This window comes from Anopheles moucheti, chromosome 2, assembly GCF_943734755.1.
Source record: "Anopheles moucheti chromosome 2, idAnoMoucSN_F20_07, whole genome shotgun sequence".
Taxonomy (NCBI): domain Eukaryota; kingdom Metazoa; phylum Arthropoda; class Insecta; order Diptera; family Culicidae; genus Anopheles; species Anopheles moucheti.
Window position 1 is genome coordinate 82,682,039 of NC_069140.1, and position 144,179 is coordinate 82,826,217.

At 41.9% G+C, this 144,179-nt stretch overlaps 1 protein-coding gene across 4 annotated transcripts; it reads right to left on the bottom strand.

Moving 5' to 3' along the window:
* Positions 1–27,150: 27,150 nt before the first annotated feature.
* On the bottom strand, positions 27,151–118,382 carry LOC128298036 (protein midgut expression 1-like). Of its 4 annotated transcripts, none has more exons than XM_053033765.1 (2): positions 28,324–28,595; positions 27,151–27,549 (listed from the first exon to the last, which is right to left on the bottom strand). In XM_053033765.1, exons 1-2 carry the CDS (start codon positions 28,374–28,376, stop codon positions 27,342–27,344), a joined length of 261 nt encoding a protein of 86 aa, XP_052889725.1. In that variant the 5' UTR covers positions 28,377–28,595; the 3' UTR covers positions 27,151–27,341. The 4 variants fall into 4 exon arrangements, 3 of the variants coding, with proteins under 3 accessions (XP_052889725.1, XP_052889727.1, XP_052889726.1); XM_053033767.1 differs by lacking the exon at positions 28,324–28,595 and adding an exon at positions 28,124–28,185; XM_053033766.1 differs by lacking the exon at positions 28,324–28,595 and adding an exon at positions 27,625–27,724.
* Between the last annotated feature and the right edge of the window lie 25,797 nt (positions 118,383–144,179).

A 144,179-nucleotide genomic window follows, 5' to 3' on the forward strand; every position in this document is an offset into this window, starting at 1 on the left:
AGTTTTTCAACCAATTCTAGCATGTTTATCAGCCGTGATCGGACGCTTCTTTCGGACGGAAATTTTATCGTGAAAATCGGAAAAGTAACAGGAGCGAAGGATACGCGTGGAGGTAACATTTCATTAGTTTTTCAACCAATTCAAGCATGTTTATCAGCCGCGATCGGACACTTCGTTCGGATGGCAATTATATACTGAAAATCGGAAAAGTAACAGGAGCGAAGGATACGCGTGGAGGTAACATTTCATTAGTTTTTCAACCAATTTCAGCATGTTTATCAGCCGTGATCGGACGCTTCTTTCGGACGGAAATTTTATCGTGAAAATCGAAAAAGTAACAGGAGCGAAGGATACGCGTGGAGGTAACATTTCATTAGTTTTTAAACCAATTTCAGCATGTTTAGCAGCCGTGATCGGACGCTTCTTTCGGACTGAAATTTTATCGTGAAAATCGGAAAAGTAACAGGAGCGAAGGATACGCATGGAGGTAACATTTCATTAGTTTTTCAACCAATTCAAGCATGTTTATCAGCCGCGATCGGACACTTCGTTCGGATGGCAATTATATACTGAAAATCGGAAAAGTAACAGGAGCGAAGGATACGCGTGGAGGTAACATTTCATTAGTTTTTCAACCAATTTCAGCATGTTTATCAGCCGTGATCGGACGCTTCTTTCGGACGGAAATTTTATCGTGAAAATCGGAAAAGTAACAGGAGCGAAGGATACGCGTGGAGGTAACATTTCATTAGTTTTTAAACCAATTCAAGCATGTTTATCAGCCGCGATCGGACACTTCGTTCGGATGGCAATTATATACTGAAAATCGGAAAAGTAACAGGAGCGAAGGATACGCGTGGAGGTAACATTTCATTAGATTTTTAAACAATTTCAGCATGTTTATCAGCCGTGATCGGACGCTTCTTTCGGACGGAAATTTTATCGTGAAAATCGAAAAAGTAACAGGAGCGAAGGATACGCGTGGAGGTAACATTTCATTAGTTTTTCAACCAATTTCAGCATGTTTATCAGCCGTGATCGGACGCTTCTTTCGGACGGAAATTTTATCGTGAAAATCGGAAAAGTAACAGGAGCGAAGGATACGCGTGGAGGTAACATTTCATTAGTTTTTAAACCAATTCAAGCATGTTTATCAGCCGCGATCGGACACTTCGTTCGGACGGAAATTTTATCGTGAAAATCGGAAAAGTAACAGGAGCGAAGGATACGCGTGGAGGTAACATTTCATTAGTTTTTAAACCAATTCAAGCATGTTTATCAGCCGCGATCGGACACTTCGTTCGGATGGCAATTATATACTGAAAATCGGAAAAGTAACAGGAGCGAAGGATACGCGTGGAGGTAACATTTCATTAGTTTTTCAACCAATTTCAGCATGTTTATCAGCCGTGATCGGACGCTTCTTTCGGACGGAAATTTTATCGTGAAAATCGAAAAAGTAACAGGAGCGAAGGATACGCGTGGAGGTAACATTTCATTAGTTTTTCAACCAATTCAAGCATGTTTATCAGCCGCGATCGGACACTTCGTTCGGATGGCAATTATATACTGAAAATCGGAAAAGTAACAGGAGCGAAGGATACGCGTGGAGGTAACATTTCATTAGTTTTTCAACCAATTCAAGCATGTTTATCAGCCGTGATCGGACACTTCTTTCGGACGGAAATTTTATCGTGAAAATCGGAAAAGTAACAGGAGCGAAGGATACGCGTGGAGGTAACATTTCATTAGTTTTTCAACCAATTCAAGCATGTTTATCAGCCGCGATCGGACGCTTCTTTCGGACGGAAATTTTATCGTGAAAATCGGAAAAGTAACAGGAGCGAAGGATACGCGTGGAGGTAACATTTCATTAGTTTTTAAACCAATTCAAGCATGTTTATCAGCCGCGATCGGACACTTCGTTCGGATGGCAATTATATACTGAAAATCGGAAAAGTAACAGGAGCGAAGGATACGCGTGGAGGTAACATTTCATTAGTTTTTAAACCAATTCAAGCATGTTTATCAGCCGTGATCGGACACTTCTTTCGGACGGAAATTTTATCCTGAAAATCGGAAAAGTAACAGGAGCGAAGGATACGCGTGGAGGTAACATTTCATTAGTTTTTCAACCAATTCTAGCATGTTTATCAGCCGCGATCGGACGCTTCTTTCGGACGGAAATTTTATCGTGAAAATCGGAAAAGTAACAGGAGCGAAGGATACGCGTGGAGGTAACATTTCATTAGTTTTTCAACCAATTCAAGCATGTTTATCAGCCGCGATCGGACACTTCGTTCGGATGGCAATTATATACTGAAAATCGGAAAAGTAACAGGAGCGAAGGATACGCGTGGAGGTAACATTTCATTAGTTTTTCAACCAATTTCAGCATGTTTATCAGCCGTGATCGGACGCTTCTTTCGGACGGAAATTTTATCGTGAAAATCGAAAAAGTAACAGGAGCGAAGGATACGCGTGGAGGTAACATTTCATTAGTTTTTCAACCAATTCAAGCATGTTTATCAGCCGCGATCGGACACTTCGTTCGGATGGCAATTATATACTGAAAATCGGAAAAGTAACAGGAGCGAAGGATACGCGTGGAGGTAACATTTCATTAGTTTTTCAACCAATTCAAGCATGTTTATCAGCCGCGATCGGACACTTCGTTCGGATGGCAATTATATACTGAAAATCGGAAAAGTAACAGGAGCGAAGGATACGCGTGGAGGTAACATTTCATTAGTTTTTCAACCAATTTCAGCATGTTTATCAGCCGTGATCGGACGCTTCTTTCGGACGGAAATTTTATCGTGAAAATCGAAAAAGTAACAGGAGCGAAGGATACGCGTGGAGGTAACATTTCATTAGTTTTTCAACCAATTCAAGCATGTTTATCAGCCGCGATCGGACACTTCGTTCGGATGGCAATTATATACTGAAAATCGGAAAAGTAACAGGAGCGAAGGATACGCGTGGAGGTAACATTTCATTAGTTTTTCAACCAATTTCAGCATGTTTATCAGCCGTGATCGGACGCTTCTTTCGGACGGAAATTTTATCGTGAAAATCGGAAAAGTAACAGGAGCGAAGGATACGCATGGAGGTAACATTTCATTAGTTTTTCAACCAATTCAAGCATGTTTATCAGCCGCGATCGGACACTTCGTTCGGATGGCAATTATATACTGAAAATCGGAAAAGTAACAGGAGCGAAGGATACGCGTGGAGGTAACATTTCATTAGTTTTTCAACCAATTTCAGCATGTTTAGCAGCCGTGATCGGACGCTTCTTTCGGACGGAAATTTTATCGTGAAAATCGGAAAAGTAACAGGAGCGAAGGATACGCATGGAGGTAACATTTCATTAGTTTTTCAACCAATTCAAGCATGTTTATCAGCCGCGATCGGACACTTCGTTCGGATGGCAATTATATACTGAAAATCGGAAAAGTAACAGGAGCGAAGGATACGCGTGGAGGTAACATTTCATTAGTTTTTAAACCAATTCAAGCATGTTTATCAGCCGCGATCGGACGCTTCTTTCGGACGGAAATTTTATCTTGAAAATCGGAAAAGTAACAGGAGCGAAGGATACGCGTGGAGGTAACATTTCATTAGTTTTTAAACCAATTCAAGCATGTTTATCAGCCGCGATCGGACACTTCGTTCGGATGGCAATTATATACTGAAAATCGGAAAAGTAACAGGAGCGAAGGATACGCGTGGAGGTAACATTTCATTAGTTTTTCAACCAATTTCAGCATGTTTATCAGCCGTGATCGGACGCTTCTTTCGGACGGAAATTTTATCTTGAAAATCGGAAAAGTAACAGGAGCGAAGGATACGCGTGGAGGTAACATTTCATTAGTTTTTAAACCAATTCAAGCATGTTTATCAGCCGCGATCGGACACTTCGTTCGGATGGCAATTATATACTGAAAATCGGAAAAGTAACAGGAGCGAAGGATACGCGTGGAGGTAACATTTCATTAGTTTTTCAACCAATTTCAGCATGTTTATCAGCCGTGATCGGACGCTTCTTTCGGACGGAAATTTTATCGTGAAAATCGGAAAAGTAACAGGAGCGAAGGATACGCGTGGAGGTAACATTTCATTAGTTTTTCAACCAATTCAAGCATGTTTATCAGCCGTGATCGGACACTTCGTTCGGATGGCAATTATATACTGAAAATCGGAAAAGTAACAGGAGCGAAGGATACGCGTGGAGGCAACATTTCATTAGTTTTTCAACCAATTTCAGCATGTTTATCAGCCGTGATCGGACACTTCTTTCGGACGGAAATTTTATCGTGAAAATCGGAAAAGTAACAAGAGCGAAGAACACGCGTGGAGGTAACATTTCATTAGTTTTTCAACCAATTTCAGCATGTTTATCAGCCGTGATCGGACACTTCTTTCGGACGGAAATTTTATCGTGAAAATCGGAAAAGTAACAGGAGCGAAGGATACGCGTGGAGGTAACATTTCATTAGTTTTTCAACCAATTTCAGCATGTTTATCAGCCGTGATCGGACGCTTCTTTCGGACGGAAATTTTATCAAGAAAATCGGAAAAGTAACAGGAGCGAAGGATACGCGTGGAGGTAACATTTCATTAGTTTTTCAACCAATTTCAGCATGTTTATCAGCCGTGATCGGACGCTTCTTTCGGACGGAAATTTTATCGTGAAAATCGGAAAAGTAACAGGAGCGAAGGATACGCGTGGAGGTAACATTTCAATAGTTTTTCAACCAATTTCAGCATGTTTATCAGCCGTGATCGGACACTTCGTGCGAATGGCAATTATATACTGAAAATCGGAAAAGTAACAGGAGCGAAGGATACGCGTGGAGGTAACATTTCATTAGTTATTAAACCAATTTCAGCATGTTTATCAGCCGTGATCGGACGCTTCTTTCGGACGGAAATTTTATCGTGAAAATCGGAAAAGTAACAGGAGCGAAGGATACGCGTGGAGGTAACATTTCATTAGTTTTTCAACCAATTCAAGCATGTTTATCAGCCGTGATCGGACACTTCGTTCGGATGGCAATTATATACTGAAAATCGGAAAAGTAACAGGAGCGAAGGATACGCGTGGAGGTAACATTTCATTAGTTTTTCAACCAATTTCAGCATGTTTATCAGCCGTGATCGGACACTTCTTTCGGACGGAAATTTTATCGTGAAAATCGAAAAAGTAACAGGAGCGAAGGATACGCGTGGAGGTAACATTTCATTAGTTTTTCAACCAATTCAAGCATGTTTATCAGCCGCGATCGGACACTTCGTTCGGATGGCAATTATATACTGAAAATCGGAAAAGTAACAGGAGCGAAGGATACGCGTGGAGGTAACATTTCATTAGTTTTTCAACCAATTCAAGCATGTTTATCAGCCGTGATCGGACACTTCGTTCGGATGGCAATTATATACTGAAAATCGGAAAAGTAACAGGAGCGAAGGATACGCGTGGAGGTAACATTTCATTAGTTTTTCAACCAATTTCAGCATGTTTATCAGCCGTGATCGGACACTTCTTTCGGACGGAAATTTTATCGTGAAAATCGGAAAAGTAACAAGAGCGAAGAACACGCGTGGAGGTAACATTTCATTAGTTTTTAAACCAATTCAAGCATGTTTATCAGCCGCGATCGGACACTTCGTTCGGATGGCAATTATATACTGAAAATCGGAAAAGTAACAGGAGCGAAGGATACGCGTGGAGGTAACATTTCATTAGTTTTTAAACCAATTCAAGCATGTTTATCAGCCGTGATCGGACACTTCTTTCGGACGGAAATTTTATCCTGAAAATCGGAAAAGTAACAGGAGCGAAGGATACGCGTGGAGGTAACATTTCATTAGTTTTTCAACCAATTCTAGCATGTTTATCAGCCGCGATCGGACGCTTCTTTCGGACGGAAATTTTATCGTGAAAATCGGAAAAGTAACAGGAGCGAAGGATACGCGTGGAGGTAACATTTCATTAGTTTTTCAACCAATTCAAGCATGTTTATCAGCCGCGATCGGACACTTCGTTCGGATGGCAATTATATACTGAAAATCGGAAAAGTAACAGGAGCGAAGGATACGCGTGGAGGTAACATTTCATTAGTTTTTCAACCAATTTCAGCATGTTTATCAGCCGTGATCGGACGCTTCTTTCGGACGGAAATTTTATCGTGAAAATCGAAAAAGTAACAGGAGCGAAGGATACGCGTGGAGGTAACATTTCATTAGTTTTTCAACCAATTCAAGCATGTTTATCAGCCGCGATCGGACACTTCGTTCGGATGGCAATTATATACTGAAAATCGGAAAAGTAACAGGAGCGAAGGATACGCGTGGAGGTAACATTTCATTAGTTTTTCAACCAATTTCAGCATGTTTATCAGCCGTGATCGGACGCTTCTTTCGGACGGAAATTTTATCGTGAAAATCGGAAAAGTAACAGGAGCGAAGGATACGCATGGAGGTAACATTTCATTAGTTTTTCAACCAATTCAAGCATGTTTATCAGCCGCGATCGGACACTTCGTTCGGATGGCAATTATATACTGAAAATCGGAAAAGTAACAGGAGCGAAGGATACGCGTGGAGGTAACATTTCATTAGTTTTTCAACCAATTTCAGCATGTTTAGCAGCCGTGATCGGACGCTTCTTTCGGACGGAAATTTTATCGTGAAAATCGGAAAAGTAACAGGAGCGAAGGATACGCATGGAGGTAACATTTCATTAGTTTTTCAACCAATTCAAGCATGTTTATCAGCCGCGATCGGACACTTCGTTCGGATGGCAATTATATACTGAAAATCGGAAAAGTAACAGGAGCGAAGGATACGCGTGGAGGTAACATTTCATTAGTTTTTCAACCAATTTCAGCATGTTTCTCAGCCGTGATCGGACACTACTTTCGGACGGAAATTTTATCCTGGAAATCGGAAAAGTAACAGGAGCGAAGGATACGCATGGAGGTAACATTTCATTAGTTTTTAAACCAATTCCAGCATGTTTATCAGCCGTGATCGGACGCTTCTTTCGGACGGAAATTTTATCGTGAAAATTGGAAAAGTAACAGGAGCGAAGGATACGCGTGGAGGTAACATTTCATTAGTTTTTCAACCAATTCAAGCATGTTTATCAGCCGCGATCGGACACTTCGTTCGGATGGCAATTATATACTGAAAATCGGAAAAGTAACAGGAGCGAAGGATACGCGTGGAGGTAACATTTCATTAGTTTTTCAACCAATTTCAGCATGTTTATCAGCCGTGATCGGACGCTTCTTTCGGACGGAAATTTTATCCTGAAAATCGGAAAAGTAACAGGAGCGAAGGATACGCGTGGAGGTAACATTTCATTAGTTTTTCAACCAATTCAAGAATGTTTATCAGCCGCGATCGGACACTTCGTTCGGATGGCAATTATATACTGAAAATCGGAAAAGTAACACGAGCGAAGGATACGCATGGAGGTAACATTTCATTAGTTATTCAACCAATTCAAGAATGTTTATCAGCCGTGATCGGACACTTCTTTCGGACGGAAATTTTATCGTGAAAATCGGAAAAGTAACAAGAGCGAAGAACACGCGTGGAGGTAACATTTCAAGAGTTTTTCAACCAATTTCAGCATGTTTATCAGCCGTGATCGGACACTACTTTCGGACGGAAATTTTATCGTGAAAATCGGAAAAGTAACAGGAGCGAAGAACACGCGTGGAGGTAACATTTCATTAGTTTTTCAACCAATTTCAGCATGTTTATCAGCCGTGATCGGACGCTTCTTTCGGACGGAAATTTTATCGTGAAAATCGGAAAAGTAACAGGAGCGAAGGATACGCATGGAGGTAACATTTCATTAGTTTTTCAACCAATTCAAGCATGTTTATCAGCCGCGATCGGACACTTCGTTCGGATGGCAATTATATACTGAAAATCGGAAAAGTAACAGGAGCGAAGGATACGCGTGGAGGTAACATTTCATTAGTTTTTAAACCAATTCCAGCATGTTTATCAGCCGTGATCGGACGCTTCTTTCGGACGGAAATTTTATCGTGAAAATCGGAAAAGTAACAGGAGCGAAGGATACGCATGGAGGTAACATTTCATTAGTTTTTCAACCAATTCAAGCATGTTTATCAGCCGCGATCGGACACTTCGTTCGGATGGCAATTATATACTGAAAATCGGAAAAGTAACAGGAGCGAAGGATACGCGCTGAGGTAACATTTCATTAGTTTTTCAACCAATTTCAGCATGTTTATCAGCCGTGATCGGACGCTTCTTTTGGACGGAAATTTTATCCTGAAAATCGGAAAAGTAACAGGAGCGAAGGATACGCGTGGAGGTAACATTTCATTAGTTTTTCAACCAATTCAAGCATGTTTATCAGCCGCGATCGGACACTTCGTTCGGATGGCAATTATATACTGAAAATCGGAAAAGTAACAGGAGCGAAGGATACGCGTGGAGGTAACATTTCATTAGTTTTTCAACCAATTTCAGCATGTTTATCAGCCGTGATCGGACGCTTCTTTCGGACGGAAATTTTATCCTGAAAATCGGAAAAGTAACAGGAGCGAAGGATACGCGTGGAGGTAACATTTCATTAGTTTTTCAACCAATTTCAGCATGTTTATCAGCCATGATCGGACACTTCTTTCGGACGGAAAATTTATCCTGAAAATCGGAAAAGTAACAGGAGCGAAGGATACGCGTGGAGGTAACATTTCATTAGTTATTAAACCAATTTCAGCATGTTTATCAGCCGTGATCGGACGCTTCTTTCGGACGGAAATTTTATCGTGACAATCGGAAAAGTAACAGGAGCGAAGGATACGCGTGGAGGTAACATTTCATTAGTTTTTCAACCAATTCTAGCATGTTTATCAGCCGTGATCGGACGCTTCTTTCGGACGGAAATTTTATCGTGAAAATCGGAGAAGTAACAGGAGCGAAGGATACGCGTGGAGGTAACATTTCATTAGTTTTTCAACCAATTTCAGCATGTTTATCAGCCGCGATCGGACACTTCGTTCGGATGGCAATTATATACTGAAAATCTGAAAAGTAACAGGAGCGAAGGATACGCATGGAGGTAACATTTCATTAGTTTTTCAACCAATTCTAGCATGTTTATCAGCCGTGATCGGACGCTTCTTTCGGACGGAAATTTTATCGTGAAAATCGGAAAAGTAACAGGAGCGAAGGATACGCGTGGAGGTAACATTTCATTAGTTTTTCAACCAATTCAAGCATGTTTATCAGCCGCGATCGGACACTTCGTTCGGATGGCAATTATATACTGAAAATCGGAAAAGTAACAGGAGCGAAGGATACGCGTGGAGGTAACATTTCATTAGTTTTTCAACCAATTTCAGCATGTTTATCAGCCGTGATCGGACGCTTCTTTCGGACGGAAATTTTATCGTGAAAATCGAAAAAGTAACAGGAGCGAAGGATACGCGTGGAGGTAACATTTCATTAGTTTTTAAACCAATTTCAGCATGTTTAGCAGCCGTGATCGGACGCTTCTTTCGGACTGAAATTTTATCGTGAAAATCGGAAAAGTAACAGGAGCGAAGGATACGCGTGGAGGTAACATTTCATTAGTTTTTAAACCAATTCAAGCATGTTTATCAGCCGCGATCGGACACTTCGTTCGGATGGCAATTATATACTGAAAATCGGAAAAGTAACAGGAGCGAAGGATACGCGTGGAGGTAACATTTCATTAGTTTTTCAACCAATTTCAGCATGTTTATCAGCCGTGATCGGACGCTTCTTTCGGACGGAAATTTTATCGTGAAAATCGGAAAAGTAACAGGAGCGAAGGATACGCGTGGAGGTAACATTTCATTAGTTTTTAAACCAATTCAAGCATGTTTATCAGCCGCGATCGGACACTTCGTTCGGATGGCAATTATATACTGAAAATCGGAAAAGTAACAGGAGCGAAGGATACGCGTGGAGGTAACATTTCATTAGTTTTTCAACCAATTTCAGCATGTTTATCAGCCGTGATCGGACGCTTCTTTCGGACGGAAATTTTATCGTGAAAATCGGAAAAGTAACAGGAGCGAAGGATACGCGTGGAGGTAACATTTCATTAGTTTTTAAACCAATTCAAGCATGTTTATCAGCCGCGATCGGACACTTCGTTCGGATGGCAATTATATACTGAAAATCGGAAAAGTAACAGGAGCGAAGGATACGCGTGGAGGTAACATTTCATTAGATTTTTAAACAATTTCAGCATGTTTATCAGCCGTGATCGGACGCTTCTTTCGGACGGAAATTTTATCGTGAAAATCGAAAAAGTAACAGGAGCGAAGGATACGCGTGGAGGTAACATTTCATTAGTTTTTCAACCAATTTCAGCATGTTTATCAGCCGTGATCGGACGCTTCTTTCGGACGGAAATTTTATCGTGAAAATCGGAAAAGTAACAGGAGCGAAGGATACGCGTGGAGGTAACATTTCATTAGTTTTTAAACCAATTCAAGCATGTTTATCAGCCGCGATCGGACACTTCGTTCGGACGGAAATTTTATCGTGAAAATCGGAAAAGTAACAGGAGCGAAGGATACGCGTGGAGGTAACATTTCATTAGTTTTTAAACCAATTCAAGCATGTTTATCAGCCGCGATCGGACACTTCGTTCGGATGGCAATTATATACTGAAAATCGGAAAAGTAACAGGAGCGAAGGATACGCGTGGAGGTAACATTTCATTAGTTTTTCAACCAATTTCAGCATGTTTATCAGCCGTGATCGGACGCTTCTTTCGGACGGAAATTTTATCGTGAAAATCGGAAAAGTAACAGGAGCGAAGGATACGCGTGGAGGTAACATTTCATTAGTTTTTAAACCAATTCAAGCATGTTTATCAGCCGCGATCGGACACTTCGTTCGGATGGCAATTATATACTGAAAATCGGAAAAGTAACAGGAGCGAAGGATACGCGTGGAGGTAACATTTCATTAGTTTTTAAACCAATTCAAGCATGTTTATCAGCCGTGATCGGACACTTCTTTCGGACGGAAATTTTATCCTGAAAATCGGAAAAGTAACAGGAGCGAAGGATACGCGTGGAGGTAACATTTCATTAGTTTTTCAACCAATTCTAGCATGTTTATCAGCCGCGATCGGACGCTTCTTTCGGACGGAAATTTTATCGTGAAAATCGGAAAAGTAACAGGAGCGAAGGATACGCGTGGAGGTAACATTTCATTAGTTTTTCAACCAATTCAAGCATGTTTATCAGCCGCGATCGGACACTTCGTTCGGATGGCAATTATATACTGAAAATCGGAAAAGTAACAGGAGCGAAGGATACGCGTGGAGGTAACATTTCATTAGTTTTTCAACCAATTTCAGCATGTTTATCAGCCGTGATCGGACGCTTCTTTCGGACGGAAATTTTATCGTGAAAATCGAAAAAGTAACAGGAGCGAAGGATACGCGTGGAGGTAACATTTCATTAGTTTTTCAACCAATTCAAGCATGTTTATCAGCCGCGATCGGACACTTCGTTCGGATGGCAATTATATACTGAAAATCGGAAAAGTAACAGGAGCGAAGGATACGCGTGGAGGTAACATTTCATTAGTTTTTCAACCAATTTCAGCATGTTTATCAGCCGTGATCGGACGCTTCTTTCGGACGGAAATTTTATCGTGAAAATCGGAAAAGTAACAGGAGCGAAGGATACGCATGGAGGTAACATTTCATTAGTTTTTCAACCAATTCAAGCATGTTTATCAGCCGCGATCGGACACTTCGTTCGGATGGCAATTATATACTGAAAATCGGAAAAGTAACAGGAGCGAAGGATACGCGTGGAGGTAACATTTCATTAGTTTTTAAACCAATTCAAGCATGTTTATCAGCCGCGATCGGACGCTTCTTTCGGACGGAAATTTTATCTTGAAAATCGGAAAAGTAACAGGAGCGAAGGATACGCGTGGAGGTAACATTTCATTAGTTTTTAAACCAATTCAAGCATGTTTATCAGCCGCGATCGGACACTTCGTTCGGATGGCAATTATATACTGAAAATCGGAAAAGTAACAGGAGCGAAGGATACGCGTGGAGGTAACATTTCATTAGTTTTTCAACCAATTTCAGCATGTTTATCAGCCGTGATCGGACGCTTCTTTCGGACGGAAATTTTATCTTGAAAATCGGAAAAGTAACAGGAGCGAAGGATACGCGTGGAGGTAACATTTCATTAGTTTTTAAACCAATTCAAGCATGTTTATCAGCCGCGATCGGACACTTCGTTCGGATGGCAATTATATACTGAAAATCGGAAAAGTAACAGGAGCGAAGGATACGCGTGGAGGTAACATTTCATTAGTTTTTCAACCAATTTCAGCATGTTTATCAGCCGTGATCGGACGCTTCTTTCGGACGGAAATTTTATCGTGAAAATCGGAAAAGTAACAGGAGCGAAGGATACGCGTGGAGGTAACATTTCATTAGTTTTTCAACCAATTCAAGCATGTTTATCAGCCGTGATCGGACACTTCGTTCGGATGGCAATTATATACTGAAAATCGGAAAAGTAACAGGAGCGAAGGATACGCGTGGAGGCAACATTTCATTAGTTTTTCAACCAATTTCAGCATGTTTATCAGCCGTGATCGGACACTTCTTTCGGACGGAAATTTTATCGTGAAAATCGGAAAAGTAACAAGAGCGAAGAACACGCGTGGAGGTAACATTTCATTAGTTTTTCAACCAATTTCAGCATGTTTATCAGCCGTGATCGGACACTTCTTTCGGACGGAAATTTTATCGTGAAAATCGGAAAAGTAACAGGAGCGAAGGATACGCGTGGAGGTAACATTTCATTAGTTTTTCAACCAATTTCAGCATGTTTATCAGCCGTGATCGGACGCTTCTTTCGGACGGAAATTTTATCAAGAAAATCGGAAAAGTAACAGGAGCGAAGGATACGCGTGGAGGTAACATTTCATTAGTTTTTCAACCAATTTCAGCATGTTTATCAGCCGTGATCGGACGCTTCTTTCGGACGGAAATTTTATCGTGAAAATCGGAAAAGTAACAGGAGCGAAGGATACGCGTGGAGGTAACATTTCAATAGTTTTTCAACCAATTTCAGCATGTTTATCAGCCGCGATCGGACACTTCGTGCGAATGGCAATTATATACTGAAAATCGGAAAAGTAACAGGAGCGAAGGATACGCGTGGAGGTAACATTTCATTAGTTATTAAACCAATTTCAGCATGTTTATCAGCCGTGATCGGACGCTTCTTTCGGACGGAAATTTTATCGTGAAAATCGGAAAAGTAACAGGAGCGAAGGATACGCGTGGAGGTAACATTTCATTAGTTTTTCAACCAATTCAAGCATGTTTATCAGCCGTGATCGGACACTTCGTTCGGATGGCAATTATATACTGAAAATCGGAAAAGTAACAGGAGCGAAGGATACGCGTGGAGGTAACATTTCATTAGTTTTTCAACCAATTTCAGCATGTTTATCAGCCGTGATCGGACACTTCTTTCGGACGGAAATTTTATCGTGAAAATCGGAAAAGTAACAAGAGCGAAGAACACGCGTGGAGGTAACATTTCATTAGTTTTTCAACCAATTTCAGCATGTTTATCAGCCGTGATCGGACACTTCTTTCGGACGGAAATTTTATCGTGAAAATCGGAAAAGTAACAGGAGCGAAGGATACGCGTGGAGGTAACATTTCATTAGTTTTTCAACCAATTTCAGCATGTTTATCAGCCGTGATCGGACGCTTCTTTCGGACGGAAATTTTATCAAGAAAATCGGAAAAGTAACAGGAGCGAAGGATACGCGTGGAGGTAACATTTCATTAGTTTTTCAACCAATTTCAGCATGTTTATCAGCCGTGATCGGACGCTTCTTTCGGACGGAAATTTTATCGTGAAAATCGGAAAAGTAACAGGAGCGAAGGATACGCGTGGAGGTAACATTTCAATAGTTTTTCAACCAATTTCAGCATGTTTATCAGCCGTGATCGGACACTTCGTGCGAATGGCAATTATATACTGAAAATCGGAAAAGTAACAGGAGCGAAGGATACGCGTGGAGGTAACATTTCATTAGTTTTTCAACCAATTTCAGCATGTTTATCAGCCGTGATCGGACGCTTCTTTCGGACGGAAATTTTATCGTGAAAATCGGAAAAGTAACAAGAGCGAAGAACACGCGTGGAGGTAACATTTCATTAGTTTTTCAACCAATTTCAGCATGTTTATCAGCCGTGATCGGACGCTTCTTTCGGACGGAAATTTTATCGTGAAAATCGGAAAAGTAACAGGAGCGAAGGATACGCGTGGAGGTAACATTTCATTAGTTATTAAACCAATTTCAGCATGTTTATCAGCCGTGATCGGACACTTCTTTCGGACGGAAATTTTATCGTGAAAATCGGAAAAGTAACAAGAGCGAAGAACACGCGTGGAGGTAACATTTCAAGAGTTTTTCAACCAATTTCAGCATGTTTATCAGCCGTGATCGGACACTACTTTCGGACGGAAATTTTATCGTGAAAATCGGAAAAGTAACAGGAGCGAAGGATACGCGTGGAGGTAACATTTCATTAGTTTTTCAACCAATTTCAGCATGTTTATCAGCCGTGATCGGACGCTTCTTTCGGACGGAAATTTTATCAAGAAAATCGGAAAAGTAACAGGAGCGAAGGATACGCGTGGAGGTAACATTTCATTAGTTTTTCAACCAATTTCAGCATGTTTATCAGCCGTGATCGGACACTTCGTTCGGATGGCAATTATATACTGAAAATCGGAAAAGTAACAGGAGCGAAGGATACGCGTGGAGGCAACATTTCATTAGTTTTTCAACCAATTTCAGCATGTTTATCAGCCGTGATCGGACACTTCTTTCGGACGGAAATTTTATCGTGAAAATCGGAAAAGTAACAAGAGCGAAGAACACGCGTGGAGGTAACATTTCATTAGTTTTTCAACCAATTTCAGCATGTTTATCAGCCGTGATCGGACACTTCTTTCGGACGGAAATTTTATCGTGAAAATCGGAAAAGTAACAGGAGCGAAGGATACGCGTGGAGGTAACATTTCATTAGTTTTTCAACCAATTTCAGCATGTTTATCAGCCGTGATCGGACGCTTCTTTCGGACGGAAATTTTATCAAGAAAATCGGAAAAGTAACAGGAGCGAAGGATACGCGTGGAGGTAACATTTCATTAGTTTTTCAACCAATTTCAGCATGTTTATCAGCCGTGATCGGACGCTTCTTTCGGACGGAAATTTTATCGTGAAAATCGGAAAAGTAACAGGAGCGAAGGATACGCGTGGAGGTAACATTTCATTAGTTTTTCAACCAATTTCAGCATGTTTATCAGCCGTGATCGGACACTTCGTGCGAATGGCAATTATATACTGAAAATCGGAAAAGTAACAGGAGCGAAGGATACGCGTGGAGGTAACATTTCATTAGTTATTAAACCAATTTCAGCATGTTTATCAGCCGTGATCGGACGCTTCTTTCGGACGGAAATTTTATCGTGAAAATCGGAAAAGTAACAGGAGCGAAGGATACGCGTGGAGGTAACATTTCATTAGTTTTTCAACCAATTCAAGCATGTTTATCAGCCGTGATCGGACACTTCGTTCGGATGGCAATTATATACTGAAAATCGGAAAAGTAACAGGAGCGAAGGATACGCGTGGAGGTAACATTTCATTAGTTTTTCAACCAATTTCAGCATGTTTATCAGCCGTGATCGGACACTTCTTTCGGACGGAAATTTTATCGTGAAAATCGGAAAAGTAACAAGAGCGAAGAACACGCGTGGAGGTAACATTTCATTAGTTTTTCAACCAATTTCAGCATGTTTATCAGCCGTGATCGGACACTTCTTTCGGACGGAAATTTTATCGTGAAAATCGGAAAAGTAACAGGAGCGAAGGATACGCGTGGAGGTAACATTTCATTAGTTTTTCAACCAATTTCAGCATGTTTATCAGCCGTGATCGGAGGCTTCTTTCGGACGGAAATTTTATCAAGAAAATCGGAAAAGTAACAGGAGCGAAGGATACGCGTGGAGGTAACATTTCATTAGTTTTTCAACCAATTTCAGCATGTTTATCAGCCGTGATCGGACGCTTCTTTCGGACGGAAATTTTATCGTGAAAATCGGAAAAGTAACAGGAGCGAAGGATACGCGTGGAGGTAACATTTCAATAGTTTTTCAACCAATTTCAGCATGTTTATCAGCCGTGATCGGACACTTCGTGCGAATGGCAATTATATACTGAAAATCGGAAAAGTAACAGGAGCGAAGGATACGCGTGGAGGTAACATTTCATTAGTTTTTCAACCAATTTCAGCATGTTTATCAGCCGTGATCGGACGCTTCTTTCGGACGGAAATTTTATCGTGAAAATCGGAAAAGTAACAAGAGCGAAGAACACGCGTGGAGGTAACATTTCATTAGTTTTTCAACCAATTTCAGCATGTTTATCAGCCGTGATCGGACGCTTCTTTCGGACGGAAATTTTATCGTGAAAATCGGAAAAGTAACAGGAGCGAAGGATACGCGTGGAGGTAACATTTCATTAGTTATTAAACCAATTTCAGCATGTTTATCAGCCGTGATCGGACACTTCTTTCGGACGGAAATTTTATCGTGAAAATCGGAAAAGTAACAAGAGCGAAGAACACGCGTGGAGGTAACATTTCAAGAGTTTTTCAACCAATTTCAGCATGTTTATCAGCCGTGATCGGACACTACTTTCGGACGGAAATTTTATCGTGAAAATCGGAAAAGTAACAGGAGCGAAGGATACGCGTGGAGGTAACATTTCAATAGTTTTTCAACCAATTTCAGCATGTTTATCAACCGTGATCGGACACTTCGTGCGAATGGCAATTATATACTGAAAATCGGAAAAGTAACAGGAGCGAAGGATACGCGTGGAGGTAACATTTCATTAGTTTTTAAACCAATTCCAGCATGTTTATCAGCCGCGATCGGACACTTCGTTCGGATGGCAATTATATACTGAAAATCGGAAAAGTAACAGGAGCGAAGGATACGCGTGGAGGTAACATTTCATTAGTTTTTAAACCAATTTCAGCATGTTTATCAGCCGTGATCGGACGCTTCTTTCGGACGGAAATTTTATCGTGAAAATCGGAAAAGTAACAGGAGCGAAGGATACGCAAGGAGGTAACATTTCATTAGTTTTTCAACCAATTCAAGCATGTTTATCAGCCGCGATCGGACACTTCGTTCGGATGGCAATTATATACTGAAAATCGGAAAAGTAACAGGAGCGAAGGATACGCGTGGAGGTAACATTTCATTAGTTTTTCAACCAATTTCAGCATGTTTATCAGCCGTGATCGGACGCTTCTTTCGGACGGAAATTTTATCGTGAAAATCGGAAAAGTAACAGGAGCGAAGGATACGCGTGGAGGTAACATTTCATTAGTTTTTCAACCAATTCAAGCATGTTTATCAGCCGCGATCGGACACTTCGTTCGGATGGCAATTATATACTGAAAATCGGAAAAGTAACAGGAGCGAAGGATACGCGTGGAGGTAACATTTCATTAGTTTTTCAACCTATTTCAGCATGTTTATCAGCCATGATCGGACACTTCTTTCGGACGGAAAATTTATCCTGAAAATCGGAAAAGTAACAGGAGCGAAGGATACGCGTGGAGGTAACATTTCATTAGTTATTAAACCAATTTCAGCATGTTTATCAGCCATGATCGGACACTTCTTTCGGACGGAAAATTTATCCTGAAAATCGGAAAAGTAACAGGAGCGAAGGATACGCGTGGAGGTAACATTTCATTAGTTATTAAACCAATTTCAGCATGTTTATCAGCCGTGATCGGACGCTTCTTTCGGACGGAAATTTTATCGTGAAAATCGGAAAAGTAACAGGAGCGAAGGATACGCATGGAGGTAACATTTCATTAGTTTTTCAACCAATTTCAGCATGTTTATCAGCCGTGATCGGACGCTTCTTTCGGACGGAAATTTTATCCTGGAAATCGGAAAAGTAACAGGAGCGAAGGATACGCGTGGAGGTAACATTTCAATAGTTTTTCAACCAATTCAAGCATGTTTATCAGCCGCGATCGGACACTTCGTTCGGATGGCAATTATATACTGAAAATCGGAAAAGTAACAGGAGCGAAGGATACGCGTGGAGGTAACATTTCATTAGTTTTTCAACCAATTCAAGCATGTTTATCAGCCGCGATCGGACACTTCGTTCGGATGGCAATTATATACTGAAAATCGGAAAAGTAACAGGAGCGAAGGATACGCGTGGAGGTAACATTTCATTAGTTTTTAAACCAATTTCAGCATGTTTATCAGCCGCGATCGGACACTTCGTTCGGATGGCAATTATATACTGAAAATCGGAAAAGTAACAGGAGCGAAGGATACGCGTGGAGGTAACATTTCATTAGTTTTTAAACCAATTCCAGCATGTTTATCAACCGCGATCGGACACTTCGTTCGGATGGCAATTATATACTAAAAATCGGAAAAGTAACAGGAGCGAAGGATACGCATGGAGGTAACATTTCATTAGTTTTTCAACCAATTCTAGCATGTTTATCAGCCGTGATCGGACGCTTCTTTCGGACGGAAATTTTATCGTGAAAATCGGAGAAGTAACAGGAGCGAAGGATACGCGTGGAGGTAACATTTCATTAGTTTTTAAACCAATTTCAGCATGTTTATCAGCCGCGATCGGACACTTCGTTCGGATGGCAATTATATACTGAAAATCGGAAAAGTAACAGGAGCGAAGGATACGCATGGAGGTAACATTTCATTAGTTTTTCAACCAATTCTAGCATGTTTATCAGCCGTGATCGGACGCTTCTTTCGGACGGAAATTTTATCGTGAAAATCGGAAAAGTAACAGGAGCGAAGGATACGCGTGGAGGTAACATTTCATTAGTTTTTAAACCAATTTCAGCATGTTTATCAGCCGCGATCGGACACTTCGTTCGGATGGCAATTATATACTGAAAATCGGAAAAGTAACAGGAGCGAAGGATACGCGTGGAGGTAACATTTCATTAGTTTTTAAACCAATTCCAGCATGTTTATCAACCGCGATCGGACACTTCGTTCGGATGGCAATTATATACTGAAAATCGGAAAAGTAACAGGAGCGAAGGATACGCATGGAGGTAACATTTCATTAGTTTTTCAACCAATTCTAGCATGTTTATCAGCCGTGATCGGACGCTTCTTTCGGACGGAAATTTTATCGTGAAAATCGGAGAAGTAACAGGAGCGAAGGATACGCGTGGAGGTAACATTTCATTAGTTTTTAAACCAATTTCAGCATGTTTATCAGCCGCGATCGGACACTTCGTTCGGATGGCAATTATATACTGAAAATCGGAAAAGTAACAGGAGCGAAGGATACGCATGGAGGTAACATTTCATTAGTTTTTCAACCAATTCTAGCATGTTTATCAGCCGTGATCGGACGCTTCTTTCGGACGGAAATTTTATCGTGAAAATCGGAAAAGTAACAGGAGCGAAGGATACGCGTGGAGGTAACATTTCATTAGTTTTTAAACCAATTTCAGCATGTTTATCAGCCGCGATCGGACACTTCGTTCGGATGGCAATTATATACTGAAAATCGGAAAAGTAACAGGAGCGAAGGATACGCGTGGAGGTAACATTTCATTAGTTTTTAAACCAATTCCAGCATGTTTATCAACCGCGATCGGACACTTCGTTCGGATGGCAATTATATACTGAAAATCGGAAAAGTAACAGGAGCGAAGGATACGCATGGAGGTAACATTTCATTAGTTTTTCAACCAATTCTAGCATGTTTATCAACCGCGATCGGACGCTTCTTTCGGACGGAAATTTTATCGTGAAAATCGGAAAAGTAACAGGAGCGAAGGATACGCATGGAGGTAACATTTCATTAGTTTTTCAACCAATTCTAGCATGTTTATCAGCCGTGATCGGACGCTTCTTTCGGACGGAAAATTTATCCTGAAAATCGGAAAAGTAACAGGAGCGAAGGATACGCGTGGAGGTAACATTTCATTAGTTATTAAACCAATTTCAGCATGTTTATCAGCCATGATCGGACACTTCTTTCGGACGGAAAATTTATCCTGAAAATCGGAAAAGTAACAGGAGCGAAGGATACGCGTGGAGGTAACATTTCATTAGTTATTAAACCAATTTCAGCATGTTTATCAGCCGTGATCGGACGCTTCTTTCGGACGGAAATTTTATCGTGAAAATCGGAAAAGTAACAGGAGCGAAGGATACGCATGGAGGTAACATTTCATTAGTTTTTCAACCAATTTCAGCATGTTTATCAGCCGTGATCGGACGCTTCTTTCGGACGGAAATTTTATCCTGGAAATCGGAAAAGTAACAGGAGCGAAGGATACGCGTGGAGGTAACATTTCATTAGTTTTTCAACCAATTCAAGCATGTTTATCAGCCGCGATCGGACACTTCGTTCGGATGGCAATTATATACTGAAAATCGGAAAAGTAACAGGAGCGAAGGATACGCGTGGAGGTAACATTTCATTAGTTATTAAACCAATTTCAGCATGTTTATCAGCCGCGATCGGACACTTCGTTCGGATGGCAATTATATACTGAAAATCGGAAAAGTAACAGGAGCGAAGGATACGCGTGGAGGTAACATTTCATTAGTTTTTAAACCAATTCCAGCATGTTTATCAACCGCGATCGGACACTTCGTTCGGATGGCAATTATATACTGAAAATCGGAAAAGTAACAGGAGCGAAGGATACGCATGGAGGTAACATTTCATTAGTTTTTCAACCAATTCTAGCATGTTTATCAGCCGTGATCGGACGCTTCTTTCGGACGGAAATTTTATCGTGAAAATCGGAGAAGTAACAGGAGCGAAGGATACGCGTGGAGGTAACATTTCATTAGTTTTTAAACCAATTTCAGCATGTTTATCAGCCGCGATCGGACACTTCGTTCGGATGGCAATTATATACTGAAAATCGGAAAAGTAACAGGAGCGAAGGATACGCATGGAGGTAACATTTCATTAGTTTTTCAACCAATTCTAGCATGTTTATCAGCCGTGATCGGACGCTTCTTTCGGACGGAAATTTTATCGTGAAAATCGGAAAAGTAACAGGAGCGAAGGATACGCGTGGAGGTAACATTTCATTAGTTTTTAAACCAATTCAAGCATGTTTATCAGCCGCGATCGGACACTTCGTTCGGATGGCAATTATATACTGAAAATCGGAAAAGTAACAGGAGCGAAGGATACGCGTGGAGGTAACATTTCATTAGTTTTTCAACCAATTTCAGCATGTTTATCAGCCGTGATCGGACGCTTCTTTCGGACGGAAATTTTATCGTGAAAATCGAAAAAGTAACAGGAGCGAAGGATACGCGTGGAGGTAACATTTCATTAGTTTTTCAACCAATTTCAGCATGTTTAGCAGCCGTGATCGGACGCTTCTTTCGGATGGCAATTATATACTGAAAATCGGAAAAGTAACAGGAGCGAAGGATACGCGTGGAGGTAACATTTCATTAGTTTTTCAACCAATTTCAGCATGTTTATCAGCCGTGATCGGACGCTTCTTTCGGACGGAAATTTTATCCTGAAAATCGGAAAAGTAACAGGAGCGAAGGATACGCGTGGAGGTAACATTTCATTAGTTATTAAACCAATTTCAGCATGTTTATCAGCCGTGATCGGACGCTTCTTTCGGACGGAAATTTTATCCTGAAAATCGGAAAAGTAACAGGAGCGAAGGATACGCGTGGAGGTAACATTTCATTAGTTTTTAAACCAATTCCAGCATGTTTATCAGCCGTGATCGGACACTTCGTTCGGATGGCAATTATATACTGAAAATCGGAAAAGTAACAGGAGCGAAGGATACGCGTGGAGGTAACATTTCATTAGTTATTAAACCAATTTCAGCATGTTTATCAGCCGTGATCGGACGCTTCTTTCGGACGGAAATTTTATCCTGAAAATCGGAAAAGTAACAAGAGCGAAGAACACGCGTGGAGGTAACGTTTCAAGAGTTTTTCAACCAATTTCAGCATGTTTATCAGCCGTGATCGGACACTACTTTCGGACGGAAATTTTATCGTGAAAATCGGAAAAGTAACAGGAGCGAAGGATACGCGTGGAGGTAACATTTCATTAGTTTTTCAACCAATTTCAGCATGTTTATCAGCCGTGATCGGACACTACTTTCGGACGGAAATTTTATCGTGAAAATCGGAAAAGTAACAGGAGCGAAGGATACGCGTGGAGGTAACATTTCATTAGTTTTTCAACCAATTTCAGCATGTTTATCAGCCGTGATCGGACGCTTCTTTCGGACGGAAATTTTATCGTGAAAATCGAAAAAGTAACAGGAGCGAAGGATACGCGTGGAGGTAACATTTCATTAGTTTTTCAACCAATTTCAGCATGTTTAGCAGCCGTGATCGGACGCTTCTTTCGGATGGCAATTATATACTGAAAATCGGAAAAGTAACAGGAGCGAAGGATACGCGTGGAGGTAACATTTCATTAGTTTTTCAACCAATTTCAGCATGTTTATCAGCCGTGATCGGACGCTTCTTTCGGACGGAAATTTTATCCTGAAAATCGGAAAAGTAACAGGAGCGAAGGATACGCGTGGAGGTAACATTTCATTAGTTATTAAACCAATTTCAGCATGTTTATCAGCCGTGATCGGACGCTTCTTTCGGACGGAAATTTTATCGTGAAAATCGGAAAAGTAACAGGAGCGAAGGATACGCGTGGAGGTAACATTTCATTAGTTTTTAAACCAATTCCAGCATGTTTATCAGCCGTGATCGGACACTTCGTTCGGATGGCAATTATATACTGAAAATCGGAAAAGTAACAGGAGCGAAGGATACGCGTGGAGGTAACATTTCATTAGTTATTAAACCAATTTCAGCATGTTTATCAGCCGTGATCGGACACTACTTTCGGACGGAAATTTTATCGTGAAAATCGGAAAAGTAACAAGAGCGAAGAACACGCGTGGAGGTAACGTTTCAAGAGTTTTTCAACCAATTTCAGCATGTTTATCAGCCGTGATCGGACACTACTTTCGGACGGAAATTTTATCGTGAAAATCGGAAAAGTAACAGGAGCGAAGGATACGCGTGGAGGTAACATTTCATTAGTTTTTAAACCAATTCAAGCATGTTTATCAGCCGTGATCGGACACTACTTTCGGACGGAAATTTTATCGTGAAAATCGGAAAAGTAACAGGAGCGAAGGATACGCGTGGAGGTAACATTTCATTAGTTTTTCAACCAATTTCAGCATGTTTATCAGCCGTGATCGGACACTACTTTCGGACGGAAATTTTATCGTGAAAATCGGAAAAGTAACAGGAGCGAAGGATACGCGTGGAGGTAACATTTCAATAGTTTTTCAACCAATTTCAGCATGTTTATCAGCCGTGATCGGACACTTCGTGCGAATGGCAATTATATACTGAAAATCGGAAAAGTAACAGGAGCGAAGGATACGCGTGGAGGTAACATTTCATTAGTTTTTCAACCAATTTCAGCATGTTTAGCAGCCGTGATCGGACGCTTCTTTCGGACGGAAATTTTATCGTGAAAATCGGAAAAGTAACAGGAGCGAAGGATACGCGTGGAGGTAACATTTCATTAGTTTTTCAACCAATTTCAGCATGTTTATCAGCCGTGATCGGACACTACTTTCGGACGGAAATTTTATCGTGAAAATCGGAAAAGTAACAGGAGCGAAGGATACGCGTGGAGGTAACATTTCATTAGTTATTAAACCAATTTCAGCATGTTTATCAGCCATGATCGGACACTACTTTCGGACGGAAATTTTATCGTGAAAATCGGAAAAGTAACAGGAGCGAAGGATACGCGTGGAGGTAACATTTCATTAGTTTTTCAACCAATTTCAGCATGTTTATCAGCCGTGATCGGACACTACTTTCGGACGGAAATTTTATCGTGAAAATCGGAAAAGTAACAGGAGCGAAGGATACGCGTGGAGGTAACATTTCATTAGTTTTTCAACCAATTTCAGCATGTTTATCAGCCGTGATCGGACGCTTCTTTCGGACGGAAATTTTATCGTGAAAATCGGAAAAGTAACAGGAGCGAAGGATACGCGTGGAGGTAACATTTCAATAGTTTTTCAACCAATTTCAGCATGTTTATCAGCCGTGATCGGACGCTTCTTTCGGACGGAAATTTTATCGTGAAAATCGGAAAAGTAACAGGAGCGAAGGATACGCGTGGAGGTAACATTTCAATAGTTTTTCAACCAATTTCAGCATGTTTATCAGCCGTGATCGGACACTTCGTGCGAATGGCAATTATATACTGAAAATCGGAAAAGTAACAGGAGCGAAGGATACGCGTGGAGGTAACATTTCATTAGTTTTTCAACCAATTTCAGCATGTTTAGCAGCCGTGATCGGACGCTTCTTTCGGACGGAAATTTTATCGTGAAAATCGGAAAAGTAACAGGAGCGAAGGATACGCGTGGAGGTAACATTTCATTAGTTTTTCAACCAATTTCAGCATGTTTATCAGCCGTGATCGGACCTTATTTTTGTCGAAAAATACCACATAATTCATGGGGTGTTGCAGCACCAAACAAGAGCGTTTTTGGCATAAGACATTAGATATAAGCATTCCATGCTTTATAATTAGTCATAAAAACCAAAAATGCGAGTTTTCAAAGTGATAAAAGATCGAATACTTTAGGCCTCCACCTGTACTAGTCCCCATACAATACAAGAAACGTCACCATTTGACAGTGAGAAGTAAATACTTACAGGACCTTCGATAAAAAACTTGAAGTTCCGGCTGCAAAAAGAATGAATAAAGCTCGAACGAAGAAAACTCGAGTTATTAAAGTACCTTAAAGATCCCACAAATGGCTAGCGATTGAACGATCTCACATCTCAAAATAGATCACTCTCCTTAAACAAAATGATATGAATAACAAAAACGTTACAGCAATCCACACAAAGTTTCTTTTTCACAGGAGTACCCCTGTTTTTTTTGTAATACCTTATTACCATCACGAAAAATAATTCGCCAAACTGTCGCTTTGATTTAACGGTCATAAATTTTACCTTTTTAAAATTTACCCATAAATAACGCTAGCCGTATTGACGTCGTATTGATGGGGGAACATATCAGCAATCGCCAGACGCCGTGATGCTATGAAAACATGTGAACGGGAGCATTAGCTACGGAGCATAAATTACCGTCCGCGTACCGTACCGTATTGGTCTCCTGTTTATATCGCGCGCACACAGAAAACGCTGCAAACGCAGGATTAAATGCGTGCAGTTGCGTCGTAACGTGAGCCGCACTGTCTGGGCGGTGCAACCAACGGATGCACGGCAAGATACAGGTTGATGTAAAAATAGATCGACGCTCATTCATTCGCACCTTCCGCGGTGGTGCCCCCCCGTGTGGTGCTACCATAATCCATAATTTACGTGCTTAGAAACGGACCAACGGTCCCCTGGCCAGGACCCAGGACCGGGCGTAATTCAATGCCGCGGCATTAAGTAGCCCGGATTTATGATCGGCCATTTGTTTAGGTTGGCCACACTTCAAACAAATTTTCCAAACAAGTGTGCACGGTGGAGATATCAACAGAGCAATGGTGAGCCGCGGGGGCAGAAGAAGTGTCGGATTATATGGGAGGAGTGTGGTGAAGAGATCCACATGAACAAAAAAAAAACACATACACACATCCAATCGGAGTGTCCGCATGGTCCCGGAGACTTGATGCCGATAGATGAATGAAAAATAGGCAATACGGAAGGAGGTTCGCAAATTGCAAGCCCATTGACGCGTGACTGTTAAGTTGGGTACGGCTGGACCCTTGGTCGGTTCGGACCATATGCGGGAACAAAAGTCTGCCCCGGGACGGGGTGTTGGTTTGTTGGGGCATTAGCTTCCGGATCGTGTTCGGCGTGTCCGATTCAGCGTTTGCCAAGCGTTCGCCAGCGTTGGACGATTGGTGCTGCTGGAGTGATTTGTTTGCTCAGGACCGTACTTTCCATCCGCAAACCATTCCCATTCTCGTGCGATACGTCAGCGCAACTCCTATTCTGCACATGCCGATGGTAGGCGCGCGCCACAGCCGGCGGCATAATTTTACAATCTGATAATTTTACCCTTCGGACGGGTTTAATTTCATGAATAAATTTAAAACTGTTGACGCTATTTCCAAGCCCTAATGCTGCTATACAAGAGCCCTTATTAAAAAATGTTTTAAAAACAGGTACAGTGCTATCGTTTCCGATTCCTTCTTTTAGTAGTTCGGTACTTTTTGCTTCCCCCACCCCCATTAGGCACTTGACCTTTGCTAAAGCTGCCTATTGCTATCAGCTGATCGCTCCATCGGTGCAAACGCACCCGGGGGCTCACACGGGTGTGCTATCGGACGTCTAAGATCAAGACCACGCGCCCTGACGCGGGTCAGGTAATTAATCCTTCCATCGGTCCCACGAACACGACCTGGCGCATTGCGTGATTGCGTGACGCTTGCTACACACTTTTTGGCCAGCGAAACATTTGTGCCCAACAGGGGGAAGAACCTTCGGACTGATTAGTTTTCCAACGAACTTCGAAAGTGCGCACCCGGAACCGCACCGCAAAGACCGTGTAGGGTAATTTACATAAATTTAGGCGTTACATCCATCATGTCAACAGGCGTATTCCCGGGGGTTACCTGGGAATTGCTGGTGCTCCAATTATTTCACTTTTGTTAATTGCTCAACCTCCAACTGGACCTTCGCTTCGTTTTTCGGACACTCAATTTGAGCCGCTTTATCCACAAATGAGATCGTGCAACGTTGCACGTTGCACTGGATGTTGCGCTCTTCCCGGTGCCGTGTTTAGTCACCGCTCGTCGGCGTTCCGCTTATCAACTAAACCGCAAGCATTATCTACGTCCGACGCTTGTTGCGAAAGTGACAAACTCACACCGATAAACACAAGCTGTTGGAATTCGGCAACAACAAAAAAAAAACCTGACGGATGATTCGCTGGTGTGTTTCGCTTTTTTGCTGAAAAGCTGTTGGATGGCACATTGATTTATTCAACGGGAAATTTTGGAGATGAGCTTATGCACTGAACGCTAAACGCTAAACCCGTTGTGCCAAAGAACTGTGGATCACACTTTCTTAGTCTAATCACATATCACAGCGTTTACCCTTGCGGATGTGTCATGTAAGACATTGTTGCCAGTCTTAATACACCCAGGTGGATTCCTTCTCCTCGCGGAAGCCGTCAGGCATTAGGGCGTTTAGTATGAGACCTCTTGACGTTGTCGTGCTGTCGTCGTCCGAGTCCCGGTTGTGGAAGACGCCGAAATAGACGCCGAGCCCAATCGCCAGACAGATGATGACCACCACAAACACCATACAGCACAGCGTCTGGAGGGCACAGGTACAGCAACTGTAGAATTGGAAGAGATAAAGAAAAAGGTATTAGTAAGGTGAGATGACACGCACTAGTCGAATATGGTTCTACCAGCAAGCTATCCGCTTGGTACAATCGCAACAACATCGAAGTATGCCACACATTGTAAGGCTCTGTTATTGACACAACTGGACGCTATCGTAGACGAACCGGTACTGAGCACGAAGTCTTACGCCGGAGCAACGATGTAATATAACAATCACCTGTTATCGGATATAAACAGAGGTGTGAGGTGTCCGCAGGTTATCGCTTTACCTTAGATATTCAAACTAAGCACCGGAGCTGACGCGGATGCCCCTGACACACACCTTCGTGTGAAGGAATGTACGAAGACACCTCCAGATTAGGAAGGGCACTGGGATACCGGAACTGATAATACCTGCCAAACAATCGATACTGGTGTATGTGTGATGATACGGAAACAATCCCCCAATGGGTTTGTCCCAATTTGTTGTGATTGTGTGATAAGCGGATGACTAAACCCCGTAGTAAATAATTTACTCGCTCTTATCACCAGAAGACACCTCAGGATACTTCCGTCGTTACTCACTAGCAAACTGTCTGCAGAATACTTTTCACAAAGAACCAAATGGTCTTTATAAAACAACACATTTTGGAGAATTATTCGTGAAATGGCGCGGACACTGCGTAGGAGTTGAGGTTTGTTCGGAACAGTCACGGCTTACTGTGCGGCATGTTTCTTCGGTAGCGTTTTTCGGCAGAGTTGCTCTTGTTACCATGTCAACTTACCAGCAGGCAATCGATGCAGCACAATCGCAGCAGCACCCGATCAAGGAGCACATGATGTTCTATATATACCTGGGGGTTTACTTGGTTTAGAGACTCTCACGAAGTAGCGTTCGATTGTTAACAGAAGCCGCGAGTTGGTAACCTGCCTTACGGGTGTAAGCTAGTACGGTACTGATAATAAGGCAATCTAACGTCCCGATGTAAACTAGACGAATGGAGAGCTACGACATATCGTCTATGTTCTTCTATCTGCTGGGAAAAGAGTGATGCCTTGCTAAATCACACTCACTCCAGTTGGGTTTACCGGCCCGTCCTATCTGAAGTGCTTCACAATTCTGGTGCTGTTTGTCTACTGGTTCACCTGTATCTTGGAAGGCAAATAAAGCTGTTTTACTATTTTGCCTTTGCCAGCTAGAGGAAGCTAGGAGATGATAAGCTTTTTTTCGTTTTGAAGAGGGTAAAAATAGTTAAACTCTCCCACAGCGAGCACCGATCGATGTGTGTCCAATTACCTACAATACACACATTGGACGATTGACGCTCAAGGCTGTGGTGATTACTTTGCTTACCCGATAACGATAAAATGGACAAGTGGCTGTAGAAGACTTCCTATGCATCAATCAATGCTGGTGACTCAGTTGAACATATTGCCGTATGATGTCATCTAATTGCACGTTTAACCAAAACATAGCCAGAATAGCTATTCAATCAGGTCTTTAATAGCAACAAGGTTATGCAAATCGGTCTCCGCGAAAGTGGCCGCCAAAGGGCATCCGGGCAACCTTCCGCCTTACGTTTTTGCACCAAATATGGTGGCCCGGGTTGCGAGGTTGAGCAATAAATAAAAGCTCATCGCCTCGTGGCATCAGCAAACCCGCCGCGCTTCCTCCACCCGGTAGGTGGTAACCCCCTAATTGACGCGCGGCCATGACCATGGTCATGGTTGGAAAAATGGACCATAAATTATTGGTGCTGGGATATATAGTACGCACACCACCAGCAACACCTATAGTGCCGATCAATCGAATGCGGGAAGCAGAGCGGGTCGTGCGGCATGATGAGGCACAGTTCGGGATATAAATTACACCAATTTTCATTTGCCATTTGTTCGCGCATTAAAAATCGGTTCATATGCCGGCACTCAAAACAACAACAACACAAAAAAAAGCTTTCGCGCAGTGTATTGTGCTTTTCTTTGGCCCGATGGAGACGGGTGTTGTGCTTAGAGCGAAAAGTGGGAAGCAAGCTAGCTGTTTGGCTTGTTTTGGTATGCAAAATTTGAGCAAACGGAGCTACAAAAAAATGTTGTGGTGCCCAGGTTAACCGTTAACTGTCACACGATTAACGCCAGGCGATGGTTTTTTTTTTGGGGTCGTTGCCGCGATGCACCACAAAAACCACTGGCGCCGGGGAGGATCGATCGGAGCGAATAAGATGCGAAAGCATAAAACTACTACCAGCGCACGGTGGGACAGTGCTATGCAAATAGGCGGACATGGAAAAATATCTGCAAGGCTAGTCATATACTTCTTTAGACTTATCACGACATCTGGAGGGCTTTGCTGATAATTTGCTCTGTTCTTTATCACGAGGCTTTATAGTTTACATTTTAGTTAAAGAGTCAACTCCCTTTTCTGCTCTTTATTTATTCAGCAATTAAGGTGACGTTTTGAAAGAAAACATTATCAAAATTTTAAAACAAATATTTTTTTATGACAAAGGAAGTCATTTTCAACCAATTTATCACGTTTTCTGGCTAGATTTTGTTTCACAAACTGGCTCAGATGGCGTTAACTTTTTTAATTATTCGAAATATATCCATCATGTCTGAGTTACTTTTTGAAATAAAACTGAGGAAAACAAATGTGTTGCATTGAATAAGAAGGCATTATTTATAATTGTTTTTAATTTAATGCTTTTGAAATTTTTGCTATACACTAACTGTCACAGTGTCACACAATATAAATCGGGTATCTCACGGAGTATCTGTACTTTCTTAAAACGTTGTTGTTTTTTTTACAGGTTTGTGGAATGAACATTACATATTTCATTAGTTTTCAGCTACTATTGCTCAAAATTGTTCAATTTTTGTGAAATATTGTGAAGAAGCAAAAATAACGTTTGATCATACAAACACAAACATTTACTTTAACATTTTGTACTCCGTAAGAAGGTGTAGTAATTTAGATTTAGATATGATTTTTTTAGCACATTTTTTTTTATATTAACTAACATACTTCAACGACTAAAGAAGTGGTCCAAATTTGTAAATCAATAGTTAGAGTTACTAATTATTTACTGGGGTTTTTCTTTACCGAAATTGTCCACTCGCTGTACCAGCGTGCAAACCAGCGGTATGTCGTACTTGATCGTAACGAGGGATCGCCAGGTGAAGCAGAGCGCGAACCTAAAGGGACCAACATACATTCAATGCACCGATTGTTTCAATGCCCTTCCACTACCGCTACCCCAAAAACACCCCGCACATTCCGTGGTTTTGGGTTTGCGCATCGTTTCATTTGTGGCGTTAAATTATATTGATTAACGTCGAATTGATTTGGGTTGATTTATTGGCGCAAATTACCGTGCCCGGCCGTGGGTTTTGCACACACGCTCGCTCTGTTGCCCATTTATGGAAGGCGCGCGCGAAAGAAAAACGAGAATCGGCAGGGAAAATAAAAATAAACGCTTTCGGTGAGCGATCTCCTCCACTCCTGCCTGGAGTGGTTATGTGTGGTATGTTAATGTCTTCGGTCCTGACCTCTTCTGTCCAGAGTGAAAAAGGGCACGTTAGCGTGAAAATGATATCCCGATTTCGACACTTTGGGGGGGTGGGACGGAGAGGGCGATGGGCCGCGATAAAGATAACACGACAGTGCGATCGATCAAGGGCCGGTTTGAGAGTTACCCAACGGCACATTAAAACAATTTATCGTTATTTTTTCGCAGGCAAGACAGGCTAACAATTTCTGGTGTCTTTCAAAACGAGGAAACTTATGTTTAAATTCCAAACCAAACCATCCCGTTGTGCAAAAACTATTCATGTCAAACAGGACCACTTTGTGGAATAAGTTAAGCGGTTGTTTAGTACTTCCGTAAAGCAAAAAAGGATTCGAAGGATTCGACACATCGCAAGATAATGAAGGGATTTGTTACCAGTCAAATAGAGATGTTCCAATTTCCCGCTTAACCCCTGGAACAGTGTATCACTTACGGTTGTGGGTTTCGTTTTCCAAACGTCCAAATCGGAAAAAAAGAAAGAAACTACCTTTTGAACAAAAAAAAAAACAAGAAAATAAACCTTCCAGCCAAAGCTGGTAGGTGTGAGTCGATTTCGGGAAAGATGATCTTCCTGGAGGTTTTTCTTTCTGTGTGTTGCCCTCCATTCTAAAGTCCTTTTTTTTGCTTGCTATCCCACTCTTCCTCTCTTTTTCCCTTTTTCTAAATTCTGCCCACAGTTTTCCACTCATCAATATTCGAACGGAGAGGGTTCTTCGTTCGGAAGAACACGGGCTGCGATCCAATAAATATTCATTATTTATACTTTGCAGCTTTGCAACAGCTTGTACAATCACATTTTACAACTCTTTCCGATGCTGTAGCTCGTACCAGGCCAACCATGGAAAACAGGGGTTGGAGTCCGATTTTTCACCAGCATCCACAGTCCGTCAAATGGGGTCCGGCGTGGCGAAACGTAAAAAGGGTTGTCCAAACATGACCACCAGTAAGGGTATCACCACCGCACCACCGAGAGGGAGGGCGGCCAAACCCTGGGTCTTGATTTAAAATTCCAATTGCCTCTGCTTGCCGAGATCCGTCTCATTCGTCTCCCGCTACTCGTACGTACAATGCAGCACAAGTGAGGAGAAGATAGTGCGACCCATCCCGTGAGGAGGGCGAGCATTTTCTTCCACGGACAGGGACAGTGCTGTATGGTAAAATAAGCTGCTGGTACAGACGAAATGGTAGTAATCTTGGTAGCTCTCCGTTCCTTATGGTCCTTATACTCCGGACAGAACGTGAAAAAGGGCTTGCAGGACATCGTACATCGTGTAGTACCGGTGCATAAAGACAAGGATCGATGGTGAAGCTGTCCGGTTTGGCGAAAAATACATAAAAAAAAGGGAGTGGACAGTAAGAGATGGTGTAAATTGTTGTCTTCGCAAATAGTCACCAGCGATGGTTAGGTCGAATCGGAACAGCATCCGGACACCATCCGGGGGGAGGAAAATGTCCGGTGGTACGGTGTCGGTTTCAGTGTATAAATTATTTATAAGATTAGTTTTAAAACTTAGCCAGAGCGGAATGTGTTTACTTACACACCCTCCTTTCTCTCTCTTTCACACCTTTTCACCCCTTACTTTCCCCGATGTCCTTTAGCATTACCGCTTGCATCTCAGTGGAGGATCTCCATCCAAGGACCAAAGAGACTTTGCTGATAGCCACAGCAAGTATTGCGCACACACTATCGTGCGAATGTGCGGGAAAATGCGGAAGGATTGATTTTTGCATTTAATTAATTATTTAATTGCCAACGAAAACGAACGACCTCCGAGGCGAGGACACCGCGTCAGCCCGTTTTGTGGTTATTCCGTTACTTTTTCCCACACGGTGGGTAAGCGATGCATTAATTTGTATTTTTATGTGCCGAGTCGTAAGCAGAAAAGTCCACACCCGTGGCCGTAGTGGCCGTCGTAGTGGAATTTAATTGACCAAAGTGAAGGCAAAAAGTAGTGGTCGTTTGTATGCTTTTCTAATATCGCTAAGTAGTGGGGAAATGGCGCATCGGGCTTTTAATTAAATATTTACAGTCAGAACGGCTAACGAGCGGGAAGCAGGAAGGTGGTAATAAAGGTCCAGCAAGTGGATTACTTAAATCCTTTCTTTTTTTTTGGTGCAAAAGACTCGAGAAGGTTGCTTCATGGGGTATAAAGCAACACTGATGCATTTGTTGCATAGGACATTTAGTCATGTAATGTGTCCCATATATATTTCATAATATATTTCATATATTTATCTAATTAAACCTACGGTGGTGGAGATTTTATTAATTACATTTTCGCTAAGCCAATCCCAAGAATTATGCTTGTTTGCATAACGTTACCATTGTGCAATGAATTATGTAATGCATGTAATACTACGTAATGCATTTTGCGTACATTCAGGCGTTACTTTGAAATAGAAGATGGCATCATTTTTTTAAGGGTCGACGGGATTGTAGAGGAAGGTGGGAGATGTAGGGGGTGGGGAGTTGAATGATAACGGCTCTGGAATCCGTAATTCATTGAATTCTTATTTATTTATTTATTTATTTATTTATTTATTTATTTATTTATTTATTTATTTATTTATTTATTTATTTATTTATTTATTTATTTATTTATTTATTTATTTATTAATTTGTTTATTTATTTATTTATTTATTTATTTATTTATTTATTTATTTATTTATTTATTTATTTATTTATTTATTTATTTATTTATTTATTTATTTATTTATTTATTTATTTATTTATTTATTTATTTATTTATTTATTTATTTATTTATTTATTTATTTATTTATTTATTTATTTATTTATTTATTTATTTATTTATTTATTTATTTATTTATTTATTTATTTATTTTTTTTCTTTATTTATTTATTTATTTATTTATTTAATTATTTATTTTACAGCCTTTCTAGCATCCTTGCTGCTGTTCTTAATAGTTCTTTTGAAAAGGGTCAATCGTATGAATCTTTAACTCAGCAATTCGAAACTCAGTAATAAAATTCAGGAATCAACTCTCAAAAGATTAATTAATCCTCATAAATCCATCAATCCTTAAGATTCATTATCCCTCATAGATAAATTAATCCTTTAATCGATTCTAATAATAGATTCATGAATCACCTCGAATACATGATTCTATGACTATTTTTATTCTTCTTGCTTTTGAAAAAAATAATCTTTATGAGAACTCATAAACTGAGGATTTATTTCTCGGAAGATTCTTGAAACTTTTTCATAGAGATTTGTTTTTTTTGAATCAGTTCAAAGATTCTTTCAGATTCGTGACTCTGAATCAGATCCATCCGACACAATTTTTTTTCTTAATAAATGCCTTACTTAATCAAGATTTGAACCTCAACCGAGCATACTGGTCCACCCTTGTCTTATCCAACTGCGCTATGGAACAAACCCGCGTTGCGACTGCATAATTGCTATTTAACGTAACAAAACGAATTGAATTGCATTATGCTAGACAATCGAGTAACAGCACAAGGGTGGGCATCAGTTTCCCATAACACTTCATAATTTTCGCGTTGACAATCGGCATAAACACCGCACTGGTCTAGCTCAATAGAGTGGGGTTTGTGAAATTAGTTTACACTCCACATCTCCCCATATGGACTGTTGGTGTTCGCACACTGAATAAATAAATCAGCAATGAAATGGGCGGGTGGTACGATAATGTAATATTAATAGAGTTCATTTTGCCGCTTTCGAACTGCACATACCCGGTGCTGTCGCGAAATAACAAACCGGATTGAAACAAGCATCCACCCAAAAATTAGTGTCTCTTTCCCGTCACGTGGACCTGGTGCAGGATGTGCAACCCATATCATTATGCTGGGGTGGGTTGTGAAGTGGAAACGCAAACGCATATTGAAAAGGAGCGCCCACAAAAAAGTGGAGTATACCGCAGGATGTGAATTGACTGTGCGCTCTATTAAACTGTGCGCTCGCATCTAAAAACGATCTACGCCGTGAGGTCACGTGGCGGTGAACCGTGGTGTACTAGTGTACGTGACAGCAGTAGGCACAGACAGTCGATGTAGTTTTTTTGTTGCTATTTTACAGCAGACGCGATGAAGCACAAAGTGTAATTAAAATTATTAGATTTTGCATAATGATAGTTAATTAGTGATTATAATTATTTTGCATAAATTTCATCAAAGCGAAAATGGCACAGGAGAGATATCCACCATCGCGCGTGGGCGGGAAGTAAATGAAATGCGTTTTGCAATTTTCTGTCACTGCATTTCCCTGGACGTCGAAAGTGAGGTTATGCTCACTGCATTTGGTGAGCGCCCACTGTACGAGTTCACTTTGCGCGTTTATGGTGATGGGTTCGGGTGTCATAGCAGAAGTCATCGTAAAGGGCAGGTTATCTGTGCGGCGTGTGAATTTTACCAGGACGTGTCAATTATTGGAAATGAATGAAATGAGGCATGATGGTTCTCAAAATGCAGCAAGTGCCTTGATGGCGGTTCAGCAGTATTCCGCTCGCGATCAGCCGGAAGTGGAGAGAATTGTGAGAAAAACAACAACTTAGCCTGCTGAACCACATGAACCGACCGGCCACGCGCGTAAGTCTTCCACCGGCTATCCCTGTGCGCTGGTGTGAATGTTCGCACGTGATGAAATTGATAGCGGAGTTATAATTACTTCGATAATTACAGCTGGCTGGTCCATCCTGCGGCGGTCCATTCCTTCAAACCCATTCTTCCTCCGCCCGCCAACAACCGCGCACCCGGGACGGTTTGGGAAGGCTGGCACAAATATTTCGATTAAATGCAGTTTAATTATTCATTCGCCGCCCGCACTCTCCTGGGTATGCGACTGCTTGTATAGGGTTTGCGCAAAACGGGCGGAATGGTTCGGAGAAAATTTTCATCATTTCCCAATGCATTGCGTGGGGTAGTTGGGGTTTGGGCTCTGTTATCAATATTTTAGCCGATGCAAATGCATGCGCCAGATATTGCCGGCGTACGACGAATATGGTGTCGCTTCTCATAAAGAAGCTATTAACACTAACAGGGCATCGCATTGATTGGCATGTTTTAGCATTAGCTTTTCATGGCGTAGGTTCCATGCCCACGCTCACAAGCATTGCGATAAGTTCGACGAAATTGCGTTGGCGCGTTACGCTGCAGGATCTCGTTTTAATTGCTCCTGTTCGTATTGTTCTCTTTTAAAATGTTCAGGCACAGCTTACTATTTGTTGTTGAAATGGTTTATATAATTTAACAAATTAACACATTCTTTGAAAAACTTTTTCTACTCTTTTTTTTAAATTAGTATGAAACCTGTACCTGAATGAAAGTTTTATTATAAATAAACATTTCCAATGTAGAAGCTTTTCCTAGTTACCGTACAATGTACATTTTCATTGTATAAGGTTTGATTGAATTCAATGGAGCGAAGGTTGGAAAAAGGAAGCTTTTGCCTATCTGGCTAAAATTCAATAATAGAAACAACACATGGGTAAAAAGTTTGTGCGAGAGTAACGATTAGAAATTAAACGGAATGTTTGAAAATACCATGTACATCAAAAAGGTCGGTCGGTATTTTACTTTGATCTTTAGCAATTCGTTTTCTTCTCAACCAATTCCCAATTTTATCTTTATTACTGCTTGCATGTGTTTGAAAATGGGTACAGCTTCAATATTAGAAATGATACGGAATTGAAACGGAAGAGTTAAAAACAACAACATATTTGATTGCCTACATTTAGGCGCTGTTGAGCATAGAGCGGCTTCGATGCTCCATGTTATAAAAGTATTGACTTGTTTTTAAAGCAAAATGGATAATAAATTTACCGTGTTGTTATCAAGTTCTGAAAATGTGATCGTTTTTAATTTTAATAAAAATGAATGTGTTGAATAAAATAAATAAATTTTGCATCCAGCCTTGGACTATATCTCACTAAAGAGAGTACGAGTAGCAGCAAACGAAGTATTAAAACTAATTAAATTACTAAAATGAAGAATATTGATGCTTTTAAAAATTAAGATGTTCATCAAACATAGCATACATCATACATAGTATACATTTAGGCGCTGTAATGTACTAAGCGACTTCTTTTGTTATGACGGTGCAATTGGTTTGATTTTAGGGTAAAATAGAGTTCATTTACATCTTTTGTTGATCTTTTGGACAAGTTTTGGTTAAAATAACAATTAAATTGCACACCCGGAACATATATTTCCTACCAGCCGTGGACAATGCAACGAAGAAAGTGCCAAGGTTGTTCCTTTGGGATGGGACAGCAGACGAAAGCAAAGCGAAATGCTATCATTAGCTGTTTTAAAATTAATTAAAATACAAAATATGACTGTTATTTCGCTTGTTTAAATAAAAAAAGGGCTATCGCTTCTAATTGCATACATGTAGGCGCCATGATTTCCTCAGTGTCTTCTCTTGTCATAATACTTGTCAATAGTATTATTAAGAGGTTGCGATGGCAACCAAATTGGTTTGTTTGACCAAATACTGGCCAATTTCTTGTATGAAATGTAATAAAAATGCAAACCCAAAACATAATTTCACTACCAGGAGCGGACGATGCAACGAAGAAATCGCCAAGGTGGTTCGTTTATTCTCAAGCACGTTGAGAGGCCAAGCAAGTGCACTCGCTTTAGAATTCTTCGGTCGCCAACATACCGAGCGCCATAGATTGGATCTTTACGGATTACTCTCGCTACTTGAGGCCGGCACGTATGAGTAACGTAACGAGCTTTACTAGTAGCACGAAACGGTACCGCTTCCGGATGTCCTTGGGGCAAGCAAGTCGCACATAAAAGCAAAACGTACTGTGGTGTACGATATCGTGAAGCATAACATATCCCGAGCTGCCGTATGGAATGGCCACTAAAAGGAAAGCATGTCGGATCGTTATCATATTTTTCGTTTTGTGTATGAATTTTCCCAATGTCTGGAGCAATGTTCGCATGTACCGGGGGATGCATCTTCACACATACACGTCCCAACGGAGGTAATTCGAGGTAACCCGTGGGCTAGCATTTGACATTCATAAAGTGAGTGACTCCTTTGTTGACTGCTCCAGATTTGCCCGTGTGTCCGCAGCGTAAGCAAAGTCTATTTTTCCTTTCGTTGAATGTTTGGGAGTGTTTTATGGATCGTACGGCCCCACGGTATCTCGGCCCGGTGGCTCGTGCCGTTCCGAAAAAAGATGCGATGAAAATAATGGTCGTCCATTGCGGAGATCCTTCCCGACCGGCCAGCAGCAGCAGGCGGTGTAGGTTAGGTAATTTTTTTTCTCTTTGATCCCATTCTGCTGTTCGGGTTCTTATGTTACACCCGTATATTGTCGCCAGTCTTCTCATGCTTCCTGTACCCATGGCAGCAATATTCGCGACAAGTGGAAGAGCGTTCATTGTTAGTACATGCTCCAGTTTTTTTTCTCCCCGAGCGCCTCGGATGCTCGCTTCAGGGCTTCAGGGGGATGTAAGTCATCCAGAAGCGGCTTTGTGTGCTAAACAAAAATAAAAATTTGATCCAAACATGTTATTCTATCGATAAAGCAGCTGGAACAGTTGTTTGGCGCTTGGCGCGAAGCGTTCCCAGACACTTTTTGCACATTCAAAGGAAAAGAGAGAGCGAAAAAAAAAGCCACCATCAAAAGCTTCTCTCCATCCATTTACGAGCTGCGAATGGTGGCTTAAATGGCTGTGAAAATTATGCCTAGAATGAAATACGAACCATATCGCGTTCGTGTAGGGGTTTTGCACGTTTTGCAGCCAGGCAGGCAGGCCTACCCATATATTGGCCATAAATTTGGGTGCCCCAGCCTATATTTCTCTTTCTTTTGATTATGGCTGGAAAGTGTTGTTTATGGGTCTGTTTATGAGCGGAGTTGATTAATCTAGTGTTGGATTGCTTGTTTGCGTTTTGGTTTTGGGACGAGGAAAAAGAATTAGTCACGCTGGGGGATGTAATTAAGTCGAATCCTTTCGCCGATCTCGCGATCTAAGCGTGCCTTGAAGGAAATGTTTTTGTGTTGAGGAAATTTGAACGTCGTAGAAATAAATTCTGCGCTCATCATCAAGATATGCTAGGGAAAAGACATAATTCATATTTAATTGGTGCTATCGCTGTATTTGGACCTGTAAGATCCGTTATGCACTGTTGCAAACTGATTGTGTTACAATTTTAATGAGATGAATGCTCAAAAAATATGCCTTGCATAATTCCCAACAAAGGACTACGCTGCTCTCTTTGCTGCTCTATTCAAACAGCTCCTTCACATCTTCCATTCCACATCCTTGGCAGGTTGATTCAGACAGCAGCTGACTTTGTCTGTGTTGCGCAGCAAGCAGATAAGTTGATTATGTAAGAAGTAATTGCAACATTGTCAAGTAGCGCCAAAGCCCTTGTCAAACTGACATCCTTTGGCAAACATTTGCACCCCCACAAGCACCGGAAAGTCCGTAACCGGGCGACATAATAACCCACTGTCAGGCGTAAAGAAATGCTACCGTGCAAGTGGAATCGCAAACAAACACGAAAGCGCTGAAGCCATTCCCCGGAACGCATTCCTCGCTGTTTTGCCGCGAATGCGTGTCAAAAAGTTGGGTACGAAATATACATTTCGCCTGGAGACGCCCGTGTGTGTGGCACGCGTACGCGTATGTGCGCGGGGCAACGACTTGACTGGTAACTGCATCGTCGTTGGCCTCGTAAGATACGTTTTCCATTTCCATCCCAACCGACCGAATGGGATAACTCCATTAAAGTATTATTTTTCATATTGCATCCGTGCAGTGGCGGGTTGGTGTGTGACAGGGCAGGGTAGGGTGGAGGACACAAAAAAGGGCCATATGACACCTCTTTTAGTCACACCGTCTTCATTGTCACCGGCAAAGATAACGAGCTTCGGACGGGCGGGCGGCCGGGCGAGAGAAGGATTCGAATTCTAGCACATATAGACACAAGTACCTTCCGTACGTTTCCACTGCTTACCTTCTCGGTAAGGGAGCAGAAAGGGCTAGGATTTTTCCTTCTCCGATTACGAGCACTCGTGGAAAGCTTTGTGCAATCGTACAGTGTGGTGCAAAATAATGGGCTTTTACTGCGGATTGGATGGCTTTGGAAAGCTTTACTTATTATTAGTAGCATATCGTTTACCCGTGTGACAGTTTATTCGTGTTGCTTCAAAATGACAGCTACAATGACAGTTCAACTCGTAGTAAATCGAGAACGTCAAGATAGGAAATAACATTAGGAAAAATACATATTATTCCTGTAGAATCAATATCAGGCAATGTTCAGACAGGTTGCATAAATTTTTCCACAATTTTTATTAGAAAAAAAAACTCTAAGTTTCGAACCATGTCACCCAAATAATTGGTGACGCTCTTGTGCACTTGGAAAAAAAATGCAATTATGATACGGAATCAATCGGAACAAGCTTATACTAGTGTAAACTAGGAAGGAACATTAAATCTGTAATTTTAACTTCTTTAACTAAAATATTATATACTTTTTTAACGCTTTTCTTCAAAAAAAATTACGTTTTTGTCGCACGATGTTAAAGGAAACTCCTATAAATCAGTGGCGATTTTGGACAGTCGAAATTTTTTTAAATTAAATTAATACTTTTCTAAACGATAGTTAAACGATTTTCTCTGTTGTTTATTACATATTTTTCAATACTTTTTTTTATGAATGCGACAAATGTAGTAGTAGTTTTTCTTTTCCATCTATCTACGAAGGTTTTACGGCAACAAATCTTTGCTAATCATTTCATGGAAATTTTCTTTTCCTAACTTTGAAATGTTTTAGAACATTAGAAGTACATTTGCAATTATTGTCCCAAGCAGTAAATAAAAAAAATGTCTTGATATAATTATATATTCGTGCATTTTCGTTTTTTTTCAAATAACGAAAGTGACAACTTTGACAGCAGGAATCTTTACTGTATATGTATAATGTATAGACCCGCTAGGAATGTATAATGATAAAGGACCTTGTATGCATGGTTTTCAAATATCCGATATCAGACGTGTCCCGATTAGCTCGGTTGAACGGCGTGTTAAAGGTGTTAAGTACCCACTGTAGTAGGGAAAAGCGCCAAAATGTATGCAATCCGAGTGTCAAAAAAGTTAGGAACAAACGTATGTTGAAATGAGTGAAAGGAAATTTCTTTTCGTAAACAAATTGAGCTATGTTTTAAAATACATTTTTTCAAAATACTTAACATAAATTGCCCAAACGATTCATCAACCACTGTAAGCCACTGGTGGCTGCTATCGACCGACGAGCTTTACCCAACCATTGGCCACTGCTGTAACCACCACACACCGTGGACGCGTTTGTGTAAAACGATAATTTTTGCTCAAAAAACGACAAAACGACGGGTCGACGATCGGGCGTGAAGCTTGCCGGAAGTTGGTGCACGGTTCCTAGCCGGAAGTGGTGCCTTCCGTCCGTGCTGTGGACGCCGCACATGCACACAACCCTGACGGGTGTGCTGTTTCGTACCGGGACCTCATCATTTGCCAACCGACAGGACAGCGTTCGGGTTCGCCGTTGCTGTGTGTGCCGTTGCAAGGGAAAAGCAAATGTGATACGATTACTCACATTAAGGCAGACAAGAGTCATATCCTTTACCAAACACTTCCTGCAGCACATCCTGGATATCGGTGGAACTCAGTTTCCCACTATTTCGGTTCGTTGCTTTCGCTCTCGCTCTGTCTCGCACATTCACGTTTTCAAAAAAGGTAGAATTTGTGTACTTAGGAGTGGCAGTGCGGTACAAGGGGTGACAGGATAGTGCAGTACTCATGGTCGAACCGTCGGGAAAAGTCTGCCGTTGGCGGTGGTGGTGGCACTGTTTGGGAAATCTTCGACTATCCATTTCCGGATATGCACCCGGTACCTGGTTCCATTACCGGCATCTCGGGGTGCTGCGGTACTGTTGCGGTTGATTTATCTGTTTTATTTAAACTTAAAACTTGTGTAACGGATTCATTCTTCTTGGTGCTGTGTCCCGGGGGGGATCGAATTGATCTGGAAGGCTGGAGCTGGCAGCGGGAAGCAGAGCACACACAAACCGAGCGTCGAGATTAGGAAGCGTCGGTTGATTACTGCAGGCAAATTAGCGGTTGCGAAAGCTGTTTGTTACGAGTTTGCTGGTGGAATAGTTTTCTTGATGAGATTCTTGGAGTGCTGGAGAAGTGCTGGAGTTTACAACGGAACGGATCGCCCCGAGCGCGTTTGCGAGCAGACATGCGAAATGAAATATATCTCCTCAGCGTGGTGGGATTGGATTTTGGGCGAAGGTGAAAATGAAAATTTATTGGTATGAAATTGTGATAAGTTTTGCACAAATTTCAGCACAAATAATTACACCGTTGGCAACAGTTTTGGTTTTTGTAATTAATCTCTTTTTCGAAAATACTGACGCGGATGAAAACATGGATGACATGTTTTAATGCAACCCGTGTCAAATGTACGCAGACACGGCGGCGCAGCGAATGTTTATCTAACCCTTCTTAAAATAAAAATCCCACCGGGAAGTAGCACGGACTGGTGCCCCAAGTGCCAACTTTCAACAACAAACTCACCGTTAAAAGGGCGACGAAAGCGTGAGCGGAAAGAACCCTTTACGGGGTCCCTATTTTGTTGTTTTGCCTCAATTGTCTCTCGCTGTCCCGTGAGTGAGGATTCTAATGATGCACAGTACAGCACCTAGAGTTGGAATGCCGTGGTTTGGTGGTGGAGAGATCGGTATGTCAACCGCTTTCATATCCCATTAGCAATCTCCGGCCGCGCAAACAAAAACAACCCAGTAAAAGCCAACCAATCGGACAGGGAAAAGCTCCAACTCTCCAACCGTTGATAAGTGGCCACACGCGTTAGGAATGACGCGGCAAACAGGAGGGAAAAATAAAGAGTTTTCTTTTCCCATTTCGAGTTGGATGATTTTTTTTTTCTTTCCCAGGTCTTCCCCTAGTTCCGTTCGTGTGTGTTAATCCTTTCCAGGGAGCTTGGGTGCATTGCCGGATTGTTCATTGAAGCAGAAATTAAAACGAACGCTCCTGGCCGTGGCCGAAGCTCGGCTGAAGGGTGCGCGATAGGGTTTTATAACTTTTCCTTATACAAACCACACACGGCCAGCATTAGGAAAGAACGCTAGAGGACTGTGCAAGGTAATCCTTTTTGAATCCTTTTCTGGTGCCATTGCGAGATGACATTGCGAGATGAAGCGTAAAAGGAAAAGTAGGGATTTAAAAAAAAAAACCACCCCGTCCACCACCACCTCTCGTTTGCTCAATTTGCAGGACATTTTGTGTTGTTTTCGCTGTTATCTTCGCGTTTTGTGACTTTACCCGTTCCGTATCCATCTGCTGGAAATTGTGGTAACGCTGAGTAGGGGTTTATGTTTTTTACTTTCGCTTCCTTTACGGCAAAAGGAAATGTTTTAATGTGTTCAAGTTAATGTATCAACTAAAGCAATGCTCCGTGAAGGTGTTTTTCGTGTTCGATGTGTATCACGAATCCATTTCTCGGATGGTCATTTCACGAACGAACTATAAAGTTTACCTCGGCGACGTAAAAGACCATAAAACTGAACAAGTGTAACGAATGCTTGGTTGGTTTTCCTTAATTTTTTTTATTGGTTTAGGAAAATTCCAAGTGTTTTGTTTCACTTGAAGGAGTTTTATGGATTGTTCGTGCTCATTTTACGAGAAATCGTAAATTAAAAATCCACGTAAAGGGATCAGTAAATGAAAAAAAAAACCACTCAGTTAGTAGCGTTAAGTGTGCAGATTGCAGCGATTTAGGCGGTTTTGTTTACATGAAGCGAACAACACCTAAAAGTATGCAATTCGAAGTACATTTTCTTTAGCTTTTTCAACAGACTGTGTGCCAGCATATTGCAGCTGATTGTGGGCAACAAAAAAATCAAAATAATCACCCTTTATGAGCTCTTTATTTTAGCTCACCCGATAATTCGCTATATAATTTAATTCATTTAATCATAAATGGTAAGCGTCTTGTACTGCCTGTCAAAAACGGGTCCACCACAGACGAACGAAAGAGAGATGTCAGGAAGCGCTCCAGTAACTATGGGAACGTTGCAACACGGTTGCTAATGCCCCCAAAGGCACATACAGAGACCAGCAACGATTAGGCCCGCACAGGTTTCTTTGTCTAATGCTTTTAAAATAACATACATTCGCCTGCACGCCCGGTACAGTCAATCATGTAATTATCTGTCATTTCTTCTGCCGAATGGTCGAACGTTTGCCGATGCGCATTCGTGCGGTACGTTAAACGACGATCCGCCAGTCAGTCAGGCCAGTCAATGAATTATTTTTATTACTGTAATATATATACTTTTTTTACATTCCCACCTTCGTTCGGGGTTGTGGTTGTGTAGTGTTTTAAATATTTTTTGTTTAACGTTTGGGTAGAATGGAAAATGATTGTACGCGCGGGTTACATTCGGCGGTGGCACGATTTAATAGTTAAAATGTAGGCATGCAACCACGGTGAGCGTGTGCACATGCATATGCATTCGTGCGGATCTTTTTGTGGAGCCCTGTCTTCCCCGGTTTTTTTTTCGTTGCCGAACGAAGGAAAGGGAATTGAAAATTTTGCTAAATTATAACCGTCCACCCTGCATATTAAATGTTCGTTTTGTGGAATGATACGGTTAGGTAGTGCCGAATTCAAGGTCCTTGGAACGATATTTTATTCCCCGAGCCCGAGAGCGTGTGATGCGATCGAAGGAATACGGAAACAATCCACACTGGATGTGTCTGCTCTTTAAGAGACAGTTTCTTTCCAAAAAAAGGAAAACTTACAACATAGAATCGTAAATGATTCGTAGAAACTGACTAAGAATTTAAGCCCCCTTGGAAATGGTTCTTTGTTCTTGTTTGTTTTAAATATTTCATTAACTAGACTAGAGAGTCCTTGCAGTTCCAGAGCACAGTTCCTCTAAGCAACGCTTGTCTCATCAATTGTCGTTTAGGAATTTTGGGGCAAGTTGTTCGTCCGCCCGCGCGTTCTAATCGGCCTTTGTGTCGTTAGCAACAATGTGCAACACAGCAAAATGGCAGGTCTCACTCATCAAATCCGAAAGCAGTCCGTTCGGAAATTGCGATGTCGCATGCGTTCGGCCGTTTCGTTCAGTTAATTCGCATTCGTTCTTCTACGTTCGCTTCGGTGGTACTTTGCCAATTAACATAAAATTGCTCTCCGGAAAAAAGCCGGGAAAAGCGAATCTGCGCGTGGGGGCGAAATCTTTTCTCGGGAAGAAGTGAATCCCCCCCCGCCAGAGAAACAGGAAACGAAAGTAGGTCAGAGCGCAGTGGGACGAAGAGAAGGACCTCGGCAAAGTTTGCCGTAAGTCGATTCATTAATAGAGGATGAATAAGGCTTTCATCTACCGTCCCTGTGTATGTGTGTGGAAACGGATCTGTTCCTGGACGCTGGACACCGGCCGGGGAAAGTCCTCCGGTTTATGTCCCGAAACGCTTGAAGATGGCACGGCTCAACCAACGGGATGATGATGGAGTGGGCGAGTTCTTCTTCTTCGATCCGTACCACCTCGGCAGAAAGGGGCCAGAGATTGCTGTTGTTTCACTTTTACGATCCCCGTTCGCGGACATTTTCGTCGCATAATCTACGTGGCACGCAAGGCCGGCGAAAATGATGGCCACTTTGTTCGTTCGCCAGCACCGTCTCATCACAACAAACAAGTCTGCCGAAAGTCTGTACAAATACACCCGAAACGCGGCGGGCCAAAACAGTTTATAGCTAATTTATGGATCATCTCCCCTGATAAGAGGATTTATGGGCGACGGCGATAGGCGATAGGTGACAGTGGAGGACAGGGCGCAAATTCTCCGGTGGTTTCTCCACTGTGGATCACCGCAGAGACTCGGAGAATCCTTACGTTTTTACGATGGAGGATGAACGGAAGTCTCTTCACTGCGTCTGCAAACGGGGCGAAACATACGCACCCCGATGGATTTTCGTTTCGGGTACTTAACGGTGCGTAATAAGAGATGGTCAAGGCGGCGAGTCTTCAACAGATTGCCCTGGGACGTGGTCCGGTTTTGGCGCGGGCATAAAAGCGTGAGCTGGACTTTCATTATACAGCGTGCAGATCCTTCAGGTTGATTATTTTAGCAAACAGGAGTAAACAGCGAAAAATGGGGAGCTTGTTTGTTGTCGTATCTTCTAAGCTACGTCAGCACGTTACAGACACTGTAACAACCTGTAATTTCGCACCATTTTGGCAGTTATTTAGAGATGGTTTTCTAAAAGATTGTTTTGTTGGATAATAATGTGACATTATGAAACAATTTTGCGGTGCGGATTGCATACTTTAAGGCAATTTAGAAGAAGGTATAAAGGCATGGATTTGACTATTTATTACAAAGTAAGCATCTTTCCCACTACCGTGAAATCTAAGAAATGGCTTTTTTGTCTTTAGAGATGCATTTTATCAGTTGACCAATAAAGCAACAAATAATAGATCGTTTTGTTTTGCGAATTGCATACTTTGAGGTCACTAGGACGTAAAAACACGAGCATTCAGCTCTTATTTCGTTGTATAGCTTGAAAAGAGTTAAAGAGTTGAAACAGAGGCACCTCAAACTTGAGCTTTTTGCTTTCGCCATTTCTAAGCATTTAGGTGTATTGCAATAATAGGTTAGATTATTAGGTTTTGCCTAATAATAGTATCGGCCATATGAGTTCCAGCTGGACCCTGTGGAGTCTGGTACACAATGCTATATCAGTCGTCATGACTCGACTCCAACAGCGTAGCATCAGAACTGACCGACGGCGTGGACGACGACAGTAATGATGAAGTCCGTGCTTTGGTCTGAAGTTGACCGCCGTATTGGAAAGTCCTTAGGTTATCGTACAGTGTTATACCGTGGAGCCGGTGTGCTGTACCTGGGCCCATCTCAAGCACTTTGTGCTTGAGACCTTGTGGGCGAGTCGTCCTTGCAGATGAGTTGGGGATACTTCGCTAAACGGCAACTGGTCTTATGTCAGCAGTCGATTAAAAGAGTCATGGCCGTGATCATATCTTACGCTTGTCATCTAACCAATGTTCATCGCGCGGTGCCGTGGGGGACAAGGAAGCATAAAGTGGATAAGTGTACCCAAAAGGCCTATCGCTGACGTAAATGTCCTAACGGACCATCCGGTGTAAGTTCTGAGGCAAGAAGTGGGTTTTCTATGAAGATGCTCACCTCTGACAATCCAAAGGAAAGAGGTACATTGAAATAACTTTCATAATTCCAAGTTCTTATAACTTTGTTTTAACATTTAAAACAATTTTCTAAACTCACTAAGACGTTTTTCATTAAGATGTTAAGATTTTCATTTCCCAGCAAGCATTAAATCGCTTTTGTTATGTGGATTGCATACTTTGGGGCGATATTATTCAACCTTCCTGTAAGCTAGTTACTATTATCATTTTGAACTTTTACATCCTTATTTGGAAGCTTATGGCGTTAAAACGATTCAATAATATACACATTAAACACAAAGCACGATGTAACATCTTTACGAAAATATCTTTTCAATTGTCTCAGGCATATTGTTTTCGTGGTCTGACTGCGCTTTCTTCTGGCTCTCATAAGCGGTTGTGCGTAATATGACTTACAGGCCCATAAAGATCAGGTTATCTTACGAAAATCCTCTCCGTAATCCTGGTCCATCCGCACGTAAAGTATGGGTGTTCCTTTCTGGAGGTTGCTCAGTCAATTTCTTTGTGCTGCTCTCCAGAAGAAACGCTATTTTTGTTGTTGTCATAATGGTATCGGTATCACATTACGCTAGTGGGGAATTTTCTCGTGCGTGAGTGGATTTTTTTTTGTTGCTTCTTGCAAATCTTTCTGTCTGATTCACCGACGGTCACTTGCCCGTGTTCCCTTCGGGATGGTGCCTAAAATATTCAGAAAAATAGCTGTCACTTTATTCATCCACACCTCTCCCCCGATGTAACTGGAACCGCCGCAGTGACGGGAGACGGGCGGCTGCTTTTTCTTTCGTCTGATTTGTCTGGCAGACACAGGCCGCGGGGCGAAGAAAATATTTGATATTTATCTCGCCGTTCACTGGTTCATACCATTTGCGCGTTGGTGGTAGGCAAAGTTTTCGGGTGCAGAAATTCGATTTCGAGTGTCACACCACATAATCAAATCGGAATATGACGATTATTAGATGTCAATCTGTGGCATTCTGTGTGGGGTCGGTTTTCGTGCGTCGGTCATGGCGGCCATTTGGCGCTGACTGACTGTGTTTGGCAAAGGAAGCGGGAAAAGGGAGGTGGAATATTGATGCTCTTTGCGGAAGAATCATACTATCATCCGGTTGAATGTGCCGGGTGATGCTGCAAACAAGTGCCCACTGATGAAGCGAGCCGAATCGGGTTCGCCAAGAACGGAATTCCGCATCGAGCAGCAGCAGTGGTGTCGTTAAGGGGAGGTGGATAAAATGAATTCAATAGGAAAATTTATGTTCCATTCTTCTTTCGCTCGCAGCGAACGTACATAAATAAATATATTCGATACATTTTCCGTACCGTTCGCGGGCTGCGTTGACGTAAAGATTCTTATCGGTGAAAGTGAGGAAATCATTTTCCTCGTTCCAATCACCTGAAGGTAGGGCATGAATGGGGTTGCTTGATTTGGTTCAAAGAATGGCGTAACGCGCGTTTGCGTTTAAGAGCGTGTAGCTCAAGTGTCTGTTTATTATTCTCGCCCATCAGCCGCCCAGGGTCGGGTGGTAAGCCCAGCTCGGGCACATAAAATAGGGAGTGATCTTAATTTCCAATGGTGTTCTCTTTGTACTTTACCCCCCCCCCCCCCCCCCCCCCCCCCGGTTCCATAACTTCCGCTTCAGCTCCGGCCAGAGGCCGGGTGGTGGGTGTTGGGTAAATTTGATTATAAGTGTATGAGTCATTGTCACGGGGCGGCAGAAAAATGCGCGCTCCATTTCCGAGGGCGCAGAATATCATTATTATTATCGTCATTCGGTGGTTTGGTTGATAAATATTTATGGTCTAATAATGCAGTGATTTTCACTGGTTGGGATGTCCTTTTTTTTGGTTTGGTTTGACGGTGCGCCTTTCATCGACCGCTAAATGAGGGTATATTGTTGCACACTAAGGGGTGCGCGATGGAGCATTCTTTCCATGGTGCTTACTGTATGCTGGTAAGCACTAGGCCTACCGGGAAAGCTTCAAGCCCACACACACACGCACGCACGCACGTCCACGGGACGGTGTCGGTGTGGTTCTTCAATTAGAATTTATTTTTCCACCGGTGACCGTAAAAAATCCTAAAACCACCGCCCCCACGTCACACGCGACACGCCATTTGTGGGTACAAAAATCGAAACACACTACCAACGCCAGCTCGCCGTACTCGGCAACGAGCAACAGATCAGAACATTCTTTCCACGCCGATGGTAAAAGTAAAATAAACCAGCAGCCCAGCACCGTTTGGCACCGAACGGTTTTAGGGGCTGGAATTTATGGCAGGTCAGAATAAATTATCATTACCTCGCGGAAAAAGCTGGTTAGTGTCACTGTGGACTGTGGTGGTATTTTGTTTAACAAAAAAAAAAATGCTTCCCTCTTTTCTGTCCTTCTTCGATGGACAAAGGTGTACTCGTTTTGTGTGTGTGTGGGGCCAGATTTTATTGGTCACCGGTGGGGTTTTTGGTTTATCGTTTCTGGGTGGAATTTATCAGTTTTCCATTTCGGGGCGACGTCATAGTTCGCCACGTTTTATGATATGAATTTAAATTAAAATCTAGTTTTTGTCCATTTATTTGGGGGGCAAATTATAGCTATAATTAAAAAGGATACAACAAGGTCTTTTGGTCAGTGTTTTTCTTTTGCCGGATCAACGAGCAGCACGGATAACATGGAAGTTTGATTTTGTGGTTAATTATTCGGGCACGCTAAGTCTGTTTAATTTTATTATACAAACAGTTTGTTGTAGTACTTTCAAGTAAAAGAAGTACGTAATTTCTGTAGAAACTTGCCCGTACAATGCTTAATGAAACTATATGGCAATCTGTTGTTTTATTGCAATAAACCAAAAATCTTAAAGAGATAAACAGAATCATGTAGAAACTGCTTGGAATGCAATTTCTACGCAGATAAAAATTGCTTTAGTACATTAATGTAAAAGAAACTTTTCAATCCATTGTTGTATACGACATTGTGATATTGCCAGCGTGAATAGGCGGACACTTCGAAAAGATTTATAATCATGTATAATAAAAAAAATCTAAAAACTGTCAACAATACAGTTGGATTATTGATATAAGTTAGGATTTTTAAAAAAATGGTTTATATAATGCTTATTGCGATTTATACATTGCTTATCTCTTCCAAATAAACATTGGCCATCTCTTCCAAATAAAAAAGGGTCTGGCCCAGCTTAGCTGTCGTTCTCTACTGCGTAATTTGACAGCTGAGCTGTAGGAGGTGACATTTGTTGGAATTTTTGTTGTTTAATTGTAGAAATATTTGTAGATTCCTACACGAAATAATTTTGGAAGTTGATTAATACGAATAATACATTGAATCTTCTACGTTTTTCCTATGCCTTGTTCCAATTTCGAAACTAACGAAAACAACTTCATCTAGTTCGGTATCAAGCTTGGAAGGAATGAAAGCAGTCATTCTATAGTCTATTCTATAGCAGTCCAACTATAGCCCGTTCATAGTCCGCTAGTAGCCTGATCATAGTCTGATAGTAGTCCGTTCAAAGTCCAATCTTAGACCGATAGTAGTCCTAGTAGATATGATAGTTCGATCATAGCGCAATCATAGTCCGATCATAGTCGTATAGTAGTTCGATAGTAGATAGTCGAAAAAAAAAACGACGTGTCCATAAAAATATGGTAGGCGTGGTCCTATGGTCGTAAAACATGGTATATTGGTAGCGACGCCGATTTTCACCTGACCGAGGAAAAATTCCATCCGGCCATTGGGCTATTGGGCTATCACTGACAATAGGGCCAATAGGGCCAATAGGGCTACGTGGTAAAAATAAGTCGATACGGCCTTGACCGTTATATCGAAATAAACAAATTGTGTTAGGCACTGTGTAATACCATTGTGGAATTAATATTGCGATTGGAATCATTTTCCATCCCCCACGGACAGCCGGATAAGCAACGAACCGCTGTAATGTGCAGCATGGTTCTATCCCAATGAGAACATTAAAACAGTAGCAAAACATCGAAATCGCATCATCATAGGTCGGTCCGTAAAAGCAAAACCCCTTGCAGAGAACAAATAAAATTAATGGAAGCAAAATGAAAAGAGTCGTATCGTTAATCCTTTTTCGATCTTATCCAGACCCAGACGGTCTGCTTTTGGGCTACCACGTTGGAGGGGTGGTGTTAATTATGAATTACAATAATTTGCTTGGTACATAAATTTACATTAAAATCACTTTACAAAATCCAGTCCCCTAGCTGGAGAAATTAGACATTTCTTTTTTTTTCGTGGAAAACAAAACCAAACATCGTGCCCGTTTAAATTGAACTTCAGTTTGCACGATCTGCCAACGCCAACTCGATTCGCCCCAGCTTGCTCAGACGTAGAAGATGACAAGCCAACCCGGGGTAATGGGTGGGGTGGTTCTTCGTAAACGTGGTTAAAAGATGGACTCATCGTGGAAAAGGTAATAAATTAACATCAAAGAAAAATCCCATCCACTCTTCCACCACTCTCTTCCTGCCCCCCGGGGAGGGGTTTGGACTCATTTATTTTCCACCATGGCACCCCTTTTTATCGTAATCATCGAATTTGCTAGATGGTTCAAATTAGTCAAACAACTTTTGCATTGGACGGCCGAATCAGTGTGCGGAACACTCCAGAACCATTCGGAAGTGGGTGGGGAGATGGTGGGGAATTTTCATCTAATTAAGATACGTACCCGGAGAGTGGAGTACGTTTTTCAACTTAGGTGGCCATGACGTTTCTCTGGTGGGTTCTCGTCTGACAGGGCAGTGTAACGTGTTGATTAAGAAATCGGGTTCGGCAATGTCTTGTTGGGGGGGCTTGATTTTCCATACCAATCCTGCGCTATCTCGGGCGGTGAGATGAAAAAAGGAATCAGGGAATCATTTTAAAGGATTTCAAAACAAATGAAAAATCGCCATAAAGGTGAGTGAGGGCCTGGGAGGGGGGTTCGGGATGGCCGTGAGGCGGTGGTTGAAAGATGAAACCAATAAACTCACACCTAGCCGAACCCTAATGGGTTGTTGTCTGTTTCGGGTTTCGACAGTGAACGGGGTGAAGGGAAAAATGGCGGAAGAGTTAGCACTAAGGAGGAAAAAAAGAAAACACTAAATCCATCCCTTTTTTGCTCCGGAAGTTAGTAATTTACGGCTGTAGCTTATTAATTTTGTAACGTGTTTCTTCGTAACTGTGGACATGAGAAGCCTACCAACCCTCTCACTCAAGGGCACACAGTAGTGATGAACATGCCATTTCCCCGTTTTTGAAGGCATTTCTCTAGGACACGCTAGAGAAGGTGGCTTCTTGAGATGTTCGTGGCTCACTGAACCGTTTTTGGCTTTCGGTTCCAGATTACGGTTCACTGATGAGTTGTTCCTCGCCCCCCCCCCCGAAAGCGGTCAAAGGTCAGCCAGAAGTCGTAAATTAAAATTAATTAAAAGTATCCTTGGCGTTGTTTCTCGAAGCACCGCTTCACATCCGGTGCTCACACACAGAGCGCTCGCGTGTAGCCACCATCGCGCCCGCCGAGTGCGAAATCTTGTGCCAGGAGGTTTTCAACACCTTTTCGTACTTAGCGTTTAATCGGGGGGTTTTTTCCCCCTGTCTGTGTGTGTGTGTGTCTGGTCCGGCCAAAGCCAAAGCGTCCTTTTTTTTTTTTTGGTGGTCGTTCAATCACACCTGGCAAACCCCCGGAAATGGGTTCGAGAATACCTTCGAGATTTAAAACGAAAGGGAAACGAAAGGGCCAGAGAAGGTATCCGGTATATCCTTTCCTGTCCTGTCGACAAGGTTTTTGAAAGTCTGTTTCTTTTTTTGTTTTCGCCGTTTTGTTAGCGAAACTTTCGAAAAGCGAAAAGGGTAACAACACCGTTTTGCTACAAATCACAACGCGCCTTGCCATCCTCCCCGCCCATGATGGACCCCCATGACGAAAGACCAGGGGGAACTCTAATTGAAATAGATCCTTGTTGCTGGCAAATGGAGTTTCTTTAGTTTTGCTGTGGGGAAAAAAAAAGCTAAGGAAGAAAAATTAAGTACAGGCCACCAGCACCGTAAACGTGCCGGTAAGGACCCAGTGCCAACGACTTGGCAGGACCTGGCCTATGAAGTGGATAGTGCCCATTTGTTGTACACAGTCCATGCGCCCGATTCATTGCACCGGGCAGAAGTTCACCCATAAAGAGGTGGATCTTAGTTTGATGAGTTGAAAAATTAAATTTATGGGAAAAATAAAAACTTCTCCGTTTATTCCTGCTGGCGCGAACTTGGCGCCCAAGATCGAACGTAATTTCCCGAAGCGCCTTGGATCAGCTGCAGCTTGCGGTTGGGATGGGTCTTCCCATTTTCTTGCCAACCAACTGGTTGAATGTTGGTTGCATACGCAAGTTGTGTCCGCGGTCAGAAATCGAACAATCAGTGCCAACAACTACCAGATAACTTTGCTTTTAAAACCTTCACCCGCAAAAAGGGGGTCGAGTAGAGCAGAAGTTTATGTCATCATCAAGTTGCGAGTATACCACCACCATTGGAGGTGTGCGTTTTTTTTGCTTCTGTTTCCTCCCGATCAACACTAATCGAGTTGGAGTTTTAATGGAGAAAATCGAACCCACTGCTGACCCAGTTGGCGTAACGGGTTGGTCTGATTGGCGCGGGGCGCGAGGGATGAAAACTTCTTCCGGCCGGCCCTAATAGCCTTTTTTCGGGTGTGGCAGGATTCGCCCGGGGAGACTAAGCGACCGCGTGCGTGGTGCTGCTTGCATCTGCGCATACCGCAAGCCGTAAAGGTAATCGAATTATTTCACCCGATCCTGGAGATATTTCTGTCCATCCCCGCCGCCACCAGGTGATTCCGGGTCGGGGAATGGGAAATGTTTTAATGAACTCCAGCTGATTTCTTGCGCAGGAAATTGGATCTTTTCACTCGCGTGTAGTTTCGTTTTGCGGCTGTTTTTCGCTTTATCTCTGTCACAAATGAAGAGCAGAACTACGTTCCAGAGTTTTAAATCAATTATTTCCCTGTTCCACAAACCTGGGCACAGGTGGTTAGTACCGGTGACTTTCCTTTTTGTTTTTGGGTCTTGGTTTTTGGCGCCTGTCAACGCAGCGGTGATGAGATTTTCCTTTCGAATTTATCGTTTTCATAATTTCTGTTCTGGTCTCTCGCGCTGTGAAGCCGTTTTTACATTCCACAACATGCCTTACCTATTTAAAGCAAAGTTTAAAAAAAGCATAAAGCGTGCCCCTAATGGAAAATTGCGCTTCATAGTGAAACGTGAAACATTTCATGCCTCATGCCGGAAAATGCATTGTTTATACAAATTCAGTTTTTCCTTGAAATGTTGCTTTTCACCGAACGTTTTCTTTGTATTTGCCGTCGTGACTTCTGGCTCGCACAAATTATCCACCCAAGAGAGGGTGCGGGTTTTTTCTTTATTTTTGTTGCCTCCACAAAAAGTTTTCCTTGGCAAAAAGGGGAAAAGGTTTGTGTCATGCCTGTCATGCCGGTGGAAGTTATTTGCAAAATACTTTTCGGTAAGTCGTTGGTACCGAAAGCCGTCCAAACTCAACTGTCGTACCACGCTAAGTGTGGTACAATTCGATTGAAGAAAGCGGTAGAGAATAAAAGAGAAAAAAAAAACGAAACACCACTAGAAAGATCATCAGCGAAGAGCGAGAAGGTGGTAAACGCCACGTCATTCTTAGGGCAACAAAAAAGCGGACTGTAACAGCCCCCAAAATGAGCTCAGCAAGTGTGTATGCTGTGACGACTCTGTTGGCGAAGTTATTTTTACATCATTATTATTTCAGTTGCCGTGAAGGGGGAGAAAAATAAAAAAAAACGCACTAATGTGCTTTTGTTACGTGACTTCTTTCTGGGAGCAAAATCCAACAGCAAGCGCTGGAAAAACATTTTTTGCAATGCAGATTGCCTACTACACGGCGCAACTATCGATAGAACCCCGGAAGGTATGCAATGTATTGAAAAACAAAAAAAAACCAAAGAACCCTTAAAGTATGCAATGCAAAATTTGACAGGTACTTTAGACCGATTTGAGCAAAACGAACAGAAAAAGGACATAAACCGGTAAATGACATACTTATCTTCTTTGATATTTTGCTTGCCAGCAATGTTTCCGCCAACATCCGCCAAACAACGAGCATAAACAAAACCAAAACTTCGGCTCACTGTTCTGCATTTAGCGGATGCATTTCCGGCGACGGAAAGGGAAAAGTTAATTTTACCAACGGTTCACACAGGCCCCAAAATAAGGCCCGGGTACGCGCGCCAGAAAATAGCATGTGAAAACTCACCGGGCAAAACTTGGAGTGTATGGCCCATTCTTGCCGGCAAAAGTAGTTGCTCGTCCCGTGTGCCTCCTTCTCGTCGTCGTCAGTCAGGGTCGCTTTTGACGTCAAAAACACTACCGGTCGGCAGGTCGCAGCTTCCGTGCCAGTCGGTCGTATTTGTTCACGAAAAACTGTCCACGAAGCAGTGACTCCCCACTGGAGACTTCCTGTGGGGCGGTACCGTACGGGCGCAGTGTTGCCATCGGAAGGTGGTTGTGGTTCCGTTCCGTTGGTGTATAATTTTACCCCCCCCCCCCACCGTTCCGAAACAAATTGCTTCCCCCCTCCACGCCCAACCCTCCTCCATTCATCAAAACTAATGGCTTTATTTTTTCCATTTCCGGTATCCCGAATCCGTGCGACATGTGGTGGTTGATTTGGCTAAAGATTATTACTTGGTTTGGCTGCTAAATAAAGTGTCAACGGCAGCAGGATCCTTACAGTGTCCGGATGGCGTACGGAGAATGGGAATTGAGTTTCCTTTGAGCTGATCGAAGAAAACGGAGACATAGTGGACATCCAACAGTGGGTGTGTTTGTGTGTGGATCAATTTCGGCACGATCATGCGTGCTTTGTGTCCATCTGTCCATCTCAAGAACTCAAAATGGACGATAGCACTCGGAATAGATTCGTAGTGTCGAAGAAAAATTTGCTGACCACAAAACAATGGGCAATATATTTCTCGTTTAGTGGGTAATGTTCTTCCGATAACAGTAATGGTCCAGATGACGCCAAAGTGGCCGCCGTCCCTCGCCCAGTTTTTGTTCTGTGTGAACGCACCATTCACGAGACTTTCGGGGGGCGAGGTTAATTTGGAAAAGCTGACACCGATCCTCATCCCTGCGCTGCGCTTATGACATTACACGCCACAGATGGACCAGATGCTGGTCAGTTTTAGGTGGGTGTATGTGTGTGTTACTCTGCCAAGAAGTAAGGGCAAATATTGGAAACTGTTTGAGTGCTGCGAAAGATAATACGTTTCCGGGCTTCGCTTAAACCAAACGCAAAAGATTCGGCACGACAAAGACGACCAAGTTGGTACGGGAATTCGGAAGAAGGCCAAAGTAATTTGCGGACTTCCTTAGCGTCGATGCCGTTTCCCCGGCATCTGATCCCCCCGCGGTCACCCCGAAAAACGTTGAAGTGTGAAATGTAATTTCACCTCCGGGCAGTTCGGAAACGTGTCAAGAATGTGCGCATTTGGAAGACGTTTCCATGCGGTTTCTATCGTCCTTTATGTTGTAGTGTGTGTGTGTATTTTTTTCGTTTCATGCGTTAGCTTTCGGGGTTCGAATGTAGTACATTGAATTAAATTACTCTATTATGGGCTGATTCGATAAAAGCATCGCAAGGAGAAGTTTTACACGGTGGGGCCGGTGTAAGCGCAGATGATTCTACGGCTGGTCCGTGATTGGACTCGACCAGACCGAATTCTTTTTCCTTGTTGCCAGGGTGCCCTCCGAGTTCCGCCGAAGGTGATGAAGATGATGGGCATAATTTCGAATCGTGTCGAACGGTGGCACCACGCTGAAGTGGACGACATTGATATGATATGATGGTGGTTTTCGGGGGTTCGCTTTTTGTGCACCCATTACACACCCCACGGTTTGAGTGTTTTTGCCACATGTTCCCCGGCCAACAAGATGGCTCTAACAATGTTACATTTGGAGTATCACTCACGCACGGGAATGAGAATTGACTCAAGTAGATTATGCCGTAGCCGGCGGGTGAAATGTGTCTCCTAAGAATGGAGAAATCAGCCTCGTCCGGGGTTGATGGTTAAGGATTCGTTCTGCGCACCAAGAAAGCGGCGGTGGTTCATTAGCTTGCATTTTCAAAAGGCATTGTATTGGTGTGCGGATGCTTAGAAGGGGAGAACATACTGCTCGCAGGCATGCAAATAAATGATTCCTTCATAAAAGGAAACGAGAACTATCTTCAAGGAACGGATGTAAAGGGATACAAAGCGGAGTAAATGTAATTATTATTACAGTCCAATCGTTAATGAATGTAATTTTAAGAAATTTTTACTAAAATTATCAGAAAATTTCTGGAATAGAGCTGCAAAACGAGATAAACATTGCTGTCAAGAAGATTTTGACATCAAATTGCATACTTTGCGGCGTATAACTGACAATGGGCCAGATCATACTTTTACGTTAGTTTTTCTATATGCGTTTTGACGTTTGCGATACGAATTGTCTCGACAAATGTCAAAACAAATCATTTTTATACAGTTCTTTACCAGGATGGGCCTTATTTGTTGAATGCTAAAATTAAGACAGAAATTTAAAAAAAAATCCAGCAAAATATTTCATTTACAGACAAAAGTTCTTTGCACTGTCAATCGCCAATCGTCAATTTCTCACCTACTTTGATTGCAGTTTTTGAGCCAATAAGAAACGATAGAGTGCTTTGATTTGTTTTGATTTGTTTCATAGATCGTATAGGCCATTTTTTCAGCTGTCGGGTGGGATTTTTCATTTAAGTTGAACATACTTTTCCTTTAAAAATGATTAAGCGTCAGTTAGTGCCGAGGTATTCTAACACTTCACCTTGTTATTTCTTTTCTAATCTAATGTAAAGAAGAAGAAAAAAAACAACTTCAACAAGCATTGGACATTCTTCAGAAATATCTTTAAACTATGAATAGAATCAAGATCTTTATGAGGATAATTTAAGCTTGTTTTTCACATATTTGTAGTTTGTTATAAAAGAATTGAAATAAAAGTAAAGTTGCTGTGAGCTTTATTTGTAGTTTCCTCTAATGCTGGTTCGGCAAAAATGATTTATGTGTCATTCTTTACGTCAAAATGTTATGTCCTTTACGAATCTCTGTGGAATGATATCTCCTGGTACTTGGATTATTTGACAGATGGCGTCGTAAGTTCTCCTGCTAGTTTTTAATAAGTTTTTATAACTAAATAGCTAACTTAAAGTTTGATCTGGGCCCAATGTTGTGTTTGCATGGTAATGTATTTTGGTACACTTTCTAACACTTTCACCTTCTGCAGAACACGCCACATCCAATTAAAATCCAGCTTGTGTATTATAAATTTAAATAAACTATCTACCAGCACATTGGCTACGTCCAGTCCAGATAACAAAAAAACGTCATCTCTCACGAGTTATCGGTGCTAGCTATCAGCGACACCTTCAAGGCATGCATTGGGCAGTTCACAGCCAGCCGGCACCTTTCGTTTTTTCCATTCAAATGGCGCCAAGTTTTCGGCCGTCGTCTCATAACGAACGTCTTGCAAACGCTCGCACACCGTCGTGTGACACGCGTGCAGTTATGAAAGTTGTAAAGTAAAGTTTTCCATTGTGCCAGTACGGACCGAACAACAGCGTTGCCCCCTGGCCCGGGTGGCCATGCGGTGCAGGACACAGGATTCCAATTTCGTGTGGAGAGTAATCTCTCCGCACGAGGAGCGTTTGCCACAGCCAGGACTGGGATGCAGGGTTAGGCCGCAGCTGACGACGAATCCCCGCGGGAGGAAGCCGTCTGTGTCGACAGCGTTGATGACAATGTGCGACAGAACGACCGGGGGCGCTAACAAACCGACCCAGACCCAAGCAGAGGACGGAGCTTGGGCAAAGATTTACGGTCGTCTCGGGGAGAGCGTAAATAAAATTGAAACTCCCCAGCACAGGGTGGCGCGCGAAAGATGCGAAAGAGTGAACGAAATCCACTTTGCTGAAATTACAAAAAAGCAGCAAAACAAAACAAAACCGAAACCAAAAAGTATCCTAAATGTTCCGCTCTACATGTCCTGGGGTTTGCCTCGAAATGGGGAAGGAAAGCACATAAAGCAGACCGTAAAATTCGTTGCATTACTAAAGGAACCAAAAATGTGTGTTCCAAGTTCCTGAGGACATAGTTGCAGGTTTTCGAGCAAACTACGGCCTTACACATGACATTTTCGATGGTGGTGTCCATCCTCGGAGGAATTGGCAGCTCCGTTCCATTAAAAAATGCACCCCAAAATGTGCACCCAAACATTCATTCGTATCGAATTCGCTGTCGGACGTACGCCGGTCGATCGATGCCGAATCGAAGCGCCCCCCCCCCCCCCCCCCCCCACCTTCGAAGAGGTGGCTAATAAAGTTGTTCCCGTAAATGAAACCATAATGTGTGGAAAATGATATTGCATTTATCGGAATAATATATTGGCACGCATACGGCGGGAATAAAAGCCCCTCGTTCGTTGGTTGGTGTTTTTGCTTGCGTGTGCATGCGCTAGCTCCTGCCTCCTGCGTACGCGCGCCCATCACGCTTTGAATATGTTACACCGTTCGCCCCGAACATCGATGGACAAGGGAAGAAAAAAAATGCCACTACCCCAAACGGGTGCCACTGCACACGGAGCGTGGAATGCGCTCATTAGAAGCGGAACCGGATCGTCTTCGTGCGTTCCTTTTGGGCGTTCCACCGATGTCCACCCGGGGTCCTCGCTGGTTGTGCGCGCAGAGGGGGCGCGCTCGCGCATTTCGCGCGTATCACCCGGCAAACCGTGGTTAATGAATGTAAGTGGTAAATTATGGCCATTTTAATGTCATATTAACGAACAAAAATTTAAATCATTCCGGTTGGGCGGTTTAGTTGTGGGTCCCCAACCACGGCAGTATTATCGCGTTATTATTGCACGCGCACGATGCATTTGGCCAATTCTTGCGGGCGATTTATATTGCAATATATGGGTGTCGCTTTGCCGGTTGATGATGGCATTTTGTGCCTAGTGTTATGCAATGGGAATTGGGGATGGAGATGGGGATGTCGTTGTTTTTTGTTACTTCATTCTGTCAGTAGTAATTCAGAAGACGAATCTTGCGAACTTACACGTACTTTTCTAGGGTTTTCTTCATATTTATGTAAACGATACGATCGATATTTCGATAAGTTTTGGCATGATTAGGGACTAAAATTTAATCAAAAATACTCATAAACATTAGAAGCACAATTAAGTTGGTGACGAAATGCATAAATTACTCATTAGTAAATGTTGCCACAATTAGTCCTCCGAGTCAATTAGTATTGAAATTGATAACGAAATATTTGACGACAGATGTCGCTAGTAGTTCGTGACATCAATGTTGTATGTGTCATTTTTAAGTGTCTAATAAGAATTATTGTTCATTATCTGTCATTTAACTTCAATTTTGTATTAGGTATTATGTGTAACCTCTAAAAATACCGAAAAATGTCTTCCTTTGGACATTCTTCATAATTTGATGTCATGTCTTTAAAATAAAGAAAAACCGGACAGTACCGGAACCAAGGTACTGTGAATATCCATAACAAAAGAGAACATTAGAGAAAAAAAACCACTCAATTTAGGAAACTTAATATTTGTGTCCTAAACAAAACAATGGAAATGATTCGAAAGGTAGGAAATCGGAACCTTTATAAACAAAATCCAATAAATTTGAAGGTCTTTTTCCACACATAAAAAACCGCTTCAATGATTACAAAATAAATAAGATTTTTATTATTTATTTTTTCATTATTATTTTCATAATTTAATTGTGATTGAATTTAATACTCAGTTCAATGAATTTCAAATTGAACACAATACGGTAAGTTTGGTGGGACCAGCTTGAAATAGTTTATTATGAGCAAAAGTAATTTATTTATTTATGGTATTTTACAGTCGTAATAATATTAGTGATTAACGTCAGAATATGATTTTAAAATTTACTTGGAACTTGGAATTACACAAAAGAACCTAAATTTTAAAAAAATATGTATTCAAACATATCTTTTAGGTTCTTAACTAAACTATTTACTCCAACCGAGTTTGCCCAGGATAAGGCATTTCACAAGGCGGAAATGCCTTGTAAAAGTTGTAAAACAAAAACTCAACACAACTTTGTTGATAATTCCTGCAAAGGCCATCACATTGGATGAAATAAATAAATAAATAAATAAATAAATAAATAAATAAATAAATAAATAAATAATAAAACTTTTTCCTTTCTTATCTTTCCCACATTTACATCTTCAAAGTATGATCACATTTTACCACTTACTCAAAAACTTAAGTGGTTGTAACAATGATTGCAGCTTAAGGCATTCCGAACCGATCGGTCGGTCCCCTATCAATAATTACGCTTCGCTTAGAAACATCGCATCTACATTCCTCCTGCGATCCATTACACGCGATCGTGCATTGCATTCAGTCTGTATTACAGCCAGCGGGTGTATCATTTGAATGTAACGGTTTACATAAATTGGCGGGGAGATATATTGTTCACCTTTTAATTTACATTCTCCGCCACAAATTCCGCCTTTGCTAATGTGCACCGAAGATGCACCACAGGTATGTAATGTGTGAAGATACCATAAGAGAGGGCTCTCTTGTGCGAAGATACCATAAGGGGTAGACATTAGGCGCTTGTGATCCAAAGGCGGTTGGACGGGAATTTTCCTGCACCGGGAAACCTGGAGTGGTTGGGGTGGTGTATGTGTCGTTAATGTGAAGTTAATTTAATGAGCATCAATTCTGTTTGGTCTGTCATTAAAATAGTTATGAGTGGTGACGGTTTCTCCCCTCCAGACGAACCAATTAACGCCAATGGAGGGCTTGCGAAAACGCCCGAAAACAGAGGGATGCTGCTGCTGCCTGCATATTACAGCGTTTGCGACAACCGTTCCGTCATTGGACGGATAATTTTCGTCTAAAGTGTTGGGTGACAAAAAAACATTCGCTTTCATGGAAATACGCTGCCCTTTTGCATAAGACTGTGAGCTTACGGGGCAACGGTGTAACGCACCTCAGCTACAAGGGCACCACACGGTGATGACACGAGATGCATTCTCTATCCGAATCCCGTTTTGCAAAACGCGTGGTGCATTGTGCGAATGAAGGTTGGATAAATAAAGGCGGGGTGAAAAAGGCATGTGAAACAAGCCAAAGGGTTTTAACATGAATGCCGACACTTAATAAATTCACGCGTTCCGGAATGTCGCGTTCGTTAGCAGCGTCGGGTTTTTTCGTTTGGTAGCCGTTTGGCCACTGCGTTATGCTTCGCTGTTATGGTCTCGCAGAAGAGTGGATAAGCTAAGGGAAAAAGTAAAAACACTTATCCCCCATTCCGACGCGGATTTGTGAATCGACCCCACGGGGGACACGGAGGATTTTTCGATCCGGTCCATATCCTTCGAGGTCGGGGTCGGGGTTTAGGATTTTGTTGCAAAACCCCGTTGAAGGCGAGCAGAAAGAATGCTTTCGCTTATTTATATATTTTTTTTTCTTCGATAAAAATAAACCGCCCCGGCTGGCCTGTCTGTCCTGGGTACGCAAATTTTGGTTACGCGCTGTTCTGAAATATTAACAAACCACCGAAATCGTGGCGAGCTCAACATGACATTAATGAAGTGCTTCTGGCACACCAAGTGGAGCGCATCTTTGAGCCGGCCCCCGGTTGTTTTTTTTTTGTCGGCCCGAATTGTCACATTAAGCGCAGCGCAGTTTTACTTTCACGGTCGGTTTGATTTGTTCTTCGTAACGGCGAGATTACCACCGGATCTCGTTCGTTCGTTCGTTCGTGGGGGAGTGTGGAAGGAAGCAAGTTTTGGGGTGTGGAAAAACATGGTGCTGATGATGTGATTTTTGTTAACGGTTTGTGTGTGGTTTTTTTATTCTTCCCCACAAGATGAACTTTTCAACGAATCGTCAATCAACGGTGAAGCGTGTGAATCCTTTAGACAGCGAAGCTACAGATAATCCAGCGTGAGAAGGATCGTGCGTTTGGTGACGTTTCGTTTTGGAAGCATATTTTTGCATGACATACTTGGACGAAGGATGACAAATCCGATGCGACACAACGTATGCCGCGCAAGCGTTGACAAAGCCGTGTCTGTGCATGGATGAAGGACCACACAGTTCATCGGTTGGATTTGCTGTGATTGAGAAGAAGGAGAATGAATATTTTTAAGAGCCAACAAATTGGGCTTCAATTCCGGGGAATCCTCTGACATGTGTTTACACAGCGGATGATGTGACGACACGCATGTCTGTTTGTGTGAAAAATTCGTAGTACGTAAGAGACTTCTTCACACTTAGATTTCACAGTACGTTAGACAAAAATACTTGATGATAGAAAAAAATGTAACTCATCAAAATCCAGCTTTACCTACAATCGCTGTATATTACAGGCTTAGTATATTCTATATTCATAGGAATGGTTACCCAGCTACTGATATATTGAATCGGATAAATTCAGAAATTGCGGGTGTTTTGACACAATTTCTCACTCGATCAGCTTCGATCGATTTAACGGAAGAGGGCGCCACAATCACCAGGAATGAACAAGGGCTTTAGGGCTCATTCAATTATTACGTAACGCAGGAAATGTCAATTTTCGACCCCCTCCCCCCCTATTGTAACAAAACGTAACACTGGACGCAACCCCCCTCCATTAATTACGTAACATTACGTTGACCCCCCCTCCCCTGTTAAAAAAAAACTTTCTTAAGTAGTCTAAGTAATGCCATCGTATTTCGACTAATGCAAAATCAAACAAACATACTACCTAATAAATTTACTACTAACTAACCAGGCTAACTTGCATGATCGTTGCTAATAATTTGAATCGGTTTTAGAACCTACTTTAATCTATACAGCTACGATTCTGCATACGATGCTTCATTAATCATGTTTGTTTTCAGATTGTCCGTATTTTTCATCAATATCATTGGCATGCACCAAGTTAACTAAACCAAGGTTGGATAGGTTCTGGATAAAGATATCAATTTCCGGAAGACGCTTCGTATACAAGTCGTTAATCACCTCAGCTCCCAAACGAATAAAAATTATCCATTCGCTAATCGTCCACTTAAAAAAGCTTAAGAATCTCGTTTGGGAGTTTACATCACATTTTACCTTGGCGAATCTATGTAATCTATTACGAAAAAGAATTCGTACGTAAATTATTTACTAGTACTATTCGTTTCTTATTTATCCAGCAACCTTTCCTTTGCGGAGTTGTCTTCTGTTAATTTTCGTTATTCATTCATCTTTTTGACTAACTTTTTTTTATAAAACACAGCTTTACAGGATAAAAAAATGGCGAAAGTATAAATACATTAGTTGGTAAAGTAGATTGAGTGAAAAATTTTCAGTTAAACGAACGAACGAACGTCCTAATGCACATAGGAGGCTTGGTAGGTCCAAATTAAGTTGGAGGGATGCTGTTCAAGGGTCCAACAGACATATCGGGATTATGGATTGGCTAACGGCGGCGATCGACCGTAGGTGGTTTAGAGGACTCCTACAGCAGGCCAAGACCACGAAGTGCCGGAAAACTCAAAACTCAAACCCATTGTTATCATTTAACACCCAGTTGAACATCATTAATTTAGAATGTCAATTGAAAAACTGCATTTGGTTTGAAAAAAACTGATAAATTGAATTGATAAGCATTGTAAAATTCAGCACCACTAAAATCAACTATTTCTGGGTTCAAATACTGCCAAACAAGCAACGATCACGATGTTGCACGTTCTAGTTGGCAAAAGTTATTCATTGTACCGTGAATAAGCTTCCAAGCACTAAATTATATTGAATAGTTAACTGATGTATGGCTAATGTTTGATGTATGATTGTATGAAGCTCTTTCGATAAGTTGGATGCATCATTTTGAGTTTGTTTAGAGCTCTTCAAGCTCAATATAAGTTTTGAGAGTCGACGATGCTTGCTATGTGACAATGTTAACGCTGGTACTGACCCCCTCCCCCCCCCACCCCCCCCCCCCCCCCCCCCCCCCCCCCCTATCAGCGTTACGTAATAATTGAATGAGCCCTTATGCGTAACGGGCTCCTCGGGACGCGATAAAAACCGACAATAGTGATGTATTGTGAACATTGGTTTTAATTAGAAACTAACAATGAGTAGTATTATTGAAAGATTTTGGATATTCTGGTCATCCACAGAGTCTAAATCATTCTCGGTACCTCCAACAGTGTTCTCCCGTTTGATTTGGAGATTTGATAGTAGATCTCAGTTTAGGAGTTGATCCGAAATTTATACTTGACTGGGAATTTGGAGTTAGTCTAGATTTCAGTGAACATCCGGAGAAGATATATGGCACAGAGTTTAGAGATGCCAATGCCAAAAACTCTTGCAAAGATATCCAAGTTTGGGTATATGGGCTAGTCCCTTGGCCGAATGGTGACAGAACAGAGTTAGTCCAGATTTTTGCAGGACAACCAGACACTTAACCAAGATGTCACGAGGACATCTACAGCGGTATTTAGGGGCTTGAACGCTTGATCAGTTGTACTGTCTTAAGTACTTTTACAGATTGCAAAAAGCCAAAGGCAAAAATTTCCAAACAAATAAGGGATCGCCGTAGAATTCTGGTAAGGTACGCCTATCTATTAAGCCCAATATCTTGAAGATAAAACGAAAAGATGTTTTGATCATAAATAGCGGTTGCATAATGTGGTTTGTGTGTTTTTTTTTCGTACTTTTTCCCATTTCGAAACATGTGGTTAATGTTTACGAAGACGGCCAATACATCAAGCATACCACAAAGTGCTCCAATAATTGAGTTCGTTTAACAAAAAAGCCCTATACTCTACGCTCATCATTGCAATCATTTCAATCAGCCATTGATCTATTCTGCTTAAGGCGTTCCAGTTTCTACCGGCTGCTGAAAACTCCCGGACCGTTCTTGTGGTAACGAAGGGCAGAAGAAAAAAAGAAAGCAAGGCAAACGGCTTGGCGACGATGTTGTGTGTGTGTGTGTATGCGACTATAAGCAGCTGCGTGAGAGCAGCATTGCTCATTTTCTTCACGGTTAATGGATCGATCTGATCGTCGTTTCTGCAAGGTCCGTTGATTATTTATGTTTCGGTAGCTAAAATACGTAACATCGAAAGAGGGGGCAGGCGAAACGGGGGCAGGGGGGAGCGTTAACGAAGGCAGGAAGCTAGACACAGTCGGTAAATAAAGCAACCCCGCACAGCTCGATAACAACCGGGTGAATGTGGCAAGGTATAGAGAGATCTTGAGCGCGCGATCAAGGCGGCCTGTTGATTTCTGCTTCATAAATCAACTCCAATCAGCTCCCGCTCGGCCCCCGGCTCGGCCCGGCCCGGCTGGACCGTCAGCCACTTCACAATCATCAACATCGTCTTCCGCGCCGATTTTTTTTCTTCCCGGCCGATCGATAAGATGCAACCGAAAACCGCAATTGAGTTAGACCGCGAATGAAATTCGTTCGATCGGAACGTGGGGCTTTAAATTCTTGCCGCTCGGTAGAGCGAATTAAACTTCTCGATTGTGTGTGGTGGAAGAATCGAATGGTGAATGAGGGGGAATGGGAAAAAAAACCAGAGAGAACAGAAGCGCTGTAGAGCACAACAAGCGAAAACAAACCAGAATCAATAACAGTAAAATACCTACAAGCTAATAAAACAACGACTGGGGAGTACAACAGGCAACAGGCCAGAAGAAGAAAAAAAAACAAACAAACAAACAAAACTCAAAGGGGCATAAGAAAATGAACATATGATGCTAATAAAACCAACGAATCAAATCAAATCAAGTACGAGCGCATGCGGCGGAGCTGCGGTTCCCACCCGGTACCGGTGTGCTTCCGTTTGGTGGAACTTGCGAAATATGGTGTAAAACCGGCAAAACCTTTACTCCCTCGGGCAGCTAAAAGCATAAGCAGCGTAATAGTTATGTATTAAATTAAACAGCACAACCGAATGCGTTCAAAAGGAAGGAGGGAGAGGAAAAAATCCGAATCTGAATCAAAAGAACATAAAGTCGAGCTGAATTACTACCATGCAATATTCCAAGCGGTTATTGATTGGTTGTAGGAGTTGGGAAAAAAAAAATACGTTTAAAAAAAACACACACACAACAAGAACAACATTATGCTGGGAATAATTTATGCGCAAAGCTCCTGTAACTCGCGGTACTTAACGCATCCAACTCCACAGCGAAAGCAGACGAACATTGTAAAAAGAATGAAAAACACAAGAGAGAAAAAAAGGAAATAAATAACAAAACCGTTCAACTCCGGGCGGGAAAGAACGAACGCTGGGCTGGGCTGGGCGCGATTGCGGAAAGAATTGTACGGAAAATGCGATAAAAAATGAACATAAAAATGGAAAAACTCGAACCTCCCCTCCGGAGGTAACGAGGAAAATGGTTCCGAATCGAAACGGTAATCTACAATCAGAATCGAACGACACGAGGTGTAGTCTCTTTATTGGTAGTTTCCAGCTTGTTGCTCACTGCACCGGTGTTTCGCGGTGTTTCGTTCTGTTCACGGCACTCAGAAATGTACGCGATGTGGGGATGGTTCTATGCAGATGGTGACAATGGTGGTACAGTAATAGCAATAAACTAGCTTCAATTAGAGCTCATTGCTTTGACAATCATTGAACCGGAGCAATTCGATATTTATATTTGCTTGTTCATGCACGACAATATTTTTTTTGTAACAGCGAGGATTGAAAAGGATTGAAATTAATTATTACGTTAAACAAATATACAATAAAAGCACAATGTTTTAAGGTATTGTTTAGATAAGCGGATGTCGATACTGGATTAATTTCCAAAAATCGATCAGATCTAAGACATGAGGGAGATTCTGGAGAAATTATCAGAGCTCCAGGTAAAGGCAATTGCCATTAATAACTGTCCGTACATGACTGATTTGAATTAATCCGGCAAACAGTATTGAACACATTAATGCCCAAGGAACATTTTACCTTAACTCTAAATGTCTCTTGCGATGGACTTTACCGGATGTTCATGATGCTATTCCTGCTACACGTGCATGAGACATTAACTCTGCTTAAGGCTGAAGATCATTTGAGCCGAAATTGCGAGTAGAACATTTAAAAATCATTTCGATGTGCACGTAGATGTGGAAGGAATGTAGTAAATTGGCAGAAATTGATTTGAAGACTTTATTATCAAGCGGTGGAGGTTCCAAGGCTTCAAATACTCTTTGTTTCTTCAACCTAATTATATTGAAGCTCAGTACGTCATTGATATCATCGAGCACGGGGTATAATGTATCGTCTAGAACACTAATCCACATCAGAGTCCGTGCTCAGCGTTCCCTCGATGTGTTCCAAAAGTATGCCTCTGATTGGAAAATAAAAATCAACGAGGCCAAGACGCAAGCAATCACTTTTCATCGCATCGTCCCTACAAGCGACTACTAAAACCCTAGGGACATCACATTACAATAGGTACAGCATCCATCCCGTGGCTGTCCGATGTACGATACCTTTGGCGTCACATTCGTCAACAAAATGCTGTTTTAAACATCGCTAACCGGGTAGCTGTTTTGCGGAAAATCTTGTTCCCACTAGGCTGTGCACAGGCAACAAAATTGCCATCTACAAACAGATTGTTCTACCTGTGGCAACCTATGCCATACTTGTTTGGAGAACCTGCTCTAATTCAAATATTAATAAGCTACAAGTAGCATTAAATAGGTTTCTACGTTTAACGCTAAGTCTACCTCGCCGAACACCTCGTGCCATATTATACTCATTAAATGGAACTCGTTCACTAAAAGATACTTGCGAAATATTCTGGGAGCGCCTGGAATCAAAATGTAACACATCCTAATATCAGCTCATACGTGAGCTTCTGAATGAATGTACATAGTTAGCTTTAAGTTAGCAATAAGGTAGCATTAAGTTTAGGATTAAGACTAACACACCAACAATCATTTGTTAAACAATCACTAAATTATTTTAGTTAACATCTCACTGCCTCCTGGCAAACTACGAGTATGTACTGGTGTGCTTGAAAAACGTTGAAACGCTAAACTCACTCAAAAATGTTATAATAATTGTTGAAACATCAATCAATAAAGCATTTAATGAATGAATGTATCTTCTAATGTAAGAACTCGAGTGTATAGGAGCACCTTAATTTGTAAAAGGGTAGGTCGTGTTATTAAATTCAAAGTAGGGAAGAAATCGCCTGTACTTCTTGTTGGAGACCGCGGATCTTAGGGGCTAAAGATCAACTAGGACGTGAAGCAGGAGATATTTTAAAATAGAGATTGCAAGTCACCCAAAACAGAAAAGAAAGATCCCTTTAGGATTTACTTGGAGCTGATCTAGCACTGTCTGAAAAGTATCTGTATATCTTCCATTTGAGAGAGGAAATGATAGAACTTGTAACAGGTCAGCTGATAATTGTTTGGCCTAACACATATATCGCGCTAGAAGATTTATATCCATATTATATTTAGTTTGTACCAACCTTCAAACGAATTCTGTCCAAATTTGACAGCACTCGGACCATAACCTGATGAGCTAGAGTATTTTGTGTGACAGAACGGAAAAGAAGAAATTTCGCGTGATGATAAAGTATTGGTTTTTGAAAGGGAAAAATACAGTCGAAGACAAAAATTGCCTTGATGAAGAGATTTTGGACACTGTTCCACAAAAAATAACCATTAAATATTAGTATGCTAAATTTAAAAGTGGTGAAATGAGCACTGAGGTCGGGGAACACTGTGGACGCCCAGAAGAGGTGGTTACAGACAAAAACATTAAAAAATCCACAAAATTATTAAAAGCAACTGTAATGTGAAGTTGATCGAGATAGCTGACACCCTAAAGATGTCTAAGGAATGTTTAGGACATATCTTTCACGAGTACTTGGATATGAGAAAGCTCTGTGCCAAGCTCTGTGCCTATATCAAGTTATTGGAGCGTTTGAAGGACGAAATCGCCAAAAAAACGGTCGGATTTCAAGAAACAAAAATTTGTTTCATCAAGACAACGGGCCGTGCCATCAATCTGTTAAAACAATGGCAACAATTCATGAATTAGGCCACAAAATGCTTCCCCATCAACTGTATTGCCCAGATCTGACCCCCAGTGACTATTTCCTATTTTTAGATCTCAAAAGGATGCTCGATGGTAAGAAATCTTCGTGGGATTGAGAGGTGATCGCCGAAACAAAGGCCCTTTTTGAGGTAAGGGGCAAATACTACTACAAAAATGGTATCGACCAATTGAAAGGCCGCTATAATCGGTGTAACACCCTTGAAGGGATGTATGTTGAATAAAAAACAATAATTTTGTAAAAAAAATGTGTTTTACTGTCATAGGCCTGTTACGTTAACTGCATATGGAATAAGTAAATATAAATTCTAAATAAATTCTTCAAAAAGTATATCAAAAATTGGAATGGTCAATGAAACTTTATTTTGTAAATTTATGAAAATTAAATAAAAGTACCACATGCCAGCGAATATGTGCATTGGCCAACGGGACCTGTCTGCATACCAGATTAAATTCATTTCACCCACAGCGAAAGTATGCAATGTTTCGCAAATCCCGTTTCCATGGGTGCAACATTGATCCAAGCGTGCGCGGTTGATTATTTGGTGAGCATTTTAAATAATTCACCCGACCGCGAATTCATTTTCAGGTTTATTTTCCCGGCTGGAAAAGTGCATCCCATGCCATTGGATTCTTTGGCAAATTGGAATTTCGGTGACCAGGAAACAATCAAAACATGGTTAATTTTATTGTCACCGTACCCCGGTGTCCTTCCACCGCTGTTTGGTTGGACCCATTTCGTCCAGGTTGTGTGGGACCTCAGAGAATGTGCTGCGTTCATAAATTAGCGTTCGAATTGATTTTCCACCCCGTAACCGAGCACGGGTTGCGCTGCAGTGGTCACGTCGCAATGTAACGGTGCACAATTTAGTGCATTTCCCAAAACCGAACCGTTTGATGTTCGCAGGCCGTATAAACCTCGTACCTGCGGTATCGATAATGTGCGTGTGGGGTTTTGGGGTTTTGCGCCAACGGGTCACAAAATTGATACGCCCGGGTTGGATAGACAACCCGATTGAGCGTGTGGCATTTTAGCGTTCAGTGCCGCCTGATGAGCAGTCAGTCTTTCCAGCTTAGGGAAGCGCCGGTTAGCCAGTCATGCTTTCGGAATTGTAATTTTGCAACCCGCTCGGTAGTGCGTTGAAGCGTGTATGCGTGTGTGTTTCGGACACAGTGGTCAGCAAATCGAGTTGCATTCCACCTCGTCAAACATCGTTTGCTAGTTGCGGACGAGGGGGGAAACCAACATCCGATGCGAGCGCGCGCGTAGGTGACAAAGTGATGGATGATGAACAATCTACCGGCAGCTTATGCCGGTATTAAACCGCACTCATCATAATTTCCAGCCAGCGAATAAATCATACCGGGCAACATACGGCCGGGTGTTGCTGCCCAGGACGGCTGGAACATAGGCACAAATCAAGCGTACCGAGCACACCGAGGTTCGGAGCCGTCGAAAATGGTAAGGAAATCGCGCGAAGAACGCATCCGGTTGGAGCCGGGGGAAGACCATGTCCGAGACAGCCGATTCGCGTAAGATTCATTCGCAAGTAGGTAGATGAGATGAAGTGGATTGCAAAGCGAATTGAAACACTTCACGCTTGATAGCACTATGGGAGGAGTACTTAAAAATAATGGATAAAATATTGGAATAACACACCGTGAATGTTCAATTGATGATGTTTATCGTGTTTGCCGCAAGAGGGCGCTTTTAGTAGAATGACATCTGTCAACATAAAACTGCCATCGAATTCTATTTAATTATACAAAATCTAATAATTAATTATACAAAAAAGGGATTGCAATTTCCATCACACTTTTACCGACATCTGTCTTGTTAGTTTAATCTACCCACAATCAAAGATGTTTGATGTAAGATCTTCACCTTATCCGTGGCACCGTGGATCTTGGTGTGTCGCTCGCGGTTTGTCGCGTCCAACGACAACCGCAACGCGATCGAACTGCACCTTCGCGTGTTTTGCGAGAATATGGTGGCAGGCAAATGAAGAATGGCCAGTCGCAAGAATGACTGTCGCTCTAAACTGGTGTTAAGAGTCACCAGCAATTTCACAGCTGCGTGCGAAAATATATCTTCCTCACTTTACGAATGTTGACATCGCCGACTGTCGGGCCGTTAATGCTTGGCTGCCAACGTTCCCTTACCGCAAGCAAGCGCGGATGGTCCCCCATCGTTTTCCCTCCTTATGTTTGAACTCGCTAATAAATGTCTCACTGGAAGGTAGTCCTGTTTAATGAGAATGAGCTGAGAGACGGTGGTTCTTCTTTAAATTCCCCCGATGGTTATCTTTCCTTCGCCGGGGTTTTTTTTTTGGCGGATGCAGTCGCAGCGCGTGGTGCAGTTTGAGAAATGGTCCACCGAGGCGACGACAAATCATATCACACGAGGCATTTACTGCCTTCGTACGGCATGCCCTTGCGCACCGTCTCTCATTAAGCGTCCGTGTGCCCCGTCGCTGATGCGTTCTGCGTTCTTTTATGAACATTTCTGTCCGCATCCTTTGACGGATGACGGCTGGTTTTCACATGTTTGTCATATTTCACCGCCAGCACACCATGACGAACGGTTTGGGCGTACCTCCCTCCTTACGTACATCATCCCCCCCACCTTTCTCCCCTTAAGTAAAGGTCAATGAGCATAGTGCTCATTTATGTCACTTCGTTTACCAACGGGGAGGTGCAAAAAAAAAGCAAGTTCCTCCTCCGTACGAAGGAAATCCATCCGTTTCAGCTGGGTAAGGAAATCCCGCATAAAATCCAGCTTCATCTGCTGAAGCTTCCTTTTTTTTGGTGCGACAGGGAGTCACTACCATCGCTACCGCGCGGCAGACTTCCTTTTGCTCTGCTCACCAACTCCTTCACCAATCCACATGGAAAGCAAACAACAACAAGAAAACCTACATCTTGCACCCAGCGTCAGCAACAACATTAAGATAATTTATTCGGGTGCAGCAATTAGACAGCGTTCGTGTAAATGTCATAAATGGTTTTATTACCGTGACATGCATCCATGTCGGTCGCGCGAGCGCGTAGCGCGTCGAGAATGATTTGGCATGCAGAAAAATATAACCGAACCTTTTGCCTTTACGAACACAGATTTATTTGCATGCTTATTTATAGAAGTGTTCAGGGTGGTGCAAAAAGATACATTCGGTATCGGTGGTAGTTCGGTTTGGCGAGGTTCAGGTTAATGAGTGGGGAAGCTGATTCTGATTCGTGAATCTGAATAGATCTTTGGGCCGAAGGAATGAATGAGAATCGTCATAGATTCAATTCAGATTGATCTATTCGGAAAAAATGATTTGGGGCTTAGTTTCTAGTCTTTTTGATTCTAGATCATGATTTGTTATACATTCCGTATAATTTTTTGAAAGCATCAGGAAAAGCCGAAGATACGGATAGCAGCGTTTGTATAAAATAAAAAAAAAAACTACGCTTCTCTATGGGTTTCAACGAGTTGCTCTAGACTGTACTTTATAGCATCGTTTAAATATTAAAATATTCCGAAAAAACAAGCACTAAAGCATTGAGATTACTATTGCATTACGCTATTACGATTAGCAACTCGAAGTAGTGTCTGCTTACAATTGGATTATATACTTAAATTTTTTTTTATTTTTTTATTCATTTCCATTATGATGGCCGTTGGTTGTATGATCACTTAAATAGTTATTAACGATAAAAAATAATCAGAAGTGCCTATACTTATTTCATATTTCAGAAGCAAAACAAAACAATGAAAATTGTGTATGATAGAAGATTTAGCAATCTTCGGAGAAACAATTCCTGATTCAAATGACTCATTAATGTTTCTTATGGTTGACTCTTCTTAAAAGATTCATCCAACAAAACACCCTATGCCAGTTTTTTTGTATGCGTTTTGACGTTTCCAGGCTTATGCGCTTACAGCTCCCCATACAAATGACAAACCAAGTTAAGACCATCACGAAATGTTCGGTGCCAAAATGTAAACAAACACTTTTTTTATGTGAACAACAAAAAAGATTATTGAATCTGATTATTGCACATTATTAATAACCAGACTTATAATTTATTTTAAATGAATTGAATTTAATGTTGAATTTCTAAACATTAATAGATTTTTCTCTATTTGTGGATTCCTTATGCCAAAACGGTATGTCCTTTACGAATTTATTCGGAATGAATCGGCCCAGAATCTGGATCATTTGAGATATTCTGACTGAGAGCTTAAGCTTTCAAACGTATGGTTGCCCCTATATCGGCTCGGTTAAAGGGCTACTCAAGAGAACTATGAAGTGCAATCAAACTTCTAAGTTCATTCTTGTTGTACCTTAAGATTTTCATTCTTTATTCATCGATTTAATCGAAAATCATTCTACCGTCATACGCTAGAGTAGGATTAAATAGAACAGAGCCTTGCATTAGGGACCATATACTGGACTTAGTCTGAGTTTTCAAATAAAACTAAACAAACTAAAATCTCTTTGAAGCCTCTTTAGTGTTTTTAATAGCGGACCCATTTTAGTAGTCTTGCAAAAACAATATTAGCGATATCGAAATTGGCGAAAGAGGTCTCGTTTTTTTTTATATTGAGGACTCTGTGTATTTGAGAAAGAATTTCAATCAGTGTTTGTGGTGTTGTTTCCCTAAATTCTGCCTGAATATGAGGACCGCCATAATGTGTTTGATACTGAAGTAAATATGCAAGTGTAAATGTGACAAAATGGTTGCAAGTGTCACGATGACCGATGACAAACATCGTAGAAGGCGTTGGAGTAAAAAAAGAAATCGTAAATGCACGTACATCGTCGAAAATGTGATCCAAGTAGTGGCGTTATATAGATGTATCAATTCTTTTAAATTGCTAGTTGGTCCTTTTTCCCGAGAGATGGCGCTACACGACACTTGGCTCATGTTTACTGTGCTAACTGATTTAGTGTTTCTTTTTTTTACGAAATAAATTGAATGTGTTCTCCATACAAAGCAAACGCCTGCATTTTATTTCCATCCAATCTCAGGACAACCGCTTGCATATCGCCATTAGTACCAAGCTGCGGTAGAGTTAATATTTCATGGAGTTCGAAAATTATGCTTACTCATTACCACACAATAAGCGACCTAGGACACATACGCAGCACATATCTACAGCACGCGATGCACAAAGCAAAACCGACCAGCCGATGTTTGCCTGTATCGTTGCGAATCTGGGCAAAGAAATGTGCACTGGCGAGCCTACCAAAGTACCAAAACCAACAACCACCATTCACCATTTCGTGCACATTGTTTGATGCACCGCAGCAGCAGCCGGATTGTGAACAAGTCGTGGCTGAAATTTATACGTTATTAATAACAAATTAATGTTGGCGTGAATATTTTATGCTGCGGTACACCGGAAGGTGTGTATTCCGGAAATCTGAACGGTAAAAGTAAAAAAGAAAGGAAAAAAAAATGGCACAATGGTTCACATTATGATCGTTCGAGGGTTGAAAGAACAAATTGTAGTATTATGTTGCAAGCGTGCGGGATTTTTGTTGGGTAATACTGACCCTGTCCATGGAGGAATGATGCGATGAAATATAATTACATTACTATGTGTTCAATTAAAGCAAAATCAAACGAACTTTCCTTATAAATTATTATTTTTTGATACATTTTTATATAATAAAGGAAAAATGTGACCAAAAATAAACCGCAAAAACCTCAAAAACGCATACAACACTTGCCAGTCACATGGTTGTGTATTTGCGAAAAATTTGTACTCTTTCACTCATTAATTACACAACTGGGAAAGAAGGCCGTTATAATAAAACCATATCCTCCTTCCCCCAGCGAAAAAAAAAACAAATGTGCATACAATTTGAATCGATGCGTTCATTGAAACGTGCACATTTCTTTCAATTATCTTTAATTCTGGTGTCCACCGCCGGAATCCGAATGTCGATGAGTTTCGATGTTTCGATACAGGGTGGATCGTGTACGCTTTGTTTGTTTTTTTTTGTTCGTGTGTGAAATATGGTAACTATGGTTGAAAATTGATTAATAATAAAAATTCGATTTTACACTTCCACCTGCGTGAGCGGAAGAACGCGTTGCAAAATGCACAACAACAGCGCAGTAGGCATGGCAAAATAAAGAGCAATCGTGTTGCATCGTGTTCGTGGTGCGTGAGCGTGTGTATGTTTACCAGAAATCGGGGACCCACAAAAAAAAAAGGATGCTTGATGATAGCCACGCGCACGCGTTTACTGTAGCCGCATTGTTTTAATTACCGTGTGCAATTATTTGCCAATTAAACAAGGATATAAGCAAGGCGTATTTCGTTGAGTAACGCACGCTAATTGGCATGTATCGGCACTGCCGTATACAAAGAGACGGCGGTCGAGATTTTTTTTTTTTTGATACCATTGTTTATCTTTTGGAATTCTTCTTTGTTTTCGATATTAATTAATTATAAGCCCATCTTTTTCGTATGCACAAATCGCTTTACAACTGTGCTGATTAACCATAATGAATTTATGAATGAATGAATTTTGATACCCAATGGAGTGGGAATTCTTAGAACTTCTCCTCACAACTATGTTTTAAATCGTTTGGTTTAAAAGTTCAAATACATTAACATTTGTACAACTTTCGTTGTGGTAAACGCTGTGACATTTTCCTAGAAAATTCCATCGCATTTGGATGCTGTTTTTGGAGTTTTACTAAAACTACAACTTACTGTACTGTAACTATGGGCTTTGCCGTATCCGTTTATTTTGTTAAGGATAGTCCTCTTCTGTTGGTGTTTCAATGCTACCAATTCATAGTCCTCATTATCGTTTTACTACTAATTGTCTAATTGTTGCAATTATAGGAAATTAAATTACAATTAATCCTGATGATCCTTATAATTATCACCATTAAAACTAATTTATAGGTGTTAAAGAAAGATCATTGACGACGTGTTTGGCAAATATGATAAATGGTACTATAAACATGAGCTATTATGAAATATAAGGCATGCTGTTTAATTGAATTTCAATTAATTCAATAACAATCAGTGAGAAGACTATTAACACAACAAAATATGTAATCTATGCTAATATGATGTCAAAAACATATATGCCTTCAGATGGTCTTTTCTGAAAAGTTTATTCAGTGAGGTATGCATTCGGTTTATATTATCCTCTTTATATATTGAAATCTATTATCTATTGAGATCTAGATCTAGAAATCTTGAGTAAATATTAGAAGCCCGAAGTAGATTTGATTTGTTACTGGACGTGTGCTGATTTTTTAAAAATTGATTGATTTTTACGACTTCTCACACTAGTTTCCTACGTTCTAGAAGTAATTCCAGCCAAGCATGATCTTTTACAGAGACCTTATTACAGAAAAATCATTTCCTGTTGTAGAAAGACGATTAATAGTTAGTTCAAGGTTTCAGATACCCTCTCTTTTTTTAAGATAAAGCGAAAGTGTTGAACATGTTACTGGAACTAGACCTGAACGTAAACTGCTGTAGAATATAAAAAAAGGAGGTCAAGTGAGTTCATTGTTCTGGATCAACTACCCAACCTCTTACAGTCTTTTCAGCATATTTTTTAGGTTAAAGTCAACAACACCCAGATAGGATCAACATGGTTACAAGAAAAGCTGAATCCAAACCTACCAATCATGAACTCGTCAGTCTTAGCTACAGGGTCTGGCCTACAAGCCAGCATTTTGATAAGCTTGTGACAATAAATATGTACTCAGAGTGGCCCAAGTAGTGCGGGTCTTCACACGACAAGACCGGGTATGAAATCCCATCCAGACCAATCCCCATACGCTGAACTGACTGTCCAGCTAAAGCTACTAAAAACCATCGTTAAGTCATCTCTTTAGGTTGTTGTGCCGAAAAAAAGGATGTAATTACGTAAGTAATGTTCTTGAGCATTAACAAACTATTAAATAATTTTAAAATGTGAAAATATCTGCCAAGACTTTATCAAAATGAGAGACAGAGGTATACCATTAATCGCAGTTTTCAAAATACTCAGCTCGACTTATCGTAAGATAAAATAATAAAACAAAAAATGTATAAAACTACACAACAACTGCGGTTAAATAATACAAGTAAAAAAGTAAGTAAGTTTAGCGCTTCCTGTATGAAAAAAAAATAAGAAAATAATAGAATAACTGCTTGTAGCAAAGAAAGAAAAATAACGTTAAACCTTCATGTTCCGTTCTACGGAACGAGCGATGTACCAATAAAACAGAAAAATCACCCAAATGTAGCCCGGGCTCGCGTTAATGAGACCTTGCCACACATTATGTTTACATGATTTATTGGACGAATTGGTCGTGATTCATTTCCAATTATTGTTGCGCCAAGCACCAACAAACAAACAAAAAAAAACACAGGGCATTCATTAGTTTTCCTTACCTCGTGCCAATTTTCCCATTCACAACTCAACACACACACACACACACAGCAGAACAGAGCGCACGAGAAAGTAACGAGCCAAAAACAAAACAAAAATCGTTCCAGCTTTTTTGAATGTTTTAATAAAAATGCACAAACTATTCGAAGGAAAATAAATAAGCGCGCTCAAAACCCCAACCCAACCAACAACAGCTTTGCCAAAACGTCTAATGTGGCTAGAATTGCAGATGAAATGGCCATTCCTGTGTGTGTGTGGATGGGTGCGCACGCTGTACCAACGCGAAAGCTACCTGTTGGTAAAGGAACGGTGTAAAGCAATTAATTTCGATTGTTTCCACGTTCTGGGTGAGCTGGGTTTGTGTTTTTTTGTTATTGTTTGCCGTTTTGATTTTATGTTCAGCACCGGCGAAGTCTAGCATATCAAAACGGGAGTTATGGTACGGTGCTGCTACTGCCTTCTAATGAAGACGGGTGGTTTCTTGATGCCACCAAGTGCCTACGGGGACGGGGGGGAAGTTTATAAATTCCGGTACCGTAGAGAGTGTGAGGTTTACTTCCGAAATGGTGCGGAGGAGGCTTCCGGGAGGCAGTGGGCCGTATATTTGTGCGTTTGTTGAGATTTACGAGCGAATAATTAGTACAGTTTGGGGTGATGCAGCCCCCATTCACCCTCTCGCACTCCCCCAGCATCTGAACGGCCCGAGACTTTAACCCGCCGTCACCAAAACTAGCGAGCTGCTTGCGGATAAAGTAAGCCATCGAGCTGTGGCTTTTGCCAAGCTTGTAAAACTAGACCATAAACTGGTGGGTTTTATTGTGTGTGCGGCTACGGGGTGGTTCTGTTCTGGGCTGGATGGCCGGAAAAACTCATCGAAGAAATGTTTTCACACTTGTAATCTTCGGTAGGAACGGTGATTGTCGAATCGGGGAACACGCTGTTTACGGGCCGTGTGTCGTGCTGTGGTTGACGATGGCTCATTTAAGAGACGGGGTGGGCCCCGGAGAGTTGTTTTGGGAAATTGTAGCCAAAAACCCCCTATCGTATTTGGTGGCAAAACGGTTCGTATCTGCTTTAGAATGCTGCGCAAACAAACAAACAAACGAACAAAACCCACAAAAACACACCTGGAATAGCCGACCCAAAACATTGATTAGAGGGTGATTCCCATGTTTTCGGGCAATCCGCACGGAGAAATCGACCATATCTTTTACGGCTGTTTCGAGTACATAAAACACGACTCACGAGAGGGTTTCGCTTATTTTTGGCACATAACGCCCAGCGCTAGTTTTGGCTTTAATTGTTAGAACATGCTTTGAATTGGACGGGGGGGAGTTTTGAGTGAGATAGTAAAAATAATTATCAATAAACATTTTTGCTTTACGACACAGTGGTAAGAACAGCGCAAAAACAGCCGCGCGTAAGGCGATCACTGTCCCAGAATGGTAAGAGTAATGAACGAAAATAAATAATTAATTTCGAAGCACGACGGAGGAAAACAGTCAGATGTGGCCTCCCAATTATAAAGTGCACCCTTCCCCCCTCCCCCCCCCCCCTCTCCCCCCCCCCCCTCACCCACCAAAAATGGAACGCACAATGGACGTACGCGTTTCAATGCGTACATCAAACTGTGGCTAGCAAATGAATGTTCTGCAAATGCAAAAAGCTCCCTTTTTTCTTTGCATTTTTTTTCTCGCTCTCACTCCCTCCCTTTGGCTTGGACTTGCAAGCTCATGTCATAGAGTGAATGGCCTACTCTGTGCTTGCTTTGTCGTTTAAAAGCGTTACCACATTTCATTCGCCTGCGATTCACCGCCTACTTGTGTCTGCTTGTGCTGATTTTAGCTTCGAGGTTCGTCGCTTGTCGCCCGTTAAGTCTTTCGTATTTGGCCGTTACATTGCGCGCGCTCGTGCAGTGTTCTCAATTTTGCTCCTAAACCAGTACACACGACAGACAGCCGGGGGAAGGAAAAAAGGAACTATCCTATCCCGTCGGCCAATTATTGGTCATTCAGCAGTCGAGCGCGGGTAGAATGATTCTTGTGAATACTTCGCTCCTCTTCCACGCGGCGGCGGCGAAGCATTCTAGGTGCGTCTTCGCGGCTAGCAGCAGGTTGTGCTGGTTGATGTTTTTATTTTTATACCCAGTGCACACACACATACACACACACACATACACACTGGGAGGAAAGGCAAAGGCAGGGGCCAATTGATTGGCTTTTAAATGGATGCTGCGCAAATCGGGGCGTAATGAAGTGGCCGGTTTTGGGACCGCGCTGGCCGGGGAGCCGTTGCTTAGTCGCGCGGACAAGTGGCCGCTACCATTGTGCTGTATATAATTTGTCACATCAATGGGGTGGGATGGGATGGTGAATCAGAGGGGGGTGGGGGGAGACGCCGGGACGGCAGTTGGATAGATGAGGCTATTGCTTTCAATTGAATTGAAGTCAAATTTATGGTAGTGCCCGTTCTAAAATGGACAAATGGCTTCCGGGGGATGCAGTCGTTTGCCATCATCATTTTTTCTTACCGCTTACCGTTCGCAGCGCTACAAAGCGCATGAAGGGGGATAAGCAATAAGCAATGAGTGTTTGGTGAAGAATTTTTTCCCAATCAAAGCATTGTTTTTTGCTTTTATTTCGATGAAAATTATGCAATCCTTTCACCGCGGTGCACGTTACGTGATTGTAAAATTCTGGCCCCGCGCGCTTCACCAGAAAAAAAACTCTGCAAATAACAGCATTCTTCTAGCGCCTTGCATAATAATTCCGGTGTCGGCAAGGATACCAACCAACCCGGAATCGTCCCCCCGGGAAGATAAATTCCCTCCAGCAGTGCATAAAATGCAACCGACAGAACCGCAGCCTATTACAGCCACGTTTTCGATTTTCGATGCAGTTGAACGGTTTTTGGGGTTTGGGTTTTTGCATGGGAGCCCTCGACCACTCGACATGTATGCGGCGTGAAAATCGCTTCCTTGCGGCTGAGCTGCCAACGTGCCTCGCACATCAATGAGGATGCGGCGGGCGACGAGTGCTTCCAATGCTTCCGGGCAACCAGCTTAACTTGGAACGGTACCGTAAAGAAAGCAGGGGATGTCTTGCAGCTTTTTTGAACCCTGTCCCGCAAAGCGCAACCATCCCGGTTTGATGCACGGCACGGAGAGCTGGTTCGTTTGTGTTGTGTGCTAGCGTGCTTTGCTCGTGAACCACACTGCAGCGGGATGCGAAAGGGATTGCACGCCAAAGAAAACACTGGCCAACGTTCTTGCCACCCCCAAAGGGAGGTTTTGCTGCAGCATGCTGCGGCTGAGTGTACTAAATGCGGAGAAAATATAATATAAACCAAACACCGTTTAGTACGTCAAAATTCTTGGAAGATTTTGGGTTTGGGGGTTTTTGCGTTACGCTTTCCCGGGAAGGAGTGTGTTATTTTTTAATTAGATAACGTTCGAGGGGGGGTTTCTTGAAGCAACGAACCAAGGCGAAAGCATTGTGTTGTGGCAGTAAGTCTTTATGGTCAAAATCTAAATTTATATTTTTAAATAATTACAACAGCATCCTGAGGATGACCTTTCTTTTGCTTAGGAGATATCCTCAAATATTTCCTTAATATCCTCTCCTTTCAAATATCCTTAATTTGATTTTGGGCTGAGAATTCACAACAAAACTGTTTGATAGTTGAGGATTTTTGACGGTTCGTTAGACATTTATTAATGTTACACACAGTTTATTGAAAGTTCTCCAGAAATGTTTCAGTGCTCTCAAAGTCTTTTGATATTTTACGTCGATTTTTTTACAACATGAAATTAACTTACAGTATAACACGGAAACTGAAGAGCTAAAACGTAGGAAATAACCATTGGGAATAACCACTCACTAAGAAGAATTGACTTAGAGTAATTGGGTTATATCCTAGAGTTAACTCTTAAAATGAAAGCTCTTTGAAGAGGCGATCTAGGCGGTACGAAGACTCTTTGAAGAGGTGTTCCAGGGTGTGTTGTTTCGGTACACAACAAAAATCGTTTTGTTGAGGTGGCCATTAGGTGAGTTTCGCAATATGATGTCATGGATGAATTAGTCTCTTTCGTGACTAAAGAGTTATAATAAGTTACAATAAATAAATAATATGTGAATTTAGTCTCTTTGACTACGTTTTACCACAAATAATTTATAATAACTCTTGGTTGATAATCGATTTAAATCATTCATTATCAACATTCAACGATCAACTGCTGCAACACAACATAGACTTGTCTAAAGTTGTGGTGTTCGCCTATCCTATAACTAAAACTCCAACTTGACCAACTTGACTAAAATATCAGTTTCGTGTATAACAGTCCGCGATGTTAAGGGTTAAGTAGGATAACGAATAGAGAGTAGCAAATAACGGAAGAGTCGGGCAGGACACGAATAGGACAGATGCGTAAGCTAGGATAGGTGCGTATAAAAAGGCGTCCGATCGAAGAAGCGATCTCTTTCCTCTCGATATACTCCTGCGTGCGCGAACCCCGGTATCGCCTGATACCGAGAATAAAAATACTCTGTAATAATAAGTTGTAGAAACCTACAAAGTCTTAATAAAAAATCATGTCCAGAAAAAAAAATGTCACAATTATTTGAATTCAGTGTCGAAGAACGTCAAACGCGGAAACTTGAAGGGCAAATTAAGTCCAAGCTGGTGAAGCTAGAATTAATTTAATTTAGAAGCGATCATATATAGGATTGCTGGCGTAAATGTCCTAACGGACCATCAGGTATAGGTTCTGAGGTTTGAGGAGTTGTTAGACCGTAGGCGCTTCGGTGAATTGGGCAGAGTTCCCTGGATGTGGTGCCTCCTGCATACTAGCAGGCTACTGTGGCAGGAAGTGAGTTCTTTATGAAGATTTTCTCCTCTGACAATCCAAAAGAAGGATCCTTATACGACATAGAAACATATTTCATGAACTTAACCATAAATGCATAAGATAGGGATATTTGAAATTAAAGTGTAAGGGCTATGTTGAAGTAGATTTGCCAAATTTTTGCATTTATAAGTTTACGGAAATGTCAATAAACTGTCGAGCGGTTTCAAACATATCTGTAAAAGAGTGAAACCCCCATACGGAATTATCTGTAAAGCGAGCTGTTGACTATTTATTGAAAGACCCTTTTCTGGACCAACAAAATCATTAATTGAGGGATGAAAGTTGTGAAAGAGAGAAGAAGAAAAAAAGCTAACCTCAAAACCGAAAAACCCTCAACTACTTCATTACCAATTCAAGCGGTTCGCACGAACGAACCGCGACCGAGTGAAAAAGAAAAAAACAACGATAAAGGGGGTTTATATTTTCTCATTATGTTTCTGTTTGAAATAAAAACTAGCACTTTCGTCCGTACGAGAACCGAGAACCTCGGGAGGGGAGGGGGAGGGGTCGAACGTGGCCGATGATGTAAAAGTTTCGAAGAAGTTTATTTTCTCATCCGTGAACCAACCGCAGCGGTGCCGCGCCACCGGGTTTCCTTCCTTCGGTCACCACAATAGTTTTGCGGAAGGTTCCAGCGCGTTGGACGGAATTCTATTAATAAACGCAAAATAAATCACCAAAGTTAGTCGCGCTTCACGTTACGCTTCGGTTGGGTGTGGAGATATTAGGAGCGGATGCTGTGGAAGGCTGGCGAGGTGCCTGGCAGAGGTTGCGATGGCAGAATGCTAATGTCCGATCTACTCTATGTGACGGTGCTGACGATTCTATTGGACATGAAGACTCCGGGGAGTTCCGGAGTTCCGTGATACACCCGGTAGCCAGCATCGTTTATTTATTCATGGCGCGAAATCGGTACCTCGCCTAATCAGCAGCTCGCGCTTCTGGATCGTGGTTGAAACAATAGGCAAGCAAGCAACAAAAAAAATGCAAAATTTTACCCATCGAGGATGTGGAACAAAGAACACAGGGAGAGCAAGCAAAAAAAATGGGAACAAAAAATTAAAATGTAGCACAGGGTACATACAGCATCTCGATTTCCAAAGCCATCCCTTCGCAGACAAGAAAAATATAAAGCAAAAAAAAAGAGCAGGAAAAAGCCAAAGTGTTGATGAATGCCGGAAGTACCCGTGCTACCAAGTCTTCACAACGCTTGAAAATCTCATTAAAATAATTACTATCAACACGTTTTTCGATGTCCGGTTCGGCTGCACAGCGCTTCAACACCCCCACAACACTCTATATAAGGTCCGGGGGGCGGTTTGGGTTGTCCTGTTTCTTTCTTTTCGTTTTTTTTGTACGTTCGTTCCATCATCAGCATCAGCTTCCCGGGGCGATTCGAAGGCGTCGGTGTTGATGAGCTTGATAAAATTGTTCCTAACCGAGAAAGGACGTCCGAAAACTGACACCAAAAAAAAAAAAGAAAAGGAAAACGGAAACCTCAGCTCAAAAAAAAACACGGTACTAGCGGTGCGAAAAGTTACACCAAACGGAATGAGAGAGAAAACAACACTGTGGGCGAAAAAGAGAAAGGCATACTCTAAAAGAGAGCAAGAAATTAAATGAGTGATTCCATAAGTGTCACGGGCTACTACGATGATGCTGCTGGCAAATGCTTTTTCGCGCGCCCGATGGTACGTGATCTAGGATTAGTTTGACATATTTTTTTGGAATTGTGATAAAAAAAAGACTCTCACTCCATTAAGCTCTTACATAATTTTCTTTCGAATCATCAAAAGTATCTAGCAAATGTCTAGACAACTGTTCAAACGGTCGGTTAGGGATTGAATGTAAGGCATAAGAGCGACGGTTTGAAGCGATCAACATTAATCAATCGATCACACACATCCGGAACCGGACGGTTTTGAGGCATGAAAAATGGACATCCACCACTGGTGAGGGATACAAAAGTGTACAAAAATGTATCAGAAATCGTTCATCAGAATTTAAGAATGCTGCCCAAGCGTTCTAGCACGGTGGCAATGAGCCAATTGTCCACCATACACGATGAAGTTCTTGTACGGTGTCGAAAGTTGATGATTGATTTCGGACTACGGCAAAAAAGAAGGACCCAGGCAGCAACAGCGGCGCTGCTTTACCTGCTTGGAAATGCATGTATCCGAGATCCACAACACGACGGTACGGAAAAAGGTGACTACTGTGTCCACTGTCAACTGGAATGTGTGTTCATTAAACTGACCGTGACATTCGCCCGGTTGGATGGAACCATTAATTATTCCCCAAGTCATCTTGATTGCGCGCTACCAAGATTGATGAGAGCACAGCAGCAGCCAGCAGGCGGAAAGGGACCGGTAGTCTGCAGGCCATATCGGCTGCTGCTCAACTGCATCCAGACCCCGCTCGCTCGCGGTATGACGATGATGATGGACCGGGACGTTAACTGTGAGAGCGTTGCGTTGATCTAGCAATCGAATGTACACTGGAAGGAATGGTGGTGGTAAGGAGTAATTGCTCTATTTCTGTACTTCAATCAAGAATGTCCGATTATTGCATACCATTGTGCGTATCGTACATTTATTGCAATTATGAGTGGAGTAAGGAGTGTGAAAATGAGCGCAAGCCGTATTTAGTTTAATTTAATCACTAATGTTTTCTAGGGAATGAGTTCTCTTTGATATTCTACGATTCTTGAGATGTGGCTCAGGAGCTCGTCTAAATCTTGCAAAAAATTGCCATTGCTTTAGGAGCACCCATTCCAGATATCTTCCAACAAAATTCGCCAATTTATTCCAGAGTTCATGATCGACAATTAAAAACTGTGAGTCAAATACATTTTTTTGTGTTACTCAACAGGAGAACAACAGGAATTCCCGGAATTGGAGTCGAGAGAATCTTCATTTTATTACAAAAAATATTGTTATCGGTTAGAAAGGGTCACATGTTTTAACCGGATAATAAGAGCGGATGCTTAAGCATTCTGCTGGAACAACTTAAGCTTTTTGGCATTAAAAAATATGTCGTTTACTGCAAAACTTGGAAGTTAAAGATAAACGACGCTAAAACGGAGGCAATATATTTCACACGTTGCACTGGTTCAAATAAAATACCGAATCGTAATATAATGATTAACCCCCTAATCGCTGCTCTCCTCCTGGATTGCACTGATGCACCTGATCTTTTGTCTACAATACCTTTGTACACTCCCTCCCCCAAATACCCCAAATATCCCTACATTGTGAACTTCTGTTGGCCGCAACAACCCTCTGTTGCGAGCAATGCATTTGTTCAACTCCTCCTGTCACCTGTTTGAGTTTCACCGATCTCTTTCTTCCTGTCGTGCTCGTCTCCTATCCTCTCTTTGACACCTTCATCCCTCCTTACCCTTTCCTTAGTAGCCTTAATTTAAATTACTTTCTAGTCTAGACCTTTATTCTTAGTAAGTACTTATCTTATCTTTGCCTCTATGTTAGTCTTTAAATAAGGCGCTTAGTTATAAGTTATGTTTGTGAAGCTTGTGCGGACAAACTTCAATAAAAAATAATAATAATAATTAACCATTCGAATATTGCATGGAGCAACTATGTAACTTATTAAGGGAGTTACATTGGATAAAAGATTGACTTTTAAAAACCACATAGACAGAAAAATCATCAGTGGAGAAAAATCTGTAAAGTCCCTCTATTGCTTCATGAATAGGAATTCAAAACTCAACGCGAGAAACCAATTGCTGCTATAATAAAGCCATAATAAGACCGATCATTCTTTATGCCAGCCTCCCGGTCTGGTCCAAATGTGCAAAATCCCACTGCAAATATTCCAAAACAAATGTTTGAAACGCATTTTAAACCTACCACCTACCATGGCATAGTACAAAAGATATTCATAGCAAAACAAATTTACAATTTTTATCTGATTACCTCAATTTAACATTCGGCAACATTTGTTGCAAAATGTAATACGCACCCAAATAGGGATAGCAATATAGATATAAGGACAAACTAGGTTACAAGATAAGTTAGCTTTTCCATGAACTGTTTTACATAATATAGCTAGGTTACGATAGATATTTAGCTAGGTTACAATAATACAAAAAAGGATACCAGGGTTTTTTAGAATTTTTCCCAACGGTGTAATGTTCTTTCTATTTAACATTAAGATATTATACCAAATGCCACCGAGCAAACTATTTCAAACAATATTGTGTTAAGGTTTCAAAAAAGAATACCAGTATCACTCCAATTTATTAAATGTAAAGCTACAAGTGAATTATTAAATAATAAAAACAGCAACAACAACACTTAAGCTTTTGTGTTATAAAGAAGAATACGATTTGCAAGGAAATTCAGCAGTAATACTATACAGCAATACGGCCTAGCCGTTCTTGAAGAAAAATTAAGAAAATACTATGAAATTTGTAGTTCAAAAAGTACAAAAGGGTCTTTCCCTATCGTCAGCCTTTAAAAAATTGTGTCTCTAATAATAACAATAAAATAAATAATAAAATAAATAGTAAATAAATAATAATAATAAAATTGTGTTTTTTCCATTTGGGAAAAAATATCCTTTCAACGAGGAACATTGCATTAAAAATTGTAAGGAAGACTTTATAACCACAACAGTACATCCTTCGCGAAGACCGTGGTCATGGAGGACTGGAAATCTTTTTATCGGGTGTGAGACGAAAAAAAAAGTGTTTAAAAGTAATAAAATAAATAATAAAATAAATAATAAATAAATAATAATAATAAAATTGTGTTTTTTATATTTTTGAGAAAAATATCCTTTCAACGAGGAACATTGCAATAACAATTGTAAGAAAGCCTTCATAACCTCAAAAGTTCATTCTTCGCGAAGATCATAGTCATGAAGGACTGGAAATCTCTTTATCGGGTGTGCGACGATTCCAACCTCAACCTTTTTTTTTCCCGGTCCCCGAATCTATTTAGCATGCAGTGTGACGATGTGTTCATAAATCTTAAAAGTCCTACCAGTTCGGCCTTCCCATTAAGCTGCACATTAACAAATTAGCTATCTCGCACGGGCAGCATCCATCGGCAACGCCCCAATCTGCCCCGGCTGTGGAGGAGTGTTCTGGCACGTTATTATTATAGCTCATTTCTCGATCCGGGTGAAGACCTGCGGGTTCCTGCTCTATTTTGCAAACCCATTTGGGGCCCATTCTGCTGAACAAACAACGAAATAGGTTCACGATCGATAATCGCTAATAGTCACCTGTGTGACACCATTCATCACTTTTGCCGTGGCGAGCGATTAGGGCGGAAGCTTCATCCCGGCCATCTCCAACCAAAGATCGAGATCTCGTTCGCGTCCCGATCATCGCTCACCTGTGCGCCCCTCTGGACGGCGGCACGACCAGAAATCGCAGAGGAGCAGCGGAGTACGCGGGTTCTTCTTAGTGCCTCATGTGCGGGTAATAACAGTCATTTGGGTTGTGCCCTAAATGCGAACACACAGGACCATTAAGATCTTATCAAGTTGCGCGGGCAATGAAGCAACTATCCGTACCATGTCAGGTTCTTCCAGGTAGAACGATCAGATCTAACCGCGCCTTGAGGGGGTAGATTAGATAGCATTTGTCTCTGTTTTGGGTTGGGATGAGGAACTGCAGTGTCAAAGAACGAAAAAAAGCAAGTTAAATAACTTCCTAAAACTCTGTGACGAAATGATCTATTCAATTCTAAAAAAAACTCCTTCACAAGATATGGACACTGTTGAGAGAGAGGAGAAGAAAAAATGGCGCAAATATTAAGTGTACAGTAATTTGCACGCAAACAGGTCCAAATCGACGAATAATTTAGAAATAATTGCTTATTCTACCGGGAGGGCCTCACTTTCCTCAAGAGAGTGCCGTTAGAAGTGCGGGAACGTTCAGAATATGTGCCATCGCTTTTGGGCACGCCACTAAAGAAGTCCCGCAAGATGGACTTCATAACGTCTTTTGTGGCGGTCGAACGATTCGTGACTAATGTGCGGCGCGGTGGTAAAACGAAATCCACCCCGGACACTACGGCGAAACAGAAGGCTCATTCGTTCGCCCATTTTATAGAAGCGAATAGAACACATGCAGCGCGCTTTGAGCTTCACATGCTTCCACAACACTATAAGAAATTGGAGGTTTAAGAAATTGGGTTTGTTGTTCCTTTGTGGATAAAGTATTTTTTTTGTTTGTGTGTGTTAGTGATTTTGGGTAGAGGAAGGAAGGAAAAGTCTCAAAACGGTACTCGCTAACTCGGCAACGCACGACTTCAGATTGACTTCAATCAAAATGATTGAAGATTTTTGTGGAAAACAGAAATGGCAATAATTGCTGTTTTGCTGCCGGGGCCCCGGTACCCCCCGGACGAAACTTTCGCCCTGTACACACTTTTTGTCCCGGGGTCGGGTTCGGTAGAATGACGAGACTTCCAGAACGGATTAGATCCTTCATCTTTGGCACAACACGTTGAGCCCGTCTCCCAGACCCAGAGTAAAAGGGCGTTTACCGGGGTAGCCGCCTGTTGCCGACTTTGTTTTGCTTGTTTGGCCGTTTCGGACCCGGCTTCCAGGTTTGGGGCAACTCGAATCTTGTTTGTCTGGTGGGTTTAGCCAGTGTTTTAGACGTAACCGGCCACGACGGGGTGTTGTTCTACTGTTCTAGCCAAACTGGCCGGTGGTGGCGGCAGAAGGCAGAAAAGGTCGAAAGAGAAATCTTTGATTGAAGTCTTAACTAACACCGTTTGTCTCGGAATCGGTCCCGAAAACCCTGAGTGGGAGAGCGCGGAGGAAATAATGATTATGACTTAATCACTGGCATTTGAACCTCCCCGAAAAAAAAAAAAAATGTCGATGATGGGAAGGAACACCCGCCCGTTGCACATATGCGCTGGGGCGCATATTTATTTATATATGTGTGACCGGGCGCTTGCAATCGGGAGGAAAACGTTTTGGGAAATCGAATTACCACCCGATTCCCGCAGCGTGGAGTCCCCCGTGCAGTAATTAAACTCGTTCTTGTTCTGGCGCCATTTCTGGAGTGATGGGAGTTGCTTTTTGTTTTACCCATCCCGCACAACACCTGTGTGTGCGTGTGAATAGTGTTCGGAAATTGGTTGAAGATTTGGAAAAGGATAAGCATTCTTGTGGTCTATTTCCTCCAGTATGTAGACGAACACGCACAGAAGTTATTAGAAGAGACCCAGAGAAAGGCACTTGTCTGAGCGTTCCTGTCAAATAAAGGTTAATTACTTCGACAGCACGTTTTCTCCTCTACGCTCGAAAATTGCGGTCCAAACCGAATGCATTTGGAATTATCCTTTCCATGTGGTAGATGTACACGGGCACGGGATAAAAGTGTTAACTCAGCGTAAGTAAGCGGTCTTTTGTTCTAACCTTCGAGGAAATGCAACACATGACTAGCGTTAGAATTTCTCATATCTCAATTATTTAAATTGAGCTCTAACTAACCCAATCGAAGCACCAGCACCACAGGAGCAGCAGGATAAAGGTTAGAATTCTTCGTTTGCTTTGCTACAGCATCAACGTAGGCCGAGAAAGGATTCAGCACATGGCATACTGCGCTGCTGTCATTCTGTATGCATCAATGATAAATGCTTCCGCTTGTCTAAAGACCTTTGTACAGACACAGCTTCCCTTCAGCAAATGTTGCACAATCATCGCAGAACGCAGGCGGGCGAGATTCTAACGAGACGAGACTCCTGGTCCTTGATTTCTCCGCCAGGTACTTTCTCCAATGATATATTCCATCCGCCGCCTGCCAGGCTGGGGGGAGGTTCATTTATGAGCAGATTTAACAGATTACGATGATTGTCTCGAGGCTGACGGTTGTGGGTTGGGGCACAAATTGTATTATCTCGCTCCATGGGCTCTCTCCGGTTTCGGAACGCAGAAGGCTGGGTGCTGAGTGCGAGTCATTCTTTACGCCGTTGTACGCTTTAGATAAGCAACTGATTGCATGAGCAGAAGTCTGTTTTTTTTTGTTGTGTGGCATTTCCAGGGAAAATTGCGCTACGATGGTAAGGTGCGGTGCTGAGATGAACTTCAGCAGCCTAACTGCAGCCTGTTAACGGAAATTCTTGGGATCACAGAGCACAGAACGTTGGTGTAATTCTACCGGGGCAAGCATCATAACGGGCACATGAGCAGCTAACAAATTTACTCAAACGACCTGCAATCACATCCGTTGTTTCGTGCTTATAAGGATCTGGATGATGATGATGATCCTTTTTTTTTGTCTCTCAACCCATTGCACAACTGCTCCTTAAAAAGACATTCCGTGCAAAAGCACCACCCACCCGCACACGGGGGGGAGTTTGGTCGGGTGGGCATTATTAGGCTCCATTTACATGCTTTCCCGATTCGGGTGGATGATTTCCTGTGCCTTAAGATAGGCACAAAAACACTGCACACTAACGTAACGAATCACATCCCAAAATGGCGACCGATAATGTTTTTTCGGAACTACGGAAGGGTAGCTGTTTATGGGGTGTGTGTGTGTTGCAGGCGCCCATTAGAGTGTACTCGCGAACGCGAGGGTACTTTGCGCGTAAGTGTCGCTTTTTTTCCGCACCGCAATGTTATTCGATCGTACCGCGTAATGGTTATGATGTTTGACGCTGCGCCAGCAGATGACACACTGGGTGATAAGAATGTTAAAGTCGTAAGCGGTTGGGGATTTTGATGCAGTTTTAAGTAGCTTTTAGCGCTGAATATGTGTTAAAAATGTGTTTTATAATGTGAATTGATTGAGGAATTTTATTTGTGATAATTTCCCAAACAGTTGCCAAAACAAAGCTCCAAAAAAGCTAATAGAACAATGAACATCTTGGTGAGATCCTTATGCCTGAAAATTCTTCAATAACACTGTTATCGTATATAATGCATTCCTCAGAAGTTCCAACATTGACGAGGTCCAGAAAAGGTTCCCCCGGGAGTTCCTTAAAGCTGGATCTAAATTACTTTCAACCTCATTGTCAAAGTTTTTGACACAAGCTGCCCATCTAGCGGATCGGAGCTTAGAACGAATGACGGGAGAGGGCGCCACCATCGATGCAAATAAAAAGGGCTGCATTTCGAGGATCGAGTCCTATTCCTGTTGCAAACGAGTAAAAGACCAGTAATAAATTTTGAACGTCTCTCATTATAAACGTGGCTGTTAAAGATTTACTGATGAAATCCGAAACTTTGCCACTCTCATATTAATATTTTATACGACTAATGTTTAAGCAATGAGTAAAGAATAATAAGTGCATTAGTAGACGACGGTGCCCGATCGAAAGGGGTTTAGCATGCTCCTGCAGCACAATAAATTCACAAAGCGGTGGTTGTATCTTAGAGATGAACAAGTAAATGAATAGTAAAACAATGCCAAAAATTGCAGATAAAGAACTCCGAGGTTGTAGTGTCCAATTTCGGACTTACTTTTCTAGCCCATTTCTTTTTTATATCTTTAATGGCTCTAGGTGTTCGACCTAGTACACCCGGGATAAGGTGAGCTTTCACTGTTTGGAATAGGAAATGTCTTCAAACGAATGTGAATTGTGCAATAGATTAAGCTACCTTTTGGTTGTAAACAATACGGCCTGGCCGTTCTTGAAGATATACAAAAAAGGCTCTAGATGCAGGACACATTGTCGGATATTGCTTATTGATAGTAAAATGAAGTAATTTTGGAGTATCATGTCCAAATCATGTTTCGTCAACGTGAAATCATATTTAGCAAGGCCCAGTGGTTTACAATGATGAGTCCTCGTACATCTAGGCCTTCTGTTGTTCTGGGTGTCTTGACTTTATTTACCCGATTTTGGGAGGGTCCTGTTGTATGAAGATCAGCGTCGCTACCAATACACCACCTGCATGACGAGTCCTCGTATATAGCCGAACACTAATTTGGATAAAGAACATCAATTATTTTTTTCATCAACAAATTTAATTAACCGTGGTAATCAGACGCTAGGCCTACTGTTTCGAGTGACTAAAGATTTCCGTGATCCCATGTGCTTAAAAATCCTATTTTGTTCGTTGGTCCGACCAATCTTAGAGTACGCGAGTATAGTTTGGTGTCCTTCAAAACATGCCTGGAGCCAACGCATCGAAGTGATCCAACGGAAGGCAACCCGGTTTGCTTCTTCCCTGGAGAGCCAACGACACACGCCCAGACTACGCAGCACGATGCCTGCTCTTGGGACTTCAGCCATTGGCGGTACAATGGACAATGGCTCAATGTATGTTTGTTGCTGGCCTCATCGGTAGCGATATTGATGCACCGGCTCTTCTTAGCTCCATCAACTTTTTTGCCCCGTCCAGGTCCCTTAGACAACGGGAAATAATTAAAACTACGCGGTATAGAACCACTTTCGGTCAAACAGATTCCGTTAATGTAATGTGTACAGTTTTTAACGCTAATTACAATGTGTATGACTTTGGTATTTCCCAACCGGCATTTCGCGAACGTCTCCGTTTCTGTCCATCAATGTCCAACTCGTTTTGTTAGGTCCGTTGTCTCTTTGTTACATTACCAACTAAGTATTCATTAAGACACGTGCATTTCCGATGAAATAAATAATAATAATAATAATAATAATAATAATAATAATAATAAAATAATAAAAATAATAATTTTCTGACACGAGAGTCGAGAATTTTGACAACTTAACGGATAGAGACGCTTTAGATATAACTGAACCTCGTTTGGATTCGTTAGGAGCATGTGCCAAATTAGAGTTCAACTAGCAGAAGTATGGCATTCAAATTCAAATCTTTTGATTTCAAATTTTTTTTTTCAAACAATTGTCCTAATTTATCAAGGCTCAATGGATTGAACCGACTAGGAGGCTCAGTTTGTAGTGGCTCAAACAACAGGAGCTGTACACAATCTCTTTTGGATAAATTCCTGAGGTTATAGTGCTAGGAACAGAAGTCGGACCTATCTCTCTGTAATAATAGTAGGAATATTTAAAGCAGTGTGATAGTTTGTGTGGTTTGCGGATGCTGAACTAGGATAGGAGCGTGGTATATGTTTTACTCTAAAGCACTGAAAGATATTCCCCAACAAAAACCCCCTCCGTTTTTGACATGATTTTGCTTCTGTTAAGCCAAAACGAATCATTACGTCACGGTGCGATAAAGTAAATCATTGTCCCGAAAAAAAACAGCTTCAACGCACACACTTTCCCCGTTGATATCCCGATTCAAAGCCGTTCCAGGGAAAAACCACACCATCGTCGGGATCTCGCAAAATCGCAATTCAAATTTAGAAAACATTGTCGATTTTGGTGCGTGTGATTGTCGAAGGCCCAAAAAAAATCCTGGCTGCGGAACCTCACTAACCGATGTTTCGTGTGCTTTTTCGTGGGAAGCGCAGCACTGGATTCAGCAACCCGAATCTGTTCTGTTTCGTGTGAGCGGCTTGGTTTATCTTTATCCTTTTTTTTGTTTGTTTATTTGGTTTGTTTGTTTGCTGATTGGTGTTGCACGTTGCTATGCCACAGTTCCACTTTCGCACTTTCGCATGTTATTTGACATTCCGCGCTCGGTGGGCGGTGGGAATTGCAATTTCGTGGTCACTAGATGCATGTTGTGAAGCACGGACAAAAACGGAACTCTGTTGCCGTCGCCGTTCGGTGTGTCGGTGTCGGGACCGGATAGCAAAAGCTTCCGGGAATTTCTAATCACTCTGGAACGTAACGATTTCAGGTGGTTGCATCTACTAGCAGAAATAATCTACCGGACGGCGTTGATATAATAAAAAAAAAAAACCACACAAGGATGCCTTTTTCACGGTGCATAGACCGCGGTGGGAAATTGGAGTACAGGCAGTCCCCGAGATACGCTATTATAGCGGGAAAATCCGGGAAAATAATCCGGGAAAAATCCGCGTAACTTGAATTTTCGCGTAAGTCGAATTCTGGTGCAATTTCGTTTATACTTCAATGTCACAGAGTCGACTTCCTTCTCTGGACTTAAATTTTTTTTACCGAATCAGGCGGTTTTAAGCAAGAATACATTAAAATAAGTTAGAAAGAAATGTTTTATGTGATAAAAAAGGTATTTTCGACCAATTTTCATCTTTTTGCTTAGATTTTGTGCTATAAACTAGTTCATCTGTCAAACTTCCAAAAACCGCGTATCTCCGAATCCGCGTATAAGAGGAACCGCGTATCTCGGGGACTGCCTGTACATGCGTCCTATTCACCCCGGGGTGGAACGCAAAAAGATGGAATGAATAAACAAAAAAGTGCTTTGCAAAAAAAAAAACCCTGACGACCAGGTGTTTGCGTTGTCTCGTCGAAAAGTCTCACCCGAGGAAAAGTGATCCCTTCACCGATATGGGCGAAATTTCCGGAAGTAGTGAACTGGCTTTCCGACACACACACACACACACACACACTTTCCTGCAAACCTCCGGTTCCTGGCCGGGGAAGCTTTACCGATCCGGTGGCTGATGTGAGCGATTGCACCAGCGCAAAGTGCATTGTTTGCCGATGCACTTTTGTTCTCGGTTTCAATTATAGGGCAGCATCGCAGCAAGCTTGTTTTTTCTTTCCCCCGGGGTGATGCGCCGCAGGCGAGCGAAAAAGTTACGCTTTTACTGTTCCGAAATTGTGACAATCGATAAGATAATGTTTGTGCAGTACTTTTCGGTGGGAGCTTTTGGGCTTTTGGAATGACCACCGCGGTGTGTCTGTCGCTTGTCAGATTGATGAACGTTGCGTGTGGTGTCAATTTAGGGAATCGACTTTGACGTAACTCTGTTATGGAAAAGGAGTATCGACATGATCCAAAACTCATCGAAATTGGGCCAACAAGAAGGATTCTGTTGAACATAAATGTTCCGTAATTTAATTACAGGGAAAACACATTAGACTACCGGGGTAAATTAAGTGCAAGCAAGTTCTAATATATTCAAATTAATTTGTTTGCCCATCACGATCAAAAGCTCGGGCAGGAAGAATGGCGGCCGGCCACCCAAATCGGAAACAAAATCTGATCTCATTTTCCGCAACATAACCAATTTGGTTAAAAAGTTTTACTGAATGCGACTGAAGGAATGGGGAGAGGGAAAAAACGAAATCCACTATCACTGGATCTATTTAGTAGGATCCGAAATCTTATTAGCTAATTTACTCCTCCATCTCACACGGAAAGAAGGCAAAAACGAAAGGATATCACCCAGCGATCCACTTCCACCAGGGGCTCATCAAAATTCATGACCGAAGAAATCAAACCGGAACAATTTCGGAGCTCGTTTCGCATTTCGTAGCTCCGAAAGCTCATTTATGTTTGCCGGTTCCCGGTGCTACATAATCCGATGAAGATGATGTGGATAGGTACGGCATCCTGCCAGGCGCTTCTCATATGCAACGTAGGCGATAGGCGGAGATTCGTAATTCCATTAGTATGGAAAGTGATCCTGGATGAATTTTCTATCGGTTGACCACCGGAACCAGGAAGAACCGTGTAACCGTCGTCACCGTGGGACCGAGCCATTCCGACAACCGGAGTTTGTTGATGGCTAATTATTTGTCACTCACTTTCCTTTCCGGCAGTGTCCCTTTGATCCTTTTGCGTTTTGCTTTCGTCGGACTTGGAGCGTCGACTTTGGTCGTATAAAAAATGTAAATCACATTCACCACGCGTTCCGTGGTACGTGGTGTGTAAGTATGCGTGTGTTGGGTCATAAAATTATTCAGCAGTCGTCAGCAGAACAGGGGAGCACAAAACGATCATGATCAGCATTTCGAGCGTATGACATAACCTTTCGTTACCTTCCGTTGCTTTTTCGGGGACGGGTTTGTTTCTACTTTCACTGGAACACAGAATACACGAAAAAAAGGGTACTCTCTCTACCCTCGTTCGAGTGGCCCGGACACCGTTTGGAAGGGTTAAAAAATTAAAAAAAGCGACTCAAATTATCTACGCCGACATCGGGAGCTGCTTTTTCGAAGGGTAATGTGTTTACACATGTTGGATGGTGGCGAGCTGTTAGAATATTTATTCTGTGCATGAAAGTTTAGCGTAGCCGCAAAGCGGAAGTAGAACCGGTAGATGTAATTGGAGGGCAGCGGCCAAGGAATAGGATTCCCGGAACAGGGTTCTTTTCATTAGAAGTCAATGGCGTCGGTTACAGCTGTAACGCTGTTATCAGATTGTAAATTAGTGGTGCACGATTTAATATACGCGCGCGCTGGCGTGACTAATGTAATGAGTATGAAATTAATATCATACGCTTTTTGGGAGAACGGAACCATTCGGTTTGTTTTAGCAGATATAGAATTCAATTTTTATAACAATTTACATTGTTGTCTAAGTAATTATATTATTTTTTAAAATATTGGATATGAGGATTTAGTCACTGTGCGATAAAATGTCTAATCAACATAACATGAAGACATTCTTTATGGACTTACACAAAGAATAAATAAACTGTCTTTAGAAACTGTCCACAAAGTAATAATAAACAGGCGGAAAAAGATAAAATATGGAAGAACTCGGACAATATAATTAAACTCTCAAAAATAATGCAAAAGAACTCCGTAACAGAAGCAACAGCTTTATAAGCTTCATAAATCTTTTGAGAAGAGTCATTGGCATAAATCATTACTGAGAAATTATTCAAATCAGTAATTGAAGATCAAAATTCTTTCTTCTTTGCCTTTGTCTTTGTTGATCTTTGTGCATTTATGAATCTTTAAGGATTCTTGGATCTTTTTGGGAATCATTGAATCTTTTTGAGTATTTGTAAATCATTGAATCATAACTCTTTTTGGTCTGTTACATATTTAAGGATTTATGAATCGATGAGGATTCCAAATTCTTCTAAATCTTCAAAAATTTAAGAATCCTCTAGGATTATCAATCTTTTTAATTCTTTTCGCGATTTGTTTAATCTTCAACGATTCCTATTTATTTGAGGATTCACTATTGACGATTCCTCATTCTTTGTGCATTAATAAAGATTAAGAATAAAGATGTTTGTACGTTTATTCTTTCATTTATACTCATGAATCTGAATCAAATTAACGCAGTACTAAAAGACAGCAACATATAAATAAGCTGACAAGTTCAATTTAACAAAGGATGAAAAATTGTAATTGAATTATTTACATTAATTTAATAAAAAAAGTATCGACGGCAAAATATTGTAAGTAAGTTGTTTTGCATCTCATGGCAATGATGAATCCTTTTATTTTGTTAATTTTTCTCGTCCTAATTTAACCTGCCCGTAGAATTTAAATAATATTTATAATAACTTTACAATTAAAATGAATAAAAAAATCGAAATAACAGAACAGTAATGTTTTCTGTAATTGTCTTTATCTATTGAGATAAAATACTTCGACAATGGACAATGCGTTTGCTAACCATCGCTTTTAGAAATGTTTACTAAGTTAGTTTTTAGACATTTCTGTTCAGAAAATGCGAATACGAATTGAAGTGCTAGCATCGAAAAGGAATGAAGCAAACTGAAAAACAAAAACATACCGCTTGGAGGTGCTAAAACCGATACACCGATAAAATCGTTTGCCCAAAAATGGGGGTTCCTATCGCAAAATCGAAATGCATTATTCAGAGTTTGTTGCACAGTAAACAGCAAAAAACGGCAAAAATATCAAACTTTCTATACAAATGTGCATGTACCGTAGAGGAAAATATAAAGTAAACAAACAAAAAAAAAAAAACACACACACCCATCTCCTTGTTTCTCATAAAATAATGCCGAAAAGAATTGTTCGGCAAGAATCGGTAAGGATGGTCTTTTGGGTTTTTTTTCCACTCCTTCGGTTGCTGATCTTGACCACCCCGTCTATAGTGCAAACGTTTAACGTTGCCTGGTGGTCGCGATTTTCTTGCCTTGTGGACCGAGCAACCGTCTAACATGTCCAAGAATCCGTTTCCAAGATGATCGTCTATCAAGCGGTTTGGTTGTTGTGTGCGATGGAAAAGGAACGTTTGAGGCAACAAAAAAATAAAAAAAACAGCTCCAAACAACCAAACGGAAAGAAAACACACACACGCAAAAAAAAAAAGGCAAGCAACCAGCAAAGACAAAATGTGCATATTAAACCACCGAAAATGCGACCATCAATTTCGCGTTTGCGCGTGCAGTGGAGAGATGTCCGCTCCGGGAAAGGTAGACATTTTTTGTGTGTGGTTCGTGTGCGGTTTTGTTCCCGGGGTTTGTGCCAAACGAAGATGAAACGGTTCATTATTTATTACCCGGAATAAATGTCACATTATGCGGTGTTCCGCGGGATCGGCGTGGTCGTGGACGAAACATGGCCGATTAAAATCAGACCAAATCGGCAAACCGGCCAAACCGCAACACACTGCCATCAGCCAAAGCAGCAGTGTGTGGTGTGCCGCGCGCGCGAGATGCAGACAAAATGCAGCGAAATTCTACCGGCGTATCGATCGGTTTTTCAAGATCAATGTTATAAATATTTATTTCCGCCTGCATTTGGGAACGAATGGAAGAAGGCGGCGAGAGGCGAGGGGCCAACCTTTTTTCTTCCGTTCTGAAAAGGGAAGATTTTTGTTTCTTGCAAAAAAGGGCCTCACAGATACTCTTCCCCCCTCCATAAAAAGGGGCACGGGAGGTTCCGTTCCATCAGTACATCGTTGATCTTCCCGATTTCGATCGATCGTAGCATGCTTTGCGGTACAGGCGAAATGGTAACGATGGTATCGATGGTGTTTTCCAAGGAAGTAAGCTTACTACCACCGCAGCAATGAGCGAGAAGCAGGCTGTGGGTTTTTTTTAATACCGCGCTATAGCATCAAACGAAGACGCTGCGCATAGTGGCTGGGAAAGCTTATTTAGTGGCAGCTTTGGAGCATATATTTTTCATCGCCATCAAAGTTTAAAAAAATCACCCTCGTGAGAGCCCATGGGAGGGAAAAATGAAGGGAAGGTGAGTGTGTGGTGGTGTAGCTATGATTTCGAACGATGTGATGTGAACCAGAGAATGTGTTGCAAATTTTGCAATGTATTAATTTGTGTTGAGGAGTTGCTTAAATGTTACGAAAAACCCTTGAGCGGCCCTTTCCTTTCTATTTTATTTTTTATTTTTTTTTTTTTTATTTTTTTTTCCTTTGACCTCCCTATTTTAAATATTTATTTTACTTTTTTTTAAATAACTTTTACTATTTTACGACTTATATCTCGATGTGACTTGGATGGGTTTGTGACCAGATATCGCCAGTTTTCACCGCTATTGCTATTGCATCGAGTTACTCGATTTTTCCCTCCCAAAGAACCCCATCTGCTGGGTCGCTGCCAGTCTTCAGCAACGGGGACATTATTTATAAAATTTATTTCACCATCTTTGAGGCGGCAAAATCCACTCCAGTTCGCTTCGGTGAAAACCGTACTGCTGTGGGCAAAGGAAAAATCACTCCAAGAGCGGTCGTTTCCGGCACTCGGTAAACCCTGGCTGCGACAATCGGCAAAAATCGAAACACCACGAGAATGGAAGCGAATAGAGCAAAACATCTTATCGATTGGTGTTCACCGGCACGGGAAAACGACAAAACAAAATATTGGCAGCATCAAATCGCAAGAAGATGGCCCCTCTATCGGGTTTGCCGATAGACGACGAACAGGGGACCTCTAAAACGGCTGAAAAGGCACACGATCATTTATTTTATTGATTTAGCGTTCGGCAGACGACCAGGTGACTTAAAAATGGGAATCCGAACGAACCACGGCTGCGGTCTAACACTCGGTTTTATAAGCTCCGGTTTTGTCCCTTTCCGATAGGGGAGAAGGAAATTCATCGGATACCGGTGATACGGAGATGCATCAGCGCGCTGGTAACGGTTGGAGTTGGACTTTTGGACCCTTCGGAAGGGTTTCAGGGTGCAAGGGCACCGGGTTGGATAAAATTTATTCGCTAGGTGCAAGATCAAGAGATCAAATCTGGTACTCGCTAATAACTCCTCGACCTGTCCGTTTGGTTCGCGAGGCCCCCCTGAGCATGTGCATCCGAACGCGCGGGGCACAAGGTAGCGATAATAAAAAAAAGCGAAGGTTAGGCCATTCGGGGTTCGCTTATCTTATGCACCAGTTTTATCCTGGACCGTGCAAAACCCGACCCGGAAATGAACGTTAAGAAGTTCGTCTCAACTGGCGGGCGACGGCAATGGAGAATTTATATCGCCGAACAAAAGATTTAGATCACCATTGTTCGGTGTGTGCAACTATCACCCCGAAAGAATTGTATTTGCTTTGTTTATGGCACAACATTTTGTACATTAAAAAGCACGTACGTGAAAGTAGTTGTTGTTCCGTTTGCTTTCCACTTTGGAAACGTTTCACAATAATATAACATCCATTATAATTTATCATTATTTTTTTACAGAGTATTTAGATTCGTATGGTAACAATTTTTAAATCAATATGGCTCAGCACTTTTCCACTTAAAAATGAGTTCGTAATATTTTTGTTGAAGTAATGATCAATTACTAGGCCATGTCTGCCAGATAGACGATCTTCGGTGTATTGGATCTAACGTTGACATCGACGCTCCAAAATTAGAATTTAATCTGAATAATGCTTCATAGACGAACAATAATTTAATCAAAATTCCCAAGACAAAATGAATGTTTTAAGTGGCTTTACCAAGACGGCGAGGTCTGCACCCGACAGAACCGAGGAAAAACATCTCATTCGGACTGTTCTCCCGTCACTGGAACTTCGGCTACGTGGAAAAAATAAGTCGAAATAGCCTGGCCGTTCTAACAAACTAAAAGTTATATTATTCCTGCAAGGTGTCCTGGAAGATGAAGTAAAGTTACTCGATATTCCATGATCCTTTACATATAATACTTTTAGTTTTTACGGAAGTACTAAACCCTGTTAACTCTGAATTAATTATTTCGTAAAAATAAAGCTCTTGCCGTCAACAAAGATATGACAGATCTCGAAAGAACTTAAGGTTTTATACAACATTTTTATATCTGACATTATTAATTTCATTTCGATGATCCTTTACATATAATATTTTTAGTTTTTTACGGAAGTAGCAACCCCTGTTTTCACAATACAAAAGAATTAACTATTTCTTAAAAATAAAGCTCTTGCCTTCAGACAAAAAAGATACTACAGAACTCGAAAGAACATAAGGTTTTATACAAGATTTTTGTATCTGACATTATTAATTTCATTTTGATTTCATGATCCTTTACATATAATATTTTTAGTTTTTTACCTTCAGTTTTCTGCCTTCAGACAAAAAAGGTACGACAGAACTCGAAAGAACTTACGGTTTTATACAAGATTTTTATATCTGACATTATTAATTTCATTTCGATGATCCTTTACATATAATATTTTTAGTTTTTTTACAGAAGTACCAAACCCTGTTGTCGCAATAGAGAAGAATTAAATATTTCGTAAACATAAAGCTCTTACCGTCAGACAAAAAAGGTACGACAGAACTCGAAAGAACTTAAGGTTTTAAACAACATATACAACATTTTATATCTAACATTATTAATTTCATTTCGATTTCAAGATTCTTTACAAATAATACTACATTTATACAAAAGAATTAAGTATTTCGAAAAAAAAGCTCTTGCCTTCAAACAAAAAAGATATGACAGAGTTTCAAATAACTTTAGCTTTAATACAAGATTTTTAGGTCTGACATTATTAAATGCTTTTAAATTATCGCACATTTTGAAAGCAGTGGAGTTTTGCATGTCTTTTGTCTGTTGTGGTGATCTTCATAGAATCATAAGAACCTGATCTTCATGTATTAGTCAAAGATCTTTTGAGGTATTATTTTTGAGAAAAGGGTTTCTTTAAGCAGGATCATGAGGAAATGCTAGGAATGATAAAGCAAGAGGGCTTGTCATATTTTTGACAGTTTCTCAGATAAGAAGATTTGCTATATGTGCAAAACCTCTTCGGAAAAATCTAAGGGAAATCATATTTTAGAAGATTAGATCAATAAACCACCAAATTCATGTAAAGGAAATCATATAATGGCATAAAGCAAATACCTTGTAGTAATACCTTGTAAAATCTCTTGAGAAATCTAAGGGAAATAATATTTTACAAGACTAAATCAATAAACCACCGGCGACTGCATGACTGCTATTTTTTAATAGTACCCAGAATATCTTCACCAAATTCGTGTAAAGGAAATCATATCATGACATAAAGCAAATGCCTTGCACAACAATAAATCTGTATTCAATAAAGTTAAAAGCACAAGGATTCTTTCACTTTAAACAACTCAAAAAAGTGTATACCGATGAAGGTTTCTGTACATGGTGAAGCGTTTCTGCCTTATTGGACAGTTGAAGTCGAAGGGAACCCGGTGGAGTATGTAATGCGAATGTATGTTCCCGCGGAGATATCGGAGTTTGTGGCAAAGAAAGTTTGCTGAGAAGTTGGCTCAAGAATTTCGCTCCGACACAACAGAAGGGCCGTTCCTGCCGGATGTTGGGCATAAGTCCAAATGATCGCAGAATAGAAAACACACACAAACTCGGAGTGGTGATCGCACTGATTGTTCGAAGTTGGGTTGCACCGAATGGGAAACTTATTTCCAATGTTGCCAACCGGTAGAAATGTATCACCCCTCCTCCCCGAGACTCCCCGAGCCCCCCAAGGGACTCAACTAAATGTAGTGCTTTGTTTTTTTTGCTTTTCGCCCTAATAGGCTACACGGGATAGTTCGTGTAGTTTTGTAAATAAATTTCTTCTTATCGTCTTAATTGCTCAATTAAAAAAGTTTATTTTTATAGACTCCGGGGTCCCGTGCAGTCCGGTCCGATCGAGGGTGAAGTTTCCGTGTTTGCCCCGTCCACACAAACTATCGTGGTGTGTGTGTGTGTTTGTGTGCGAGTACTTCTAAGGGGAAGGTTTAATTTTGCCATATATTTTTATTCTTATCCAGTTAAGTTTCAAACAGTTCCCGGGCTTGCAGAACTTATCGCTTTTGTCCCGTCCAAAAATTACGGTTTAGATTGCGCCGGATGAGAGGAAAAGAGAAAGAAAAAAAAAGGATTGCTTATCTAACGTGCCGAGGATAATGTGAGGCCGCCTCTTAAGGCCCCGGTTGTTGTTGAGGCCGTTGTTGGTGGCAATTCAATTCATTAGGCAGCGCTAAAGCGCTCGTGGCGATGGCATCAATTTGAATACGTTTGATAGTAATGGAACCGATTGCAAACTAGTCCTTTCCGATCCGATTTTCAAAATACGCCCCAAGTGTAATATACGACTGTTGGGATTAATCGGATCATGCATTAAAAGGTCGTTTCATTAAGGTGGAGAGATAACAATGCCTGGGTTGATGGTCGAGGTAATGGTGGTACGGTGTTTAAATTTGCATGCTAATAGATTTGTTCGCATAGCGGTTTGACACCATTCGATCAACACCTTTAGATGGACCCGTGGCCGTGGCTGACTCATTCGAGCATTCTGATGTCCGGACTGTCTGCACATTGTTGCTAATGAAGTCTTACTCTGGTGACATTGAATGGAACTCATTGAGATGGGTGGGTGAGAAAGAAGAACCATTTCCACCTGGGTGAATGCACTTGCCCGGGGGGCGATGGTTTTTCGGATGCTAAGGCATCCATCCAAGGCATGCTAGTAATTTATGACACATCCCAAACCACCCGGCTCGGGAGCAGGATCCGAGGTGTGAATGGTTGGGGGGGGGGGGGCATCAGTGGCCGCTTCAATGGCCGGAACGCAGAAACCACCAAACCAAGCCACGTCGTCAACCGCCAAGAAACCATTTATCACCTCGATTTTTCGTTGTTCTATTCCTCCGGTGTTGGTGTTCCACCGGGGAAAAAAAGGTATGGAAGGGGTTTCATTGTTACGGCCATCGTTGGGTGGTTCCCTATTTCCCGAAACCTGTGCACACAAAGCGAAACATATCAAAAATATTTATTATTTGTTTTGTTCCACTCTTCCGGGGCCGCATTCGACATGCAACAAGGCAGCAAGATGATCGTTTCGCCTCCCGGGGGACAACGATCGAGCACGGAACAGCAAAGGAGGTTCACCCCCGTAAGGGGGTGGTGGCCGGCCTTTGCGGCATTGAAATTTTGTTTATTCTATTTCACACTCCGCGCAGTGCGGAGGGGGGGCCGCAGCGAAAAAGGACGGTGTGACCACAATTGAATATCTGAAGTTTTGACCTCCTGGCTGGCTGGTGTGCGGTTGTTCCTCGTTCTCCGCTTTTTCCTTTGTCCTGTTGTACTGTTTCGCTTTCTTAATTTCGAATAATTCATCTTTCCAAGGGCGAACATGACACCATGGCATGGTACGGTGCCCGGACGAGGGGTCAATCGTGAGAAATTCGTGAACATGCAGAAGGCGTTCTCTCGTACGGATCTCGGATGAGTATCAAATTCCAATTTTCTGATTCACACCCGTGTAGTTGTGCAAACAAACGAACGCGGGATGGATAGATTGATTTGGGTTGAGGTGCTGGATCGCATCATTACTAAATGTTGAATAATAAATGCCGTACGGTGAAATTGGTGGAATACAGTAGAAACAAGTACATTTCATTGCGTCCTACGCTTTTCGTCGAATGCATCTCAAAACCGGTGGCACAGTAGGCGAATTGATGAAAAGTCGAAGTGTTGTAGCAATAAATTCGTCTAATTAGTCGATCGATTCCATTTGGCTATCAGCCGATGTACCTTTCTCTCGACTGGAGTGTACCCAACTGTATCGAGTAGTGACTATCAGTCATGCTTCCTGATCCTTCCTGATTTCCTGGAGAGCATTGTGATAGGAAAGGACCAGGACTGTGCTAGCCAACAAAAAAAGGGAGATAAGAGCTCCGTTGAAAACTATCGTGGTATTACTGCCTTGCCCGCTGGTGCCAATATCTTTGAAATCGTCGTTTATAACTCGCCCTTAGACCACAGCTGCTCGCTGATCTCAGCACGTCAACATTGTTTCTTCCCAAGACGCAGTGTGGCTACAATTCTTGTTGAATTTGTGGTCTAAATTTGAATATGAAACCCAACTGGTTGTAAGATACACTGACCTCAAGGACGTTTTTGATCGAGTGAATCACCCGCTACAACTGAGATTATGCGCCCCTTTGGTGGAGTGGCTCAAAATTGTATCTCACTAATCGCTACTATCGTGTAAAAATTGATAATACTTTACTTAGGGAGTTCATGAGTTCTTCATCCCTATTTGCGTCCCTATTTGCTATTTTATTGCGTTTCTTCGGAACTACTTAGTAGAATTTCATTGAATTTCAATGTATCTCTCCGTACTCTAAGATGCTATAGGCCTTTGAAAACTGACCAAAACAGATGAAACTGACAATGATCCTATGACGGCTATGGCTTCTAGGTTTAATCAAACTACTTGACTACTTTGACTGGGGCTAGTGTTAAATTAGGTAATTTGTGCTGCGTTTGATTTGTCTCTCTTCTGTTGCTCCTAGCTTCTGAAGTCACTTTTAGAACTAGTGACAAGGTGACCTATTGGCGATTCACTCCGATTTAAATATACAAATAATGAAATATTACTAATCTAATCTTTAATCGATAATAAAATAGGTATCACAGAGCAGATTGATGGAAATCCCAGTAAAGGCCCTCCGTAAATGTACTTTAACACGTTGACTGCCACGGTACATGTTTACTGAACTGCCCCGTCAGGCCACCGAATCGCTCTTAGAAACAATTGCATTTGTATTCGGTTTTTTTCTCCTTCTCTTTTAAATCACATTCATCAATTCTATTTGTTGTCTCAGTCTCTCCAAAATATTGTTTGTTGTGTTAATTTATTGGAACATTCTTGGAACATCTCCTCCCCCCTTCCTCTCACAAAAGTCGGTGATATTCCGACTCTAACTCCTGCTAGCAAGGGAATCGGATTTATCAGACTCTGACAATATCACTTCTATGAATTCCTCCGTTTTACCTATAATCAATTTTTCTACTGAGTGCTTGAGCTTTTTGAATACTTTAGTTGTACTTCGGATCTTTTAGCGCAAGGTTCATCCCAAGCAATTTTCGCAGCAAAGATGCCATATCGGACCAATGGTCTCTTATGCCACAACAATGAGGAAAGGCGTCAAATGGTACCGAAAGCTAGGAATCGAGCTTTATTTGGGAACCTCTGTAGTAAACGCTTTAGTGGTTTTTAAAACTGCAACAAAAAACATCGGCATAAGAGAATTTAGAGACGATTGCTTCTGAATTGTTACAAATACCCGTAAAAAATACAACTGCAACTTCTGATTCCTGCATAGATCTCCAAAGAGCTTACCATCAAATCCCTGTTGCGGAACAGGATATACCGAAGACAGCGATAACCACCCCATTCGGTCTGTTCGAGTTTCGTTATATGACGTTCGGATTAAGAAATGCCGGTCAAACACTACAAAGACATCTCCATTCTATTTTTCGCGATCTACCGTACGTTTTCCCGTATATCGATGACCTATGCATCGCTTCGTCGAATGAAGAACAGCACCTGAAACATCTACGAACGGTTTTTCAACGCCTAAGAGAAAACAGTTTGACCATCAATGTAGAGAAGTGCCAAATAGGTAAATCTTCAGTAATTTTTCTCGGTCACGCGATCACACCAAATGGTATCAAACCAAATCCCGAAAAAATCCAAGCGATTCTTGATTTTCCACGCCCTAAGGTTGCAAAGCAGTTGAAAACATTCATTGGAACGATAAATTTCTATCGACGTTTTATTCCACATGCAGCAAGTAACCAACAACTTTTGCAACAGATGATTCATGGTAACGTTAAGAATGACCACACACCGCTAAAATGGGACAACAACACCGAAACGGCCTTTTTGAAATGTAAGGAAGATTTAGCTAATGCGACACTCCTTGCACACCCTTCGCCGCAAGCAAATTTGTGTTTGCATGTGGACGCGTCAAATGTAGCAGTTGGGGGCGCACTACACCTAGTAACTAACCATGGCCTCGAACCTCTGGCATTTTTTTCAAAAAAGTTGACACCAACGATGCAGAAGGCTAGCACGTACGATCGCGAGCTTTATGCAATGTACGAGTCGGTACGATACTTTAAGGACCTTCTTGAAGCACGTGTTTTTTGTATTTACACCGATCATAAGCCACTCGTGACAGCTTTCCTCCAACGACCTGAACGAGCCAACCCTACACAACAGCGTCGATTATGTTTTATAAGCGAGTACACAACGGATATTCGTCACATTCCAGGGGAAGGAAACAATGTTGCAGATATGTTAAGCCGGATAGAATCCATCTTTTCCGAACCCATCGACTACGTCCAAATGGCGGAGATGCAACGAACGGATGCCGAAATCGCCGAGTTTATCCAACAACCTCCCGCAGGCACCACGATTCGTGTGAAACCTTTCATACTTCCATCGAAACAAGGCACATTGTATTGTGATGTGTCAACCCCTGAGATTCGTCCTTTGGTCCCGAAAACACTCCGTAAGCAAATCATCGCCAAAATACACCACATTTCGCACCCTGGCATCAGAGGTACAACACATTTGGTGAGTAAACGGTTTGTTTGGCCATCCATGAGGAAAGATTGCAGGAACTTTGTCACCACCTGCATTCAGTGCCAAAGAAACAAAGTAACCAGGCACAACCTCACCAAACCGGAACAGATTACCGTACCACCAGATCGTTTTCATCACGTACACATGGACCTAATTGGACCTCTACCTCCTTCAGAAGGCAATATGTATTGCCTTACAATGATTGACAAATTCACCAGATGGCCAGAGGTTGTACCACTACCCAACATGACAGCAGAGACGGTATCCCGAGCATTCATCGCAACCTGGATTGCGAGATTTGGAGTACCAGCTAAAATCACCACCGACCGCGGCAGGCAGTTTGAAAGCGAGCTTTTCAAAAAGCTATCTGAAACACTGGGCATCGACCATTTAAAAACATCCCCTTACCATCCACAGGCAAACGGTCAGATAGAACGTCTTCATCGCCAATTGAAAGCAGCCCTCATTAGCCATGATCGAGCCAGATGGACAGAAGCACTCCCGTTGGTGTTGTTAGGGATGCGCTCCACGATTAAGGACGACCTAGGAGCAACGGTAGCCGAGCTGACGTATGGCACCAACTTGCGTTTGCCTGGAGAATTTTTTGAGAATAGCAGTACTGTCCCTAACCTAACACCCGAGTTTATTTCGAATCTTAGAGCTATCATGAGACGATTGAAACCCATCCAAACATCCAATCATGACACTAACAGAAAAACCTTTGTAAACTCTAATCTGCAGTTTTGTAGTCACGTATTTGTACGCATAGATAACGTTAGACCGTCCCTCACGCCACCTTACGACGGTCCATACAAAGTATGTAAGAAAGGAAAAAAGACTTATACAGTAGAAATTAAGGGTAGGAAAACGGCAATCTCGATTGATCGCCTGAAACCAGCATTTTTGAGTGAATTCACCAAGCCACTCGCCAAACATTGTGATCAAAAAGATGTAACTCCCAGTGTTGACAAACATCAACGTCGATGACAGCCGGTTTGACAGAAAGCGCGGGCGTGAGTGAATCTAGCCCTGAGTGGAGAAAGTCCGGCGCGCTCACTCACACACGAAGGAAAAGGGATGACCTGTTGGCAAAGGCGATGACCGGAGGACACGCGTGCAATCAGGCGAACTGGGCCCCAGTAACAAGCCAACCGCGCTAAAGAACACGCTTGATTTTTTAATTCGTCCCCGTGAGCCTACTATTAAGGTATTAAATAAACGTATTAAGAAAAGTGAATTTTCTCGTGTCGCGTGTTTGTTGCCCTGTTGCGTTCGCAACACCCAGACAGCCGTCGTACCAAACCCGTTATGGCAGGAATATTTTTCGTCCACGAAAAAATTAAAGAAAGGAGGATGTGATGTAGCAGCTCACTGCATATTGCATGCAAGCGTAAATAGGAACACTCAACTCGCGAGTATAAATTATCTGCGTGCGCCTAGCGTTATGCGCAGATTCGCGATGTCACAGATTTATGTGATAGAATAAAAATTAGCTCTCTTGCTTCTTGACCAGCGAACCGATAGCACGTACGTATACCACATCATCCGAAGGACACATTTTCCGCTACCATCGATCCTCCAAACAACTAATTTCAGTCCGCAACAAGTACATCATGTTTTAGCCATCCGTCAGGACTCTCAAGGGAAAAATTGCGACGCGCATGCAAACAATGGTACAACAATAAGAGACAAAATATGGGCCGCTTAAAGGCACGTGAAACTGTTGAAAGATCGTTTACATATTGTTCAAGCAGTCCCGATCAACTTCAACTTTGTGCTGAGTGTTTTAACATTGTTCATAGAAAAAAAAAGATGAATAAATGAGAACAGAAACATAATAGAAACTTTCTTTTTTATTTAGAAAGAATAACTACGAAAAAAAGCACTGTGAAAGCAAAGGAATCAAATATGAGCAAATTTAAAGCGTGTAAATCGTCTGTTTCAACGTGAAATCTGTCAGCCACTATATGGCTGACGTGCCCCGATCGAAAAAAACCCGTCAGCCACATAGTGGCTGACATGGCGGTCAACGTGTTAATGTCTCTTTTTATTTGTAATCTACATGAGAGTTAAACAGATGGATGAAGATTTAAAGTGCCATCTCGCATGGATGAAATGTAGGAACCGGTATTATCGAAAATGCAAGTTCCTTTTATTTTTTAGGTGCATCCGACATCGGTGAGTTCTCGTAACAGACTCTGATCCTCGCTATCCTACTTTTGACAACCGTGTTGCCAGCTCTCGCCTCAACTGTCACAAAGACAGGGTGATTCATTTCCTACAGAAATTAGGTTCTAATATGCTTTGATGAAATTTCGCCTTTCTTGGGCATGTGATTTTTAAATATGCCGATTTTTGGCAGAGGCGAATTATAGTATCTTTAAAGTCGTCCAAAACTAGATCTACCTTAGGCAAAAAGTCTGTCTTGATAATTAAATTGATGGTGTTATGTGCGAAAGGGGACAACACGGTGGCATGATGGTAGCAGAGTCGGTCTTCACACGAACGGCCCGGACCAAAATCCCACCCAGACCAATACTCCGTAATAAGCACTGACTATCCAGCTACGAGTAAATAAAGTCACAGAAATAGTAGGCCTAGACCTCTTGAGATTGTTGTACCGATGATGATGAAGAAGAAAAAGATGTGCAAGATTACCAAGTGGATAAATTACAACTTTTAGAATTTTCTCCACTCAAAGCACGTGTTGCGTTCAAGCAAGAAAGCATTATTACCAGAACTAAAATACGACGATTAGACGTATAAAATAAACTGGTGTAAACTTCTGAAATAGTTCCGAATTGCAGATGTCAACGTAATCTTTTTGGTTCCTCTGATCCGTTATTGTCCATGTGCCGAGAGTTTAACGCTGTTTGTGAACGTTTTGAAACTGACGTGTCGCGTTTATTTTTTAAATTGTTAAATGTACATTTATATCAAAGCTTCAAAGGGGCCATATGAGGCTCATTGAATAAATAAAAATTAACAAATTAACAAGTTAACAAATCTTCTGTACAGTTCAATAAATCTCTCTAGGAATCCATCATATACTCGAATATAAAAATACCTCGCTGCAGGAATTAATATAATGCTTTTGAAAACCCTGTATGTGCAGGTCGAACAGAAAGAAGTACAATTGCTATCCAAGTAGCAGAGGGACATTGGAAATCTCCAGGCACACTAGACGGAAATGTCACTAGATGATGATCCAGTAAATATAGCATCAGATGATATGTTAGGACAAAGAAGTTGTGGCCTTTGAGATTAATAATGATTGGCAGATAAGTTCTTCTCCATTATCAAAGAACACCTGCAGTATGGCAAATCAATTAAGCCGTTGCAGTATTATGTCAAATAAAAATACACAAACCTACTCAAACACCTTCGTTAAAGGTAAAAGGATCTTTTAATATTATCACCTGAATTTGCAATTTGAAGAAGAGCGAAAGGTATGCCAACTCCACATGACGGTGAAAAGCGGTGTTCAAAGGAAAACTCCTTCGAGATAGTTCCACCAGGCCAAGGGTGTAGAACGAGCACCCGCCCGCCTCGGCATCACAACTAGTTTGCACGCTGTAATTTACCTTAAGCGCGTCGACTTACAACACTCCATTCCATTTCTCCGCTCCATCGCATCGGTTCAATCGGGCCACGGGCAACAGCGAACGATTGAGAATGCGGAACACAAACGAACAAGGCGTACCACCGTCGCGCACGGAAGGAATGTGCGCAGTTCCGCGAGGAGGAAGAAGATGATCCTGTGACTGATGGAGCGCGAAATTGATTCCTGCTTCCTGGCGGTTTTTCGGTGCGCCGGTGTGTACCACCGAGTACACACGCCCGAGTGTAAATAAAATAAGGGATCGAATAAATTCAATAACCATCATAACGAGAGCCGGGGCTAGATAATACCGACCGAAGCCCCGGAAAATACCAACCCCGGCCGCCCCCCTTCTGGGGGAACACAAAAGGAAAACCGGGGCCATGCTGCCAACATGCTTGCGTGCAGCAAAACCGTGCTTTCTCTTTGCCGAAAAACCCGCTGGCGAAAATCGTTTATGATTTGCTGTGTTGCGCTTAAAACCCCGGCGTTGATGTGCTGAAGCCCGCGCAAAGCTCGGGACCTGACTACTATCGTTTGAACTTTAACCACATGTTTCTGATGCTTGCGTCTGAGGCTGGGTGGGGGGCTAGGAACCCTCCCGCGAGCACCGCGAAAAGCAAAAGATGCCGCCCAAAAGAGGTTGGTGGAATTTAATTTAAATATCAGATCCTTGGTGTAGGCGGGGGAAAGTTGCAGCAACCCGCATAACTCCTTCCAGACACCCTCCCGAGGCCCGAGATGGCGTATCGTAAGGGATTTCGGCCTGGTTTTGCGTTATCGTGGTGGGGAACCTTCCCAGGGATAAAGGTTCCCCGTACGATGGTTGTGTGGGCCGGATTTTCTTTGTTATCTGCACAAGCTGGGTGATTGATTCGTTATCGGGTCACCGATAACGACCGTAAAGCCGATGCCGGGATCTACAGCCGTGGTGGTGGTGGCGGGAATGGAAGCAGGGTAAAACACATCTTCACACACCGTGCGGGATTGTGTACGTATGTTTTTGCACCATGGCAACGAAAGACATGGAGAGTTTTAACGTAATCTGGCTGTGGATTCATGGAGCAGATTGAAGGATCTGTCATGTTGATAGGCTTTGGAAGGAGGCTGACAACTCTGGTGTAACTTGTAGCTATTTTCACGAAATTTTAATTTACAAATTTTCCACACCAAAAAAATAAAGAAGAAAGGGGCGTTTTAAATGAATGAATCTTTCGAGAAGAGTCATGCAAATCATGAGCCATGATACAAACGAATGAATCGAACGAATCATGAATCCTCAGAGATTCTTATTGATCAGAGATTTGTTTGTTACTAATGATTTTAGTTTATACTAGTGTATATGATGATCTAAAGGCTGCTTTCAATCGTGATAATCATCGTTTACTACTGTCTACTTACTAAGTCTTGTGGCGACCAGACCACGTTAGCTAGGACACGAAACGCGCCACCTACGGAGAAATTGGTCGAACTAATAATAGCATAGTTGGGAAATGTCAAGCCTAGACGAGAACAATGAAGTCCTTGTTTGTAGTGGGGACAAACAGGAGAATCGGCAAGACTAGAACAAAGGGACAGGAACATGTATTTCGTGGAAAAGACGACACACCATATCGACACATGAGAGGTAACAGATGGTATGCAAAAACGATTTAAAAATGGTGGCGTGTATGGACATAGTTAGTTACAGTTCTACACTCCGACGAGGAGTTTCCGTCCAATCATCGTTCGGAGTCGAAGTGGTAAAAGTTGCTGTAAGACGTGTGCATTGCACCCAGCAACCAGGAAGGCTCAATAAAAGTAGGATTGAACTTCGGTTCGAGAACTTATCCTAAAGTCTTAAATCATACCTCGTTAACCGCTCGCTACCGTGTACAAATTGGAAACTGTTCATCACACGGATTCGAGAGCTTTTCAGGTGTTCCCCAGGGCAGTAGACTGTTTCTTCCCTGTTCGATGCATGTCTTATTGTCTCTGTTTGCAAAGATCCATTGACGGTTGTACTTACTGATGTCAAAATAATAATAATTTCATGTCCTCCTATAGATATAGATCAGCTCGTCCTTTAGTCTTTAGGTACTTGATTTCAGGGACTCTGTCAGGGATATAGAAGTTACCCTTGATCGTAAGCTTTGCTTTCATCCACATTACTGCAATATTGTAGAGAAGGCAAACAAAATGCTAGGGTTTATTATCAAGAAGTCGAGTGACCTTCAATGTGCGTTCTGAGCTCGATACCAGTGTTCAATTGTTTGGTGTCCCTAGTCTGTTGTGCGGTCTAGCAAGTTGGAGTCTGCTAAAAAATAAAATTTAGAAGTCTTGTCTTACGTTTTACTCCTTGGCGTAATGTAGCTTCTCGTCAGATATGCCAGACTCGTTGTTTGTTGTTTAGTTTACAGTCCCTCGTTAGTAGACGAGACCTGAGCTGTTAGCCCTTAGAAAGATCTGTGTGCCACCTAGAACGTTTCGAAATCACCGACTACTTAGCGATTGCGAGCATATAGCGATTGTTGTTTATAAACAGCGGTCCTCGTTTAACAGCAGACAGCGCGGCGAAAAAGGCTGTAGGGCGAGAGGGCAAAACGATAAGTCGGTCAGGTCTAGGGAAGGAGGAATCTAGGTAGGAGTAATGACCGCTATCATGACGAGAGAAAAAGGGATAAAAGTGCGTGCAAAGAGGCTCCGGGTCTCGTTTTATCGCCAAAAAGGGGATTGAATTTTTTAATTTCAAATAAAGCTAGATATTACAGAAACTTCTAGTTTTCTTACTCGACGAAAAGGGCATCGTTGCCTGTACGCAACAGCGATAATGAACTGCCATGACTGCCATGTGGCACTTAAATTCAACGTATCTTATGACGATTGTGACTGGCACCTTTCGATGAATGCTTTAACCAGGACCACTCTCTACCCTGTGTGACTGTACCCCTTAGGCTAATTTTTTAAGTCAAGTGACGCAAAACCAGTTTGTTTGAAGAAGAATTCAATCTATAAATGTAAACAGAAATAGGAAAGTTTAGGACAAGTAAGATTTTTTATCAAAGCAACCAAATAGCGAGACGAAAAAAATCAGTTAGTATCTACAGCTCGAGAGGAACGCATTTGTAACAGATTGTTTGCAAGAGATTAGTGAAATTAAAATACAAATAGAAATCAACGGAAGGAGTTTAGATTTCTTATTAAAAAAAGTCTGGATCTACAAGGATTGCATAATGCTTGAAGATTCATGACTGTTTGCAATTGAGATTCAGCCTCAGAACTCAGACACGCTCAACTCGAGACAGTACTGAAATATTTCCAAATAAAATGAACTTCACCTCCATCTTGCAGGTCTCAAAACTATCGATTAAAAATTCCTGACTGCCTTCATTAACATTCATTTCATAAGCTCATTACATAAATTACCCCCCCCCCCCCCCCCCCCTTCGCAAAAGGGGTGGAAAGTAATCGATTTTATCTTCAATCGTGCAATCACTATTATGCTCTCCACCTAATGGGACGGGAATATAATAACAACTCACTGTATTTTGTTTTTTTAGTCGGTGACGGTCGCGTGGAAAGAAGCAAAAGCTTTCCCGATGGATTGATGAAAATAGCTTCCCACACTCTCGGGCCGTTGTGTCCCTTTGAGCCCCGATCCCCCCCACCCCCCGCGTGGTGCCCTGGACAGGCGCAATTGTGCAGACAAGCGGATTAGCAAAATTTAACCGTGCTCCGGAAACTGATTACGTACATTTTGACAAAAGCTTCGTAATCGTTTTGCTCCTTATAACGACCGACCCACTCTCGGAACCCTCGGTAACGCCGGGTCGGGTCTTTTCATTTCATTCCAGCCTGCTCCATTTTATCAAGAAAGCCCACCAAAGCTCGACTCCTTGCAGTATGTGTGGGTGTCGGCAAGGACACAAGCGAAAGGATGAATGGGCGAAGACTTATAGTCGGCTTGAACCGATGAAGACGGCGACGACGACGATGTCGACATGGGGCATATGGGGTTGTAGGCCGGTAATGTCGTTGTTGCTGCTACCAAAGACCCGTTTCTATGGCGTGTGATAATGGGCTTTCGATGGAAACACAAGCTTTAATTACTTCCTCACCTTTGCCCCCCGGGCCACCCGTGAAACACCCCCCTAGTCCCCTGTCCCCTTGCAAGGATTTACGAGGTCCCATAGAGGAGGACACACCCCACATCCGGGAAAATGTGTCTCAACGGAAGCTGACACACACACATGGCAGTGATGAGCGTAATGAGCGAGAAAGTAGCGAACAACTTTTAAGCCTTGCCGCCTCTGGCCGCTGAGACGGTGTCCCTTTTCGTTCGTTGGTCCCGCCGGGGAAGAAGGTTTTCCTAGTGTTTTCCTCTAACATGTGTCTGTGTCCGGGGGTGAAAATGCTTTCGCTGCGATAATGATAACGAAAATGCTGTGTCGCGCCACGCGTTGTTTCCGAGTTTTCCCAAGCGGTGTGTGTTCGGGGATGAATAAAACATTGAAGTGCTGGGCGATACGGGACGAACCTCTCTCTCACTGACACTTGGATTTTAATCTTTTTTATTTTTAAAACCGGAACAAAAAAAAACCATCCCACCCGCTCGCGGACGGGACCGCAAAAACATACACACGGGTGGCAATGAAATGACGTGCATGGAACTGCGCTGTTAATTATCAAAACAGATGATCAACCCCCCGTCCCGAGAGTGTGGCCAGTGTCTGGCATTAATTTATGATAATCCGACAAGGCTCGTATTACGGATGCAGACGTGTAATGTAATCATTCAATAAAATTAACAAAAAAAAAAACCACCCCAGTTACACAAGGGGACTCTCGGGCCCGAGGTCCCGCGTGCCTGAGTGCCGTCAGGAGTGTCAGGAGTTTATGTCGTCGAAACAAAGAGGGTTTGGGGAGAAAGAGAGAGGTTTTTTTCGGTCGTTGCTGCTGCTGTGTGTGTGGCCCTCTGTAAGACATTTTCAGGCAGCGTGGCAACACTTTTCCGTGGCTTCTTGGGAGGTGGGAAAATCGGGAACCCGCGGGACCACGCATAAACATGAGCTCAGAATTGGCCCAGATGGATGGGATGGGTACAACCATCTAAACTAATTGCGTAGCATAAACTTTTGCTATAAAAATGTACATTTTTAACACGGACTCTAAAGACCAACCGTCGGCCAGTTCGACAGGTTGGTCCGGTGTGCCGGAACGAGTCCCCTCCCTCGTGTGTGAAATTGAACTTTACTCACCATTTGCGTAGGGCACCTCGTGTGTGTTTTCAGTTAGTTGCTGTTGCTGTGGTGTGAAATGTAGGTCATTCCGGTGCTGCTAAGTGTGCGTGAAGATCGCAACAAAATTTAGGATGCGATCAAATTTCCGATCTGGAAGACAAAAAGAGACGTGAAGAAATAATAAAATAACCATACATTATTTATAAGGATTATCTAGCTACCCGCTTCTGATACCGGCGGATCGGCACTGGGATGCATTTGTGCCGGGAACTACCCCTCTGGTTCACCCGGTCGGTTGCTCATTAAAAACCTTAGCATAACACCACGAAAACGACCAGCCCTCCATGCAAAAGACCCAAAAGGCCCCACCTTGGAAGGTGCTGCCACCAGCTCGCAATAAATCATTCGAAAATTCACAATTAACCTCGATCTAAATCAGTTGGCAATTATGAAGCTTTCTGTTCCTCCTTTACTCCCTTACTTTTTTTAGCTTCTTCCTCCACCTCTTCTGCCACACATAACTCCTATCGGACCGCCGACCCGCTGAAGGATTACTGTGTCGGATCTAACGCAAAAGGCCGCCGCCTAGTGAAATTGGTTCGAAAACGATTTGCTTATCATCGTGAAGCACAAATTACAGACATTTCTTTACTGCGTATGTTTCTTCATCTTCTTCTGGTTGGGGAGCGGAAACCCCCCAAAATTCCCCCTCCCCTCAAAGGGGGGCAAGGAAAACCTTTTAAGAATGTCACTCAGTCGTTGAGATAAGTCGTTGGAGAGTGCAGTTAATATTAACCGGGAACCGGGTTTTTTTTTTGTTTATCTTGAGGCGTGCGCTTTTTTGTTGCCTAAAGTCATTTTAGCTTTGGTTAATAAATGGGGAAAAAGTAAAGATTTGCTTAAATTGTTGTCTAATATATCATTTGTTTTTAATAACTTCATCCTCAACGAAAGTTTTTTTGTTGAAATTAGAATCATATTTATTTGATTTCAATGTTGAACTCTTTCAAAATAAAATAAAAACGCAAATAAAAGGTTTAAAATTGTCAAGAGATAAAATTTTACTATTTTACAAGCTGAACAAGTGTTAATTAAACCACACCAATTTTAACACGCACTGAAATTTGATAAACTCGATAAATTATGCTATTAGATTCCAACGATTCCAACGACCGAATAATGGATTATAAGTTTTTCGGTATGAAAAGAATTGAATTATTCGAGCATTGTAATTTATTATAAAATTTGCGATAAAATGAATTATTTTTCATATTTTATTTATAGTTAATTAAGCACATGATAAGAAGCACGTAAAAAATGACATTAAGGAATGAAAAATAATCATATTCCACTAAGCTGAGGTTCGATAAATTAGTAAATAAATATAAAAAATAATAATAATAATTAAACATAAATAATAAAAATTAACAATAATAACTAAACATAAATAATAAAAAATAAATAATTAAGAAATTATCGCCTCTATATCCCGAAAAGTAATAGTTATTGATTAATTGTTATAATAATGCAAATTATTGCACTTTTGAAGTTGAAAAACGCATTTGTTAGATTGAAAATAAAAATTATAGATAAAAACGTATGTAAAATTTGCATGAAATATCCCAAAGCGAAATACACCCAGTAAAACATAACAAAACAATGTACAGTTGGAAAACGAATCAGCGATAAAGGTGCGCTAATTTACTCCCTACCATCGCATCCAACCTTTTCGTGAGTTTATCTCATCTCACTTGAAAGTTGCGTTTTTTTTTCTGTTTTGCTAACCAGCTTGACACATGCTTTAGCACAAAATATTCATATTTTAAGTGCAAAACAAAAAAAGAAATGCTTTCAACCCGTTGCCAAATTTTCACGTCATTGTTAGCGCGCTTGGGATGCGATCGTTTCGATCAACTGGCAGAACTAAGTTTCAAATGCGAACAACGGTTTCGTGTGTTCATTTTCTTCTACCGAAAATAGCTTATCGTAACCCGAAAAGTAGTGATAACTTATTGAATTTTATTGCTCGATGGGTAGTAGGGGGGTGAAACCAACGCCAACTTGGATTAGACAGCGATGATGATAGAAAGTGACCACCTTGGAGCTGGTTCACAACGCCCGTGAATAGTGGAACTGTTTGCATGAATCAAACCACATCGGAATGGTTCGGGAAAAGCGGGGGAAACAAAGGAAACGGGTGAGATGTTTAGAAATGAAGCCATTAAGACAACCGGCCGGGACAAGCTTCGGTAGAGTGAGAAATAAACACCAGCGATGAACGCCGGGCTTTGGGTCGTTCAATTTGTTTTGGTTCGATCTTTCAGGCGGTCGCATTCGCTTGCCTTGTTCGGCGTCTGATTAGGAAGGTGAAATTGGAAAATTATGCACCAACGGGGGAAAAACTGGATCGCGACAACAAACAAGAGCACCGCGCCAAAGCCAGCCATTGTCGTTCCGATGCAGGTGGAAACGGATTGGGCATGGTCGTAAAGTTGTGCGTTTTATGACACGGCTTGCAGTTTCACCCGGTAGAACTAACAAAATTTAGCAGGCGGGGAAGGATGATTTGAATTTTTGAGAAATACAAGAAGCGTCAAGCGTTAGAGTATGCAAAAATGGAACGGTTTGCCCGTAAAAACTCGACCGAGAAGAATAATTTCAAACGATCGAGCAAACTTTGAATGGGATTGAAACGGAAGCCTTGGCGTGGATTTTGCATACGCATCTCGCTCGTGCTTTGTTTCGCGGGATGCGGGACGCGAATAGCGAAACAAAACTAAGTATGCGCACTGAATGTGATTTGATTTAAGCTTTATGAAGAGTTTAGTCAAATTCGTTCGCTGAATTGTTTGCGGTCGAATGGCCCAGAATTAGCCTTAACGAGCCTGACTAGGGGCTATTTGGGGGGATGGAGTTTATTTATGTGTTTTCGCCCCTGGTTTGAGTTTCGTTTTTGGGGTTAACATTCCGGATTTCGGATCCTAATTAAGCAGGCAAGCAGTCGTAATCGTTGCAATTCGATTCCTTTCAGTCTTTTTTTGACAAGGTTTTTGTGCTTTGAGATATCATTATCTGCGCTGATCTAATTGTTTTTCGGGTGGTAGGCACATTTCTGCTTCATCTATTTACCCAGCTCGTCAATGTCAGTGTCACAACAGACGGTGAAATCTAATATTTCTTCCCCCTTTTTCTATTCCCACAAATCCCACGTGTGCTTAGGACATTTGTGAGGTGGGCTATTTTGTTGCGGAAGAACCCACATCCTTCTACAGTGTGTGACATTAATATATGTCTATTATTATTTTGAAAAAAAAAAAACAGAAAAAGTTGTAGCACTTTTATACATTCTTAGCGATTTTGCTTAGTTTGTTCATACCCAGATATAACTACAGACAGTCTCCGAGATACGCGGTTCTTCTTATACGCGGATTCGGAGATACGCGGTTTTTGGAAATTTGACAGATGAGCTAGTTTATAGCACAAAATCAGAGCAAAAAGATGAAAATTGGTCGAAAATACCTTTTTTTGTCATTTCTTTCTAACTTATTTTAATGTATTCTTGCTTAAAACCGCCTGATTCGGTGAAAAAAATAAGTCCAGAGAAGGAAGTCGACTCTGTGACTTTGAAATATAAACGAAATTGCACCAGAATTCGACTTACGCGAAAATTCGAGTTACGCGAATTTTTCCCAGATTATAGCGGTCCGCTATAATAGCGTATCTCAGGGACTGCCTGTACTTATTAATTATAAATGATTGGTAAGATGTACTACAATCATTTTAAAAAGTCATTCCCACCTATTACCCCCTAAATTTGCTATAGATAAATATTTTCTCCAGTGTCCTCAGGACAAATACATCGTTAATTTACTTTAATCTGAGTCAAGGGCAGCGGAGTACATCGAAACCCTTTGTTGAAATAATTAATAACGTGAAATTTTTGACATTTTAATAAGCCTCACTTTGAATTTCACAAAAAAAATAATTTTATGATGTCCGTTATTCGAATCAATCAATACAGAAGGCGCAGAAATGTCTTGGTTTCGATTTCCTTGGAATATTGAGCTACTTTCGTAAAAAAAACCGTGGACAAAAAACGAGCTTAACAAATTAAAGAACTTATTAAAGGTTATTAACTAAATATTTGTATTTTTTAGAATAGAAAGTATGTGATTTGTTAAAAAAAAATCCAAGCAACCTAAATTCAAGCTCGGAATTTGAATCCAAACGTCTGAATTATGAACCATAAACTCGTAAAGTTTCGAAGCTTGAATCAAAGATGGCTTTGATCGATTAAATCGATTAAATCGAATCGATAGATTTTTCAGGATTTGATCGATTAAATCGATTAAATCGAACCGAATCGATCGCAAAATTAATTACCGATTAATTGCAAAATTTTGTGTGCAAAAGATGATGTAATAGTGCCCGAAATGTTAACCAAAATGCTATTGCTACTCTTTTGATCTATTTAATTGCTTTGTTTTAAGTATGGAAATAATAAACAAGCGGCCACATAATTACGCTACGCACTGTACTTAATATTTACTGCGAAATTGATCAATCACATTTGTCCCTTCTCTCCGGGAGGGTGAAACCACTTCGAATTCCCAACGGAACACACGGCAAACATGCGTCAAACGCAAAGATAACGGATGGTCACCCTTCATGCCGGAGGCACTTTTCGCCATACTGTCCTTGAAACGGCCACAATGAGCACAAGGCAGCATGAAGTAAGTAAAGAAATTAGCAGTCAAATAATATCCACCATTTGCCGATGAATGCCAAACGATAAATCATTCCGCGGGAAATCTATCACATTCGACATTCGACGAGATGGTGGTGGGCGAGATGTGGAGTTCAATTAATCTGCAAATGGGTTTTCGATGTATGGCATTCGCGACGAGGTAAAGAAGCCCCGGAAAAACCGAACGCAAAAATCGCCAAAAGGACTGAGGGGGGTGGACGTATTTCGTTCACCCTTTTTGGCGGTGGCAGGTACTTTCGCAGAGGCGCAGTGGTTTATCGGCGTCTTATCGGCGTCACGTGTCCGCTTGTTTGTTTTGCCTGCTGGGAGAACGTCTTTGGACAGGCCGTCGTCGTCGTCGTCGGTGCGAGTGTCCTCGAGTGTTGGTTTAGCGCGTTACGCCCACGCACAGGAAGGAGTAAGGGAGCCAATATTTGGACTGGGGTAATAGTGTGGCAAATTGTATTTCGATCGTATCGGCACAATGTTCACGGCTGAGCGGCCGGAACAGTCATCGATAAATATTGGGTAGTTGGGAGGGAAAAAAATCCCAGTGATTGAGTGCCGTGGAAGTCCTTGGTGGAAGTCAGATAAATTGCACACTGCTTTAAGCTAGCTTTCAAGGATGGATTTATTACTCCGGTCGGTGGGTTTTGCCAGAGACTTCGGCAACGCCCGGCAACGTTCGCTTTATTATGTCTCTTCAAAAGCCCATCCAATGAACAATTTACATAATTTACTTCATCAGCACGATCCTTTGTGTGTTGAAGTCGCGCGTGCAGATACCCGCTTCGGGGTCGCTTTCTTCGGAGTCCTTTCCGACTACATCCTCATGTCCTTTCCTTTTCCGTTTCCAACGTTCCAAATCAAATTAGAATAAAAGCACACCGTTGTCTATCATTTCTTTTTCTCCGCTTGCCACACACACAAAATCCGACCGATTCACGGAGCGACAAATTACTCGCTGTCCTGAATTCGGTCCACCACATTCCACATCCCAAATCCGCTGGCGCTGGAAGCTGAAAAAATGTATCTAGCAGCAGTTCGTGAAAGCACATTGTCAATCGGGATGGATGGATGGAAGAACCCAGCACAAGAAAGAAATGAAAAGCAATGAGATCAGAAGGAATAAAACACTTTCCATCTTTCCACAGCGATTGGACGACAAAAAACCCCACCACACTGGGTCCTTTTCAATTGATTTCCTTTCACACTATTATGTGTGTGCGCGCAACAATAGTGTGTATCCCTGCCGGTTCATCCTGCCAGAAGCTCGTTACACGCCCAACCTAACCTGCGCTGGTTTGTCCCTAACAATTGCGCCCAGCAAGACACAATAGGAGCCTTGTGGTACAGTGTTTGCGTAGGGCAAACTCCGATTCCTTCGGGCACTGCGCGCGAAGCATCCAAATACCGTACCGGGTGGTGCTTATCTCCCGCTTCAAAAGCGATGGTATGTTGGAACAGGTACTAAAGCCACACACAGTCACACAAAATCACTCATGAATCATGCACTGCGAGAAAGCAAACATTACATTGTTGTGCGCACTAAAAGCTAGGGTCCTTCCTTCTATCAACGTGATGATAAATTTCTAGCGTTGGGGTGTCCGTTTCGATTCGGGCGTTCTTCAGGGCGTGAGAAATTTTGTGTAAAATTTGATCGTAAAAATTGATGTTTTCACAGCTCCGATAGCTTTTGCTCTTGTAAGTAAGAATTTTGTCCTTTTTTTTTGGGTATGATAACTTCCGGTGCCACTATGTGGTGGATGGGAACAGAATACGGTCATATATGAATTTGCAAATAAAGAAAAATCTTTTACTTAATTACAATCTTTCAATAATGTTCAATTTTTTTTTAAGAATATTTTTATTCTTTCATAACTATTATGAAAATTGTTCGCTTTTTTTTTTAATTATGGTAAATTACAGTTCTTCTACGATTTACTGGCATGAGTTATGTCCCTATAAGACTATCTTTTTGCAGATTATCAAGTTTTGTTATGAAATATGAGTGATACTAAATTTTAATCAAGATATTGGAATTATTTTTATAAAAACAATTGTAGTTGAACAACTTTTATAAGAATTTCAGCACATAGTAATGCAAACTATTTATTTTTGGTGGAAATTAGTATCTCTCTCAAGGTCTGTGTAGGATAGAGGTCGAGTAACATAGAGCAATTTGACAAGTAGCCAAAAGTTCGTTACACGTGATTTGACGTTTGGACGCCCTTTTCCATTTAAATGTTTTGTGTGTAGTTGTGTTGATTAATCGGGCCGGTCATAGCAAGAAGATTTTTATTGTTTTAGATTTGATTGGAAATTTAGTCCGGTCCGATTTAGTCCGATTTAGTCCGGAATAAGATCAGCAAATATTATTGGCGATTGGTATTAGGTATGATTGGTGTTCAAGGCAGGTGAAAAGGCAGAGAATCGGATTTTGTAAAGCGATCATTTGGCAACGAGTAGGTGAGGCTCTTCACATATGAGGAAGAGGATGAGGCTCATCATATCTCCCGGATCACAGTACGACGTGAAAGTCTGGTATCGTGTAATCAACCCTTGGTTCAGAACACTAATAGGTGATGACCACACACTACCTTACAAAACCATCAACAGTTTGCTGTTTTAACTAAAGACATTCAAAACGAAGGAAAACTTTAACGACCAAGTTAATTATGACACTTCGCGATATAGTAAACAAGTAGGCTAGACGCAAGGAATCTTACACGGGCGACCAAACGTCAAATGAAATCCAAAATGGCGAACCCCTATCTTGGCCATTACTCGACCTCTATCCTACACAGACCTTGATCTCGCTCTTCTTTACGAAACGGCCTACTAGATCATTTCTGGACTGCCATTTCTGGCTTACTAGATTTAGTTTATCACGTAGCATGATAGTTATTCCTTGTTAGGGAGACTTGGTCCGGATGGGATTTTCCCTAGGTCCTGTCATGTGAAGACCGCTACCAAGACACCACCGGACCGCGCTATGTGGAAATTAGTGTTAATTCTTAATGAATCTTTTAAGAAGAGTTATTCATATGAATTGTTATTGCGGAGTCACTCCAATCCGAAATTGACTCTCAAATGACTCACAATTCCTTTAAGAATTATGAATTATATTGGACATTATTGCTAAATCTTTAGAATAGAGATTCAGATTCATTCGTTTTTTCCAAAGATTCATTCAGATTCATGAATCAGAATCAGATTCACCCAAAAAAAGAATTGAAATACGATCGAAAGATATTTTCCGTTTATGCAAATGTCACAATAAAACATTTTGGTCTGAGAATTCCGAAAAAAAATTATTATGTCCAACGGCAAAATGACATCCTTCATTCACTACGGGAGATGTAACATTTGCGAGAACTTATCGACCAGTGGTTGGTGTTACTACACCATAGTAATCATCACTGTCTGCATCCTGAGGGTGAACCGATACTTCCGTCGATGAAGTGTGTTCACATTCGGTGTGTGTTTTTTTTCTTTTTCATAGAAGACTCCAACCCATCAGCCGGTCGATGGTCGGGCGTCAAGAAGAGAGAGTTCTCTGCTATCGCATTTCCCCCTTCTGGTGGCGGTTTTGCCTCCGGGGCGGGCAAATCACTTCCTTTTCGAAGTGTTTGAGTGTGCTGGGTGCAAACACAATCGCTTCACTGATGACTTCCGGACGCTTTGCATGCAGCAACATCAGCGCACCGCACAGCGTCAGCGTGTGGGAAGGAAGGAAAGCTTCCACCGGAGTTCGTTGGTCGTTGGTGGTCTGTGGTGGCGTTGTGGAAAAACCGTTCCGGCGTCCGGTTCCGGTGCAGTACGAATGCACATCGAAAGCACATAAGAAGCGCTGGAAAGCAGGATATCATGCACCGCTTTGCTAGATAGTGGCGAGATGAAGTGTAATTGATTCCCGTTGGCATGGTAGATACTTTAAAATCCGAGCGAACCCGAAGAGAACTCCTTTTCGGGTTGGGCAATGCCACACGTGTGGAACACATCGAGAGCGCACTGAGCACTGTTTCCGTTATTATTTTGCAATAAGCGAGCAATAGGAGCTTATTGGAAGTGGACCCAACCCTGCCAACCGGCCGTAGTGTGGCAAGCGGTGGAGAAGGTAATGGATCGGCCAAAACCCACCTGTAATTGACAGGACGATAAATTACAGCTGAAGTGGCCGGTGGTCTTCAACACTGGAAGATGTTGAATTTTAAGCTCATTAGAAGCCTCGACTTCAAACGAAAGTCTGCCTGCCTGCCTGCTTCCGATTGGCTACCGGCGGGGGGGTTCACCTCGGCCTGTTTCAAGTAGCATTGATTGTAGCCGTCCCCTTTCTACGATACACGACGACTGCCGAAGTCTGTTTGGTTCCATTGAACCATAAAATCATCACCAAAGGGATCAAGATGGACGAAGGGGTTTGCGAAGGAGCGATGGGAGGGTGAGACACTGGAAGCTCAGCAAGTTCTGCAAGTTTACCTTCTCCAATTATACTCCGGCGTTGGTTGTTCTAAGGAAAGGGAAACGTTTTCCGAAACCGGCCAACAAGGAAAAAGCACACCCGATGACGAAATCCGGTCTTCTTCACTGTGGAACCGTTTCGAAGGTGCTTAAAGTGTGTGTGCCAAAGGTTCTGGAGTTGAAAGCACACGGCGAGGGGCAGCCATGCTACCAGTTATTGGCCAATTAATAGCTGTTTATTCAAGCCTGCCAGGGGTTGTGTACAGGGTGGGAAGGCATTTCAAGGCATTCGAGCATAAATCAAACAACGTCACCGTTTCCGATATGGCAGCAATAAATAATGATCTAAATTTAATGAGAACACATCACTGACAGATACTCTGCCGCTCGATGATGATGATGATGATGCTGCTGGTGGTGGACACACTGGAAAGGGTTTAAGGTGCAGCAAAAAGGACGGTTCGATACGATATCGGTCGTAGGTCATGTAGACATCCACTAGACAACTTCAGCGGAGGTTACTGTGGAAATTAATTCCTCAATAAAGAACCTTGAAATGATGTTATATAAATTTCTCAAGGTAGCATTTGTGAGAATTGTAATTTGAAGTTAGTGAAAATGGTTGATAAAAGTGTCAAAGAGTAGCTGGAATTTGTTAAGCCGTCGAGATGAATTTGTGATAGATTTTCTTATTTCCAATATTATGCAACTCAAAGAAACCTTCAGTCATTCAATTGAAAGAAATTGAAAATGTTTTCCCTTTTTTTAAAATAGTGATAAAACCACAAACCACACTGAACCTCGGTAAACGTCCCCTTAATTTAGTGCTGTGACCTGGAAACCCAGAGTTGACATACAAACACTATCGATGTCGATATTTCCCACATTGGCGTACACACTGCGCAAATAATTATTATTACACGTGCCACCAACCGGACCACATTTCGAGCTCGGACCAAACAGTATTGCCAGTCGAACGCTGAGACGGGGTTGGCAAATCTAATCAACCAGGCCGTATCTGCGCTTCGAATATTACACTATCGGGGATCGGTTTTTGGGGTCGGCTTAAACCGGACAGCCAGTTACAGTGGAGCATTATCGTGCTGGAGAACAATTTAACGGGGCGGCAGTGAGGTGTAGTGTTTTGTGGGATTATTAATAATTTAAGCGAAGTTGCTACGCTTGGGACTGACCAGTATAAGCTCATCCGATTCTCTCATGCTGGAGTTCGATAGTTGCTGGTTATTTCCATATTACAAACAGTAGCAAAATGATCACCCTTGCCCTTGTGTCGATCCTTCGAGAAATCCCTGGTTCAAGAAGTGGAAACTCCACAGACTCCAGTGTGATCAAATGCACAACGTGTTACGGTTTAATCGTTTTGCGGATGACGTAGTCTATCGTGGTGTGGGATGTGCATGAGTGGAGTCCCATAAGTCCATGAGCTCAGCTCCAGGACTTGCCAGCATTGGGTAGACTATAAAGTGCATACAGTACACTACGATATATTGGAATTCAATTCTAATGTTTGTATTCCTGCAAAAGTCAACGAGCAACTCTTCGCTTTACCTACACGTCCGCATCAAATCCGTCTTCTCAAGGGGACTTGCAAACTGCAAACGTTCTCAAAGTCTCCATGCACGATAACGCAGTGCAAATGGTCTTTGCTTTGGTTCGCTTCTGGGACTTCTGGTTCACTCTCCGCTCTCCCGCATCCCAGTAGGCATCGGTTTTGATTTAAGCTCTGAAGCGCATCCCCAACAAGACGCACCAGACGCAACAATTACACTTTGAAACACACTCACACACGACGCATCACTCATCCTTTCCGGCCACTCGTAAGTTGCCCAGCAACGTCCCAGACGATGCAGTATATCTTGCCTGGGTTACCGTGGTCCCGTCGGTACCAGCGCACCGAAACAAACACAGATTTGCTTTCGGAAAACCCAAACGGTAATGGAATTAATTAATATGAATCCTGAAGTTTACACTTCACTTCCGCAAACCGTAAACCGAAGACCTTGTCATGGGACTAGGGCTCCAGTTGTTTTGTAGGGGGGTTTGGGCTGGAGTTTTGCTGACCACACGCACACACACCCGCACCAAGAGTGAAACCACAGTTATGAAGTGGTTTGGACTGTTTGGACAAAGGTTTCGTCGGGAAGTCGTCCCATTGCTACGGGACTACACTCGGGACTTTCTCAAAGTCCCCCGGTTTTTTTCTCTCTCCTTTTTTTGGTCCTGTGCCCCACCAGGGAATTCGGGAAGTAATTTCGTTTGATTCCCTTTTTCACCCCAGTGCACACACTCGCGACATGCGAGGGTTGAATGGACTGGAAAATGATTTTCCATCGTATCGAAATTCCAGCCTACCATGTTTGTCTTTCCCGGCAACAAACTCCAACGCCTACTTTGAGCCACCGCGTTCAGTATGGGAAATGAAGGTGAGTCTCCCTAGATACACGGTGCACGGCTCCTGCAGGAATGTGGTGCCTGTTTTGAAGGTTGATTGACACGATGCTAAATATTTGTTGCTTCCCCGTTTTGGTGTCTTTGTTTTGTCCCTCTCGTTAGGGGAAGCTTCTATTGCTATCAGCTTTTTTTTTTGTTTTAGACTTTGTGCTGTTTAACGTTGACTTATGACTTTTTTTAACGATCCGTTACCCGCCATACACATGCCCAATATCGGATGGATGCTTCGCTCCTGTCGCTCTTCCGCGCTCATCTGCCCACCACCCCACCCCTTCATCTACGCTGTCAATTTGTCAAATTTTCAATGAGCCTGTCACACAAGGTGCAGGGAAATCGATGGTAAAATTGATTTTCATTTTTCCCACTCCCCGGTTGGTGGTTGCCTTTGTTTGTACCAACGTGGGCTGTTAAATAGACAGGTACGGGTGGTATTTTTTTTTTCCAGCCACGGGGAAAGCGACTGACACAACGTTACCGGAGAGGGTTGTAAAATAGAGTTTAAGGCGAAGAACAAGCCTGACAGGCTTGTTAGGGACGAGGCACTAGTTCTGATTTTCAATTACTGTTTTGTTCCCCGTTTTTTTTGACAGCTTCGTTTTAAACATTTTACAAATAAAAAAGATTATATTTGTTTATCAAAGTTTCTTCTCACATTTCGTAGCGGAAGTATATCACCAATTCCCAAAAATTTGCCAACGGGCATTGCATTCCAATGGTTTCGCATAATCTCTCTTTTTCTAAACGAATTATTACGAAGGTAAGGAGCAAATCGTTGTTGATAAAGTACGATCGAAGGGATGAGAAATACAGTCCTCCTTCCTTCTCACAGCCGTATCGAACGAAATACGGGGCCCCATAAAGATGCCGATAATTCGCCCATAAAACTCATTACTTTATCAATAAAAACCATCTTATTATCGGCTCTTAAGTTTTAGCTCGCCGTACCGTACCTTCCGGAACGCCTGTTTGTTTGAGTTCTCTGCCACTTCTAATTCATTTGTCGAATATCGATGGTTTTGTGTACGAGCAGGCCGGTACAGGGAAACAGACCGACCGCTTTTCCAATTCCGGAAAACGTGGGCAAAATCATAAATTACGCCCTGGTCGTATTTTCTCCAGCGCGAAAAAAGGATGCCCAATCCGGGGTTGGTGGTGGGATGGGCGTTAAAGGAACTTGCCTTCCTTTTGTGTGTGTGTGTTGCTTCCCAACCAGCAAATGGACTCCGCCTACCTTTTTTTTATTCGGATCTCTCGTTCTGGCCTACATGCGACGCGAGATAAAAAATCGAACACACACGTGATACTAACGCAAAATCACGGTACGCGATCCACGCCCTCCATCGCGCGTATACGGATATCGCAACGCACCAACACATTCAAAGCAACCGACCGACAACGCGTGTGTCGACAGGTACCTGTGTACTGTGCTCGCGTCTGCCGACTTAGAGTTAAATTTTGTCCGTGCAGCTTACGCGCCTATGTACGCATAGGCGAACACATTCAAAGCGACCGACCGATAACGCGTGTGTCGACAGGTACCTGTGTACTGTGCTCGCGTCTGCCGACCTAGAGTAAAATTTTGTCCTTGCAGCTTACGCGCCTTGCAGCTCAGCATATGCGGCTCGAAGCCCACATATTCAACCTCTCATTTAAAGCGTCCAACTGACTGGCGTGTGTGGATTTCTGCATTTAATCGTAGTTAAATTATTATTTATTTATAAACCATCGGTTGTAAAGTATTGGCAACACTTTAACTAAACAATTGGAACACTTTTTCCTAGGATATTTGAAGGACAAGCGCACAAATTCAATGATCAAAACTAGGTATAATTTGATACATTCGAAGACATTGCTTTGTGGCGATCGGTAACACACGGGAGTATTTAACAATAGCAGGAAAAGTTTAAGTGTTAGATACATACATTGTTCTACAAAGTGGTTAAGAATAAGAAATGTAGTTTTTCTATACATATTAGTGGTGATTTTTCCATAATTTTTACATATTTTTAAGAATAACTAGAAAAGTAGCAGAGATAGATAAAAATGATGTTCTACAAAAATGTAAAGAATAAAATAATACATCTTTCTATGGTGTTTGAAAAGTTCTAAAACTTATAACAAAAATTTTTTTTCATTATTTTTCAATGCAAAAATGATTTCAAAATGCCTTAAATTTTATGTTTTATTTAAAAACAGCCAATCGCCAAGCCATTTGAATGTTTTTCAAAATTTTCAATGACAAAAATCCTTCCCGTTAGGCTTTGTTTATAAACCGTTAGCAACGCACGTGAGCCAAGCTACTCGCACGACCCTGAAGGATGTACCTATTGCTGCTGCTCGACCGACTTAATCCAATATTCTCTTTCATTACAGCACTATCGCCACGCAAATAGTATGGGGAAAAAGAGTATCATTCTCTGATAACGGCTCTCACGAGAGAGCCAGAGAGTGGTGCTAGTTCCCCCACCCCCCCTTTTTTTTGCATAGAATCATATTTTTGCTACGATCCGGCGTAGGTCCACACGCTGCAAAAGCCGCCGGGCGACTGAAGCGGGCGTGGTTACGCGCCGCTTTATATACCATGCGGTGAGAGTGTGTGCGTGAAGGTTGAAGTTCGTCTTCCTGTCGGTTGTCTACTCGAAAGAAACTCAACTCAAAATTTGACTATGAGAACAAAAGAAACTCGACCAAGAGACTCCGCCTTTGCATGACTGGGTTGTATTGAGCGTTTAGACAAGCAGAGGGGATAAATTTTGCCCCACAATCGTACCGGCTGATCCATTTTTGTTTATGTTTCGCTTTATTTTTTTCTTCCCCCCCCCTCGAATGATGATAATTAAGAGATTAAAGAAGGTCGATAAAGCAAAGAAGAACGGCAGGAAGCACAAAATGGCTCGAGGCATGGGCGCATTAGTGTGGCGAAGTGTGGCGTTTTGTTGTTGGGACCCCTTGTTGCATGTTCCAGCTTAAATAAATGTTCGATGGCGATAGAAAGGCAATTAAATGGTGCTGGGGGGGATGTCCGTTGTTTTTGGGGTTTTGTGGCGGACAAAACATGAGTCGTCCTGTGACACTGATTCCGCCGATTCCAACATCTGCTCCGTTTGATTGTTTCGCACAGGAAGATTTCGCTAAGAAGGACATCACTTTGCTTTGTGCTTATCCCGCTTTTGCTGCTGCGAATTTGGGCTGAATGCGTGGCCAAATGGTCATCAGTTACCGACCACCATTTCGGGAAGGACGGCGACTAATGCTGGCGTAATTCCAATCTCGTAAGAACGCAATTCCGCCGCAGTCTAATCGGTTTCATCTTCACTCCATATCTTGCCGTAACTGGCAGTAATTAAACGAATAATGATTTTTATGGAGCGGATCTCGCTCGCTGCCCTCGAGCGTCCTTGAAAGCGGATTCGGTTTGTTTTGCGGTAACTGCCGGTTTGCCGCAGTGCTACTCGACTTCTTCTCCGAAACAATCGCACACACGCATTGATGTTTCGCCGGCAATCGGCGGCTGATGAAGACAAATCTTCCACAAAACTGGGCATAATCTTTGATGGAGGAAAATACACAGCAAAGCGGAACAATAAGTCACCCCGATGATGGTGTTCCTTGTTTGCGTCCTCTCCACCAGACCGGGGAAAGTGGCATCCGATCGGCACACATCGATAAGCGCCGAAGGAAGGTGGTGTGCCTGCCTTGCGGTTAGACAGACCGTTTGGGTTTTGGCTAAAATCTGCCAACTGCTTTTGCCCCCGCGTGTTGGACGGACGTATCGGTTGATGATTTTCCGTCGAAGGTTGCGGTTTTTGGGGTTCGCTTCTTGTTCCAACGTGAATGAGAAGTGGCATGGGATGGCATGAATGAAAAGAATGCGTGTGTGTGCTGTGCGATGAAACCGGTTGGCATGTTGTCGCTTTTGTCCTGACATTTTCACATCCGCCCGGGGTCCTTTCGTGTTTGGTTGAGTTGTGATTTTCTTTTTTCTTCTGTCCCTTCCAACGAAATCGGTGCGAGATTTCCAGATCGTTCCGATGTTGGTTTTTGCTTTATATGTCCTTTGATTTATCGCGACACTGCTTGCTGGAAGGACTGTCGCGTCTCTTTGAGGGCTATCATTTTACGACGATTGAAGCGTAGTAGGCTACGCCATTGAAGTAGGCTATTGTGTCCGGGGACAAAGCATGGCGACAAAACTGGAGCAATTATTGGGTTTGACCTTTTTTTCCCGTTTCCGTCTTGTGTTGTATTCTGCACGGCTTAGGATTAATAGAAACATCGACTATTTTAAGAATACAACTATGAAGTAAAATTATGCTTGTAATTAGACAAGCGCGGTAATAAGCTGTTCAGCTATATAACAGAGAAGATTGCTTCTATTTTTGAATACAAAATGTTGGGTCTACTCAAACATTCAACTAAAGTGCTGTTCATTTAGAATTCGGTTAGACTATTTTATGTATAGTAGCGCCACCAATGGTGCTATATGGAACTTTTTGACATTTATGTGTAGGTATTGGAGCACTCATTCAAGTAGTGCAATAGTTTTTGCAAGTCCGTGCAAATTTACAGTTATGGTTGACCATGGAACTAGAACGTCGTAAATTAATTGTGCACACCCACTTAGAAAATCCAACTTTGTCTAGGAGAAAAATTGCCAAATTTCCTGAAATTCGCCGCTTCTATAGTTGGATGTGTATTAGAACGGTTTTGGGAGTGTCAAAGTAATACTAGAAAGGTTCAACAAAATCGTTGATCAAAAACAGTGGATCGTAAACTGAACGGGAAGGTGTTGAAGACGCTGAAAGCTAACCCTGGATTTTCCGACGGAAAAGTTGCAAAAAAATCGGTGCCAAAGAACAGTGTCTGGAACAGTGTGTTTTGCCTTTCATCAAGGCTCACAAAGGCCCAGTAAGGTGCTGGCCAGATTTGGCCTGCTGTCACTACAGTCGGAATGTAGTGCAATGGTACACCAATAACAACGTGGACGTTATCGGCAAGCATTTGAACCCACCAAACTGTCCAGAATTCCGGCCGATAGAACAATATTGGGCGATATTGAAAAGAAAATTGAAAATGACATGCAAAACCACCAAAACAGCCTCACAACTGGCATATTATTGGAAAAAATAGCTGCTAAAGTTGCTAAATCGGTTGTGCGAAGCATCAAAAGAAAAATCCGTGTTTTCATCTGTTCATCAAAATTATAATTTTTTGCTTATTTTAGTAAAAAAGCAAATAAAAAAACCTTTCATTTCATGTGAAAATTATACTTGTATGTTAAAAAATGGCACATTTACAGCTTGTGATAAGTGACCGAATTCTAAATGAACAGCACTTTATTCCATCTATAAAGATCTATGATATTACGAGCCCATAGATTTTATAGCATCAAACAGGAACTTGGAAGTGTCGCAATGAAAACCAAGTGAAACAAGAAACAAATCGTCTTCTTTCGAACGCACTTATTATATTACTACCAAGAAAATAACTTTAGCGATCCTCGCGGCCGGGAGACATTATTTCGGGAGGAACAATACAAAATGGGAATTTCAAAGGAGTTGAAGATTTATTTTAAATTAATATAGAACTACCTGGCCGTATTGTTGCTAAATATTGGCAATTCAATCTAAGATACAGTAAAAAGAAATGTTTGGGGTAATTATTTATTACCTGACCGTGAAAGGGTGCCCAATTCACGGTGAAGTCGGCGAGAATCGAAGGCTTTGACCTTTGACCTCACATTATATGGGATCCATCTTTATCCAGTAGCTGTTGGCGAAGGTCCTCCTTTATCCTTTAAATATCCACAGGATTTCTTAAGCCAGGCTACTTATCTTCAATCGAATCATTCTCATCAAAATTTCTCTAACTACTCTTTATCCTAACGTTGGCGAGGTCCATCAAGTGACTCGTAGGTCAAAATCGCTGAAGTCATCCAAAAATCAAAATTTAACTTAACTTGGGTCAATGAATTGCATCAACAATAGCTTTGACAACTTGATTAACTGATTAACAACCTGAATTTTTAAAGTTGGAGAAATCTGCTCTACTCAAAACACCTGTCAAGATGAGATGAGCAAAGCTGGGACTATAAGCACTTAAATAGTTCCAATATTCATATACTCAACTGACGAAGATGCTCAGAAGGATTTTTGACCTCGTCTTTGCGGAAGGACAATCCACTACAATGACCAGCTTTATGAGTTGTACAATAAACTCACTGCCGTACAGCGGATTATACTCCCCTGGTTCCAATGAGCTCATTACGTCATTGAAATGACACCGAACAACTAATCGTTTAGGTAGTCCATGTGGATAGAGGAGACGTGGTGGACCCAAACTGAGAAGACTTAAATTTTCACCCAATATTGAACGAAATAATTCGAACTCAACGTCCACTATTATTACTCTGCTTGATGCTAGAAAGCCTTACTATAAAAATCCTCAAACTTACTATAAAAACAAGCAAGAGCCATCTAGTGATGATTGCTATTTTTCGGTAAATGATATTGCTGATCGAATGACATACGATTCCTGCATGAAATGTATGTCCGCGTTCATTAAAAATAAATGCCCCCGTAAGTGTCAACAATTTTAAAATAATGTTTAAAAAATAAACAGAAAATCGTTACCCAATAAACAAATTGGTCCATATGAACAGCTTGCTCAAATAACGAGATTATAGATCATTAGTTAGGTTATTAATTCTATAGTGACATTCCATCATTGAAGCTTCTTATCTTATACGGATTAACATGGAGTGAAATAAAATGTTACACCTGTCTACTGTAACCCTATTGTTCAAATCTTACCCAGAGCAAAACCATCTCAAGACACTGAGACAAAAACTGACACAAGCACAAATATCATCGACCTTAAAACTCAACGAACCTTCCTAACGATGATTTTTTAGTGCACCCAAAGTGCAACTTTGAGTACACATCGTTCCCGTGTTGTAGTGGCAACATTGGAAGGACAATTTCTGTAAAAGCATTCCACCTGATCCCCCCGGAGGTAGAAAGGTGCCCCCCATGTCAAACTGTACACTAGCTCGAACCACAGACAAGTAACACGTTTGAAGACACGCCTCACACCACAACGGCCCGCATCGTCGTCTCTTTACATAGTTTGGGGCCAAAGTTCTGAAGGTTTCTTACCGATTTAATTCAACAGTGAAACGATGATGATGTCGTACGTGGAACACTGAACTTTTCTTTTATCCCCCCTCAAACACATATCCCAAGCTGCACTTTGGTGGGGGCCTTGCCCAAACTTGCCGCCACCGAAAAACACACACTCCTCCCTCCCCCACGGGTGGAATCCATTTTCCCGTACTTTACTTAGCGTTTGATAAAATTTTATTGCGGATTGTTTCTTTGCCCCGGGAGCGTGCACCGCGTGTGTGTCCCCGGGTAAGGTGTGTCCCGTGTCGCTTTGTGGTTGTGGAGGGTTTTTTTTTTGTTTTGGGATGTTCATCCACTTCCTTTCCCAGTTGTGTAATTCGTGGCAGAATGTGGTTTGGAAAATTCAGTGGAAAAATGTAATTTCTGTGCGTCCCGGTGTCTTACGGGCCAAGTTTGCGATGCGATGAAAAGTTCATCTTATTGCGCTCGTGTGCACGACGGGTGTACCTATACGACCGGTACGACACGGTCCGCACACAGCCGGTATGCTGCCGGAATGCGACAGTACGCGGAGGGTTGTGTTCGGTTTGCGATTCGGTTCGAGACGACAGTAAACGCGTTGCCGGGATATGCCCTTTTCCGTTCGCCATGGCTACAAGGAATTATGGGCGGAAGCTAAAAGCTCACGTACGGCTGTTGGAATTGCAATCCTTTTGCAATGCATACTAGGATCTAGGATGTCGCCGCACGGTGGTAGTGGGGCAAATCTTTTACCATCAATTTTCACAAATTGAACCCGTGGCCATGTGGTGGTCACATCGGGAATGTGTCCGTTCCGGTCAGCGTTCCGGGAGGAGTCCGGGAGTCGCCGGAAGCGTGTAATGATGGTGGCGATTTGCAACGGAAACGATTCCTCCGTTTGGACTTTCTTTTACTGGGAAGTTTTCCCGTTTTGCGAACGTGACGCCGTGTTGGTTTAGTAAATGTAACGTTGGTTACGAGGGGGAAAACAATAAAAAAAAACAACATCCAAGCGAAATCTAATCAGCAACCCATCGTGAGACATTTGAAAGCAAAGCTGGAGGTTCATTAGGGGTGCCTGGTGCAGCAAAAGGAAACATAAAAATTGGCATCCTTCTGTTAGCGGTCGATAGTTTCATCAGCCGTTGCTGAAGCTTCTTTTCGACAAGACTCGAGTTTTAATATTCATTAGTGAAGTTAATCATAAAAGGCTGAATGAATGCTAGCGACCATCAATTAGTTTTCAATTAATTCAAGCACACTTCATACGTACCGCGTACCTGCAAGCGAAGATGGCAGCATTTGAAATTTAATCTTGGTTAGTTTGTGAAGAATAGCCACTTTTCTTCGCAGCAATGCATTCCCACACACTTTCCTCCCCAAAAGAAGCGCATCCCGTACGGGTAAATTCTATTCCTTGGGTGAAGGATGCTTCCCACGAGATTGAATCGGGTTCGGTTAGATGAAAAGCGTTTCAAGCACGTACGACGTACAGCACACCAGGGCAGGATTACTACAGCACACATGCACCGAAAAGGTAAATTTAATTACAGGATTCAGTTGTTGTTTGTCGCTTGATTGGAATGTTTTATTTTCAATTGGCAAACAAAATCTGGTTCGACGGTTGAGACAATCGTTTGTTGGATTGGAAATGCTGTACCCTTCAGAAAGTGGTTGGATAATTGAAGAACTTTCCTCAAGACAGAGAGAGACCCTTGAGTTTGACTTCTGTCAATTCTACTGACTATTGAACAGGGAATGCAACGCGGTTGAATAGTCAAGAAAAGAAGGACGACTTTGGAGATAGAATTAATTAGATTTTTGACCTTTGTTTACTATTTCAAAGCCACAGGTCATGTATTAAATTTAATCAAATGTATTATACGAAAATAATTCTAAAGGACGTTTTCCCTAACAAGCCATATGTATGTACGAAATGTTTTATTTTAATTATTTCCCTTATTGTAAACTGGATTTTATTTTCTAGATTAGTTTCATTCATTTGAGAATATACGAGATGACTGTAATTTTGGTGGGATCTTCGTGGCGTTGTCTATTGTGAGTCAATTGGATCGAACCAATATAGAAACTCTACATGAAATAAAGTTGATAATAATAAGCACATAAATAAAAAAACATAAAAAATAAATATTACATACATCAAGTTATTAATAAACATAATAAATTCATTGTGCCTCTGCCTCTCACGAATATTGACATTAAAGGAAAGTTGTAAGTTTACCAAACAATTGAGTTGGTAAAAGGAACCCAATTGCTACTCAATAACATCCATTTTGAGTTTGAATTTCGAATGGACAATGTCTTCCATTGAACTGCAATTCAACTATGGATTATTTAAAAAGACAGCCATCTAGGTTGTATCAATGGCTGACGAAGGTTAGATCAGGCAAAAAAAAAGTTGGTTATTCAAGTAATGTAATAGTAGCCATTAAGTGACGCCCACGTGGGCAATCTAACTACATCAATACAATGGACATTGGGGACTGAGAATAAAAATCAGATAATTATAATGCCAATTTTTGTCCTTAAACTGACCACAGTCATTTGTACCAGCAGCTCGATACGACCAATATGGATCTTAACCGAAGAAGATCACATAACTGAGGAGTACTCAAGCAAAGGTCTGATTGGTAAGCATCGGGTGTGTTGTGGCACCGCCGCATTTATTGTTTTCAAAAGACCTTCTTATATAAGGTGATCTTTTAGTACAATAAGTTTATAGCGAGATGTACTACTAATTTACTTTACTTAAATCAACTCCGTTACAACTTCTCAAGCCTCCAAAAAAATTAAACGAGCTGTGTCGGTCCAATACGTTCTGACTCCATCTTTTTTACCTGTCTAGATCTTTTTGCAGAGCTGTCAAAATAACCAAGTGACAGATGCCAGCCGGTTGCTCGGATGACAAAGATTTTTATTTGCTGCTACAAGTTGACAACAATCAACAACTTTCCATATTTTAATGTAGTTTAATGAGAAAAGAATCTGTCAACGGTACTACCCGTTCTACCTAGGTGGGGTTTCGTTATTGACGTTTTATTCTCTACACAATTTGTTCAGTTGAGACAGAGAGTGTATTCTACAGAGGAACTTTGTCACTTTGTACATAGTCATTAGTGGTGAAAAGTAAGCATAATTAATGCAAACGAAAACCAATATTAACTAAATTCTATTGCTAAGAAGTTTATTAAAAAAATAGAGTAAAAGATGCTATAATTGAATAATATTTTAAAGATGAAGAAGTCCTAATATCAAAAGTGATTTAAATTGATCTTCGATTTAAACACATATTTATCAACCAGATTTATTTGTTTAGTTATTTCAGCAAACTGTGCATTAAATCATAAAGTTACTCTGCTTCTTCCAATAACATACAATATGCTTGTAGCCCTCCATAGATTTATGGCACATTAGGGCTTGTTCACCAAATCCATCCGGATTTCCTATTGATCCCTTTGCTGCTTAACCGGAAAAGGCCAACCGAAAAACAAATCCACCAATCTCGCATAAGCTCGCACTCAATCAACACCTTCCGCGCTCAGCAGGAACAAACTTCGACTACACCCCGGTCTCGCAAAACAGATCGCCATCAAATCGTTACATTGTATCGGACATGCTAACGACCAGCTCGACATCGGGTAGGGTGGTAAACGCCATCCACCAACCAAGCGGGGGCCGCTCAGGTTATGTTGCAATTTCTTATCACCGTACCGAGATCCTTCCTCAAGCTCGCCGTACCCGTACCCGGGGGGGCCAAACCCTGGCCCTGGCTCAAAGCTACCGGTACGCGCGATGATACGGATCATTAGGTTTCTTATAACTTTCCCAGCGCGCCAGTACGCTCGCGCTCAAGCAACTCAAGACTCGGAAATGGCCTTTGCAGCCACGGTTGGGTGAACTTTATGTGCTCCGCGTTTTGTGTCGTCCACCGTTTAAACCGCTCGGTTTGGCGCGATCCGCGGACTGGATTGAAAATATTGGAGGGTTTCATCGTCGTGTTTGTAGGAGCGATTTTTTTTTGTTGTTCTGTAATTGTATGTTTGTTCCCGTTTTTGTTGATTTGCGTATGGAAAGGGGCAACTCTGTCACCCGCGGTACAGTAACAACAAACGTACTGCTCCCATTTTACCACCTTTTTTGCTTTTGGTGCACAGTTTGTTACGGAGTTACTTGCGACTCCGCAGACTCCACATTCTGAAGCGGGCAAACAGATGCAAAAGTATCGATCGGAGCGAGGAAGACGAAACCGTTCCCCGGTCCCCCACCAGACGAGCGATCTTCGTACCAGTCGGAGTTGAAACTGCTCGCGAGCTTCGGTCGGGACTATCAAGCGGTTGTGATCGTTCGTGCATGGCAAAACAGTGCCAAACGGGCAGAAAGTGCACACAACGTCAGCGCAAGATAAATGTCTATGAATAAACATTAATTGTTTCAATAAAACAATTTAAATTTTCCTCTCCTCCTCTCGAAACCGGGGTGATCCCGCGCTACGGTCGATGTACGAAGATGAGTACGATGGGGAGGCGTTTCTGCATCGCAAATCGCAATGATCGCCGTCGTGGGGGTACTTGCGATTCCAAGAGGGTGTTCATGTGCAAAGGTGACACAGTTCGGCTGAACTTTGAGATGGAAGCATTTGGAAGCATGTTGATTTTGAACTCGCATGTTTTGGTGTGTAATTTGACAAGTCGTGTTAGTGGACAGCATGTCAGTAGCTGGCGACTTATTTAATATAAAAAGAAATAAATAAAAGCTGTATAAATTTCTGTTAAAATCTCGATAAGAACACATAAAATTAAGCCTATTTTAGCATCAATTTTAGTTAATGTAAAATTTCGCCTTGTTCTCGCCTTGTACTCCATAGTTTTGGTCTATAGTGTGGAACTGTCCCACAGCTCGATTTCACCGAATTGGTAGGCAAAGAGATCAATGTTCGCCTGCTCCAGCGATGCAGAAGAAGACAATCGTAGATCAAGAACCGAGGCAACCGCGCTCGAAACCGGCTTGGCGACAGATCGATCGAGCATCGGTAATCGGTCCCCGGAACGCAAGAAATTCATCTACGAATATTAACCATACATCATTCCACCGTACCACGGCGGTATCTGCTTACATCCTTCCCTCCCTCCGGTGTCTACTGCCATGCCGCCAGTAACATAGTATCGCTGGTGTTGTCGTACATCAACATTCGCGGCGGTTGACCTTCTCCGGTTTGCGCGGCCACGTCCGGAGCACTTTCCCAGCCATGGGAGAGTTGGGGAGGATGGATCGCGTACGTTTTGCCATGTTGTTGTGACGCTTGGGCTCTGTTAACATCGAATGTTTTACATCTTTTTATCGGTGCGCGCAGATCGGCCCATTGGATCTTGTGGTGGTGGATAGCGCGCACAAGGCAAAGCTCACCGGTGTCATTATCGTTCTATCACGTCCGCGCGTCGGTTCGGTGTAGCTGCGCCGTTCCCATTTATGTTGGTGCGCGATGTGCGAAGAAAATGAAACCCGTACGCAAGCGGGGTTTGCCCTTGGAATCAGGACTTTGGGACAGGAGGTCCTAGACCGATGTCGCGCACAATCACCCTCACAATCGCTGCGCAGTGCGAGTGCGGGGCCGGAACGATTTTGTTTTTTTGTTTGCATCACCAACAGGCGTAAGAAGTGTAAGATTGGTTCTGAGGACGAGGAAGGACGATCGTTCTAGGTGGAAGATAAGAAAAAAATCCAAGAGGGACAGGAAAATCCTCCGTCGATTGGCTGCTTCTGTTAGCAAACAGACGACCAACATACAACATAAATGAAAGCAAAAAACAAAAAAGTGGTCGCTTAATTTGCCTCATTGATCGGGGAAAAGACATGCTGCACAAGCAAAACGCAGCCGCATTGCAAAACTTCGGTAGCGTTGCATTTTTTTGCCCCTTTTAGCAAGATCGTTTCTTTTTTTTTCGCTCATCTCATGTCCGTTAAAATATTCCGTAAAACCCCTCGCCCCGGCAGGAGAGGGGTTACGGTTGGCGCGCAGAAGGTTATAGTTTGAAATTGTACAACAACACGGGCCCCCGAATGTTTTCAGATGTCGCTTGGAGATAATTTAGACGTTTTGCGTGTTGTTCCTGTTGATACCGTACCGTCGTACGTGCGCTGAAGATGGCCAAGGGCATTTCACGTGCAGCAGCAACGGGTGGAATGCATTTTAATGGAATTGGTTCGATCGGAAGCCGATGGCCATGCCATACGGGTCAAGTGCAAACGATGTGTGCCACACGGTGATTGTGTTTGGTTCGATGAATGTTTCGAATAAATTATGGTTACGGTTCGTTTCGGTCCGGTATAAAGTTTCCCCTGAATATCCCGCTTGTGTCGCAGCGCATGCGACCCTGGGGCTGGAATTTTGCGTCAATTAAAATTATTACCAAGCGAAACGGACTTCGCAGTGCGAGCGAAAGTGAGTTCTGAGTGTTGTTGAATATTTACGTTGCACTTAAATTTCTGTCTGTTAATCACTGTTGAGTTATTTTCTTAATGAAATATTTCAGTAAATAAATTTTATTTTTTCGTTCTCCAGGAAAAGTGGCCTTTACTATACCCAACATTTTAATTTTGGCATAGTTTGATGGGAGAGAATGATGAGATCTGATCAAACGGTAGCAAGTTACTGCGATTTATTGTTGGGCAGTAACCGTGCTATCAGACGGTGACAATTGTCACGAAGACTTTTTCTCTGAGACTACTTAAAGTAGCTCAATCCTGCAAAAAAGCTACTTTTTGCCGAGATATATCAGCGCTCATTGTAGCTTTATATTTGTTTGTTTACAGGGCCTGATAGCACGGTAAATGTGTGTGGAAGATACACGTAAAATATCTGGCACAGTGTCGTAAAAGAATAAACTTCCTCCAGATTATTCTAAAGTACCTACTGTATAAAGCAGCTGTAATATCACTCTTGAAGTTCGCAGGACTTTGCTGCCTATTGGAAGTCAAAATACATAAGAAGCGCTTGAAGAAATCCAATAATTCTGTCAAGACTTGTGCTGAACAGTATAAAGTTCAATCACATGTAGTCTCTAGTAATGACATTTGAAGTTGTTTACTATAACGTCAACGC

Coding starts and splice junctions, on each gene's coding strand:
- LOC128298036 (XM_053033767.1), bottom strand. CDS start 28,185: ATGTGTTGTTTTATAAAGACCATTTGGTTCTTTGTGAAAAGTATTCTG. Junction 27,550..28,123: donor ATTCTGCAGACAGTTTGCTA/GTGAGTAACGAC, acceptor CCAATTCTACAG/TTGCTGTACCTGTGCCCTCC.